The 121,896-nt window shown below is 44.0% G+C and overlaps 3 protein-coding genes across 9 annotated transcripts; all 3 read right to left on the bottom strand.

Moving 5' to 3' along the window:
* Positions 1–4,299: 4,299 nt before the first annotated feature.
* On the bottom strand, positions 4,300–58,317 carry eya1 (EYA transcriptional coactivator and phosphatase 1). Of its 7 annotated transcripts, none has more exons than XM_076171329.1 (17): positions 58,258–58,317; positions 33,430–33,557; positions 31,289–31,366; positions 29,410–29,476; positions 28,881–29,026; positions 27,795–27,932; positions 23,765–23,847; positions 22,987–23,173; positions 22,581–22,723; positions 21,752–21,835; positions 18,225–18,314; positions 8,569–8,627; positions 8,302–8,462; positions 7,869–7,983; positions 7,406–7,527; positions 6,392–6,492; positions 4,300–4,525 (listed from the first exon to the last, which is right to left on the bottom strand). In XM_076171329.1, the coding sequence occupies exons 2-17, from the start codon at positions 33,551–33,553 to the stop codon at positions 4,445–4,447; spliced, it is 1,779 nt and encodes a 592-aa protein (XP_076027444.1). In that variant the 5' UTR covers positions 33,554–33,557; positions 58,258–58,317; the 3' UTR covers positions 4,300–4,444. The 7 variants fall into 7 exon arrangements, with proteins under 7 accessions (XP_076027444.1, XP_076027443.1, XP_076027442.1 ...); XM_076171328.1 differs by lacking the exon at positions 58,258–58,317 and adding an exon at positions 41,113–41,381; XM_076171327.1 differs by lacking the exon at positions 58,258–58,317 and adding an exon at positions 35,329–35,631.
* A 28,841-nt stretch (positions 58,318–87,158) lies between these two features.
* msc (musculin (activated B-cell factor-1)) lies at positions 87,159–87,784 on the bottom strand. Its single transcript, XM_076171335.1, has 2 exons — positions 87,365–87,784; positions 87,159–87,242 (listed from the first exon to the last, which is right to left on the bottom strand). Exons 1-2 carry the CDS (start codon positions 87,782–87,784, stop codon positions 87,159–87,161), a joined length of 504 nt encoding a protein of 167 aa, XP_076027450.1.
* A 3,120-nt stretch (positions 87,785–90,904) lies between these two features.
* On the bottom strand, positions 90,905–107,099 carry trpa1b (transient receptor potential cation channel, subfamily A, member 1b). The gene is made up of 28 exons (XM_076171307.1): positions 107,016–107,099; positions 105,087–105,239; positions 104,836–104,998; positions 104,513–104,688; positions 103,749–103,856; positions 103,474–103,582; positions 102,934–103,079; positions 102,019–102,155; positions 99,940–99,988; positions 98,827–98,926; positions 98,614–98,714; positions 97,684–97,859; positions 96,379–96,543; positions 96,160–96,274; positions 95,797–95,963; positions 95,595–95,685; positions 95,405–95,464; positions 95,201–95,293; positions 94,175–94,245; positions 93,836–93,992; positions 93,324–93,413; positions 92,968–93,137; positions 92,720–92,849; positions 92,445–92,627; positions 92,246–92,314; positions 91,941–92,042; positions 91,727–91,845; positions 90,905–91,465 (listed from the first exon to the last, which is right to left on the bottom strand). Exons 2-28 carry the CDS (start codon positions 105,180–105,182, stop codon positions 91,252–91,254), a joined length of 3,357 nt encoding a protein of 1,118 aa, XP_076027422.1. The 5' UTR covers positions 105,183–105,239; positions 107,016–107,099; the 3' UTR covers positions 90,905–91,251.
* Positions 107,100–121,896: the final 14,797 nt, after the last annotated feature.

Here is a 121,896-nt window from a genome sequence, read left to right as displayed (position 1 = left end):
ATAGCGTCGTTAGCGTCCGGCCTCTCCCGGGAACGCCTGCGTCTGTGAGCGACAGACCGCCGGCCTCTCTGGGGTCGGCGCTCCTGGCCGCGATCCCTGGCATCCGCCGCTTCCTGATTACCAGCTGTCCCTGCCTCACTCTGCCTGTCAAATCCCAGTAACTGAGAAATAAACAAACAGTAAACAAAGGGCCTAGTTTAGCACCGGCGCCCACCGCAGCATGACAACAGGTCTGTCACTCTCTGCACTGCGTCTGTCGTCTTCTAACTCAGAGAGGAAGAGACGCAATCGGTGCTTGGAGCCTGGAGACGCGCGGGCGTTCACCAACAACACGGAATAACGCCAGACAACATAAAAGCATTTGGTTCTGGTTCTTAGACGGAGCAGGGACGGAGGCTTTGTGTCTAATTCTCCCTGTCTGTTCCTCCTACTGTCTCAATCTGTGGACATCTGCTTGCTGCGGAGACAAATTCCCCTAACTTGAGACACACTAGCCACCAAGAGGAGAACACAGGCCTATTAATAGGCTTCCTGCTCGTAAAAGAGATGTGGCAGATCAGGTTTTTTGGGGGGAGTTTGATATACATGTAATACAATATTAGTTCAATTGTGATGCACCGTCAGGGCCCCCAGTGTGGAAATCTGCATGAAATCACTGTCTGGGCAAGGTCGTAAATCAGCTATGGCATTGTTTATTATTGCAGTATGGTTTTATGGAGGCGGGGGCGGCAGGGGGGGGCTTGGCCGGGACGTCCTGGTGAGGAATGCCCAACAGAAGACCTGCGAGGTAATGCCTACCGGGGAGGGGGGGGGGGGGGGGGGGGGGGGGGGAGAGGAGACGGAGATCAGGCCGCAGGAGCGCTAAAACCCCGATTAAGCTCCTCCATCTCGCCTAACGTTCACCAATCAGGCTCTGCTTGGACAACGTGCGGCCGGCCAGCGGCTGATGACTCTCACAGTTGTGACTCAGGTAGATGTTTTGTCTGAGTCGCTCTAAGCCAAGCAGACAGACCCAGTTCCCCCGGTTTTGTCTTCCCTTCTGTTTGGCGAGAGCAGCCAAAGCGGCGGGCCTACATGCCACAACACCCACTTTCTCTCTCGCAAAAATTGAAGAAAACATCTGGTCTGGTTTGTGTGCGACTATATATGTGTGTGTGTGTGTGTGTGTGTGTGTGTGGGTCCAGAGTTGGCGGTTTTGTCCGCCAGCTCTCACACAGCAGAGGGAAAACTTATCAAAGAGAACAGACGTCAATAGAAGTGGCTGCTTGCCGCTTCAGCTGTTCACAAGGTGGGGAAAGAACATTCGGGGTCATTGTGCCGCTCCGTCCCCGGACAGACGGAGCTGCTGGCCGTCGCTCCTGCTTCCCATCTGAAAACATAATCGATGTGGATATTAAAAACGCCTCGTGCGGCTCGAAATAAAATTCCACGCGTGCTTAATTCTCCGGCGTGGTTTTGGATGCCGGACTCTTTTCTTCCCGGTCCAGACGAGATCGAGGCGTTCGGCCTTCTCTCTGCTTCAAACCGCCTCATAAAGAAATCAAGGCTCATAAATATTCTTCATGTGTTATTTAAACTAACTGGGCTCTGGACGGTTTGGAGCGGCTCGGTTTATTCAAATTTACACGGAGGGCTCCTGCAGACGGACGCTGCATGGATACGGAACTGCTATTGCAAATGTTGTGGCTTGTGCAGGAATGTATGACGCATATCATTTACTATAAAGGAAAATATACTATTGTCTCTCTGGAGTTATGAAAAGTCGATAACTTCAGAGGGAGAAAGGCTGAAATTAATGGAAATAAAACCACATGAATACAAAAGAGGCTTTGCTTTATTTTAAACCAAAGGCTCAAAAGTCCAAAGCGAGTTATTCCACAACAAAATAAAGATTTGACACAAGTTATTCTGCGGATTTATAAAGTAGGATTAGCATGTGAAGCAGTTTGTCTGGTCTAGACTCGCCCCGGCTCCGCTTCACACACTCTCGTCGGCTCCACGCGTGTCCCTTTTCTACTTTTCTCCACTTTCCTCAAACCGTATTAAAGAATAAGCCGGGATAAATCAGTGTGTAACAGTTCACAAATCAGTTTTATTAATTTAAACACAATCAAATAATAATGTCAAAAACATCTGTACACATATTTTTGCAGACACAACAATCTTTTTGCATTTCACAATGAGGCCCATGTAGTGTAAAGTATTTCCAGTTTGCATTTATGATTGCAACATAATAAAAAAGCGTGCTGTATGAATCTATAAAACATTTTCCTCTAGTTTACCTACCATTACCTTGATCTAGCAGCAATATGTAGATACCCCGCGGGCGCAGGGGGAGAAGTTTTTGTTTTGAGAAGAGCAAGATCACAAAATGTGGTCAGAGGGAATTCCAATTGAAATGTAAAAGGCCCACAGCGATCATGTGCAAAGGAGGGAAAATTAGAAACGCAATGACTCGGTTTCTGCTTAAGAAATTCACAGTCGATAGCACATGTCCTGTCTGTTCACCAGCCCCTCCCAGCTATAGTGGCTTCTCTCTCTCTCTCTCTATCTCTATCTCTCTCTCTCGCTCTCTCTCCACGTCTAAATCGCGGTTTTCCCCGTCCACCGTGTGTGTGTGTGTGTGTGTGTGTGAGTGTGTGTTTCAACTACAGCCAAAACGGGACACAATGTATTTTTCAACGTCGAAATAAAAACACTACATCATACAAAATTAAGCTTGAGCTGTACAAGAGTTTTCTTATAGCGCTTGTATAAAAGATAATAAAACCTATTAAGCTTGCTTTTTTTTATACCTTAGACTTCTTCTTCAAATTGTCTTTAAAATGGCCTCTCGCCAGGCACGAAAAATTAGAAATGGTTGGAGTTTCTAAACTTCCTAACGTAATTCCATGCCGCGTGGGAAACCTTGATCAAGTTATACGGTATCACAATTATGTTTAATGTCCAAATATACAGTATGGGGTCAGGGCTGCAAGCTGGTGAGATGCCGTACGGACGCTACGTTTCTGTTCTGACGACCAAAACCAACAAGAAAAAACAAAACAAAGGAACCTTTTCCCTTTTTGAAATCTGAATCTAAAAGGAGGATTTTGCAGTAGAGGACGTCTTCTTCTGTAGAAACATGTGAGTGAAGGGAGAAGTTTAGAGGAGAAACATCACAGAAGTAAAATGAAAAGCTCATTGACACTTGACATCCATGCTTTTGGTCTTGACAAAACGATTTATCACAAAATCCCATTATCTACATATTTGTTTACTCGACAAAACTTGAACACATCAACACTTTCAGGTGTCGCACAAGCTTTTTTTTTTTTTTTTTTTCCCTTTTTTTTTTGTTGTCCTTTTTTTTTTTTTACTTCGATGAAAAAGCGTCGCCACCTCTCGAGAGCGTGTACCTAAATGAATATAGGAAGGAATAGTCCAGTGATTACAAACTTACACACACAAAAGATTTCCTCTGTACACGATTGTCTCAGCATTGTAAATAAAGTTTTCAAAATTTCCTTAAATTATTAGAAAACCCCTTTTTTTCCGGTTTGTTTCTTCCGTTTAAACGTCTTCCTCTCGCTGCGGTGGGAATCGACAGTACTTTGTAGCTGTGAAAAAGGCACGAGTCTTTTCCGTTGCGGCGCCACTCACAAAGTCTACGTTCATAAATAAGAAGCACGGGACTCCCAGACTGTTTGTTTTTGTCTTTTCTGCTCCGTCACGCAGGGGGGGAGGAGACTGACGGGACAGGTAGGTAGGTAGGTAGTCGGATCAGGACCGGGAGAGAAATGGGAGAGGAGACACACACACACACGCGGTGGGGAAAAGAGTTAAAAGAGCGGCATGAAGACGCGTCGCCAGCAGTCGCCGGCAGGTTGCCGCCCTGTGGCTTCGACTGCGGGTTCTGAGTTCTGAGGTGAGTGGAGGCCGCCGGTGGCTCCGCCCCCCTTACAGGTGTGAACCCTGACCAGAGTCCCCCGGGAACAAACAAGAGGCGGCCGTAAAACACTTTGGACAGCTTTGGAGAAAGCAGCCGATTCACAGTAACCACGGCGGAGCAGCTGCAGCGCCGTAAATTCACCTCCCTCTCTCTCTCTCTGTCTCTCTCTCTCTCTCTGTCTCTCTCTCCTTCGCTTCCAGAAAGAAAAAAAGTTCAGAGTTAAGACGAATTGTGAGCCGCGTGTTAGAAACCGTGTCGCTCGGCCGCTTTCTTCCCCCCTTCTTTTCTCCCCCCCCCCCTCCCAGCGTGGTAGGAAGACAGACGCCAGGCAGCACAGGGGGGTGGTGGAGGTGTGTGTGTATGTGTGAGTGTGTGTGTGGGGAGGAGGGGGGGTCTCTTTTTTCTGTTTTTCGCTGGGTTCTGCGGCGAGCGTTTGGGGACGGAGGGCTTGGAGGGCGAAGGTGAAAGGTTGCAGGGTGTCGCCGGGCGCAGGAGGGTCGGCTCGCTGCGGTGCTACAAGTACTCCAGGTCTAGAGCGTGGTGGAGGGCCATGAGGTCTGAATGGCTGGAGATCCTCCAGAAGGGCATGTTGTGCTGAGGGGGGAGAGAGGAATACAAATAAAAACACTACACTACAACAGTTTAGACACTTTAGAGACGTCACATTGCCCTCCTGTCAGGTGAAAGACCTCACATCAGGATAGAAGCATCAGCATTTTAGCAGCTTTCCCTCCGTACATCAACACTGAGTTGGAGTTCTCTCTCTATTTCGGTCCGAGGACCACAGAACTAAACCCGGACGTCTTGACGGCAAGCGAGTCTCTCTGCCCGAGCCTCCCGCCTGCCAGGCTTGGTTTCAGACAATGCAAATGAGCCGCTGTTCCCCGAGCGGAGGCCGGGGAGGAAACCTGAGTCGGCGGGAATGAAAGGGGCTTGTCAGGTAGAGTCAGTGTGTGGAGCCCATTACCGTCCCCCCCTTATCAAAGGTATGGCCTCTCCCAGGCATATGTTCCGCTTAGGAGAGCCTGCACTGACCCTTAAAAAGCTCTTTGCTTTTTGTTTTGTAAATTGTCTTTGCTTTTAAGTTTAAAAGCTGGAGATGTTATCTGTCCCCTTCTCTCCCTGCCACAGGTCAGAACTGAAGCAGGAATCGTTTCAGGGATTGTGTTTTTTTTTCTTTTTTGTAGGGACGGGTTGAGGGAGCGGGGGGCCGGAGGACTTTCAGACTTTTTGCTTTTGTAGTGTGCGGCGGTGTCACGTTTGATTCTCGCCTCCTGACGGCTGAGGTTGTTGTGTTATTCCACGTTCCTCTCTGATGTTGACACAGAAAGCTTTTACCGCGCGGCGTGTCACGGGACTCACGCCGCTCCGGTGGGAGGGAAGTGGCTTATCCTCCCATCACTGTCACACTCCCAACAACTCAAGACTCAGGACAAATATCTGCATCTTTTTTTTCTCCACGATCTTCCCTCCAGACCGTTTCCCTCTCTCTCTGAGCCGAGTTCTCTTTTCGCCAGGCAGAGCGATTGGTTTACACAAACACTCCAGCCGGGGGAAAAGGTAGAAAGAAAGTTGCTACTTCTTCCTTCCTCGCGCTCTCTGACTGCTATTGTTGACAGAGAAACAGGTGAAGAAGAAGGAGCTGGAAGCTTTTCAAAGGGAAGCTCTGCGTCTTCTCCCTGTGACAGCGCGGTTCGCCCGGCCTGTCAGTAAAATATGCCGCTGATTAATTTACTAATGAGTGTTTTGCTGTATGCGGCTCGCATGCGGCGTTGGGTTTTACAGCTCGGCGGAGCAAGAGCCGACAGGTAGAGTCGGCGAGAGAGAAGGAAAAAGGAAAAAGGGGGCGGGTCAGATGTCAGAATGGTCTCGACAGACACCGGCGTGTTTGCGGCTGCGAGCCTTTTCTTCCTCCTCCTGTCTCATGCTACCGGGCTTGTCATTGCAGTAAAGGAAAGGAGGAAAAAAAAGTCTAATTTCATCAACGCAGATTGAAGTCTCCTCTCCCCTGGTGTGCCGTCTGTATTTACGGCGTGCTCTTAACGTGCCTGAGAGGTCTGGTCTAGCGTTACACACGCAGCATTCACGCTGCTCAGGGCACCGAGCAGGAATATATAATTATGCCATCCCTCCCCTCCCCTGCTCTGTAAACCTGAGCTGGCGGAGGAAGAGGCCTGATTACATACTACAGGCTCTCTCTCTTGTACTTGGTTGCTCTATAAGTGGATAAACGAATGAAAGTAAAGTAAGACCGCTGAGTGGGAGACCTGGAGCGCCGCTGCCTCTCTTTCTGAAGGTACTGCAGGTATGTTTGGTTTTGTTCTTCACACGTTCTTAATGACCTCCTAATCTCACACACACACACACACACACTCATAATGACCCCAAACTACGCCTGAGCTCTCGTGTGTGTGTGTGTGTGTGTGTGTGGGGGGTGTTTGTAACTCCAGCGCCTCTTACCTTTTTCGAGCCTTGCTCCTCTTCCACACCATCTCCGACAACGATGTAAACAACTTTCCTACCGAACCTTTGAATTACTCTCTCGAAGCAGCTCTCCTTTCCTGCGGAGGAGTGGACAGGAGGAGAGGGAGAGAGGGGGGAGGGAAGGAGGGTTAGTGGAGCTGTACGTCTGCACACAAAGACACACACACACACACACGCCGAAATAGCCATGGAGCACATGCAGAGCCACAGGGTGACAAGAAGCCCTTTAAAAACACCACACACACACACACACACACACACACACGGAGTAGGGCCGAGTGTAAACACTTTGAGCTCAGCGAGGGGACGTGATAAGATCAGCGCTCAGATAAAGGCAATCTGAAAAGCATTAACTGTGTCCTTCTGCTCCTCAGACCTGGGACAAATGGACTTCATGAGCTAAATCACTCCTGCATGCTCTGGGGTTCTGCTCTGGGGAGGGACGGGCGGGGTTAACGCTCAGAGGAGGAACCTTAGAGCTACCATCTCACTACACGTCTGAGCTGACCGGCCTGGGGAACCACGCGGGAGTGAAGCTTGATGTTTATTTTGCGTTTTGAAGCAGTGAAGAAGGGGGAGAGAGAGGAGGAGAGAGAGGGGGAGAGAGAGGGAGAGAGAGGGGGCGAGGGGGTGCTGGAGGGGGAGTTTGGGTGCTGTTGCTGAGGAATGACATAAATGTGCAGAAGTGGTTTCATATGCAGAGGCTGAGAGGCCTGGGGAGGCCCAGTGAGCGGGCGAGCGAGCGAGTGAGCGAGCAGGCCCAGCTCCAGGAAAAGAAGCCCGGGCTGATTAGGCCGATTCCTTCATACACCAACATAAACCCTCTCAGGTGTCCAAAACCTCCCGCCCCGTCCACGCCTCTGTCCCGTCACCCTGCCGGCCCGTTCGCCCCACGCCTCCTCGCCCGCATCGTTCAACAGACAAGCATCCACAACACATGAAGGAAAGGGAAAACGTTTCACGCGCAAACACCAAAAATGCAACACGCACCTATTTTGGTTGCGCTATAAATATTCTCAATAGGAAAGACGATGCCCAGGCCGTAGAGGAGGACCTTAGCCAGCGCGGGGATGAGCTGCGTGGTGGTCACCAGGATATTCACACAGTTTGACCTGCGGGAGAGAGAGAGAGAGAAAGAGACCAGAGACCGGAGAGGAGAGTGAGTGACATCGCTCTAAAATCACACTGAGGGAAGACAGGAGAGAACAACACTGTAATGTAATGGCAAAAAGGCGATGTAATGGATCAGTTATGTCTGGTGATGAAGGTTTTGATCTGGAGCGTGTAAGTCTCAGAGCTTTACTTATCTCACAGATCAACAGACGGGCGCTTACAGACAAATACAGAGCATTAGTGTTGTTTAATGGGTGAGGAGTGTGGCGTGGGCTGGGTGCTTTGCTTTACAGACGTGCGGTGTGGGACCGGGTACAAGTTTCCCTCGCTGGAGTCCTACCTTGAGTGGATTAATGTTAGTGCTTTCAGTGCCAGTGTTAACCAGGAGTCCGTCAAGGCTTCAATTTCTGCTCGCAATTGCAACCAGGCTTCCCTTTTGGCCGGGCCCAGCAGACCTGAAACGCAGGGTAAACATTGTTTGGGTTGGACCGAGCCCTCCGAAATACCAAAGAAATGTTTTAAAATGTACCCTGACCAAGTGCTGTGGCATGTGTGTGTGTGTGTGTGTGTGTGTGTGTGTGTGTGTGTGTGTGTGTGTGTGTGTGTGTGTGTGTGTGTGTGTGTGTGTGTGTGTGTGTGTGTGTGTGTGTGTGTGTGTGTGTGTGTGTGTGTGAGCTTTTTTTAAAAAACATGTGAACACACTCAGAGCGTCCACACAATGAGAGCGTGTACATCTGCAGGCTCTTTTCTCTCCGGCGTGTTGGGGGGATTACCTCCGACGTTATTTTTGTAGGTGGTGTAGATTTCTTTTACTCGTCTGTAGCGGAAGGCCAGCTTTCTCATCCAGTCCACGCCGCCCCTCACGCCCGTGGCCAGACACAGGTTGGCACTGGTCGCCGCCGCGTGGAACCCGTCAGCGCTGAAGTTATACGTGCTAAAGATGAGAAAGGCGCAGGGAGAAAGGGAGAGGATGAGGGACCGGGGGGAACATGTGGGACGCTTTATGTGGGGCGGAGGTACAGGAAGTGCTGATGCGGTACCTTAGATCCTGCCCGTTGTCGTCAGAGGACACGTCGTCGATATGTACCTGGTCACATTCCTGAAAGAAACAAATCCTTCCAGTCAGATATTGTCAGAGAAATACTTGCAGAACTTAAAGAAAACCATGTTCAGAGCAGATTTAAGTGCTTATTTACACAGAAATGTTCATTCTGGCCGGACACCTCCCTTCTAATCCTCCTCTCCCTGTCTCTCTTCCCCTCCATCATCAGCTTTTCACCATTGCTTCCCCCCCCCTGTGCCCTCAGCTGTTCAGTCCAAACTAAAATACATTTTATCATCAGGCCCGGTTGGACTCGTGGCCCACAAAGCTCCGACCACTAGGGGGTCTAACGCCACGCGCGTCCACAGATAGACGGAGTTAAAGCCCCGAATCCAGCCGCTCTAAACACTCTGCAGGCTGGAATTTGAACAGCTACGTGTGAGAGCAGAGATATATACATACAGAGGAGGATTATGTAAGCTAGTCAGCCTTGGTACAAATGCTCCGTGTGTGTGTGTGTGTGTCTCTCTTTCTCTCTCTCTCTCTCTCTCTCTCTCTCTCTCTCTCTCTCTCTCTCTCTGTGTGTGCATCTCTAAAAGTACATGCACATTTTCTTTCTTCCCCTTTGGGGTGCCTTGCTTGGAGACACAGGGAGATTCTGCAGCTCTGCCCTGATTCCACCAGCACGCAGTAACACAATCCAGACTTTCTGGTAAATGTAACCTACTAGAAAAATTGAACCTGATGCTAACCGCCAATGAAATTATGACCTCTGATTGCTGCTGCGCCACACACCAACACAGCCCCAGGGCCAGTCAGCCAGCCAGCCGGCAAAAGAGCGCAGGGGAAAGCAGACTAAAAATCTGTTATTAGTTTTCCATTTATAGGAGCGCTCTAGTGCCTCCCTGTTCCTTCTCCCTCTCCTCGCCCCCCTCCGCCCGCTCCAAATGTGAGGGAGCCCTGCCTTGGCATTCACATCAACACTTTTCACATGGAGCAGGAGCAGAGACAGAGGCAGAGGCAGGGGAGATCACGCCGCGCTTTCTAATCGCTAAAGCACGGAGCTCACGAGTTTAACCTGCGAATGTGACAGCAATCACAAGCAGGGTGGATAACAGAGAAACACACACTTAATGTCTTGATTTCTGTGTTTATGACTCTTAAATACCCTTTGCTATTTCTCGTAGAAGTCTAAAATCCCCCTTCTCTTTTTTGAAGCTTTTTAATTAAGTTTCATCCGGCTGTTAAGACACCCAAACACAGAAAGGACTTCCTTGTTTTAAAGTCAATCTAACTGAGGCCAAACGTTGACGTTACTGCATTCCTGTGTAATGCTGCAGCAGGGTAAGGGTAAGGGCTTTGGACCGTAAACCTTTTTTATTTTACTGGTTCCTCTCCGAACAAATTTTTCATCTCCCTGGATTTGTGGGGAGGAGGGGAGGGGAGAGCGACGTGAGGAGAAACTCAAACCAGCTGTTCTTTAACAGAATTAAAATCTTGACCCCCCAACCCCAGCTCTAATGCAGCCATTCTCTCGCCAAGCCTCTCCCAGCAAGCCCACAGATCCAAAGAGGAAAAGACTTTGACCCCGTGACCCTCTCCCCTCCTCTATGGGGCTCCGGCACCCCGATAAGGGGGTGGGAAGGGTAGAGAGGTGGAGAGGAGCGGGTAAAGGCTGGGGGAAAAAGTCCAAAGTGACCTCACATGGAGGCGGCTCGGAGCACCGCGTTCCAGAAGATGGACTGCCAATTGGAGATGAGGCGCTAGCGGGGCCCTTTTAACTCTGTTTGCCTAATCTGTTTCCACACACTCGCCAGCAGATCTTTAATAGCTGGAGAAAGCAGCAATTTGTCCGTGTGTCACCATTTGTGCAGCCAAGAACTTAGTGAATCATCTCTCTCACAGCAACACACACAAATGATCCAGAAATCTGAAAGGTTTCTCAGAAGAGAAGTAAAAAGAGAAAAGCAAAGGTGCGCTTAAATGCTTAAGTAATGGAGGCACGTCTGTTTGTTTAGGAGGACAAAAACAGCAGCCTGGGTTAAGCGCCTCATAAAGCCTCCATTCACAGCCGCCCCATTCTGGTGCAAGTGACTGGAAGGCTTCTATTCTTCACCAATTACCTGCTGATGAATTAGACACAATCAGCTGCCAAAGCCCCCGCCACCTCTTTCACTGCAGCACTGCACCATTAGTTCCACTCTCTGGCTCTATCACCATCTAATTGTATGCTGTCTGCAGGCACCTTGTTGGGTGACAATGGGCCTTCATGCCTGTTCCTCCTATGTAATGTGTTTCTTTTAGAGTTTGACAGCCAGCGTGGACCAACACAGATACCCGAGAACAATGTATTACCCAGCATGCTCATTACGGGGCTACTTTACATGCCAGAGCCAAGACGCAACCCTGACCCAACACATATAAATATGTCTCAATGATTAGACCTAATTGAGGCCATTATAAAAACTGCTTTGTGGTGGATGGATGATTTTTCATGCACATGACGAAAGTACGTAATGGCAAAGCTCCACCCAGCAAACCTCCATTATCCTCTCCTTTCCCTTTGCTGTCTTTACGTCTACATAGCTTTGTAAGTCAGTCGATATTCTAACACTCAATTAACAGTTGATTTGGGCTAAAGACCTCCAGATAGACGTTTCTGTAAAATCAAGGGGGGTTGGAGGAATGCACACAGACTGCAGCAGTGACTGCTCCCAGCTGGGGTTGGCATAAACCTCTGCAGAGGGTCTGAGGCGGCTAATAGAGGAGGTGGCTGCGGGTAATGCCGTACAGTAACCCTAACACACACTCATTAGGAGCCACTTCTGAAGGCCCCATAAACACCACAGAGCCTGCAGACCACGGACGCAGGCGGGTAATTGAAGTGGACTGAGACGGAAAGAATCGTGGTGAAGAAGTGAATGTGAGTGTTACAGATGGAACAGCAAGAGGAGGCATAGGGGTTAAAATGCTTTTGTATACACACGAATTCACTGAAACACAATTTGGTTCCTAATCATTTTCACACACATTATTTCTCTGTGAATTTATAAATTGTTTTCTTCTCTTTAGCAGAGAAAGATTAAGAGAAAACAAAAGCTGCTATCTATTCAGTTCCTCAAAGTAAAAAATAATTAACGGCTAAATTTAATATTGTTTTCACTGCACACACTGTTCTAAAAATCCAATTTCCACCATGATTGTTTTCTATTGTTTACGTTTTCGACTGATTCTCCTTTTTAATTTTCAGAATATATTTAAAAAATAAACTTATTAAATTCTTATTATTGTTATTAGAACATAAATCATTTTTTTCTAATATAATTTGGTGAAATAAAAGAAAGGTTGGTGATAAACTAACCTTATTAGTGTCTCAATAAGCAGAACACCAGATAAGGTTGGTAATTAATAAACGTGCAGGTATGAGGAAAATTTATTGAAAAGCATTAAAACGTGATTGTTGTTTTCCTGCTGTTGTCTTATTTATGAGCTGCTCACAATAGAATGACAAACCTCCTAGATGGTGGCACTTCCAGGGCCAATCGGAGTATTCCTAGAACCTTTTGAACATCTCCTTCCTATTGAATCCCACCATTCTCCCCTCACCAAGAAAACAGTGGTCTCTAAAACCTACAATCACCACTAACTCACACCAGATGTTCCTACTGTACTCAGGAGTGAAGACCCTCCACCAGAAGCCCTAGCAATTATTTCTTATGCAAACACTGCGCCTTTCTGTTTAATTCATCAGCATTTCTGAGTCCATTACGCTGCCAAACAATTCTTATCTGCAAAGGGATAATGACAACACCACACAGCGTGCGGCAATTGAAGACAGGATGCTTCTGCCCGGGGATGCTTCCATCTTTCACCCGCTGTCTTCCTTTCCCCCGTCTCTGTCTTTGCCCTGAGCCGCTGAAAACTTTGCACTAGGAAGGAAGCTATCAGAGCCCTCTTTGTTCCCCTGGCATCTGTCATTAAGCAATCAGCCGTGATGGCCCGACTCTTCCTGTAGCCCTGGAAACGGCTCAGAGTGGTGACTGCAGCAGTCAGAGGCAGGGAGGAGGAGCGGAGGTTCAACAATGCATGTTACCAAAACACACAAATGATTATGTGATAAGAAGCTCTTCGACCTGTTCTGTCATACAGGCCCGAGTCACTAACACACCTTCTGGACATTAGTACCCACTCTCACATTCTCTCTCCAACCCAGTGGATCAGGTGAGGTGTGTGTGTTTGTGTATACGTGTTGTCAGGGCTGGGGGGGGCGGGGCTTCTAAACCACAGTGTGAGCGATAACAGCCATCATCACAGCATTCCTCATGACCCTACAGACTAATGCCATGTGAAAAGGGCTCATCCATGGTTCGCAGGTTCTCAAAACTACCACTCCACCGGCAGAGCCTGTCATCCCCCCACCGCCCCCCCTATGGTTTGTGACCCCCAGCAACTTCCTTCTCTGTTCCCACCACAAGCACCCCTGTCTGGGTGAGGGAGGAGGGGGCAGAGGTGGGGGTCTGTGATTACCTGGGGGTCAGACACAGGATGTGGGTAACAAAAGGAGAGTTCTTGGAACCCACTTCATTCCAATCCACAAACTGTGCTTGAACAGTCACGGAATTCAAACAGAGGCAGCAAAACAAAGAGCAGGTAGAGGGAAATCTTTAGTGGCATGATTCAGAAGAGGAGACTGAGAGGGGGGGGCAAAGGGGGGCTCAGAAACAAGACCAGATTTGATAAAGTGGTGTGTAAAGGCCCACTGTCATAATTGGAAAAGTTACAAAGGAAACACCCCACAGGTAGACACCCAAAACAATATGAAAGCATAAATTAGATATGTGTGATGGATGAGCTGCCTCTCATTATTTCCTATTTTTGGCAATGCAAAGCCAAAGCACTCCTCAAGCAGAAACATTAAATGCAGTATCACATCTCAGTCATTTCAGCATTTTCACTTCTCAACAACGAATCCACAGAAAAGCAATTTATTTCTGCCAAGTGGACCGTTGTCTCGACAAATCAGTGCATGTTTCAGTTGTGTGTGTCCCCCCCCCCCACACACACACCAAACCGTGCAGGTACAGCTCCTCCCTTATTAATGCACGACAGAAACTATTAAATACCATCATTTGTCAGAAGACGGTAATGCTAGAGTTTCCCTGCACGCTCTACTCTGATTGGTGCATGGACGGCCCAGTGGTTTGAGGGCGGGGGTGAGGTAGACATCTTTTGAGTGAAGGCAGACAGGGTGGCTTTGAGACCTCCACTTTCTCTCTTTAGTCTTTCCAAAACACATCAGTGGTCCCACGTTGGGACCTGACAGAGTTATGTCAAGGAGTGTGACAGGACTACTGCATCAGCCGCCAAGCAGATGATGAAACAGCCACGGCAGGTCACATCAACGTGACTGAATATATAGAGAGGCCTCTTCATTGACTGCAGTTTGGTTTCTGGAGCATGAGAAAATAAAAAGCAGCAAACGATGCCAAATCCAAAGAAAATGGAAATGGTTAATTTGCTTGATAATGTTCTAGGGCGGCATGTTGTGAAGGTAGAACATCAAATTAGTTATCATGTATTTTCATATAACATGTTTGGATTTAGTAGTTATTGTCCCGTTGGTTATTCAGAATATAAATACTAATTTCCTAGTATTTTACTTGTATTTGAAATGCTATTTTTGCATTTTATTCCTCATTGGAAAATCAAGAAAAAATATAAAAATGAAGAAACCAATCACAGGAAGAGGAGGTTCAAGATCTGTGTTTCTACAGCGGGACATTAAACCAACAAAATGGCTCCACACTAAGAGACTCTGGAGGGCCGGTCCATCTGCTGAGTCAAGGTAACTGTAACGTTTCACTGCATCTCTCATTAACAGGCAGCCCCCCCCTGGGTGAGAGCGACAGAGGAGGTCTCAACCCCTGGACTGCAGGCTGGGAGCTGTAAAAGGCCGTCAGCTCAAAGAGTCAGTGTTCCTCAAAAGGTATCACAGGTGTGTGTGTGTGTGTGTGTGTGTGTGTGTGTGTGTGTGTGTGTGTGTGTGTGTGTGTGTGCGTGTGCATGTGCGTGCTTATGTGAACGTATGTTTAATTTAATACTATGAAGCGCAACATGATGAGAGTGTGTGTGCCTGAGTGTTGCACACAGCATGGAGGCATCACTGGACTAATTTAAAATGTTCCCACCTTTGGAGGCCTCCCCCCCCCCTCTCTCCCTGTGAGTGGTTTGCCCCCTTGCCCTTTATCCTCCAGACAGGGAGGGTTGTTTTCTCACCTAGGGAGGGGGGAGACGGCAGCCCCCATACCCCACTGAGAAGGGAACGCAGGGGGGCTCGGGCAGCCAGAGAGGCCCCCGGTTCCCACATATCGCTTTAGCGTTGCTGCTCGGGCCGCAGCAGAGTACCTACAGTAAACTCACACCCTGACTCACAGTGGAACTGTCAGTCTTCTCAGTGAGCTCAGCCTCAGAGGGCTTCATTATACACATCATTTTAGACCATCAATTAACTCCACATTCAACCTCATGTCACTTCAAATCAAAGTGTCACAGAGCGAAAACTGCATCCAATAAAAAAGCATTGAAGCACTATATTTCCCATTTAGGCCATAAAATTAAAGAAAGGGTGTTTTTTCCATTTTTTTTTTTACCTTTGCAAAGTTTAAAATTGTTTTTAATATATACAATTATTTAAAAAATTATACTTGACCTACAAAGCTGTTAAATCATAAACTACCTAAAATATTGCCCTAGTGTGAAATACTGATTAAAAAACAAAGTCAACATGACAACAAACACAGGCATTCATTCACATACAACTTATCAAAATGAATGCAGCAGAAATGACATCAATAAAGGTCATACTGCTTTGAATTACTTTGGTAATGCATCCTTCAGTGAGAGAGCATTTTTGATGGTAGAAACAGATCGTGCTGTACACACACAATACTCCTGCCCTCCTGTAAAGGGCTGAGTCACAAACACTCGGTTTGGGACAATCAATGGAGAGGTTCGGAAAAGAGAACTTCTTTTGGGGAGGTGCCAGATTTACAGGACGCACATTTCAACGCTGCTATCCACCAGTGAATGAAAAACAGTGCTCATCCAGAAAAGGTTAGAGAGAGAGAGAGAGAGAGAGAGAGGGAGAGAGAGGGGAGGGGAGAGAGAGAGGGGGGGGGGGGGGGGAGAGGGAGACGCAACGGTGAAACTGATCCCTGTTGACCCCTTCGGCATGCCCTCTTTCTTTTTATGACTTTCCTCTGAATCGTCACTCACCAGCTCTATCAACGCGGCCCAGACACACACAAACACACACACATGCACACACACACGCGCGCACAAACATTTCAACGCACCCTTGAGCACAGCTTTGCCTTTAGCTCGGTCAGGCTGAGCCCAATATTGTGTTTAATTATAATGTTTAGAAGCCTTGTAAACAACTCTGATGTGTCTAAAATGTTTGGATCCCATCATTTAAAAAATCTACAGTCTCATAAAAGCAAGAACATGAACGACTGCATGAATCACAATGTTGCCCAGAGGTTGATTTGTAATGTTGAGGCTGGAGAGACAACAGTGTGTTAAGACTCCGATGTCCCACTCACAGATGGGTCGGGCCACTAACTCTGCACCTGTGTTCCTGCATAGCCTCCAGGGTCTCCCTTTATGGCTTAGACTAAATTAGATGGACCATATGCATTTCTGCACATGCTTAAATACATAACTGTTGCCGGCTGCGGTATTTATAGTTGGACTCCATTTAGCTCGATCTGAGATACGCGACTGTAAATCAGCAGAGAGGAAACACAACTGGTTAAGCATTGCTGAGAACCGGCACTTAACACTCACACAAGTCCAGCTCTGCTTAAGGGTTGATATCAATATGCCTGGAAGACACTGTCACTTTCCCTCTGCTGTGATGGTTAGTGACAGCATGTGCAACTCCTGTGCAACTTTAAAAATTCAACATTCTAAGAGGCATTCCTGCAGCAGACCGCAGATTGCTAGTTTAGTCGTTATACTCCTCCGGCTTTTGCTGGGGGGAGAAAAAGTGGCAAGCTTTTAAGTGTCAAAATGAAAATCTAATAATTTTCCTGCTGAGATAGAGCAGATGAAATGTGTGCGTTGCACGTTCAAATTATTTTATAAGCAGTCTGAGCTGCCAATTCATCTGTGAGCAGTTTCATCACACATGAAAAGAAATCAAAACACGGGACAGATGTTGAGCAAAACCACATTTAAGCGTTGTCACAAACTGCCATTTTTTCAAATGATTGGGGCACATCTATTAAATAAAGTGCAGCTACAATGGGTCTCTACGTGGCCGGGGCATAAGGAAATATTTAACCAGTCAATTGCAGCCAATTAACTTTGATCACGGTGACTGCGTGTGGAATCTCAGTCACTCGTCTGTCTGGCTGAGCACAGAGTTTGCCTGTCTCTGGCACATTTTTCTCCTTCTCGGGTTTGCTTCACATAACATAAGAGAGCAGAACATGATGGTGTCTAATGAGAGCTGGCAGAGCGGACACTCGCCTCTTCACACTCCACTATCAAACACAACTGTTTTTCTAGCAGAACACCGAGGAGAAGCGCGAGCATCAATGGGATCAGATTCATCGTGAACAAACGGACACAGAAAATTGAAGAATAAAAATAAGATGAAACAGTGAATAGAGAATGTAATAACATTTACAGATAAGGGACAGAAGGCAGACAGAAACGGCTTTGTGTCTTGAAAAAATGACATGTGTGCTAATAATTAGCTGAGCTGGACATCTGGGTCTGGACAGACAGCGCTGGGTGTGTCTGCATGTCAGTGTATCTGTGCATGTGTGCATGTATGTATGTGTGAACACATGTGGCACATACTTATCTGTACATTCAGCCTGAGCCTATAGGCATCCCTGACCCTCTGGTCTTTGGTTCACCTCTCCCCAGGGTGGAGCAGACACTCAGTCAGACACCAATCTCTCCCCAGCCTCACACACACACATGTGTGTGTGCACAGACACACGGCACACACACACCGCTTCCAACCCCTTTATTTCTGTGCCCCAGGGGCAGATTTTACACTAGCTGTACATGAATCAGGGGGGCAAAGAGGCGTGGGAGGGGAGACGGTGGGTGATTTCATGCTGTGACAGAGGGGTCTGTGGTATAGGTGGACAGCGACACCAAGCACACAGCAAGACACACAGACAGACGGAGCGGCCACGGAAACACTAGAGCCTGACAAATTGCAGTAGCGACTACGGGAGTGGGAAGGGGGTGAGGAGACAGAGGGGGGTGGGGGGCAGGGCCGCTGACCCAGAGACCAGGGAGACTGACAGCGCATGTAAAATTCATGGTATCCCTGGGGCTCAGAGGTAATACTTCACCACTATGGGACTGGAAACTGAGAAACAGGCTCCCCGCTATGACACTATGTTGTTGCTGCTTTTACTAAAACCTTAATGGACTGTTTTGGTTCTCCTGATAGAGTGTACTCTCTCACTCTGACATGACTGATCTACACTTTGGAGTGGCCATTAAAATATCACCGCCGCAGACCCAAAGACACAGCAGAATCATCCCGGGGTGAGCCACATATTTGGAGCAGAACAGGAAGCTTAACTTTAAGAGAAGAGAGAAAGCAGAGAAACATCCACGCACCTCTAAGTCGTTAAAAAATAAGTGTGTGTCTGCCAGGTTGAAGATCATTTCTTCCATCCTCAGGCCTAATGACACGGACGTTGGCGGGTCCTGAAAAACATAAAAAAAAAGGATTATCAAACAAAAATTCCACATCTTTCGTATTGTTCCTGTTGTTTTTCTTTTGTTACAGTGTGATATATGTCATAATGAGGTTCATGTCAAGTCACTTCATTAAGAGAACTCAAGGGAATTCCATCTAAGTGTTGAACTCACTTCTCCCATAAAAAAGGATATAAAGCAGACTTGAAAGAAAGTTTGGGCCGGTTTACGACCATCCAAAAGGGACGAGAATAGTCATCAGAAATGCCACAGACTTGAATGAATGCAGTAAAAGCATGTCTCCTCTCAAGAAGGGTGGTCGATTTGGAAGAGTTGGAGGTCAGCGCCTTATCGTAAATACTCCATTCTCTACATACTTGGGCTGATGCATCATTAAATTGCTCTCGCGGTGATAACGTGGGAGAACATCCCCCCCTCTGAAAGTTTCCCCCAAACTACCAGCAGCCGCCGCCGTGAGGTTTTCCCATGTATGAAATCATGAATAAATATAAATACTGATGATTCACTGCACACGGGGCACAATTGCATTTTTTCCCTTAAATCATGATCTGTGTCAGTAACGTGACACGTGCTGGTAACGGTGATACGGCTGCACTGTCTGTAAGATAACACCCAGAGAGGAGCGTAAATAGTTAATGAAGCGGTGACAATGTGTGCCATTTTCCCTCTAAAAAGATAATGAATAGGCAAAAAAAGTCCTCAGCTGATTGTACAGTGACATTAAAGTGCCGGCCTTGTGTGGGACATTTGGGACATTGTTGAAATATTTCAAACCCATTTACTTCAGTGTCCCGTCCCCAAACAAAGGCTGAATTAACCAGGTTACATTTAATTGCTTTCCGTCTTAAAATTCTGGTCAGCAAATTACCTTCAGCTCGCAAAGAGTGAGAGGACAATAGTGGGCTGTGGGAAGGGGATTTTCTGCAGCTGGGTAACAAAGAAATAAAGACAGGCAGGACCCGTAGCAGGGATTATAGAGTTAAACCGTCTGAAGACACACCTGAGCTATTTACTGATTACTTGTCACACCCCACACAATGCTAATGTTGTCCCAAAAATGGCAGGGGACAAACCACACAAGTAGAACTAAATCTCTGGGCCTAAAAACAATCTTCCCTCTCTGAACCACCGTGTGTGAATAAATCTGTTGCTCAGAATTCATCAAAAATAATTAGCTCCCCACATCAACAGATTACCAGACTACCTCCTCCCGACCCTGTGTTGATTTCGAGGACGGGGTGGTTTGGTGGGAAAAGACAGCGCTCGCCGTCACAAGCGAATCCTTTCCAATTAAATCTAAACAATCAGTCAGTGAGGGAGTTAAGAATACAAGCAGGCCAGAAGGCCAAAGTGCTGCTGCTGTCATTGCTCCAGCACCACCTGTCCTGGGATGTCAGTGCCATCTACAGGGGCGCCAAGTCCCCCCCACACACACACATACACACACACCCACTCTGAGCCGCTTACCAATAACTTCCCCCCAAACCTAGCAGCTATAAGCTGGAGCTTGGGCCGCCCCAATAGCAGCACAGCTGGCCTCAGCCATCAGCTTTATGGGGGTGAGCTGCCTTGATGCCAATTAAGAGAGCTGGTAAGAACAGCAGTGCGTTTATGGGTGTGTGTGTGTGTGTGTGTGCGTGCATGTGCGTGAGAGACACAAAGTTAGAGTGAGAGAACGTGTGTGTGTGTGTGGGGGCCTGGGAGGGGGGCGAGTGAGAGAAAGTGTGGATGTGCTCTCAGTGAGATACAGGTCTATTTATAGTAAGCAAAGAACTAGGAGGCAAAAACAGTTTTGTTACTTTTGTATTTATGCTACAGAGACAGGGATGACATGCGTAACAGGCGGAGAGAAAGAGAAGGGAAGCGAGAAGGGGAGGTGGTTGTGTTGGACGTCTGGTTGGGGGGGGGGAGGGTCTGCTTGACTTTCTTTTCAGAGGATAGTTTACAGATCAGTGTCTGTGATAGAGTTTGGGGGGGGGGGGGCTCTGTGGCTGGTGGGAGTAACAATGTCTGCCTGTTATAATATTGCTCTGGTGGGATATGACGGCAGGTTGAATGAAAAATATAGTGGGGAAAGGGACGGCAACGGGCAGAGAGGAGGAAGAGTGGGAACGAGGGGGAAAAGAGAGTGAGAGGGGCTTCAGCTGCTGTCACATCCCATATGAGTTCTGATGGAGCGGGCCCTTATGGAGTCAGGAGGGCTTCCTGTTTCAGAGGAGCACATTGGAGACCCTGTGCGTGTGTGTGTATGCATGTGTGTGTGTGTGTGTGTGCAGTTGGAGAGTGCCTCATCGTTGAGCCACATCTCCCTAAGCCTTTGCTCTTTCTCGTCACCCAGCATGCAGGGCTGAGAATAAAGTAAATAAACAGTGGAGGGTCGTGGGGCAGCCCTCTTTCACCCCCAAAACAAAACACTGCCCCCATCAAACAGCCCCTCATACCAGAACAAAGGAGCAGAGCGCCGACCACAGCTCTCTTATGAGGAGCACTTCGGCAATTTCTTCTTCAAAACCACACACACCTCCAGGGTAAAACAACCAGGGATTAGAAACGTTGCTCTCAGATGAAATTAAATTAAAGCAGATTGATCTCCTGAAAACATTTAGGTTCTAATCATGGATGTGTACTTTATGTAAATGTAAGAAAGGGACTGGGTGTTGAACATTCAGAGTTACATAAAATCTCTGACCTAAATAATGAGCATGAGAATGAGCGTTTGGCTTCTTTCCCAAATTGTTTGTTTTAAAAAGTTTAAATTTAGAGAAGCAATTTACATGGAACAACAAATAGAAAAGCACTGTGAAGTAAACTCTTCATCTTAGGAGCGCACACACAACGGCATGGGATGGAAAATACAGAAATATTTATTAATAATGACGTAATATTTTTCCTGTAGCAACACTTAGTAATTAAATAATACAAATTAATTGGAGCCTTATCAAGGCAATAGTGAAGATACTGTTCTGCTCTAGTTTGAGTTTTGACTGAATTACATTTGGTGGTCTCAATCTCAAGCCGGGGTCTCGAGGGAAATCCTGGCCTGAAAGGGATGGATTGAGAAGCACTTAATTAAACTAACAATGTGGCATTTCTGGAGGAGAAAGGAACACTTAAGATGTGTCAATAGACATCCAGAGTGCAACTGTTGTGAGCCCCTGCAGCCGAGCCCCAACCGGCTCTGCATAGCTGCAACAGCTGCAAAGAGCAGTCAAATACTTGCCAAGCCTCATTGGACCTATTAAAAAAAGAAACAATTATCTGTGCATTGAGTTCTGCTTCTCACTATGGACTCCAGGCACGGTGAAATCTATCCTCCGCTCCATGACTATTTCCCCACACAGATCCTTTTTTTGTGTGCGCCTTTTAATATTTATTTGTTTTGCTGATAAAGTGCACGGCCACTGCCACAGTCTGATGTCACTCACCCGTCCATATCTGTTGGCGTAAGAACCCGTAAGCAAGGAATGGAAAACGATGATTGTTTCATCCAGGTCCCAGATGAAAACTCGCTGGAGAGATGGCGGGAGGAGGGGGGAAGAAGGAAACAAAGGAAAAAGAGAGAGAAAAGAGGCAAAATCAATGGTGCACTCTGTAGGGCTGCAAGGTGATCCTCCTGGTCAATAGGCCAGGAGCGTGTATTTGTGTGCCACAGGGACCAGGATCCATTTGCTTGGGTTGGTCACCGCAACACTCCTACCATCACCCCACCACACGCTCTGCATCTCCTGCCCTTTACATTAGAGTAATCAATAGTGACAAACTAATTAACTAGATATGTTAACATGCCATGATGTCAGTGCTTTAATGGCTGCTATTAACCCGCTTCACATTCATATCATATTAATGAAGAGCTCTCTGGTTATTTGACAGATGGCTACTATTTGACATTCAACACATACCAGCGTGTTTTATGGCGCACGGTGCAATAGTCTCTATTGTTACTCACAGCTTTGATGAGTAGACTATCTGCATTATTTACTTTAATACTGACTCACTCTAAATAGAATGCTAATCACATGCCTTATTGTTAATTTATGTGGTATACATGAGAACGTTATATAAGATATTTATTAGTGATGTCATATATTCCAGGATGCATGAATAATGCATTTAAAGTTAAGGAATCAAATCTTTAAGAATTAATGCCCATCAAGTGTTAGAGCTGGTGTGGCAGCCATATAGTAAGTGGATTAATGTGCATGTGCCTCAGACAGGGCGAGGCTGTCTGTCGCCAAGGTAGCGGGCTCACCCTACCTCAAGGTCGGAGTCGGGCGGCGGTGATGGGTTGTTGTTCCTTCTTCCCCGGCCACGTGACTTTCCATCCGAGGCCCGGCGCAATCGATCTGAATCTGAATCTTTAATGGGGGTTGATGGACTGTGGATGGTACTGTACTCTGCTGAAAGGAAAGAGAGAAGGAGGGAGAGTATAAAAAGAGCGTGCCGAAGATGAGCTATGATTTGCTTTTAACAAAGAAGTTTGAATGAGCATTTGTCTTGATGCAGGACACACATTGTTTCCTGATTAGAAAGGCATGCGTGTAGGGGGAACATATTTCATAACAACGACAACAAAAACAACAACATTATACGTGACACCTTCACCTAAATTCACACAATTTACATACAACAGCCTCTCTAATATCTAGGCTTTGATTCTTACCTGCAGGGTTTTCTGTGAGGGCCTGACTGGTGATGGCAGCAGGAGGTTCTTGAAGGGTGTAGGTGGTTGTGGTGGACGGCGTGCTGGGGCTGGTGTTGTTACTCGTCATATAGGGCGAAGTGTAGGGCGAGCTGTTGTAATACTGAGCATACTGGCCCTGGCCAAAGGCTGGATAAGTGGGGTATTCCTGCAGAGAAAGACGCGGGAATGAGGAAGCATAGGGAAGCGGGAACATTTCGGTTTGTTATTTTTATCGGATAGAGATAAGATAAGAACAGAAAAGAGATACGGGAAGGAGAGATACAATTGGAGAAAAGAAGGGATAATAGGGAGCGAGGAGATAGGAGGCGTAGAGACAAAAGGTAGCGCAGGAGAGGAACAGAAGTAGGAGGTTGGGCAGAGTAATGTGAGATATGCCCTGCACCAGTGTTGCTACTTTACAGTGCAGATTCCAAAACATAAATGCAAACACATGTCTGTTCTGTCCTACATCTGGACAACGATCTATCTTGTTGTCTTTTTTCCTTCTCCCTTTCCTCTGTGGCATAATACATATGTGTTGGGGGAGGTAGATAATCCCTGTGTACAAAGCTTTTGACATCCTGAGTGATTCATGTTTAAATGTGTCACGGATGAAGAGTAGCATATTGAGGATGCATGTTTCGTAAGGATTTCCAGGTTTGGGAGATCTCTACGATCTGAACTATATAAACTGATAGCGGCATATCTGTACCAGATAATGGGAACCGAATGAGAAGAAAAGGGAACACGGTGCTACCTGTTGTGTGCTGTTGAAGCCGGTGGAGTTTGTCAGCGAGTTGTTTCCAGGGTACAATCCCGACGTTGTTGTGAACGTACCACCTTTATGGAGACAATAGGAAAGCTTTGTGTTATTTCAGGAGAGGATGCCTTGTTGAAGCGGCACATTGTTAGGAAGGAGAGGGCAAAGAAAACATTAGTCTTCTGAGAAACAACTATGTGAGGTGATGATCAGAGGGGAGGCCTGAGGGAGAGCTTCCAACAGTGCATTATCTCTCTCCTCTTCCTTATCAGTGATTGGATCAGGCCTGATGAATGACAGCAGAGGAGGTGGAGAAGGGGAGGTAAGTAGGTTGGGGGGGGAGTGGACCCAACCTGCTCCCAAAGCCACCCAAGCCTGCACAATGCCAGGAACACAAGGGACTGTTGTTGTGTGTGAGCTACCGAAGGAAGGGCGGCGCAGGGGGCGGAGGAGGGGCTGACGCAGTGTGATGGAGCAGGGGGGAGACAGAGGTACATAAGGAGAGGGCGGAGGTCAGAGTGAGATGTGCCGGGCTTGGGGCAGTGCTGATGACACGCTGCACCAATGAATATGTATGTTTCACAAAGAGGGTGCTCCAGGGTAATTAAATCATTCAAAGGTGCTGATAGCATCTAATGGCTTAATAATATACACGCCATGAGTTATACAGGCTGGGAGAAAAGAAAGCAGCAGCGGCGGCGGCGGCAACCCCCGGGGTCATGACTTCTGTCTCCAGAGGCAATACACCTATACTCTTAACATACGGCTTATATATGGCATCTCAATTATCCTAATTATTAATCCACCACCGCGTCAAAGAAGGCACTCAATACTGCAGCTGATCACATAACGGGATATCCAAAAACTGTGATGGTCATTACTGTAAACGATCACTTGGATAACCGAGTGTGTCGACATACGTCTGTCTCTAAAAACAGAACAGTCGGTGTCTGATCAAATTTTATGCGCAAACCTGGTAACAAAATTATGAGTTTGTTCTCTGATGACGTCAATGCTGAGAATATGTAAAAACAGGGCCGGAGTCACGCTGAGGTATCACTGCACTTCTTACAAGCTCCTCAAATCTGACCCCTGGGCTTCATTACTCTTTTTCCGTCCGTACAAAGATGGATGGTTTCTCCATACGTCCACAGGGGACGTTAATGAAAGCTACCATGTTTAAACTGCTTCTTCACTTGTCACCACGTTGACTCTTCCATACCCATAAAATATCCTTTAGCTCCAGTGAAAACGAAGGGGGGAGATAAATTTACTGCTCCTAAATGGGGGCGTAATTACACCTTTGTTCCCAGAGACAAACACAGGGAGCTCCTTTCATCCTCTGGTCATTGGCCCCATCAGGAGGGCCCTCCCACACCGTGACAAACTTGAAGCAGCTTTTAGAAAAGAGGGAGGGAGGGAGGGAGGGATCGGGGAAGTGTGGAGGCCAAGGAGGGTAAACGTATGGAAGACGGCAATGAAGAGAGAAGGCACGGTCCAGTGTTTAGCCCCGTCACTTCACCCTGCAACAAATTCCTCCCAAACTCGCAGGATCTACTTATTATTCATGCAGTATCTCACTCCCTGCCTGCAGCAATCATACGCTGACACGGCAGATTTCTTTCACCTTGTTTTCATCCTGCTCAATACTTGTTATTTCCAGCAAAAGGGCTCTCTCCTTTGTTGTTGTGTTTGCTTTTTCAAGGTCTGTGAGGAAGACTTTTCAAACGTTTGTGTGCTCCGCTGAAGAGTTCAACGCTGAGTGAAAGGCTGACCAAACAATAAGAGACAGACAAGGCTTTAGAGGACAACAAATTAGCCTAACGCGCAGTTCAAACAGTCATAAAAGCGCTCACTGGCAGGGTTGGAGGGTTACTCTGTGGAGAACAAGGAGCCACATAAAAGCCAAGGGGGACCGCTGCTAGCCCACTGAGAATGGGCCCATGCTGTTGGGAGTGGTGGTGCTAGTTATAGTAGGGGGAGAAGAAGGGGGCTTGTGGTTCCCCCGGGGGGCATGTTTTCTCTCCCTCCCCCTGTCCTGCTCCAGTTAGTTCACTCACTCAAGACCAGACATCATCCCTCCCTCCCTCCTCTCCTCCTTCCCTCCTGCCTTCTGGCTCCACAATTGGAAGTCCATTTGCTTTGCTTGATCAGTCCCCTTGCCATGGGCTATGTCTATCATCAGTGCACAATATTTGTAGCAGAAGTTTGTATGCCCCACTTGGGAATAGGCTATCAAGTCCAGATGGGGCTCCCCTTTTAAAAAAAAAGGCAGCAGAGGCTTCAGCTTCGTCAGCTCACACCACCACTGGGACAGAACACTGGAATCCAATTATTCACCTAATTAGCATCTGCTCAGTCCCACCATCAGCACAATCTCAACCTCTTTGCACTCCTCTGATACGTTTAAGCAGAGAGAGCGAGTGAACAGGTTTGGCGGGGGGAAATTACACAACGCTGCCAGACCAACTGCCGCATTAGACTGCAACGCTGAAAAACACAACAATGCCGTTGTCGTCTTTACAATTTGGCAAGAGGACTTTAGCACCCACGCAAAGCTCCATGGCATTGGACATGAAGGAGCGAAAACATTAATCTAATCGTCCTCCGCCTTGACAGCTGGCCACAGGCTGGTGGCAGGGACGCGGAAAGAGAGGGGGAGTATCAGATGTAGAAGAAGAGCGTTTGGTTGGGACACCCAGGCCTAAGGCACCTCTCTCTCCCAGGCAGATCAATAGGCCAGGAGAGTAATGATGATGGCGTGGCTAAGGGCCAGAGCCATGGTTAGAGAACCCAGGGCCAGAATAGTGGTCAATCTGTCATCTAACATGGCTGTCAATTACTAACGCACTTAACGGTATGTGGGGCATCCGATAGCCAGAGATAGCAAAAGCAGAGGGAGAGAGAGAGGGAGACAGAGAGAGAGAGGGAGGCAGAGAAAGCATAATACTTAGAAGACGAATGGGCACATAATACTGTCATCGTGAGTTAAACCACTAAGGGCAGGATAGCAGCTTTTGCATTCTGCCTCACACGCTCTGTCTGGTTTCCTCTCTTCCTCTGGCTCTCTGGCTCTTTTGCAGTCTGCTGCACGGGGCTGCGAAACTGCGGCTGTGGCCAAGTGTATTTGGTGAAGAGGCGTGGAAAAGAGGCTTCCCCATGCCACATCTGCTGCTGAGCTGGCGTTATTTATTGTAAGATGCTCTGGAGGCTTTTCCCCAACATGTGGAGATGTTTCTGCTGTCAGACATTAAATATAACAGGAGAAAACACAAAGAGTATGCCGGCAGTTAGCTCCCTGCCTGTGTGGAGTGCAGGTGCTGCTGGGGAACAGAAGCGTTTTGATCACATACATTGAGAGAGTGAAAGAAACACCACAAGGCTGTAAGCCTGATCCACATTAGAGTGACTGCAGAGAGAAAGAGGGAGAGAAGAAAGAAGGGAGGGTAGAGGGAGGGAGCAACAACTCTTCTTTATCGGTTTCAAGGCCATAAATCTCTACGGTCTCAGCTCTTAAACAAATACAAATATGATCACAGGGAGAGCAAAAACAAAGGCTGGGGAGTGGGGAGCGACAGAGCCGGTGCCTCCTAAGTGCCTGCCATTTTTCCATCTGTGTTGATTCACTTTAAGAGGATAGGGAGCAGTCGCTGTGGCTGCACATAACGACCGCCGGGATGCTACAGTCTTCAGGGGAGAAGGTGAGAGCAGTGCTGTGAATCAGTCTGCCTCTGCTTGCTATTAAATCAGGGCCAGAGACCTATTTCTCTAATCTGTTTGTTAGGGAATAAAATGGGATAAGGAGAGGGAATTCGTGGCAAAAATGATGGAAGTCTTGCACAGGTAGAGAGAAGGACTCATAGGAGAAGAGAGAGAGTGAGATTTCAGTGCCTTGACTTTGAGTTACAGCAGGTTTAAGAAAGACAGATGTCAACCCCAGCAGTTTTTCAATGCAAATTTCATTCAAATACCCAGAGCGACTTGATAGAGTATGGAAAGAGAAGCAGATGAAGGATTCAGTCCTCACCCTGCATCTGGTAGCTGTACGGGGCCTGTCCTGTCTGTGGCGTGGTGAAGCCGGAGCTGTAGCTCAGGAAGCCCGTTTGTCCCGGGGACTGGGCCTGGCTCAGACCCCCCTCTGTCTTTATGCCTGCCCACAATGGACCTAAATCAGTTAGTGACACCAGATCGGTTTGATGCACAGGCTACAGTCAACACACAGGTTTCAGTTACACTGGACACAGCAAAGGGACACATAGACAGTCGCAGTCTGTTAGTACAACACGCTAATCACAATGAACCGCTTCTGATTATCTGATTACTGATTATCACCATCATCACTTGTTCAGAAATATCAGTTCACACTGTGTTGCGTCTCACAATAAAGGAGCTGACAGCCAGACTCTGCTTCAGAACGCTAACCAGGTCCTGTAAGACTATGTGATTGTTTGATTTTGGTGTTATTGTTCTATTCTCATTTTTTATTCAATAGTGTGAGATCATCAGAGGTCATTTGTGGAAAAAGTACACACATAGTAAAAGTTCTGATTTGGTAGAGTTGTTAGTTAATCCGACCAATAGTTGAATCGGACAGAATGTATTTTTTTTTATTCAGCAGTGAGTTGCATTATTCCGCTCAAATAAACAGTGTAAATTCCTCCACATATTGGAAAGTCTTTTGGGGTCAAAACACTCCAAAGACTTTGGACAAATAAAGCGCACAGTGAGCCGTGTTCCCTACGCGTTCCCTTGCTCTGCCAGAGGAAACCAGTTTTTGTTTTGAAATTTATATCAGCAATCTTTCGGATCTCCCTGAACAGCATGACAAGCAAATTCTGTTTTATCACATGGAAGGACAATATGCAGGCATTAAACAAAGACTCAGCATCTCTCTTGCTCTTTCTTTACTGGAGGGAAAATGTGGGAAAAATGTGGGAACGTTAGAAACATGAGAACGGAATCTGTCCTGACTTTTAGGGCATAAAAGTCAAGAACTTGGGGATATTTTCCTCCTCCTATCCACGCAGACGGGAAGGTGAAAGAGAAACAAAGAGAATGTAACCTTACAGGTATTAGCAGGTTGTTCAGTCAGCACGTGTTAGTGAGATCTTACCGTAGGCTGGGATCCCATAGGGCTGGCCAGGCTGGGGGTAGCTCGCATAAGCTGCGGCCTGCTGCATTCCTGTGGTGTACTGCGTCTGCCCATACGCAGCCATATTTTGGGATGATGGGGTAGGAAGAATATGTGGATATGTTCTGCTGTTGGAGAGAAGAAACAAAACACAAAAATGAAGCGGGCAGGCGTAGAGAAAGAGGACCATGTTTTACTCCCACAAACCAAAACACAAACTTCACCATCTAACAGATTCTTTGTGATGGAGCGACTTCATTTTTAAAGCACAGAGCCAAGCTGTGAATCAGATAGCATCGGGGCTTCTCCTACACGCAGTCAAACAATAATAAATGGCAAAGGAAATTTTTAGAAGATAATAATTACAACAGATTTCAGAGAACACAAGCGGCAGACATCCAGGCAAACAAAGCTGCGCAAAGACTCAGGATCTCGCAGCAGGATCTAATTAGAGAATCCAAATGAAGTTGGATGCTGCTTATTTTTTAAAGAAAAATAAAAGAAGCCTTACTTGGAAGGGTAAATCTGCGGAGAGAACTGGTGAGTTTGTCTTGGGCTGAAGCCACTGGTTCCAATAGCTGAGGAGAGTTAAAAAGAAAAGAGGCGAGCACATATTTAAACATTAAGGAATAAGGTAAATATTATCTTTCGCCAACAGAACTTCTGGATTCCAAGGAAACAGTAATTACATTGCATTACTTTATTTATTTCGCTAACCTTATTTTAGGTTAAAAACCCGGAGAGCAATAATGAAGTAAAATAATCAGGTAAGAATGTCAGGTTTTTCTGCTGACCCACGGATCTGTGAGATACTTCTTGGCTGCTATGGCGACCGCTGGTATAAACACACACAGGATGGTCTGAATCAGTCTCGGCCTGTGGCTTCGGTTGCCTCGGGGCTTTAGAAGCCGCAACCGCATTGGAAGTGACATCACTGATTGCAGGTAATGAGTGCTGCTGCATAACGTTCCTTCATTAGGCGTGCGACTCGTCCCTGAGGTCGCTGCCACTGTTAAGTTGTGAAAGTTCACTTGTTATGATTGTATAGTGAGAATTAGATCTGTAAAATGAAACCACAAAAACATATACATTTAAAGCAGATTAAGATTGAATTAAAGATTTGGGAGGAAAAATAAAATAATTAAAATCTGGACAAAATTCTATATTTTAAACCAATTGAAGATCTTAGCCAGCAGCAAAATTTTTATCTCTCAGTTTGGAATTAAATACTACATTTACTATTGTAAACACGCATGCTTCTGATAAAATTCGGGGTTATTTAATAAACAGATAATTCAGGCATGCAGCGGTTTTAGGTTCTGCCATGGCGACTCACATGTAACTGGCACAGTTCTGAAACATCTGTCTAATTGGTAGCGACATGTAAAATAAAGGGATTTGGTTGCGGGGGAGCGCTAACTGTATGTAACTGTATGCTGTAACCCTTCACACACGTTATTAATATTGAAGACTTTTCCCACATCAGCAGCACCTGCCGCTGGACCAAACCTGCTCTTCTGAACAGAGCTTTGGGTTTCCCCCGTGGAGGATATGGGAGTATACCATTACTCAATTTCATTAATATTGTCAGAGTAAAAAAAAGTCATAGCAGTGATTTATGCACTTCTAGCATTAAGGTATCAAGTACTGAGTTAAATAGTTAGGAGATACGAGGAAATGAGCTGCGAGACAATACGACGCAAAGCTGGATACAACGAAAATAATATAAATATACAGATAACATAAGAAAGTAACATTAAATATATGACCTTATTTATTTTAACATTCTGAAAAGGCTTTGATTTTATTTAGCAATAGACCGTGTGTGTGTGTGTGTGTGTGTGTGTGCAAATGTCTGTATGCGTGTGTGTTTCTGTGTGATGTTCCCGTGATGAGAGGAGGGTGTGAAAGCCCCGAGCCTGACAGGGTGATAGGGTAACAGCCCGAGGAGAGCCAGGGCCATGGGGACGCCATGTCACTCTGCTGGGCAGGCCAGCTCAGTGCTTTACAGGTCAGAATTCAGACCTCACTGGCATGGGAACGAGGAGATACTCACACACACGCACAGACACACACACACACACACACACACCATCACAAACATACAAGCAAGCGCAGCATATTAATATGCTGACAAAGGTGAGGTAGAGTGTCTTATTCTTAAACACAAAGACACACACACACACACACACACACAAGTATACACACACACACTCTATTGGCGTTTTAGCTTCAGGGACACTTCCTGGGGCCCGGCTTATCAGTCACCCATCTTTGTGCTCATCTCTCACTAATCAGTCCTGCAGCTGTGTGTAAAAAAGAAGCTACACACGAATGAACACACACACACACACACACACACACAGACACAAAGACACACACACACTCACCTGATCCTGAGAAGCTGTCTAGAGACGTGTCTGCTACCGAGGAGGCGATTTCGCTGCTGCTCATTGGCTCGGTTTTAACTATGAAAACAGAAACCACGCTGTCAACAAACGGCACCAAGTGAAAATGTGGATTTCAAAAATGATAACAGCAAAAAATTAATGACACATTCAGCAAATCACGTCAAATGAAAATAGAACCAAAATGAAAAGGAAGCAGGGAGTAGTCAAACAACTTTTCACTACATTTTACACTAAAATGTTGGTAAATGTTAGTGCAATAATTCAGCTTTCAATTTAAATAAATCATATCACTATTTATGGTATTTATCTTAGAATCACCAAACCTCTTAGTTCTACTTGGTAAAGGCTTTTAGGCTTTTACTTCTACAGTTGTGCTCAACCCATTTCCACTGTAAAGCTTATTCAGTCACTTCAAAAATGCTTTCCAACTCTTTTACAATGCAATGAAAACAAAACTCCACTTCACAGTAAATGTTCAATCTTGTCTGAAATGTAGTACAAAAGAAAACATTAATATATATTTTAGACTCACTGACAGAAATAGAGTTCTGCAGAGACATGGACGTATAAATGAAATGTCAAGTCAAAGTCTGGTGTATAAAGTGTTTTTAAGAGTGTAGCGAACAATGTTTGACCTTGGCTCCATTAAAGAGCTGCAGCCATAGATCTGCAGAGACAATTTCACAGCTACCTGACAGCTCCGAAATCTTTGAAATCAATCCATTTCACTTCAGGCGGGCTGGCGGATTTCTTTCTTTCTTTTTTTTTTTTTTGGCAAAACAAATTGACAATGTGGGCAAGCGAGTCATGCTCAGTGGAATCCCTAATGGTTGAAGAAGCCATTTGCTGTCATGTTTTACATGTTTCCGCTATGCGTGTGCGTTGCAGAAACATATGTTGTCAAGGGGCAATTCTTTTGAACAACACACACCGTTGAAAAAAAATTGCAGTAAGGTGCATGCATAAACTAGCACACACTCGGGTCACAGAGCACACAAAAAAAACAACTGTATTCAGGAAACGGCGTGGAACGTCCAAATGAAAACAAAATGCACACTATGCAACCTGACCGATCATTAACAATAGAATCAAAACCATTCAGTGCCAAACCATGCTTGAAACAGAACACAACATTTTTTCAGTATCTGAATGAAAGGCACAATAGTTGAAGCAACTTTGAGCTGAATTTTTTTTTCTGCACAAATTCCATTCCTTGAACTTCACGAGGTAATAGAATAGAATAGAGTGCTTTCTTTCTTTCTTTCTTTCTCTCCTTTCTTTCTTTTGGTCGAGTTGAAGAAAACACCAAGTATTGTCCTTTCATTTTGTCACCAAGAGTAGACAAACCTGCAGCGGACTGTGAGTTAGAACCTAACAACCAGTCTGCAGTGGTAAGCATTGTGATGTTATCTCCTATGGGAAAGAAAGAATGGCAAAGGGACACATGACAGCCTGCACCATGTCTACGGGTCCTTTGTTGTGAATTATAGGGGAAAATAAACTGAGCCCAAACACAGACTAACTTCCCCACCATCTCATAGGGGGAACCTCTTTAATAACCTTTGTTGGTCTGTGACATGAGCACGACTGCTTCACTAAACAAAGGATCAGATTTAAGCACAGGTAAATCACCTGAGTCAATAACTATGTACAGTACAAACCTCATGCAAAACAATGTCATTTTCATGCTGTGGGCTTTTGAATAATTACATGCTTACTCTAATAATGCCCCGGGGGACAAAACTACAAGCACTGGAGTGTGTAAACTAGACATGTTAGGAAGATACATACTGTGTCTCTGTAACAGCCCAAATAAGCTAGATTACAAAATGTCAAATATTACACATAAAGTGCATTTCCTTCCTAACCTAACAGAGTGTTGTGACCTTAAATAGCTACAGGATAATATTCTAACATGTATCTCTTGCATCTGTGCTACTGCAAGTCTGGACTCACAACAGTAAAAAGCTAATGGACAGATTCACCTTTTCAGCCTTATATATTTAGAACAGAGAGGGGGAAAGAGAGAGGAAGAGAGGGAGGGAGGGAGAGAGAGAGAGAGAGACAGACAGACAGTGAGAGAGGGAGAGAGCTAACGAGCAGCAGCTCTGCACACATACCTTCAGTGCCATTGGGTGTCATGGAATTGTTATTGATGTGGGAGTTGTCGAGGTTGGGACCATTAGGAGATTCGCTGCTTCCACTTACTCGGCTGTGAGGACTGGCTAGATCCTGCATTTCCATAGACCTGACGAGAGACAAACCGACACACACACACACACACACACACACACACACACACACACACACACACACACGATACACACACACACACAGACGCAACCAAATTACACTCTGGGTTCAGGGAACATGTACAGCTGGATAAAACATAGAACACACACAACACACACATGATCCATGAACTACAGAATTAGAAATAAACATTTTAAATGGTAGTAATTCAAAAATAATTATCTTTAGGTTTTTGTTTTATACATTCACTGACATATAATAATTATTAGATCTGTGGTTGAGTAAAATAAAAAATATGCCAAACTTTTGAAGAATACATTTGAAATTCTAATTTTACCGCAGTGTATAAATCTAAAGCCTACATTATATATAAATAAAATGGTTACAGGAAACAAATGCTGAGTAAAAAAATCTGATAAGGAAGGAAAAATGTGAAATCCACACACACACACACGATCACAAGCATACAAGTGCACACACAGAATAGCATGAAATGAATAGTAGATGGTTGATAGTTTCTGCTTTCTGTTATCACAACAATCCCAATGCAAGTCAACGTTTTACACGATGTAATCATAAAATGTTTACTGTCAATTTACGGTGAAGTGTCTCCGAGTCGAAGTGGCCTTAAGTGTATATTGTATTGTGTGGTATTGTAGACTGTTAACAGATGTTTGCTGGTTTGAGGCTATGGTTAATGTGCCTGTTAAAAAAGCAGCAGCACTCTGCTTGATTGTAAGAGCCCATGCCTCAGTGATGGTGAGATGAGAAGCTCACGAGGCGTGTGTTTGCTCTGGCAAGCTCCTTAATTGTTGCTGTGTTTATTCTAAAGACCACGCCACTGAAAACATTATTCTATCTTCTCCTTTGTGCGCTCAAAGGATTTGATGGAGCATAGACAACGGAGCAACGAGGAGGCACGAGCCATTTGGGGAAAAAGTACAGCCGCAAAATCTCAAGAATTTATTTGTCTCCCCGCCACTGTGTCCAATGTAATATTGAGTTAATGAAATTAGGGCCAAACTGTTTTCTACATTATACTGCCATTTCCAATTAGGTTTCAGGGTTCTGGTATCTCTGCTATCGATAAACATTGGCCTATTACGCAAGGCCACAAAGATAAATGCTGAAGTATCTCTGAGTAGTGTAAGTGCTATCAGATGGCACGAACAAACACAAATTCTGACAGAAAGATTCAGTTATGATATGAATTTAGTGTATTTAAGAGGATATTATAATAGTGTGATATTATGATACGACGCTGTATAGTGTGGCAAAGACTTTTTATCAATCTATTTATTCGCTGAACAAATATAAATATTGTCAAGTATCATATTGCAAACAAAGACACAAAAATGAAAAATCAAGAAAACAATTAAATAAAAAAGCCCAGGACACACACTTCAGTAATGGAAGGTGCATTGCCTTTTTTTTCCAAGAGTTATATTAATTTACTGCTCCTTTAAAAATATCACACCCTTCAAACATACACACAGAAATACAACTATAAGCACTTAAGGATCCTTCCGACTAAACTAACCCTATTTTCACATCTCCCACTCACTACCTAATCCTATTTTCTTCTCCTTTGCCCAAACTTCCCTCTCATAAGCTGATGCCTAAAAAGCCTGTGCTATCTCCAATCAGACAACACAGTGGGCTGAGAGAAGTTGACAGTTCTTTAGGAGACTGTCTGCGGCGATGCCAGCGCTACAGAGAACTACATTTCTCTGACGCTGCTGGCACCGGCTCAACTCTGCTCTTACCTGGCCCAAGATGGCTGAGAGTCCTGTCAAACCACAGTCCCTTCTTTTATTCGCCCTCCACCTGCCCCGCGGCCGGAAAACAATGTCACTCCTTGTTATTGCAGCTCGATGTCACAGTCCAGAGCCGTCCGTGACACAAAAACGCTTGTCTGAGAAAACATTATTGTTATTCTGGAGCAGAATGGGAAGAAGAGGGCGAGCAGGGGGGAAACAGAGGCGCACATTGTCTCTCTCTCTGCGAGCCTCAGCCCTCCGCTCCGCTGTTGTTTCCTCCGCCAGGTCCTCCCTCCTCCCTGAGCGAGGGGAGCACGGCCAAATGACGGAAAGGTGATTCATCATTGGTCTACGACAGCTGCAAACTGGATTAGCCCTCCCCCAATCAACATGCAAAGCGGCTTAGCCAAGGTAAGCAGGAAGGGGTGGGGTGGCGGGGGTGAGGGAGTGAAGGTAGGCAGAGGGGGTGAGGGGGTGTGTGGGGGGGTGGGGGTGAGCAGGGGCTGAGGGGGGGGGACGGCGACGGAGGGGTGGGGAGAGCCAGCCCGCTTTCCTGCTTGAGGTAACCTGCTGCAGGGAGGGAGATGGGACTTGTTGAGCACAGGGCAAGTCAAGCGTGACGCCCCTAGCATCTTCAGCAGATCTTTCATCTGCAATTGACACTATCTGAATTTTATCAGCACTCCCCCTCCCGGCGTACTGACAGGTCCTAATGACCGTCAGGACCGCTTCCCGCAGGCCTGCCCCAGCCTGAGGCCATGGCACCGCAATAAAAAAAAGGGGACTACACAACTCCAGGTCCGCTTTTCAGCCAACTCACAATGGAAAGAAAGAGAACAATCTACTCACACACTCCAGGCAGACATTATATAAATCTTTCCTTTCTCTGTGGCAACGCAGAGAGCCACGCTGACGTCTTTCTCTCTTGGACATAGAGATGCAGAACTCTATACGCTCACACACACACACGCATAGGGCACTTCAGAGGCCCCAAGATCAGTGCTACACACACACACACACACACACAGGGCACTTCTGAGGCCCCCAGATCAGTGGTGCATCTCAGACAATGAAGGAGACTGGAAACAAGAACACGGAGAGCATATGGAGCCACATATGTTTCCTATGACGCTACGAATGCCTCTATTACTCTCCTTTAGTTGACAGTTACATTTTGCTGTCCACTCCCGCTCTGCTCTTCCCTCTGCAAACATCAAGCAGAGCCATATACTTGCACGGCTATAACACTATATTAGACCTGACTGTGGCCCACCGCGGGAATACAGGGTCCAACAAAGGTCAAAGGTATTCAACTGGTCAGGGAAAAAGGGAAAAAAGACGTATAAAGCCTCTTTTTTTTTAAATCCTGGCATGATTTTTTAATGGCTGACTGTTTACATGAGCCAGGGAAACCTGAGCTGCATGGTCTTATGGTTTTTTTCGTCTTTGTTCAACAGGCTTTGCCTCTTCGCACCTAGGCAAAGCCTTCATGAATACCATTTCAGCTTTACTATTTGCCTATTCTACAATTCCTGATAATACAGCCATCTTAGCAAACACTACAACCGTCATGCTCTATTCACCCAGACAAGATCTTTAAGGGAAAGAGTTTGAATAGGAAGAGAGGATGGAATAAATGCAAACACGTGAATGGAAAAGAAAAGTCCACAGGTAAGAAAACATAAACATGAGGGAGTAACATTTGGACACAGCACATTAACAGTGAGTTGTGGGAAGTTGTGGGGGAGAGAGCGAGGGAGAGATAGATGGATAAAAGTAGAGCGAGAGAGAGCGAGAGAGAGAGAGAGAGAGGGGTGGCTGGCTTCTCTGCTCACCACTGAGAGCCAATATAGCCATTACCATGCTGGCGCCTCAGCCATTGCCAGCAGGTGACACAGCCAGGTGAAAATAGAGGGGGAGAAGGAAGCACGATGGGAAAGTGGGGGGTTAAAAGCAAAAACAAGCCTTTCTTCTACTCAGCGAAATATTTATTGTTAAAAAAAAAAAAGAGAGAAAAAAGAGAAAGACTGCATCCCGCAACTTTGATGTGCTTTTTAGTTCAACCTGAACCGCCGGGCCTTTGATGCCAACAAGAACAAAGCTGGGGTTAGATGAAGCGTTGGAAGTGTCATCAAGAGAAAGGGGGGAAAAGAAGAAGAAGAAGAAGAAGAAGAAGAAGAAGAAGAAGAAGAAGAAGAAGAAGAAGAAGCGCCACAACATGCTTTACTCATGGCTGTTTGCAGGCCCTTTTGTTTCGCTTTACTTACTTCAAGACCTGCGTTACCGATGGTAAACACTTTCAAGAGAGATCGTTTCCGCATGCAGGCTGTCTGACTTGCTGCACTTTGACTTCACATGGAGGGTGTGTAAACAAAATCCAACAAATATGACAAAAGCTGCCTTTAAATAGCAAGGAATACAAAATGAATCAAGCAGAGGATGGCACTGAAAAGGAAATATGAGGGAATAAACCTTAAAGCTTTTTTAAAATGTCCTTCCTGACTCATTTGTGGTGGGTTTGAATGAATATTAATTTTAGACAGCAAAGTCAATAGTGCTTTGAATTTGACAGACGACGTAAGCCATGTGTTGTGAGTTACAACTTTTTGCAAAACAATGCTTTAATCAAAATCTAACTTTAAAACAACTAATCCCCACTTAAGCTGGTCAGCTGAATCCACATGGTGGCCCAGGAAAAATAAATCCACTCGCAAAGAATGTAGATGCAGACAACAATTGGACACAGATGTGAGTGGAATTACGCACAGTTTACAAAATGCTACACTTCACTTGTGTCTCTATACGTGGGCAAAAATATGAAGGCTGCCAACAAAATGCAACATTACACAGTTTAGCTTTTTAATCCTCAAACAAAGAGCTAGAGATTTTTAATGAACTGAAAGGAGAGAGAGGAGACATTACATAATGATGTCTGTTACAAAAAGGGAAAAGTTTTATTGTATCATTAAACTGAGTCATCCGAGAATGAAAATATTAGGAAATGTATAAAATAGAAAGAATGCTTTACGTTGTGTAGTCTCTTATTTACACCAGTGTGTGTTGGGTTTGATGCAACATTTGAGCGCAAAAAAACACAAAAGAGATCTATAGCATCAAATTAAGGCAGCAGATGGTGCCTCACACACATTTACATTTTTTGTACTTAGTAGTAATTAAAAGTGTAATTATGAACAGATGTGCTGTTTGTTGGTGAGCAATTTGTCTCTTCCTCTCTTCCATTTTGCCTCAATCTGACATTGTGCTCCAGCAATTCGCTCAATAGCTACATTAAATCTGTTAATACTGTGCTCTTCAACCTTCTAAATGATTTCCAGAAGGCCAGTTCGCCTTAGAGGGACCATGAAAAAAGATTTAAGGTCCACATTCTCTCACACCCTGCCCACCACTGTGATCACCACAGACCCTGGCTCCAGACCATAAAGATGAAAGAAAGAGCAATGACAACGATGATTCCGCGTTTACTGCTTGTGACTTGTTGTTCTAATTTCCTCAAATTGGAGACAGTGATTTATTCTGTTAATGAGATGTTTACCTATACAGAAGGAGGGGAAGCAAGGGGAAATTCTTAAAGTGTTTGAGTCCCAATAACAGTGCAGCTGCTAATTAAAAAAATAGGTGGTGGATTTTTCCTTTCCATTTAAAAGCCACAAATAAAGATCTGTACACAGGCACGTCCTAATATAGGCACGTATGCTAAACACAAACCCTCCAGAATACAATTTATGTTTAGACTTACAACTCAGTGGCTTCCTTATTATCCTGCTCAACATCAACATATAGCCATGTGCAAACAAACACAGGAGTGGGTATTAGTGATTGAGGAGCTGGAGTGGCAATCACCAAACTTCTTCAAAGCCCATTTCCTGCTCTTTCAGCTTCATATTCCTGATCTTAACAGTGGCGTGTTAACAAAATAACACCCCGCTGTATTTAGTAAACAACCTCTGCCCACTAATCGCCCAGTATGGGCTACTTAAGAGGAGGAACCCTTATTTCCTCCGTCTTTCTCTCGCGCTCTCTACTCTCTCCTGCACAAATAGCTGAGGGAGGCTGGATCAATTAGCCCTCTGTGTCTTTCACCATTTTCAATCTGCCCTCGGAGAGAGAGAGAGAGGGAGAGAGAGAGTTAGAGAGGAAGACGAGGACTCAGCCGGCTGCACACATCCATACGGAAAGCATAAGGCCTTGGGCAAACAATGCCACCGTCACCGCCAACCACTCCTGCTTCTGCACACTGCTGCTACACATGCACACACACACACACACACAAGGGCTACGCAGCCAGACAGGGGCGGCCATGATCTCTTGCCCGTGTATGTAAAAAGGCAAAAGCAAATACGCCGGGTAAACAAGCCACAAATCAGCCTTCTCATTATCAGATAATTGGATAAATAAGGTTATTGTGTGAATGAATGGTTGCAGCAGCCGGTCACACACGCTGTCATGTTTGCCTACACAGAGTGCTTGGCCACTCTGCAAGCAGTCTGGCTCTCTATCCCATCCTAACCTCTCTATTTCCCCTCTCTTTCATCTGCTAAGACACACCTTTCTAAATACTGGAAAAGGGAAGGAAAAAGAAAACGATAGGGAATTACAGGAAGAAAAAGGAAAGTAGTGAAAAAAAAAAAAAGCAGTGGTTCAGAGAGATGAAATGCCTCACACACACACACATACATACACACACGCACGTAATAATTCCCCGACTTGTGACGTACGCCTGTGATCTCGCACAGAACATTAAGCAGAACATCCTTTAATTAGAGAGGTGAGCGATTACAGCCAGCGAGTCATCTTTACTACACGTGAAATAAGTGGCGAGGGGCAGCGGGGCCGAGCGGTCGGCTCTGTTGTCTTGGTCAGACACTGGGAGCCTCTCAGGTCTCCTCGCAGCATTCCTGGCCTCAGCAGATGGCATTAGATGTCAACTGCTTTAACTGTGTTGGTTTTGTTTGTTCTGCCAGTAGGAAAATGGACTCCTGCAGGGGCCGGTGTGTTTTTGCTTGCCAGATCAAAAATGTAAACTGGGCCCAATCACCTCGGTCCCTTATACTGTGGGTTGGGATTTCTCTGACGTGATAACATTTTATAACGTCATTATATAAATACAAGGTTAGCAATTTAGAGTAGGAGAGGTTTCTGAGATATTAATGTTTATCAGTGGAAAATAAAAATGGAATTGGTGACAAATATATTTGCAATTAAAGACACTTTGGATTTTTTTATTTACACCTCCAGGATATTTGATGTATGATGCAAACAGAACATGCAGTAGCTTTCTAATTTAATTATCAAATACGTGATAAGTAGCCTCACTTTAAAATTGCTAAAATGCTATATTGTAGTATTATGGCACAGAAGTCATATTTATATTTGCTTATTTTAAATTTAAACCCTCTCATCACGAGTGTGTTATATCTGTCCAGTGAATAATAAAAGCAAAGCCTTTAGATTGTATTATTCCCCGGGTTGTTAAAAGCCCTGCAGCCTTAGCTTAGCTAACTAAATAAAGCAGCAGCAGCAGGCACTATTAGAAACAATAATGGGATGAGTCCCAAAAATGTAATTTGTCGCTCACACAATCCGGTTCACGTTAACGCTTTAAGTGGCAATTTTATCGTGAATTAAACGCCGAGGCTAACGCATGGAATAAATGCTGATGTATTTACACCTGAGATGTGTTAGAATAAGACTGAAACGCCCTGGAATTAAACAAAGTAAGGGAGGTCAGTTAGTCAACCAGCTTAGTGTAGAAATCAAAGCCATACTCACTACAATTATGGTTGAATCCGTGTGTGTTTGCGTTTATCCCTTCTTATATTATCTTCTTTTTAATCTTCTCTATAGAAAGATCGTTCAGTCCAGCAATACAGGCAGCAAACCAAATCTTCAAGTGTTGGTGGAATCAGAAACGCAACAAATGAAGGCTACAAGACGACTTTTTTCTTTTTCATTTTAGGTGTTGGAACCCATGGAGCCCCGTGCGGTGTATCTCAGGAGACCCGAGTCCTGGTGAGAAAGAGAGTTGTCCGATTACTGCTTCAGGCAGTGACTAGTGAGTGTCTGAGGAAGAGGGAAAAAAAGAGAGAGAGAGAGTGAGAGAGAGAGAGAGAGCGAGGGAGAGGGAGAGGGAGAGGGAGGGAGAAAAGCGGTAAATGAGGGAGGGAGAGAGGGAGGCTGCTGCCTGTTTGAAAAAGCAGAAAAAGTTGCTCGACGCTCTCTCACAGGAAGACTTTGGGTCTGGAGGAGGCACGGGGGAGTTCTGCCTCACACCAGCTCCCCATATGTCATTCACTCACAGCTTTAAGCAATAGAGCCCTCTCCAGATTGTATCAGTGGAGACTAAGACAATGAAATGGCAGATCTCTTCACCGGCCCGCCTGTCCACTGGAGAACACCAGGCTCAGCTCACACACCCCGAGGGCCCACGCTTTTCTTCTCCCCCCATTTCTCTTGTTTTTGTTATGTTCTTTTTTTTTTTTTTCTCCTCTCTTTTCACCACAAACCACATTTTGTGCTCTCGCTTGTGTGTCTTAGGTCACTGCAGGATTTTTCTCTCTGTCATAGAGCGACTTCAGAGGGTAAACAAGGGTTCAGATCATTAGCTTAGGTGATCGGGGGGGGGGCGGGGGGGGAGCCGGGGGTTTTTTAACAAGCGACCGGGCGGCTCGGCCCTGTCCATCCCCGCAGCAGTCTAGTGGAAGTCCTCCGTCAACACACACACACACTGCGTCTGTGTGCGAGGTAATGACTGCCTTCTGTCTGCTCCAGGTTATTATTTCAACTGCGTGATACTGCCACACAAGGCCATGCTGCTACTGATGCTTTCAAACTGTTCACAACCCATCCAAGAATAAGGCTGGGACAACGTTTGCTTCCTCTCCAAACTGACATAAATAGCAGTTCCGTGTAATAAATTGAGAGCGCGATGTTGAAATAATACAATTTTTTTCCGATTACACATAATAAAGCTGTTGGTGGAATACTGGAAAAGCATGGCAGAGGAAGAGGAAATAAAACATTCATGGGGAAGAGGTGGTGAGAGAGAAAGAACACCCATGGCTGGAAGAATAGTTCACTTTGTTAGTCTGTGTGTGTGTGTGTGTGTACAAATAGTATGTCTCCGTTCCTACTAGTCAGTGTGTGATGATAAGAAATAAAAAACGACACGCTCCAGCCTCTCGCAATTATTGTGAATTATCGTTTACGTAACGATTCATCAATTTCTGCTCGGGAAAAGATTGGCTGTTATGTTGGCGGCATATTTAGAAAACAGGTCAACACTGAGCGCGCTGTGTATAGCAGCAGTCAACAACGAGCTGACAGAAATAGATCAGCGCCGGACCTGCAGTCGTGATGCGGACGGGGCTGGAAATACACGTCGCCTCCTTTTACAAAGCCACGACCTACAGGTAAACCCAGCGGCTCGCGTTTCAGTACCTGAGCGTCGCAGATATTGCACGTTGAACAGGTTCTTGATAACTCGATTGACTCGTAAAGAAGCTCGGGGACTCTCAGATAACTATTTCTAATAGCAGAGGGGTACACATGCCAATTGAGTTATTCCATTTACTCTGTCGCTCTCCATTTCAATGAGCAGCTGTGTAAAATTAGCTGGAGATATAATTCTGCAAGTGAGTTATTTTGGAATTGTACAGTGTAATTATCCACAATTTCTTTCTGCTCATCGACTGCATGTAGCGCTGTACGGTATGTTTTGAATCAAATCTCCAATCACCTTGCTGTTTGACTACAGATGTGGCCTATTGGACCATTGTTGAGTTGCTCTGTATTTAATGACAGCAGGCTAAATCCAAACAATCTAAAAGGTGAACTAAAGTTTAAACAGAGTTTAACACCGGAGCATCTTTAAACAAACAGAGCTCTTCATTCACCTTCACAAATAAAACCTAACAGTCTAAGTGGCACTAAAACAAAGTCAGTTAAAGAAAACCTCAGTTGCTGTATGAATTAGAACAACTAAAGAAGCTATCCTGTAAGTATAAAAACCTTAAAAGCCTCAGATATCCTTCTACACGTTCCAAATGGAAGCTTAACAAAAGATGCACTGATAGCGTTCAACTGACATCAGCGCTAAAACGCCACTTGCCAAAAACTATATCAAGTAAGAAATTTGAGAAGTGAGCTAAGATTAAATGTGAAGCCGTTCTTTATTAAGGATTATCTTGATGGGACTGGTTGGTCTTCATGTGGGGTTGCGGGGATGCCTGCCTGCAATTTAGAGTGAAGAGAGATCTGCACTGTCCTCCACTGCCAACAGGTTATCCACTCAGCGTCTCACACACATGAAAATAGACTCGCTTCCAAATGGCTGAATCTGTTTGGGAGATAAGGAACGGAGGGTTAATGCACAACTAAATGGAATCCTAGTACTTGGAACATTTTAGATCCTAAACTATGGTGACCACCCCACCTCCCTCCTTCCACAAAAGGAGAAGACAGGGGTAAAGTGAGTTTACATATCTTGACGAAGAATACACAAATAGCACGAAAGGAGTGTGACGGGGGATCAAGTGGTGTAGATGAAACAAAACGCTAACACCCTGGTGACACACTTGCAATATTTTCATATGCATATGCTGCAAATTTGTTTTGGTAGAACTACTACAGTGTTTATACAATGTCACACATTCGGGCGGGATCAAGTTCCTCTCTTGACATAAGTCTCGGCAGAGCGTTACACTCAGAACCTTTCCCCCCAAGAAGGGAAATCTGAACTTGGGGTAACTTTGGATAAAATAACAGTTTTCCTATATTTACACAGGCATTACCAGGTGAAGTGCTCACCTATGGACTGAGGGAAAACGTAACTACGCCAGCCTCTCAGCCCCCGGCTTTACTCCTGACACACATGGGACGTTAACGGTTGCTAGATGGCAATTTGTCAAAGAGCTCTGTAACTACCGGGCACTGAGCTTTTCTGAGTCCCCCCGTTTTCATTCAGTGTGCATAGTTTCCTGTGAACTCTGCACTCTATTGTATAACTAAAAAAAGCAACTGTGTGCAAAACACTGAGAGCAAAGCAAAACACTCCAAGATACAAAGCAACCAACATTGTTTTGAGGCCGGGTTAAGCAGGATACCTTGAGTTTCTTGATGTAGTATTCAAGCGTATACAATACAACATCACCCCTCCATCTCCCAGGCTTTCATTAAACTCTACAGAGAATCTTTGATGATGACATGTTTTCACCACAAAAAAGATTCTGACAGCGCAGACAGATAATTTTGAAGTCCCTCAAGGTAAATTAGTAGCGAGTCAAGTGCTTTCAAGTGGTGAATGAAAGTTCCGAGTGAAGCCCCGAATTCCTTATAAACAAACATCAGGTTGGCCCGCCTCGCATAAAAGCAGTGATAAAAGTCGACCCGGCGCATAGCTCCACATGAAAACGGTTGCTGAGCTTTCCTCTGCTAAAAAAGCGAGGAACAAAGGAAATGGTTAACCTCAGTGGATTTCACAAACTTAAATTAACAGAGTGACCTTATTGTTGCAGCCATGCTCGTTCCAAACAAAGCAAAGAGAACATGGTTTGAATTAGGTGAAATTGCCCAAGAAATCGAATAAAATATAGCGAGCGCACATGAGCTCAGTGAAGACAGCAGCCCGCCTCTCACGCTGCGCCGCCACAATACTCAAAGTTCATTTAGATAAAAAGGTATTTGGTGTTCAAAATTGCAGCGCACGCGAACTGTTTTTTTTGGGGGGAAATGAACAATCTGCAGCACGCATTCATCCTTGAATATAGCCTAAATGTAAATGTGTACTTTATGAGTAGTGAGGCACACCTGGAAAGAACTATGAGGACCCTGAAATCTTAAAACAGACATTTTATTGCCCTCCCTTGGCCCCAAAAAAGCCAAACAAGCACACTTTAGAGACCTATTACTCAGAATGAGACATCACTGGGGCTGGGAGTATCACCATGTAGAGTCTGTTCAAAGATCAAGAGAATCTGAATTTATCTTATGTTCATTTTAATATGTTTCCTCATTCCTGACTTCTGTAATTAATACGTGTCTCCCAACATAAGGGTTTAGTTGAGAGGTATTACATCGAGTATTTCATTCACTGATGACCGATCTCTCCTTCAATCAAACATCATGAACTCTTCTTACACCTGAGTGCAAACAGGAAATGTCAAACCCCCTTTCTTTCTCAACTATCCATCATAATGAGCTCATGTATAAATGTAAGGATATAAATATGTGCATGATGCTGCAGAAATATGGAGCCTCATATCTAAAACATGAGGCTCATGAGGTTTGGGAGTTTCATGTCATCATCTAGCGCCGATTGCTTAAATCTCATTAACGGTTATGGTAAATTTTCATTTTAAATGCTGTCTGCAGTATATAATAATAATAATAATAATAATCTGTGATCAAACACCCTGTTCATATTTAAAAGTGCTCCATTAAGCAAGAAGGGACACTTTGTTTCTCTCTGGTCATCCTTGTTGCATTGAGAGGCTCTCAGTGTGCTGGGCCTCAGCTCTGTGTAATCTATAGGCAGGATAAGAAGCTGCCAAGTTAGTAGTTGAATGGCTGCAAAGATTAAATCTGTTTCAGCGATTCTGCATCACACCGGTGGATAACTGCTGTAGAACACATATGTGATCTAGTTCAGTGGTTCACCATGCTTTACCTCTCTAGTGCATCTGGATTTTAGGGCAAGAACAACGAGCAATGCATAGAGGAGCTTGACCATGTGGGCACATAAACAGTGGATTATGTACAAGGTTAGGGTGAGCGGTCCTGTGATGTCAGCACATTGACAAAAATGGTTCTAATCAAAACATCAACACCTCATCTTGCCGTGTCTTATGTGCTCTGAGTTTCCGTCACTTTGTCTCTCTTTCATTGTGAGGGAAACACACACATGTCGGTAGTGTGGCTTTCCCTCGTCTCTGCCACAAACACAGTGACCTAAAACAAGAACAGTCTGTTGCTGTGTCAGACAGAAATAGTGAAATAGTAGATTTCCCTGCCATGTTATGTATTAAATGCAGATACATGTCACAGACAGGAGCTATTCTCAGACTCATTAAACCGGATACAAAATAGCCATACTGTCACACTGGAAACTGCAAACAAGTTTAGAAAGCATTCACAAATTTATAATGAAGTGACAATTGATTCCTGTAAATTGAAACAAGCCCTCCCGTGCGTGGAATCGCTCTTGTTCCAAAGTAATCTGGCATTCAGGTTTAAGGACAGAGCTCCAACCAACAACGTCACCAAATCTAAATCAGCTGCACACTAAAATACCAATATGTTTGGTAATAAATTTTCAGCACCCCTCTTATGGCTGTTAAACATGAGTGATGTAGAGTGACTAGAGCAGCATGTGTCAGTGCTGCCCCAACTGTCTGGGACAGCCTTCTGATTTGTGCAACCCGGGTGTCCAGAAATGTGGCACACCCCGTCTCCTCCACAGCTGCCTGCCCAGTTGGGCCCAGGTCAGCAGAGTGCTAGGGGGGCCACAGGCTGCAGTGGGTTTGGCTCGCAAGGAGGGGAGGGGGAGAGAGGAAGGGGGGGCAGGGGGGTGACTGGTCATCAGTGGGAACTTGTGTTCGCCACACCACCAACTCCCAGTAGGTTCGAGTACAAAATGCAGAGGTTATAGACATAACTACTGCTGCCGCCCACCCCCCACCAGAGCCACTCTCCAAACCCCCACTAGCCCGGCCCCTGTGACATTTGTGAAGCCAGGAGTCCACATAACAAAAACACATTAGGCAAATGTCTGGGGTCAAACGTCTGTTTGAATTGGCCAGATGAAAGCCACTTAGATTGGGCCTGTGCCATTCTGCTCAGTGACTCAATACAGTCAGCTAAGGACCGAGGCAGTGGTTTGTCTCACTGACAAAATATGCAACTGCAAATTCAAGTAATGATACATTGTTTGCCACAGACGAGGGCTGAGATATTAGCAATCAGCTGGCTACCCTGCATTACTGAAAGAGAAACAATACAGACTGGCAAAACAACAAGGAGTGAACTCACATCCACATTTGTGTGTGAGAAGCGAGCACAGCCACGTGCAAACAGCAGGGCTACTTGCAATGGTGAATGTGTATTGCCACCGGACACCACCTTTCAGTAATTTTTTACTCCTGGATAGACACTTAACAGCTGGTCTTATCTGTCTTGCCTGCCTCCTAGTGCATGTGCTCTTAAAAAAAAAGAGGCAAAGCTCAGATTATGGAGGCACCAAATGTCAGTGGTTTTATAGAACAGAGGGAAACATGCTGAGCTGCACAATTCCTCACAGCCCGGGGGACAGTGTGAACTACTAACGGCTCGCCAAAGCAGTAGTAGGTGCCTCCAATCACTCAGGAGCATGACAAGATGTTCAAAAATAACCAAAGGGTTAATCGCAGTTTAAGACTATGAGAGAAGAGTGCAGATGTGTGTGTGTTAATAGCAGACCCTGAAGTACCTTTTGGTGACTTCTACTCTTGTGTCTGGTACTTGTCAGAGAATTCATTATGACTATGGGAGACAGCCTTTCACTTATTGTTTTTACTACAGCAGCACTGCTACACTATCAATATCCAGAGAGGAGGAAGAAGTGTCCAAGTTACACCACGTAGAAGAAATACAAAGCTTGTATCATCCATGAGCAGAGATCACAGAGGACAGTTGGGCTACAACGAGAGAGGAAACAACAAATACAAACGTAATTCATTTAAAGTAAACATCAACTCGCTCATGAGAAACAGATCTAATTGTAACACAAGTCCACATCCTTGAGATCTCTGACTGTGCAGCTTCTTAATGCAGATCATTTGCACAAACATATCACTTAGAAAAAAACAGCAGGACTAACTGAGCTAAATGATATGCCAACTTTCCATGTTCGTTTCCTCTTGATCTGGTCGGCACAGCAGTGGCCCCTCTGAAAGGTGACTTCCTTCATGAGGAAATGGAATTTGCAATGTAGCCTCTACGGCACACACTCCCTTTGTACTGTGTGTGAAAATATGTTTTATCTCATCTGGCTTGAAATGCACCAAGAAGGATTTGTAACGAATGAGGGGAAAACAAAGCTGCATTGTTTGGTATTTGAATTTGTTCATGGTAGCCAGAGTAGTATTTGTGTTCTTGTATTTCAGTGTGTGTACGACCTTACACAAGAGTTTACACAACAAGCTAAAGCACGACGCTCTTAGAGAATTTGTGTCAGATCTGTCTCTGCGGTACGAGCAGGCATGAAGGAAGAACGCACCGAGTAACAACAAAGACAAAAACGCAAAATGCAAGAGACAACATTTCATGAACTCTTTCTCTAAGTACATCATACGACACTGAGATGTCACTTCTCGTCCACTACAGAATGCAGCCCCGAGTGCAAAGAGCAATTTTGTTGTCTGCTTGTGTTTTCCAGAGTAGTCTTTCCACAAATGAGCCCACCGCTGGAAGTTTGACTTGGAGTCGTTTCATCTCCTGCTCCTATTGTAGAGTAGTATGTGTTACATTACTGGAACTTAAAAGAGAGCAAGATGTCAGTAAAAGGTGAATTTGGGGAAACTGTTAATTCAAAAACAGTTTATGGTAGATAAGTAACCACAACAATAGTGTTAAGAGAGAGCATTAAAGTGATCAGGTATTGACAGATCAGATTAACTTGCATTAAAAAGCACTAAGGAAAGGCGTGATTGATTGATTGTTAAGTTAATGTATCTGGTCCATAGGCTAAATTGATTCCCATTGATATTTTACCTCTTTTAAAAAGTCCATCTTATTCCATTTACAGCTTAAGATCTCTTTACACCCTCTAATCTGCTCAGGCAAAAGTTTCTCACAAATGTATCTTCACTTGTTTAACCATTAGGAAATAAAATACAATTGTTTTTGCTTGTTTTCTTAAAAATATTCAATTATATAAACAGGTTCTGCTCAGAATTTGAAAAATACAATTTGAACAAAGCGGAACAATTACACCACAGAGAGGATTCTCTTAATGTAAGTGTATAAAGACAGTGAGGGGAGATACGATTCTGAAGTCGAAGGTGAAGGCTGCAACCTCTACAAAACGCCTTCAGGGGGAACTCTTCCTGAACTCGACACCTCATGTGACAGCTTTGATAATTATCACAGCTTCCCAACCGGGTGAATCAGAGATAAATTATCACTTTAATATGAATGACATCCGGATTAAGCTTCTGGTAAGGACGTGCAAAGCAAGAAGAGATGCGATGAACTGCCAGGGACCTCTGATGATGAACGCATGATTCATCATTACCAGCAGCTCTCCTCTGCAAGTCTTCGCTGAACACACAAACGAAACCACAACAAAGAAATTCCGGTCATCCGGGGCATTGGCTCTAACTCCAAAATAAACATTACGTTTTGTTACAAGGATCCGCTTCTGAGTTGAGGGGGGACAGAGCAGGCAGTGGGAAAGTGTGCAGAGAGTGTGAAGGCAAATACTTCTTCCTCTTCACTTTGTGACTCAAAGCGATAGCCGAGTGTTTTGATTTTCTAAACATGAGTCACCTTCCCAGTTCTCTACCAGTTTTACCGGGTGTTCAGTCTTTAAAAAAAACATGCGAGTCTATAGATTCTAAATAAATGAACTAAATTTAAAGTGTTTTCTGCGGCTACTAGTAACAGCTAGATCAACCTATAAATAGCCCAGCTGCCTGCCATGGAAACAAACAACCGCCCAACCTCGGATCAGTTACAGGAGTAGCAACTTTTTTATAGGTCACAAAAACTTCCAGTTGCCTAGGAAACAATGTGGAAGAATAGTGTACTTTTGGATGCAGAACAGGCAGTACTGGTCGGGGCAATTAGAGGGCCCATTTTGTTGAATGGGAGTTATCAGAGAGCAGGCTCGGGGTAATTGAGGGGTTTGCTCATTCACTGGCCACAGACTGTTCTGTGAACGCTGCACCTGGGCCAAGGCACCTTCAACCGCTCACAATGGAAAGAAATACCTGTTTGTTTTCTCTAAGCCGGGGGAAGAATCTGGTGGAAATCTGTCAGGAGGCAGAGCTGCAGGTTTAACAATCAGTCAGGGAAAGTCACTACTTTAATATTTATTTCTATTGTTTCTCATTCTCAGCACTTTACTTATTTTGTTTATTGTGTTTCTTCATCAAACAATAATGTACAAAAAGCAAGATATTAGCTGCCTTTCTTCCTAACACATCTGGATGAACCTGCTCTCTGCTTTAGGCCACTAGGAGGCCACAGGCCGCCCTGCACTCACAGCTGTGACTCTGCCAGGCCTTTGCCCATCCATTGCATGATGACTATGCAATTTACAAAATTACAAGCTAGCTGAAACCCGGCTCCAAAGAAGCCCCAGACTTGCCCTGAATTATTAATCAACTATTGATGAGGGCCTGATAAATGCACTCGGCTCACCGTCACAATGACATTCCTGTCTCCTGCCCTGAGCCACTGCTGCCACTTTGGGCCTATACGTTTCCGTCAGTTGATACAAAAAGTTATAAAGATGTAAAATGTGCTCATTAAAAATAACAAAAGATAATTGTTTTCAGCAATATATCAACTTACAGATCTGTAGTGTTGTAGTGCTCTCTCTCTTGCCTGGGAACTTAAAATAAGCACAATTCCATGCCAGCTAATTACAGTTTCACACTGTGACAGTCGACAATCCTCCCCTATTCTGTTGGCGAACCACCAAAGTGTTCTAATGTGCACACACAAGGGGAATCATCATACAAACTGATCGAGGTGTATAAACACCAGTGGAGAATTACAAGCATCGTTTTGATCACTTGCCTGCCTTTAGGTATTAATATAAATCCATCAAGCTTTAAAACAAAAGAAAACAATATTGCATTTTGGAATTATACCCCCAGACTTTTTTAACAATATAGATAAATCTTCTGGGGGAACAGCAGGAATGTATTTACATAAACACACCGGGGGAATGCATTATACCACACACCTATTGTGGGGATGATAATTCAGCAATATAATGCACTTATCGAATGACAATCAAGCACTTTGGCAGCCTTCTGATTGACCTCTGGGCCTGGCCGTCCTTATCTCCACCACCATCACCACGAGCAGCTGCAGAGCACTTAATAAATTGCACCTTTTACAAAAGGAAAAGGTGATGAATTGAAAAATGTTTAGCCCTTCTATACATAATTAATGCCGCCTCTCTCTCTCTCTCAAATCGGCCACTGATGAATAATTAAAATTAATCTCATTATGGGAGTTTTCATTATGGGATAATTTAATTAAATGAAAGCTCAAGGACCTCTAAGGGCCTGGAGCCACGAGGGCCCCTTGCCCTACTCCTCTAATGGGTCGAGGACAGGAGAGTGCACTGGTAATGCACAGGAGCCCATACATTATTTAATGGATCCCACTAAGTAAGGACAGATCAATGATAACTTGTCATCTCATCAATGCGTTGAAAGCATTCCAAAGCCCGATGCAGGACGGATCCCAAACCTGGAGCAGGAAAGTGTACAACACACACACACACACGCGGGCACATGCACATATGCACATTTACTGTATTCAGAGCAATGTCACTGACTGTCATTCGAGGATGTAGCTATAGATATTCTTGATTTGTGCATATTGAAATGCAACACCAAACAGAGGATGCAGGAGCTTTTTACTGATGGGAAACGGTGCAGAGCTGCAAGTTGGAGGGTGAAGGGAAAAGACTAAAGCCCGATGCCTGTTCCCTACATTACAGTTCAGGTCAAATGTGCTGCAGTGCAAATGGTGAAGGGTACGAGGCGTATATCTGATACCAAACAATAAATGATATCAGAGTCAAATGGGAGCCATTAAAGACCTTCTTAGTGAATGAGAGGAAGGGGTAAAGAGGAAGGGGGTATCTGGGTTTGTCTTGTCTCCAGGAGCACTTAAGCACTCTAATTATCACACCGCAGTAGAGATGCACACACGGAGCTCACGTTGAGACGCCTTAAGCTGCTTTTCTGCTACGCGTGGATCGAGTTCGCCGTTATTCACACAACCACCGAAATAAATTGTGACTCGAAGCTTTAGAAAACAGTTGTATACATTATAAAATGTATAATATGTCAGGAGCATCTAAATGACGAATAAAGTAGTAGATTATTTCAGGCCGTGGAGGAAATGGATCTTTGTAGGAAGTCATATTGTGTTTGGCCTCGTCCTGCCGAGCTGAATAATACTGTCATCATCTTGTTGAAATAAGATTCCAATAGTGATAACTGCTGTCATGGTTAAACTAATGACCGTGTAGTTCTTCAAAATCCATGTTCCACACTGTGTGGTATTAGTGTCAGACTTACAAATTACTTGCTTGTAATTAGCATCTTTTTTTGAAACACTGCAGAAAGCATCCCATAATGAAGAACACATGTGAGAGACTTTCAACAGAATGTACAGAAACTCACACATTATACATGTGCACGGGAAGGTCTGCATTTCAAAGAGGAAATCTTTAACATAAACATTAGCATTTTGTGAAAACAACTGAGTAATTAGTTTAGGGTATAATAAGCCAGGGTAGGCACACAATGAAAGAAAGCATTCTGGCTTTAAAATGAATAAAAATTGATTGTGTCCCAATAAAAAACGAATTGGCGGAGTGTTAACTGGATTCCACATAAACGTCTGTAGCAGTCCCTGGCCGCTTTATTGTGTGCTAATGCAATAGAGAACACTTAGCAATAAATGCTCCTCTCTGATGAGCTCACGGAGGCTTTCCAAGATGGCCTGATGAAATTGTAAAAATTAGATTTGAGCTAGCTGCTAATGACTCCTAAAACAAAGGAAAATCTCTAAATAGAATTAGCCTGCCCTCTTCTTCTCTAAATACATCATATGTAAATTACTGTCATTTGGAGAAATATGCTTGCCTGGAAGGTAAAGCCTTCATTAGAGATCTCAATAGGTTTGGGACTCAGACGAGAACTCCTTCAGGACATTTAAAAAGTTTGAATGCTGAGAGAAGGTAAAGGTATTGTTCACTCGTGGCAGCAGATGGGACGAGGAAATGTATTCTCGGTCAGTTAAGGCAGATCGGCGAGATTTCGTTTCCAGCGTTGAGGGCATAGATAAATCAATAAATCTTCAATGAGAATGCATTCATTTGTGATCACCATAAATCAAATTGTGCACATCACGGTTTAATAAGAGCATAATGCCGATTTCTCTCAAAAAAAAAACACTCTAGCAAATATCCTCAGTCAATCAGATTATAAATGCAACAGACACTAATACAGTCTCAATAAAAGTTATTCAATCCTCTTAATTAAATGAATGAAAATGCGATACATTACTGTGGTCACTTTGACCATAAAGTGCATAAATTCTTATGCACGAGCTTTTAACATGTTATAATATAATCTCTGCATACTGTGAAAGCACCGTCGTCTATAAGATAACTAAGCTTTAAGATGTACTGCTCTCCACTGGCTATATTTGCGTATGTATAGTGCGTTTATTGAGAAACAAACAGTTGTATTACCTACAATAAACCTGAGAAATGCACTGGGAAATATTTTTTGCCTGATTTTTAAATAAGGCTTCAATAAACCAGTTAGATATGGCCAATACAGGAGTGAACCTGCATTATAATATAATATAATTAAAGGTGTATTTTAAAATGGCATTACATCTCTAATAAATCTGGTGATTCACCGATCAGAAACTGGAATTGCCTCATCTGTGTGTCTAACTGTGTCATTCTGAATACTAGAGAATACAACTTTATCAGCTACACATTCTCAAGTGTTTACACAGTAGTTCCAGTCACCAACTATTTGCTCTGCGTGAGAATCTTCACTTGACGAGTCAACGACCATTCAAACTTACCTCTACTGTTTGTATAGCACAAGCAATTACAGACCGATTACATTGATGAGTTGTGTTTGCAGGAGGTGTTCAACTGTGAGTACATAAGGTTGCCTGGCTGCGGGACACAGCCCTTGTGTGTTCCTACCAGGTAGGTAATTCACTTATCTGGGTATTGTTCACGGTTCATCCCTGTTAACTGCGTGGATTTGCCATTACATTTGCTCAGCTTTAGGTTAAACCTCTTACTCACTTCCAAAAATACAATCATAGAAATGTCCGGTGTTACCAGGAGACTATACGTGATTTAAAAAAAAAAATTGGATGCTTTCACAATAACAATGATATAATGGACAATAAATCTAAAGCATATAATGATAATATATCAGGTATCACACAATGGTAAGCACTAATTAACTGTCAACAATGTTTTAAACAGATTTAATTGTGAGTAAAAGCAGAGCATCTGTAGATCGGTGGTGGATCTAATAAATTTTCTGGAAAGACGATGTCTGTAGGGCTGAATGTAAGGAGAATGGGTCAGCATGTTTTAACTGCCTGTGTGTGTCTGCGTGTGTGTGTTTGCGCGCACGTGTGTGTGTCCGTGCGTGTGTCTGTGTGTGTGTGTGTGTCTTCTGAGAGTCCAGTAGAAGGACCACATGTTGAGCAACAGTCAGACTGCAGCTGTGGGGTATTTCCACCGTCCAGCACCTAATTTTACCGGGCTTAAAGGAACTCATAATAATTTTAACTCGTCACACATTTATTGTCTCGGTATTCCAATGATATGACTTCTTAGATTCTTATTAATAAAAAGGGAGATAAACTGTTCTAAATGTTGTTTAATTGCTTTTATAGCGTGTGTAAATTAGGTGTAAATTAAGAATGGATGGATGGAAATTGACAGATGGCAATGCTAGAATAAAATTATATGATGATGCGATATTCTTCCTAACGTCTTACATACGCATCTCTTGGGGGGGAAAAATATGTCGGAAAAAGGTTATTTGGATGTCAAACATGAACATAAAACCCATTTATGAAAGGTGGCGCATCCGATGTGTCGAAACGGTTAATTGGCCCTGATGTTCCTGAAGGATTCAAGCAGCAGATTACAGTAATTGAAAGTCCATACTGCGACAGAAATAACTGTTCTCACACAGGGGCTAGACCCACTGGTGCCTTTTGCTGTCTGTTGGCGAGAACTAAATATATTTTCTGCATTCTGAATGGCATTCCAGTCTAACGCATATGTGCCAGTAGTTAACAGTGTATGAGAATAAATAGCTTTCTCAGCCAAGCCTTGAGACATGTGGAAGATGTGCCGGGCCTGTGTATGATTTGTTTTGTTGTAGATGTTTACACTGCTGCGTAGAAATATTCTCATCTGTCTTGATTTTGGCTTTTCTCGTCATTCGTCCGCATTAGTAATAGCTCAAATCATCAGGCTCTCATGCATATTGACAGTGTAATAAGTCTTCTGGCAGAGCGAGGGAGCATGATTTCTAAGGATCTGGAGAGCGAGCCAGAATTATGTCACTCTGACCACCTGTTCCTCTGAAAAAACGTCACTGGCCTTAAGTAGTTCCGGCAAGCATCCAAAATGTGAACTTCTGAACCGGAGTCCTTACTTTCTCATTTGTGAAGAAGCCGGAGGAGGCAGTGTGTAGCAACAGCCACTCTAATTTCGTGGTGGTAGTGGAAGGGTTTACATAAGAGGTGTGCTGTTCTGTGCCTGTCACTCAGCCTGTGTCTGATGGGCAGACAGAAGAATGAGGATGATTCTCTTTCGTGTCACCTAAAGGCTAATGAGAGATTAAACATCAGGGGCAGCAATGTTAAATAGCGCTTCAGTGGTCCAGCGATGAATTTACACTTGCATTTGTGGAAACAACCGAAGGAACATCCTCCTATCGGTTTCAAACTGTAAACTCATCTGTTGTTCTCTTGTGAATGGAAATAGAAAGCAGATATACTTGATATGTACTTGATAATTGGAAAGGTATTCAATCATTTTCCTTTAACACAACACAAAATAAAGAATAAAAGCCAGGCATTGAATTGACAGAAAAAGCAGGAATAAAAGGTATATAGATATTAAATATTAATAATTCAACATGTAGTATGTTTGATAGGTCACAGAAAGAACAGCTCAGCTCAAACTAATTGTCTGTGAGGGGAAAAGAAGAAAGGTTCTGATACTTGCACTCATATATAGCAAATTTCCTTTGGGTTAGAATTCTAAAACAGCCATTAGTATTGCCATTTATTCTGCAAACGCAATTAAAGATCAAATCCTTTTTATATCGCTATACACAATGTGTGTTTGTCACAGAATGACACACCCAAAAGTAATGTAGATGGATCCTTCTACATGACGAACCAGCTATAATTAACATTTAATTCCCCTTTTAAAATGTTGAATTCAATTTGTATACACACCAATTCATCAGGTTTATACATAACTTAAACTATACTTTATTTCCTATGTGTTATTACAGGCAGTTGTGTCCCACATATTTCTGGGGCTCCACAGGAAGAAATGGCAGTGACTGCCCAGGTCATGTTCCTGTTAAATGGAGCAGGCTGGCTGAGGAAACCAGCCCAGCAGTGTCCCATCATGGGGAGCCAAGCAACCACTGTAGTGTAGTGGCCTTGATGAAATCAGCTCCCACTCAGCCCAACGTGCTGACAGTGGGGATCAAGGCGGTCAGAGTTATTCCAGGGGTCCCGCCACTCCGCAGCCCAATGGCTGACCTATACAAGAGGCTGATAAGCCACAGACACAGAGTGCCATTCTCCACACCATAAACTACAGCAAAACATGAAGTAATGTTTCAATTTGAGGAGGATAGGGCTGTGCAGGCAGAAGAGGGCACTATTTTTCCTTCACTGTGAGACGCAGCACAATAATCTGATATCAGTATTAGTTTAAGAAAGCCTTGCTGTATCTTATTACGACATGTACATGATAGGCCTTACTCTGCCCTGGGTAAAAATATCATACAGGGAGAACATATTTAGTATATAGACTCCTGGAAATCCTAATAAAATACTGAATTATGCCAATCCACATCTCTCAAAATTCTAATGACTCATACATCATGAATGCACAAACTGTCCTGCTGCAGTAAACAAAAAAAGGAGCCAAACACTTTGCTCCCTCTTGCTCCCTCAATGTGTTAAGGTGTCTATCATGTGTGAAACAAGCTATTTTTCTTCAGCTGTGCCTTTTTGACTCTGGTGACATAATGCTGGGGAGAGTTAGTGGCTGGGGAAACTTTCCCCACTCTCACTTTAATACACCTATTTAAGAACAGCAGCCTTTCACACCAAGTTCAGCAGGAAGAAGTAGTAAAATGAAATGGGCAAGACCTACAGTATTTCATAATTAATAGGTAGCAGTGAGAGGGAAAGGGTCCACGCTGACGTAAAAAGATCAACAACATATAAAAGTGATCATTCATTCTGCAGAAAATTACAGATGAGAAACACAGGGCCATATGTTATTCCTCTCACAAAAGCAAAATCAAAACATTTGAAATATGCGTCAAGCTTTGTAAAATCTTTGATTGCTTTGCTTTATTTGGAAGTCCTACAGAGCTGCAACTCTGCTTGCCTATACGACCTAATTTGTTACCGAGGTGGTCCCCAGCTCAAACCAGGTCACCACCTGCATGCAGTACTGTAAATTACTTGGTGGGCCTAATTGCCCATGTCCGCCGTATTACTATAAACCACTAGCGCTGTGCTAACTCTATTGTCAGGTACTTAATCAAGGCCACCAGATTTATTTCCCTGCACTAACTCTGGGGACAACCACAAGCAGAGGCCTGAGTAACTGGATCTTTTTTGCATCTAAAATTAACTACCTATTCTTAGTGAGAGCCCGGGTTTAGAAATGATAACAATAATGATATCAAGCAATACCATATGAGGCCTTGCCTCGCATACTGGGAGTTGCATAATGCAAAATATACCCAGATGTTACTCGGGGTGACCTTACCTAGGGGGGGTATGGTGCCATTATGCCAATCAAACACACTAACAGTTGATCATTCACAGGCCTGAGCCAGAGTGGAGAAACTCAATTATTCAGTCCCTTACCTCACACATACACAGCGGCAGCAACAGGCTTCACGTTAAAACCTCCCGTGCAGACCTAAAGAAGAAAATGACAGCGGGGAGAAATTAATGAAACATTATTACATTTAAAACTGGCAATCATATCACATTTCTGTCAATTTGTTAGACCACCATCGCATGTTTCCAAACAAGTATGTCCTTTTTTTTTTTTACATGCATTTTGTTTTACATTTGCAGTGTAAAAAGAGACTGAAGATTATAAACTGAACAGTAGACAAGAAGTAAGATGACACAGGCATGAAAACAGAAGGAATGTATGTAGGCCCAGTGAATTGGGGTGACCTTGAGATTTATTACATCACATCTGAATGAAATAGATGACCAAAGAGATAAGTGCATGGCAGAAAGGTTGTAGGTCTTTGCAAATACAAAAGACAACGTTTAAATGCTTTAAAAACACAGATCCCTTGAATTTCAAATTAGCTTTCATTTGCTTTAAATGCAGTTGAATTGACTGATATGTGCATGTATGTATGTACAGTATATAGGCCTATTGTATTTGGTAATCTAACTCCTCCTCATGCGGTAGGTGAAGCAGTGCAGAGTGAGAGCGGAATGAGCATACAGAGGGGATGTGGTCTGTGTAGGGATGTCAGGAGCATAATGGCCAGCTGAGTCATAGGTTATAAAAAGCTGTCATTAGGGATTTCTGTCCTCAGCAGCTCATCACACAGGACCTGTGAATTATTTATTACACTGGAAACTCAAGTGCCCCGTTACTCAAGACCGCCTGGTTTCCTGCACTTCCCTTTCCTCAGGCTTGTTTAATGAAATAGCATAGCATTTAATAGTTGTGATTAAAGCCTTTTAGAGGACTCAGCACATAAATAGAAAATCATTTAATCAATGTGACTAATGTGATTTTTTAAGAGTGGATATAACAGATGGCACATCATCAATAGTTGCGTCTATGGCTAATGAGGGCTTTATACAATGGAAGTGTACAATCACAGTGTTTGTATTATTAGGATGGTCCTTGTATTTACTTTGCCCCGAGTCCAAATGACCACCTGATTAGCGCTCACAGTGCATTAATAATGGGGAATTTTATTATACGGCTGGCTTCTTTAAGGTAAACCACAGAGTCAGTCCTAATAACAATGATTTGGAAAATCTTAGGAAGAAACTTAAGCAGGTATGGAAGATGTGACAACCCCCAAAAACAATTGACTCTGAGTCATACTTTCAGTCTTTCAGAGAAGAGTCAGTATATTGAGAATTCAGAATGATTATATTAAAGGACTAACATATTTCATAAATAGGCCGATAAGACAACTACACAAGCCCGAATCAGTTTCACTTTATTTCTCCCCGCAGTTTTTGATAGCCAAGTCAATGCAAATCAGCTCAGGCATTTTTCCTCACTTTGTTTTGTTCTCGGTGTATGAAAATGGTTAAAAATCCCATGGGTCAGTGAAAATGATCCCTCCACTCCAGTCGCCTGCTCTAAGTCAGCCAAAACATTCCAGACATCAAAAGGCAGCTTTGCCTACCAGGGCCATTTCAGTGTCCCAACCTCCATGGCCCGGGAGGACTTTGGTTATTTGGATAAATTAATTTCTGGAGTCTGCCTGCATTGCAAAAACAACCTCCTGCCTGACAGCAAATTAGTCTAACAGGAAAACAGAGAAAATGCATATGATTAAAGAAAATGGCCCAGAAATTATAACAACAAATAGATTTAAGCCTTTGGAGTAAAAGATGAGCTAATGATTTATGATTCTATTTTTGGTAGTTTTATGTAAAAAGAAACAATATTCTCAATATATACCAATAATAATATTAGGAATACAAATGCAAGACTGCCAGGTGAGCCGTTCAAATGAGATGCCGGTGGTAAAACACGCAGGCTGGGTACGGAAGGAAGCCGGCGTAAATATTTAACAAGTGTCAGTCATATTGAAAAAAAGATTGAAATTGAAATATCTTATACACTCAAACATGTACTATAGAAAAAAAAGTCAAAGACCATTGAAAATGCGGGTTGGAAAATGGTTACAGAGGGAAAATTATGCAAACAGATGAAGACAATCCAGAATTAATGGTCCACAACATTTTCAGGCACTCAAAGAGCTGTCCAAGGACACCATAGGGGAGACTGCATGGCCCCAGTAATTGGAGGAGCATGTAACTTCAAAAGTAAAGAGAACAGACTGGAGAACTTTCCTCTGAAGTCAAGTCCTACAGAAAACGTGAAGCACATGTACAGTACAGTAGGGAATCTGGTACATGTGCGAATGAAAATGGTTAGTATTTGTATTCATTGCCACAGACATGATATATTGCAGTATTCCTGTTCAGCTACCACACATTTAGAAGGCAATTAATTCTGGGTCACAGCGTTTTCATCACAGGTCAACGAGGAATACAAAATGGGATGAGAATAAATTTGGTTTAAACAAACAAATATATTTTGCAAGGCCAAAAAATGCACCGCTCAAAAATATCAGAGGATTTGGGGCAGAGAGGAAGAAACAACCAAGCAAAATCTAGGAAATACAACTTGGAAGAAATGTGTCAGTCAGGCTATTGTGGATTTGAAATATGTTGAGACAACGTTAATATGGAGCAAATAAATGATTTGTCTATACTCCAAAATGTCTCTTGAACAGCCATAGTGTCCATCTGTAGACTGAATTTTAAAATAAAATTAAATTTAACCATACAACCATGAACCAGTTTGTCCCTCCAGCATGATTCCCAGTCAATCACTGAACAAAGGCTTGTTTGTAGTGTATTTAAAATATGATAACATTTAACCAGGTGCATAAATACAGCACGTTAAGACGCTGTAGGACCTCTGACATTTTGTTCTGTCTGATTAAGAAAAACATGCAATCAGGGAATAGTCATATTTGTACAGTTGATCCTATGTGAAGGTTATTCAGGACTGTTAGACTGGTAGGAAGTTCGCTTCTGCAACCCAGACTATAATCATGATGGCATAACTTTGACACAACCTACACTTCTGTCGTGATAATGTGCTTTAGCTATATATCAAGAAAATGGGTTGGAGTCAGGAGAAAATGAAGACAAACTGTATCACGCTGGAATGGGAAAAGCAGAGGGGAATACAATCTTTCCAAGGTCTTTTGGTCTGAGGGAAGAACACCATGCATGCACCCAGTCAATCCAACATACACTGCATGACTGAGGAGAAAACGTCCATTTTTAACCTGTTATCCATCACTGTCATGTGTGCACAGTAAAAAGGAAATAATTAGACAGAAAAATGATTGCAGCCTGGGGCTGAATGAATGGTAGCACAAATCTCAGCAGTGCACCTACTGTTAACTTTACATTTCGCTGAATACGCTGTATTTAAGAGGTTGTGGTATCTGCAGTACTCCAATGAATTTAGCCTCACAAAGAAAATAGAAGACATAGAGAATACAAAAACTCTCCAAACCACTGTATAGGCTTGTATTTGTGGAAAAGCAACTCAAAAATGCGGTGAAAGTAAAAGATAATAGAGGAAAAGAACATGACGACACCAATAATGTGTTTAGTTAATTCGCTTTTGAGTGTTTTGACTTGAACTGCTGCTATCTAAACACAACACACAGGCTCCTGAAAAGTACTTCTGCAAGTTACTCTGTCGTGTGCTCTGTCCCCGCCCATATTGTAAATGACTCAATACCACGTTGTCAATACACGACACAGTACAATCACACAATCACACACTGAGTAAATAGTTGGAAATATAGCACAAATGTGTAAAGTTAAACGGAGCCGGTAAATAGTTGCGTACCTGAACGCACCAACGCTGTCACGACGTGCAACAAGTCTCCGTGTTCAGTCCTCAAGCATGGCTTTTTACTGACAAGTCGCTGACTTTTTCTGTCTCAGCTCCCCGGGAAGTGTTTCAGCAGCGGGGGAGTGCAAGTTAAACAAAAGCGGAATCATTTCCCGACGTTAAAAGTCAAAGTTTTCAGCGCAGCGCCGCCAAGAAGTTAACAATGATTTGACAAGTTGTCCGCATGCGTCCCTGCGCGCGGCACACTGGCATCACACGTAACCAGGCAGCAGGGAAACTTTACACACAATTCTTCACATCTGTACGCTGCTACACAATGTTACATTTAACACAAACTCACGTTCAATTCAGGCGATTCCAATAAAGACAAAATCATACAATAAATTTTGAATAATAATTTTTACACGTTGAGATATGAATTAACACTTGGGGTGCACTTTATCAAATGTTTTAAAATATTTTAAGGTGTTCAAATAATTTAAAAAAAAGTTGCTGACGTAGAATTTCTTGACATGCTTTGTTGAGTAAATATGCTTTACTTCCGGTGTCCCTGTCCCTCTCTGGACGCAAACTAGAGCGCCACCTATGGGTCATGACTTGTTTTCTATCTATCTATCTATCTATCTATCTATCTATCTATCTATCTATCTATCTATCTATCTATCTATCTATCTATCTATCTACCTACCTATCTATCTATCTATCTATCTATCTATCTATGAAAATGGGAAAAAACAATCACATTTGCTTGAGTAACCTTTGCATTTGTCATTCACCCTATTTTAACATATTTCAACCCTATCCATCAAAGGTGGATTAGATGATTAGGCATCCACAACAGCATGCAGCAATACATCATGAGACAGTTCTGATGATTTGTTGCATCAATTGACTCTCCATATAATCTTATTTGTGTTTGGAAATGCACTCATCCAGAGGTTCAAGTGCAGGCCTTCATTTCAACATCACAGCCCACACACCTTCAGATAAAGGATGCACGAGGGTAGAGGGTGCCACATATCCTTGAGAGCATTTTTTAATTTCTTGGTGCTCCATCTGTTGAAATGATAAAGTGCAGCCATAATGGAGTGCAACAAGATTAAATTAATCAGGTTTGTCCATTACACTGCCGCAGGCTCTTCACAGATGATTGCAATTTTCTGTCAGGCCCATTATTGTAAGATCTGTTTAGTGGGTTGATGCAATTAAAATGTCCTTAATGTAAATTTAACAATACAAATAACACTTCTGTCTGTGTATGTTTAAGAGGGGCGAGGCAGGAGGGTCCTGAAGTGCAACGATAAACACCCACTGTAACCATTTTTAACTTCAAACAAACCAGGGTGCTATTTGATTAGTGTGGACTCTGTGATCAATAACTATGTTTCATGTTTTCATGTTCTATGTGATGTCAAAGGATCCGGTTGCACAGACCACCCTTGTCTGGACGTCGGTTGTACGGAACACAACACCTTCCAGAGGCGTATCATGATGTCCATAGATCATTTGAACCTGAAGAGGGGGTGAGTAATGTAGTTGCCCTGATGAAAGTGTATAAAGTGCATGCCTGTACTCTTGTGTATGAATCTCACGGTTCAGTACAGCAGATGAGGCAGATTTGAGGGAATTTTATTAATTTTTCCCAGAGCTGATCTAATATCTCCCTGATTGGTTGCTTCCTCCAGCTGGATCAGGTCACTGCCAGGGGACAGAACCTGCAGGATGTGTATTTAACAGGAGGTGACCCGGGCTGAGCGCCGCAAAGCTCCCACCGCTACTTAAACACGGAAACTGTGGAACTGTCACGCTAAAAGTGTCAGGTGCTTTTTATTCTCAGCACTTCTATAATGTTTGATTTATGCCAAACTGTAAAATAGAAGAATTCACTTTTTTGTTTGTGTGGAGGCGCCCCTGCACGTTTTAGGGCCCAGTTTGGTGGTACTTTTGGCAAGATGCATTTTTTAATAGATCTATCTGGAACCTTAAACCACATCTGTTTTAAGTGATTTTACTTAAGGATTTTAATCTTAAGGTTATTGCAAGTAAATGAAGAATTACCTCAACCAATCAGACAATCCACTTAATTACAATACATGCTGAATTTCATTTCTGGGATCAGGTGTTTTATATTAGCTTCCTATTAAATTACAAGCAAAATAAAATCATCCCCGCCTGCAAGAAAGGTCATGTTTTCTTTTGATACACAAAAGGGCGGAGGTGATTTTTTTTAAAATACAAATATTCCCTTTTTCCTGTGCAAGCTTTTTTTTTTTTTTTTTTTACAGTCACACAGTCAGATTTATAATACCCAGTGTGCCGTCCAGGTAACCTGAGGAGGTATGCGCCAGTGTGTTTGTTGGAGTGTTGGAGGCACCTTTCACACTAGGTGCATTCCAGTGGTCATGGCAGGCCAACAACAAGTCAATCAATCACATTCTGTACAACAGTACTGTAATTTGGTAGTCACACTATCTCTTTTGTTAGTCACAGGACAGCAGAGACAGAAGTGAGGCAACACAACGATTTTCAAACAGCTGAGGAAACATCAAAATGGACGGGGACGTGACTCAAAATAAGACAATAAAACCACAATCACACAGAAAGACAGATGGATAGTCACATTTTTATGCTTTGAAACAGAACAACAGGAATATCAAACAAATGATAATTAACCGTGCAATAGAATGGCACATTTAATCCAATTGCTCCATGGCACTTCAGCAGAGTTTATGCTTGCCAAGAAGTAGACATGGCCATCATTTAAGGTAAAGGTTACATATTATTGATTTATTATAACATTTTGTGTGGTGAATAAACATCACTCAATATGAATTTATTCACAGGAACACCTCTTGCGTTTCCTTTAGTAATTAATTGCTACAGTTGGGCATTTATAACATTTTGACAAGTACCCAAATACCACAAAAACAATCAAAATACTTTGATTCATTACTCCAGCAGTGCATGGCCCTGAGGTGAACGCGGCCAATTGCCAAATCAAATACCACTGCAGGTAGGTATGCACAACCCTGAAAAATGTGGTCCAATCTGTCCTCCATCAGTGGTTATACTGGGGAGGAAGCAGGGCCAATGTTTGAGTGTAGAGTGCAAAATAATGAGCTACCCAATCAAAAAAAATATTTCATACAAACATACAAGCACCGGCCTCAAATGCCAAAACTTCCCACAAGAAGAGCTTACATGGCCCTGATGCAGCGGGATAACATACAGCATGAGGAATTTGTAGTCAGGAAGACTGCTGTTATAATGTTCAGTTTGGTTACTTGGTATGTGTTATTTTTGTGTGACGTGAAGAATATGTGACTTCTGCCCGTTTTACTTTGTGTTGGTAACTTGTGTTTTCTGCACACTTTGTTATGCAGAAATACTTTTTTTGACTTTTGTTGAGAGACACCATAGATTTTTAAACAATGTCATTTAGATCTAAATGTGTCTGAAAGTTAAAAATGTCCCTCACTGTCAGTTATCTTAGTGGTCTGCATTGTATCTTATTGAAATGAAGTGCATTGCAGAGCTCGGGTGGAGAGTGCTTGCTTATCTAAGTATAAGGCTGTCAGGCTTTAAATGCATTACACGTACATTAACTGGTACCACTACGCTTTCTGGTACCAGGAGGGTTTCTACCGTGATGAAAAAGGGAAAAGAGAGGCATGGAATGTTACAGGCATCCACCTTGATGTTATTTAATGAAGATAAAATGACATCTACCATATAAACTAGCAACAGAACACATGGTGGAACGGGGTTTAATCATGACATATAGCTATACCTTCACCAGAAACAAGTTAATGTCACGGACTGAAAACATTTGTGTCCTAAAGAGGCAAACATAGAAAGAGTGAAATTGAATGAAAATGTGTTTGCCTCATAGCAATAGGTCAGCAATAGGTGTGGTTGAGTCCGCAGACGGATAGTGATCATGTGGATTAAACTGCATTTAGCCACACTTGTCTCCTGGGATTTTCCTTGGCTATGTGCATGCAGACGCCGAGCCAAAGCCCAGCTCAGTATTTTGACAGCAGAGCCAGAAAAAACAAAAGTGTTTTGCTTTTCTGCTGTAAGAAAAAAAAGTGAGAGAGAAAGAAATGAAGATGTAGTGGAGAGAAACGGTAGTCCCTCAGCCACTGCCTTACTCGATCCATATGCGAGGCTTAGAGGCAGGAAATACCCACAATTCAGTGTAATCAGGGTAGAGGCCGCCTACCCCATTGGAATGGACCTGGTGGAACTGATTGGGCACCATTAGGCCAAGCAAGAGCTAAATATGCAGCACACTCAATATGTTCATTTTCATACAGCCGGAGACGCAATCAAAGTAATAGAAGGGAACAAGTTCTATCTCCCGCAGATAATAAAGTAGAAATGGATTTGTGAAGGTTTTTACAATGCAATTTTTAGTTTGACCTCTAACCTCACAGCACCGATTTCCTGCCAACTTCATGTGAGCCCTGTCACCAACAACTCGCCTTCGTTTAGATCAACACTTTTCTAACTCGACGAATGTTAGATCCCGCTGCATATCCTAAACGGCAAAAAGGAGCGCTTGCGTGTCGTTCGGTTGCCTTCGATAATTCTCAAACTGTCTCTTCTCTGCGGTACCAACACTCAACCACAAGTAAGACTTCAACGGAGCAGATGACAATGTGCTTCCCTAAGAAGGCAACGGTTGTTTGACAGGCTGGTGGGTTTGTTTCATGATGAGGGAGAACTGCTGGCATGTTAAACCATAATAACACTTCCCCCAAACTAGCGTGCTAGCTGTAGCCCTGTGTCAAAACCATAGCGGGGTTTCCCACTTATACAAACAGAGGCTGGTTGGCTTGTTGTCTGCTGCTTGACATTTATGGAATTTGAGGAGTCTGTGTGTTTACTGATAGTTGGTTTTTGGTTTGTCCCTTTTTCAGAGAGAAATCGGGAGGTGGAAGGGAACAAGAGGAACGACAGCTGATGTGGTTTGGTCAAAGTGAACAAACATCTGCCTTTGATTTGATATGTGGCCCAATAAAGACCGACTGGACTGGTGTAATATCTGTCTTTCCCTCTGTCCCTGTCTATTGTTAGATCTGTCTGTCTCTCCTTCACACTATTTATCACATGTACATAGGACTGAAATGTCCCAGCGGTGCAAAAACAGTTTGACGTTTCAGGATTCAAACAGCATCAAGTCCACCGCACAGTGCTTTTCTCTCTGTGCATTCTTCGGTTCTTTCCTGTAAATACCCAATTTGTGAGCCTCCAACACTCACAAACACAACCACAATCAAGCACAGGCCTACACGTTTGGAGTAGAGGAGAGGGCTGGAGTAGTTAAATCCTTGATTTGTACCTCTTGAAACTCTCACAAGTCCCCTGTGCCCCTCCACCCCCGCGCTCCACCTCCCACACAATTCCCAGGTCAACAGAGCTCTCAATATGAGGCGCGTCTGGTCTACTGTGGCAGCATATGGTTATCCACTCAAGGTGTCCAGAGATTCTCCTTCTTCATACATTTCCGATAAACAATGGACTAAGGGCTTCGCTCAATCAAAGTGGGTAGTGAATCGAAGCAGCAAAGAAGTTAGATCATCTAATTTAGCTCTTACGCAGCCATAGGCCCACTACAGTCAATATTCCCTGAAAGTTTTGCCGATCTAGTAAACTGGTTTTGATCAGTCTCAATCTCTTTCCTTGCCCCCTCCCTTCTTTTCCTTTCTCTCTCCCTGCAATCAAAGTATCTCTCATTTTAGCAGTATAAATGCCTGGCAACAAGGAGCTACACTGTGTGCAAGTGAAGCATAAACACACCAAATTAGACACTGATTACATCATATTTTGAATCAGGGGCTAGAATGGCATCACATGATGTTTTATGAACACTGTCAGTTACCTTTTAAATACAACTTTCACCATGGAGATGATGTTTACTTAAAGAAAACAAGTGCACGTTTTGCCTTTTAGAGGCACAATTCCTTAAGTGCTCAACAGTCCTGCGCAGATGTTTGTACTATAAACATAAAGTGAATATTAGAATGATGTAAACCCAGAAATGAAGCTGCACTCCAAATGTCTGCAACCTATTACCACCTCCACTGCTTCTACTCTGTGTGTAGAAAGTTGAGGATGAACAGTGAGGCTGGTGTTTCCCAGATGGAAGTGGAGCTAATTTTATTCAATCATACTGCAGCAATAGTCGTATTGTCTGAGGATATGATAGACAGCTGCTTCCTTTCCCGGAGTTTGTGTATTGCAGTTGCGTGGCGACAGTGTGGCAGGCATCATGGAGACGTGTGCTTGGATTGATAGCATCTCTGAAAGGCAGCTCCCCTGGGTTAATGGGGGAGTTATCCTATTAGAGCCCCTCCTCTGCTCCACTCCTCCTCTTTCTGCACTCCGCACTGCAGGAGAGCACCCATCATTGCTCAGTCTCTCCTGCAGGCAGAGAGGCTAATGGCCCTCGCTGCACAGAGTACAGCCCTCCTCTCTCATTCTCTATCAGTCTCTCGTCTGTCTGCCCGGCTCTGTCTCTGTCTCTCTCTCACACAGTCTCTTCTCTTTCCCCTCTTCCCATGCCCCTATAGCGCTCCCTCCTCACTGCGATTCCCAGGATCGATAATAAGCAGCGGGTGCCCTTACATTTCCCTCTCAGCACGCTTGGCCATAAATCACCCTTTGCTTTTCTAACAGGAAGGATGCTTCAGCTAGAAAACATCCCAAGCAAGCTCAGGTCAGGCGTAAAGGTGAGGACAGCTTAACGGACTGTCCCCAATAACAAAGCCTCTACAAACGATTTCTTTTCTGAAGTTCTGAGTCACAGGATGAAGTAAAGGCATAAGTAAGGATGCTGCGTTAAACTGTCACCCGTGTCTAACTTTTAACACGCGATCGCCCTTTAGAAGCCACAATGTTAAACACCAGCTTGTGGCCATATTCATAAAGCCAAAGCAAGTCTGGAGCATCTGGAATTTTCAGGTTTAAGTATTTTCTAATCTTGCGGTTTCCTTGTTGTGTAGCATATGGTGTTCACTTTGTGGATAAGAAATTTTCTGAGAGTGCATCATCGCAAGAAATTGTGATTTTTGTCATTTTCCAGTTGCGTATATATACTGTTTATTTTTTTTATATCTCTCCTCACGCAAACCACAGCCACTGGGGAGAACACACCGCACATAACAACCAAACCACCCACTTTTAGAAATCACTACTTGTATATTCCAAGAGACGGACTTTTAGGCAAAGGCATCTCATTGTTTAAAGCCTAGCGTAAACCACACTGCCTCCAAGCCGTGAAGTCTCCAAGTTCAAAACTGTTAAAAAAGAAGAAGAAGACATTTCCTTAGCAGATCTGAACATCAAATAAAGCATCTGCACTGCACATATGTTTGATAGTGAAAGTCAGAGGAAGAATCTTTGAAGATTTCAGACGTGTGCAATCTGGGCCCCTCGCAGGCCGTTGACTCCCCTCGGCCAGAGCTGCTAGTTATTTCCCCATGGCTTCTGAAGGCAGCAGAAAGACATTGACCCGGGCCCCAGTAAGGGCCCCTCAGCGACCATCCCGCCTCACAATGTCCATCCTCAGCATAGTCAACCACTGAGGCGCGAGACGTTTTTATGCTGCAGCTTATGCAACTCAAGCATATCAGCAAGGGTGTACTTTTAACATGTTACAATAACGGAAGGGAGGAGAGAACCGTAAAATTTGGGAAAGTTGTGTTTGTCAGCTGGGGCCTGCGTGAGGCTGCACCATCGCTTGACCTATCAGCGATTACAAATAGCGCTTTAGCATCTTTAGGACATCAAAGGTGGTATGGGAGAGGTGCTTCACCCTCAGCAGGGGAAGGCTGATATATGGTGTGAGGAGACGGTGAGACGGTGAGCAGGGAGCAGGCGTGAGGGGCTCATGTGGAAGCCTCTTGGACAAACTCATGCATGTAAGGCGGCTCTGCCCTCGTGACCCTGGGAACATTACTGGTTTTCTTATACAAAAGATCCATGTATTGAGTATTGTTGAGGTCAGGCAAGTGCAACGGCCTATGGTTTATACTGTAAGCATGGGGGATAAAACACATAAGACGAGGATTGTGTTGATTTTTCATTGTTCCACTGCTACTGCCCACATGTTTAGAAAGTTATCATATTCAATGGGGCTTGCAGTGCTTGCATCTCAAATCAACCCCTCTGCTCTTTTGTTTCTTTAACAGATGAATAGTGGCAGACCAGAAAAAAAAACACACGGGTAGTTCACAGAGTGTAAAGTTTAATGGGGTTTTTGTGCCAGCGATTTATGATTTTGAGTCAAAGGTATTTCCAGGAGAGGCCAATGTTTTTCCAACCAGACTATAATTGTGTTGATTTACACCAATGGCAGTCGAGACACTTAATTTGCCTCCTCACTTCACCACTAAACATTGCTCTTTAGTGCAGCACAGGCAAACCTTTATAGCACCGCATTACCATAAAGAATACACAGATAAGTGGAGACCCGTACCAGACAATGGCGTTTCTATTGCAAGTGTGGGTAATCGTCTCGAGTGGGGGGGGGAGGCCCTGTGTTTTGGCAAATTGCACCAGATTCATCTGGCTATAGGCATCCCCTTTCCTGCTCTCTCCTCAGGTTTCCTCCACCCCATCACAGTGCAGGGCCTTATCGTGCTGCCCGCTCTCAATAGGCAGGGCTGACGCTAAGATTTCAGATGCTGGCCAAGCTCTCCGGAGGAACAGGTGTCCCCTCTGTCTGCCTGTGGTCGAGGTCCCGTAGTGGAAGCATGGGAAAGGGCAGCCACTGCGGAGGTTCTACCCCAGCGGACAGGTAACAGTGCGCCTTTCAACTCAGCCTGAATTCAGTTAAATTGGCATCCTTTTAGGAACCACGGGAAGCAGTTGGAAGTAGAAAATAAAGAACGGAAATTCGCCCAATGATTCCCAGTTGGCTTGCGGAGTACGGTGTTCTCACAATGGGAAAGGAGAGAAAGTATTTTGATGTGTAAATGAGATAAGAAAAAAGAGGAAACTTTGGCCAGGACTGCCGTACTTTGTTATGCTTACTTTTCTCTGTACCAGAACAAACCTGGCTAATCATGTATTCGCTACGGCATTCAAATAAATTAATGACTTCAAACAAATCTTCAACTTCCTCTTGATGTGCTGTAATGTATTTGGAGTGGTGGGGAATTCTGTGTAAACCAGAATCTTATCATTGTGAGAAAATAGAAGCAATATGTGTCATTTCCTGAGGACAAACTTCTTAAAATCAGACGTCTGAAACGACAGCAGAAGGCTTGTGGGCCTGGTGGTGAGAGGGTCATTCTGCGGTGAGATCAAAGAGTCCTGGTGTCAGCCCTGAAGCATCCAGCCCATCAGGGTGACCTGGGATCAATGGTGCAGGTGTGGAGGGGAACACCAGGGCAGGTAAATATCTCTGAGGCAACACCTTTAACTAGACTCATTAGAAGCTAATTCGTATGAACTGACAGTTAAGAAGAGCTTCACTGAAAACCACAAGCTGCAGTTCAAACTCAGGGGACATTTTTATCCTATGGGAAATTGTATTTGCTATTGGATAAGCCATTAAAGGTAATTAATAATCTTAGTGCAGCTACGGCTGTTCATGTCAACTCTCACTGAAAACACACACCCTCACCCCTTAACCTGTGATCTGCATGCATTCACAAATGTAGTCTAACATAAACAGTTAAATCATCAAAGTGCACCCCAGACTCAAGGAAGCTCAGATTTAGGAACAAAGACATTTGCAAATATCATTTGTGACCTCTACACTCAAACTCTGCAGAGTGATAATATATCTATGGGAATGTCATTAAAAACAGTTTCAGGCTCCTCCTGGATTCATTTGCACTGACCCAGAATGCAGTATTTTCTTAACACAAGCAGCAGGCTGCTTTGATGTTATCTCCCTATCCAAACAGTGGAGGGCCCACTGCCCCGGCCCAGCCCGTGGCCGTGGAGGACGGCGGCGATTAATCACAGTGAAGCCTGAGAGAGCGCGCCCATAAATCGCCCCAGCGCTCCTTAAACAGGAGAGTCCCAGGGTGCAGCGCCGCCATTTATCAACACTCTCCCCTCCGGATGAGGAGTAAATAAAACTCTGAATATGGATGGGGAGGAGGGGGGAGTCCAGGGATGTTGAGCATATCCAGTGGTGTTATGGCACATGAAGAGGTGACTAAACTATGACCTCAACCACCAGCAACCTAAACAAAAGAGTCTTATTTTCTGAATATTGAAAATGTTTTTTGTTACCTCCACAAAGGAACTTATGTGTTCACCATCTGTCTGTCTGTTTGTTTGACCATTTGCAGGATTAAAACTACATTTTTCAAATATTTTCTTTTAAAGTAATTCACTCAAAGAAAAAAAAAAAAAACGTATTTATCCGTAGAGTATCAGAGCGCCGTTTGGTCCTCTGGACTAAAATTGACAGCAGGCATATTAAAAGAACTGCAACACAGCAACAAAATAGGTCTCATATATGTAACAGATATTAATGTGTGTTTCAGTAGCAGGCAAATAGTTGTGATGTATCTTTATACATTATGAGGTACAGAAAAAGTCAGTTTATTATTGTTATTTATGGAGACTGGATATATGGAATCTAATGACCTCCTAGTGTATTTTTGCTTTATTTAAAACTTCTCTGAATCACATCCTTTATAGCCTATTGATTTAGGAATGAGTAATTTGATAGCTTAACGGATTTACAAGATAAGATCTCAGTAAAACATTTATTTATAATGTGCTTGCACTGTGGGAGAATATTCTATGGTGGATATTTGGACTTGTTATGGCGGAAAATGCACACGTCTTAGTGCTTATGTGTGCCAGTGAGCATGCATGCACAGATCAAGGGGCTTAGCACTGACACAGTGATATGGAATGCAGCCGTTATGAATTACACCTGTTTTCTTTACAAGTTGAAACGTCCATTAGGGCTACGAGAGAGGTGTCTCTGTCTGCAATCATCAGAAGGTTTTGTTTGTATCTCTTAAAATATTACACCAGCGTTTTATGTGGTATATCATGTTATGGCCCATATAGATGCTTTACTCAAATATACATGTTGTGCATTGTATTGTATTTATATATGTATCATTTTCAACTTAAAGGCTATATTGTTCTACACAGCTTTGTCTGCTCCGATGTGTGCTGCCTGGTAAAGAAATACGTTTCCGCTACAGCTACTTAATGTTTCCCTCAAGTGGAGATTAAGGAAAGTGCATTTGTTTGCTCCTGTCAGTTTCTTTTGAATGTGAAGTGTTTATTCAATCTTTTACAATATTTACAATGGATTGTACTCCACACATGCAGCAGAGCAATCAGACACCATTATAAGGTATATTAAAATATTCCAGGCTTTATTTTTCTTCATTTTAAAGCTTTGAATCAGGAATAAAATTTATATCAAATATGTCTTCCCCCTCACCGTCTCTGCTGTCCAGAACCAGGAGAGGAACTTTGATCTCCCATGATAACGATGAGATGTTTGAAGAGGTTCCTCAAGTTTCTGTGTCGTACAACGAACTGCTGAGCTGGAATATAGAATGAAGGTAGTAATCTAAGATATTACTAATTTTGTTCCATCCATAATGTCGTCATATATTGGAATGTTACAATGTAAACAATGTGGCATCATGGCAGGTCAAACCTTTTCCCAGGGTTTCCTTTAGGGACAGGCGGAGTGGGGGTGTAAACATTACTGCCTGTGTCCGGCAACACTGGAGTCCTGTGAGAGTTTCTGAGAGAAGCAGGAGCAGAAAGTACTATCTCCATCATCGGCGCTCACCAGGCCTGTCCTCACACTGGCAACCCCACAAAGCCTGCCCGGAGACAGATGACAGCGCCACAAAGACAACACAGGTGGCTGGCTGGAGACCACCTGGAGCAGGAAAGCACCACCACCACCACACCAAGGCCCTTTGGGGAGACACGGCAGAAGTTGGAAATGGGGGTGGAGAGTGTGTGTGTGTGTGTGTGTGTGTGGAGGGGGGAGGTTAATTATAAAGAGGAAGAGTGAAGAGGAGGATAAGGAAGCAGATAAAGGGGAGGAAATGAGGTATTGAGTGAGGGGGGGATGGATAGTATGAGTTGGATAAAGTGAAATAAAAATTTTCTTAACAGATGTGGTGAAATTATTCAGTTCAGGGAATAAATCCAATTGCGTTGGACACAAGTTAGTTATAGTTAAATGTTATCTTACATTCTAGAAGAGAAATAGACAAAGTTAATGGTTCATTTGGTCACACAGACTTATATGAAAAATGCAAAACAGCCATTTCCGCCCAGAATGACATTTCCCTCTATAATATTATTTATAGGAGGATAATCTCATCAAAGGTTACCCTATATCTATCACCAGCAGCACTTAAAGACTTGTCTTAAATGTCACAATAGGACAGCTTACATCAAATGTGACCCCTTACTCCTATTTCCTTTAACAATACCATTTTATAACGATATGCTCCGTTACGCTCCATAGCCCGATTACATGCCCTCATTTCCAAAGGTTTTCTCCTGACCAAGATGAATCTCTCTCCAGGACTCACATTTATGCCCACCTTTGAACTGAAGGAGATGCTTTAGTGGCGTGACCTCGGTTCAATTCGCCTTTCAGACTGCAGTGAACTTTTATGCAGACAGCCCAATCCCTGGATCAAATTCTTTAACGTGATGGAGAATTCCTGGAGCCAGAAAGTCTTTATGACAGAGATGCCTCCAAAGACAAGGAGTGGTAGACTCCATTGCATTCTTAGAACGATCAGGTTTGGCTCGCTTGGACTCTGCGAGACCCGTCTTTAGTCTTTACCAAGTCTGAAGAAAGAGAGAAATGAGTAAAAACAAGAGCAAGAATCAACCAGAGGGGGGAATTGGAGTGGAGCTGATTTGAAACGCAGGAGAGGCCTGTATTCCCAGCAGCGCTCCAGGTTCAATATATAACCTCCTGCTATTGTCTGTGCTTTTGCATGGCGGTAATAGAAGATATGGTCTTACCTGCTGCTGCAAGAGCCGTGCTGGACCATCATCAAGGCAGATTGATAAGCCTCAGCTCTGTCATTCTGCGAGCCACCGTGGTAAAAACATCCATCACGGGAGGTTTCCTTGAAATAAACACTAAGTAAAGGGTCTGTTATTCCTCTAGAAGCTATGTTAGCCATGGGAAATTGCTAGTCCCCCTCCACTCTGCCTGCTTCTTCCCTCATTTCCTTTACTCCTCAGTGTTTTCATTTCCCCCCCAAATCTTTACCTCTTTCTATACTTTCTTTACCTCCTTTCCCTGTCAATATCACACTCATTTCCATCCCTCCAACCCATCGCATCACCAGTGCTTACCTCGGGGTGTGCCGCAGCGTCCGGTGTGCGTCCATGTCTTCCATCTGGGTCCAGGGCGCCTCGCAGGGAACCCTTCACCTCCAGCGTAAAGGCCCGGCCCGGCCCGGCCTGCCTGCAAGCCTCCTCAGCAGCTGTCACGAAAACCAAACAGACACTCTTAATTGGTGTTCCAGACTCAAGGAAACTGGACTAAAATATTTGCATAATTTTAACAGAGGACAGAGGAAATTGTTAAAACATGTGAGCCGCGGCCCTCGCCTGCTGTAATTCTACCTGCTGGCCGAGTGGCTCTTGGGTGCCACCCAGCGCCAGCGGTGCCAGGAGGGGAAGGTGGGGGCCAGGGAAAGGGGGTGGAGATGGAGGAGAGAGAGGCGAGGAGTGAAAAGGTCATTTCAGCTGATCCTATCATAGTGTCTCACCTTCTCACAGCGCTCTGAGCCAGAGAGGACCTGACACGGGCAAAGCCAAGCTGGCCGGATCGAATGAACCAACACTGGGTGGTTCTTGTTAGGGCAAATGTTTTTTTTCTCTATGAAATTTCGGCTGTTTTGTTCACGGGCATACGCAAAGTTGTTTACATGTTCTCAAGCTCATATAGAAATGAATGCAAGTACAACTGTGTGAACTCAAACCAGAATAGAACAGAAGTGACCCTTAGTTTAAAGTTTAAACCTGTTATGAAATAAGAAATGAGGGATGCTTTTATTCCCAAAAAAATAAGCAAATTATGATAATAGGAAATGTGCTTTTAAATTTAATTATTTTTTAAAATTATTATAAAATATTACACAGTGTGAACTGTATTATTATTACATAAAATAATGATGTAGCTTCTCATTTATATAGTTTATATATAATACATACTAAACATTTATATATGAGGTCCTTGACAATGTGACTTGTGACAAATCAGAATTAAATATTTTGACAGGAACTTGGATGGCTGAATGAATGAAGAATGGAATAGAATCAAGTAGAATAGAACAGAAATTCCCCAACTCATAAAAGTATTTTTATTGAATCAGCAGATACCCTGCAGCTCCTGCTTCTGTCCTCCTCCATTCTGGTTCCCACACAGTGAAGTGAAGCGGTGGGCGTTCACAGTCACAGCTGAGGCAGGCTGGGTAATTAAAGTGGCCCGGGCCATGTGGAAAACACATAGAGCTTTAAATGCCCTCGCTGGAGATCACATGAGCGCCATGCACACAGATCAGATGGGATCTCTTACTGCTTGATGCCAGCTGCACTGAGACGCCGCAGCGAGCTTTGTCACCTTGTAAAGCAACGAGAAGAGAGAGAGAGAGTAGGAGAGGGAAAGAACTGTGGGGAAGTCGATCAGCGTCAGTGCATGTGTGACTTTTTTGTTGCACACCAGAGGGACAAGCAGCAGAGTGGGGAGAACAGGTCTGAGATTGCACGGTGCTTAATAAAAAGGCGGAGGAGGCGAGCATGAGACCCATGAAGTAGCTCAAACAAGCATCAGGTGTCTTTGGGATTTCAAAGGAAATTTCATGCTGCAGAACTGTATTTTATGGCTCTGAGCTAAGAGAGATTGTGAAATACAAGCCAGTGATTGTTGATATGAGATATTAGGTAGTTTTTTCTCCTGCAATATCGATGCAAATCAACCTCTACCATCCCTGCAGATATAGGAGAGGTCTGATTAGAAAGTCACCTGTGCTACAACTGATTATTAACTCCGTATTACCGAGGAGTGACTCGATCTAATCAAGTGGAGGTAAAGTGCGTAAACAGATCATTAAGCAGCCGTTCTTTATGAATACAACATAATTATTAAGTGATTATGGTGATCGTACACCCACTGGGGCCTGCTGCATGTCTTCATCAGCACGCTTATAACTCAACGCCACAGGCAAATGGAAGATTCACAAAGAACACTGCGGTTATTGTGGAACAGATTGCTGCAAATACTGACTTCAGAATTTTCCAATATGGGTAATTATGCTTTACAGAGGAGCAGGAGGATGTAGAGAAAGCTGCATGTGCTGCTGATGACCTCCTTCTTTATGGAGAGAAATTGGCGCTTTGTTTTCAGATTCTAATGTAAAAGAGAAGCAATTATAATGATTGACAAGTTATTACCATTTGATAAGAGATGATGAGACACACTGTCTTAAATCCCCCAAAGCAATGATCTATTTAATCCCATTAAATGTGGTTTGTTGAGTTTACTTACTCTATTATGATAATCACAAATGACCCAAAGGCAAGGAGGCAATAAAACACATGCAGCACCACGACACAAGCAGCTGATACCAGAGCTGATGAGATGATTTATTAATGAATTATACATTTAAGCGCATGCATACCAACCACCAAATAAGCATAGTTTACCCCTTGAATTTTGGGAAATAGTGTGACAGAGAAATTTGATATTGTTGTCTATTTCTTCAACAATTATAATTTCTATCTCTATTCTAACTTCAGACAAAGAAAGAGCTATTATTTCATTATTATTATTATATTATTATTCTCTTTAGGCCAGTAGATTTAAATCAAACGTGGGTTTGTTCGGCCTCGGCAGATGTTAAATGCTTCCAGTTTGATTTTGTCAAATTTGATATATCAGAGATTAATTGTGTCTCCTGTACGTCTCTACGGCGATTAGAATCTTTCAGCAAATCTATCAGAATTCCCCGCAGGTGTTGCGTTACTTGTCTTTGATCACACCGGTGAGGACGAGTAAACAAATCCAGAACACATCCCGCTGATATTAGTCGTGTCTGGAGCGCGCAGCACAGATTAATCAGTGTCACGGGTTCAGACAGTGGGAGAAAGATGATGGATTAAAAACGTCTGCACGGCAGGAAAATGAAGGCAGAGAGAGGAAGAGAGAGAGGCAGAGTCACTGAAAGACGGCCGCGGACCTGTGCTGTGTGTGTGTGTGTGTGTGTGTCTGCGATGTAGTGTGAGGGGGAGAGAAACAGGAAGAAACAGAAATTGTGTGTGATCCCTGATGCACAGAGAGCAAGAAACAGTGGCAGAAAAGCATGATGTGTGTGCGTGTGTGTCAGTTCAAGTGTGTGTGTGCGTCTATGTGTGAGTATGTCTTTCCATGATGACAGAACAAACGACCTCCTCTGTCATGCATGGCCTGGAGAAGCCTCTGTGGATTTAAGGCTCCAACGGCCCACGGGGCTCTGGGCCGTCCTTGGCGCTGCCTGTTTGTCTCTTTCCACACCGCCGACTAGCCAAACACTGGGGTCCTCCTGCTCTCCCACGGGTCAGGTCCCTCTCAACCCCCGGCAAGCTTTGATCTGACGGACAGAAGAAGGGGGTCTGAGAGGGCTTTGAGAACTCTAAGCTCCCAATGTGCGTGTGTGTGTGTGTGTGTGTGTGATGGGGTAGCAGACAGAGAGGCAAGGGGGATGGTCTGGGTCATGTGAGGTCAAAGGCCTGCGTCCATCTCCTCTGTCCCCCCCTTTTCAAATTGGCTGCTGCTACCACACACACCTACAAACCCATCCACACACACACACACCCATCCACACACACACACACATAGAGATTTAGCCACTGAAACTACCCAAAACCTTTGTATTTTGTGGCATCGTGCTCTAACATGTCCGGTCCTTTACTTGAAGTCAAAGTCCTTCTTCATGTGTCCCTCACCTGTCCAGGGCTTTGATGGTCATGATCCACCATCCCTGACGTGTTAGAACACTGTGGGAACTCTCTCATGGTTACTGCAACACATACTAACTTTCTCTTTTCATGTGAATTAGCCAAAGAGTTGTGAGTCAGCGAGTGTCTATCATTTTCCGGAGTGTTTCTGCTTCCTTTGTCGTGAACCCCACACACTCCTGCGTCCTTACTGGGAGCTACGTTTGGGTTGAGCACCAGCCTTGTGCAGAGCAACATTGGCCCGATGTTACACATCTGACATCACATCTCTGGTGACAATCGAGCCTAGAAAACAGAACTCATTTGATTCTACTACAATTAAATGAAATCTGACCAATAATTTGCTGATCTATCTCAATCTCACCTGTGTATGTGTGTGTGTGCGTGTGTATGAAAGGTAGATATGTACGCAGATCTCCACATGCGTCCCTCACATCCACGCCTCCCCCCCTCCACACAGAAACCCTCTGACCACCACACAGCCATCAGCCCTCCACTCACTCCTGCCCAGTACAGCCCTCTTTTGAAGGCTGAGTAATTAACGTGCCATCCGATACACCATCCGGCCACAGAGGCTCTCCAGGGGGACACACACACTCTCACACACACAAACACACGCACGCACGCAAAAGCTCACACACACATACACGCACAGGTGATCCATCAAACAGCGTTAACTGGACGAGTGTCGCTGTCAGCTGCGTCTTGGTGTATGATGTGACCCTGAGGTTAGCCGCACAGAGAACATAATGTGCCCTAATGACGATCCCCCACCTCAGCTATTCACAACGGATGCTTCATCATCAACGCCCAAATTATGATGTCCCATTGGATGATCGGAGGGTGTGGGACTGATGTGAACGAGCCTACAGGGAGAGTTTGATTTTGACGGAATCACGCAAAGCTTATTTACTTGTCTCACTGTAGTTTGAAGGTGAAGTTTGCTGAGCTTGGCTTCACTTTGCTGAATGTCTAGATGAGCTATTTAAATCACAATAAAAGACAAAATCTAAATTCTTTCATCAACTTTTCTATTGTTGATTCTTAAAAGTCTAATTTTCTTGATACAAGTGGAAATATCAGATTGTTTTCAACCTTTTTCAAATATTAATTATTTAATTTCAGGAATTATGTAGAAGGAAAAAGGACGAAAGGAAAATATTTTTTTTTTTTTTCTGCCAAGTCACTACACACATTTAGTATACCCACTGTTGCCTATAAAGGTGAAATAAAGTGCGAGTGTCTTACCTTTTATAGCGCCAAACAAATGGTTAAGCATGAATTTGTTTCAGCTGGGTAACAGGGACTCAGTGTGTAATCAATGCACCTGATCAAAGGTAGAAATAGGAATAAAAAGAGGGATGTGTCTGAAAACACAATTATTGGGTAACACTGCTTATATACTGTAGATTTAAATACAGCTGGAATCTTATTTAATAATCAACATTTTAAATGAAATCCAATCATATTAACCTATGACAGACATGAATCATTCTGTGTGTGTGTGTGTGTGTGTTTCTGCGATGCAACATGTGAGTCATGGTGTTTAGTTATTTATGCTGCTGTGTGAATTAGACATGAAGCTTCCCCCTGTGTTATAAAACTCCTTAACTCAGTTCACCAGTATTAAAATGACTCACAGAGGAGTGATTCAATATTAAACAATAGATTCTGATGCAGTTGTTTACACCTTTTTCAATTCTTTAATGGTCCAAACGTTTCCCTGCACCTGTGCAAAACCAAACGCTCTTCAGAAGCAATAAACGAGAAAAAAGACCACATCTCTATAAATTTCCCCTCGCCGCTGAGATTTTTAAGATGTCACGTTCTACATGATAAGCGTGAAATCGTAGAGATTTCTGATGTGGTCAGGAAAAGTTCAAGCCTCTTCTAGAATAAAGGTTTGGATTTGGGTTTTGGTTTGCTTGGATGTGGGCGTCAGAACCTTTGACAGAATACTTTCTCGGGGAGGTTAAAGGTGACGCGGCGCTGTCAAAATAAGAGCGATGCCTGGAAACAATATCTGTCCTGACGTTTACTTGGGTTTGTCCCACATTCCATACGTGTAATTGGATTGATTGAAATGATGGAGATTTAAAAAGCAATGTAAATGATTTCAGCATTGTGGAATGAAAAGCTGATTTTTGTCACAGGTAAAATATCTTTACATTGAAATCAACCAAACCACAAGAATAGAAAGGTACTGTGCTCAACCATTTCTGTGGGTTTAGAGCAGGAGAGGCTGTTTTTGTCCTTAAAGAGCACTTTTGATGTGGCCAACAGTGCCATGGGCAATGTGTCAGAAGAGAAAGAGAAAAGACAAGAGAGAAGAAACAAAGAGGGTAAAAAAAAAGTTCTAATCCATAGTTGCAGGTGTGTTACACTTTTGTTACCCCAGCAGAAGTTCACAACAGAGTTGATGACAAAAGGCCGGGCCCCATGCAGCCTATTGTGGCCTGGAGAACAATATGGAGGCTGTGAATGGCTAATCCCTCTGGGCCGCTGACAGGTTGGGCCTTTAAGCAACACGAGGACTCATTTCTCCACTGGGCTGGGCCACCGTCTGACAAGGATGGGAAAATCCAGAATAGTTACAGCGACTGAGCCTTCGCCCAGAGCGCAGACTGGGAGCCATTGTGAGGGGAAAATATTATCTCCATTGTCAGTTTGTGGCCGTCTTTGTAATGTCAGAAGATGAACTCTTGGAGAATATGGCACCGGAGGGGGACTGGAAGAGCCACGGTACCAGTTCAGACTGTGTGAACGCTATTCAGTCAGGTGATGATCTGTTTAGTCTGAAACCTCCCAAAACAAATCCTGTGACCTCATTAGTGAGGCACAGATACGCCACATAAATCTCTAAATATTAAAGGGAATGTTTTCAATTGATTTCTTATAAATGATTGGAAATTAATGTTGTCTTTTAAATCTTACTTTGGAGTTGTAATGATCCTGATAGCATCATAGTGACAGGAACATTCCCTTTGTTATGGAATATAACTGAGACCATGAATCAGTCAGAAGTCTGAAAAGTCCGGAATGCCCCTGAAAATTAAAGAATGACATCACACACTTATGAATAACTCAACCAAGACAGCTACAAAACCATGGGATTAAGTCAAAGTAATTGCGATCAAGATGGAAAATTTGGGTGGAAGATTGGAATGATTACAAAATGTGGGAATTACAGCCATGAGCAGAAAACTTCAGATTCACTTTCAGCACTTTGATCCGATTTTTCCGGGTTAAAGGGTTGTGCACTGATTAACACCTGATTCTGAATGGATGTGTGTGTGTGTGTGTGTGTGTGTGTGTGCGTGCGTGCGTGCGTGCGTGCGTGTGTGTGTGTGTGTGTGTGTGTGTGTGTGTGTGTGTGGATGACTATTTTGTGCAACAACAGAAACTTCCAGAAACTCAGAGACAATGGAGAAATATGCAGTCCCTGTGTAGGAAAACAAGTCCAATGAGAGTGGAGGTGTAAAATCTCTTTGTGAGAGAGACAGAATGGCGAGATAATAGGCTGGGGGGTGTTGGGGGGCGGGTGGGACACCGCCCAGTGCTTGTAAACAGGGCCTGGGTTGGATCCACATGCCCTCAGAGCAAAAACAAAGATCTGTTACTCCTGGATGCCACTGGCAGCTCTGGAACCAGGACGAGCAGCCGCGCAAATGTCCCACGTCTCCATGTCTCACCTCCTGTCTTGTCGCCCACGTGGGAGACAATGGAGGGTTTGGGAGGGGTGGGGGTGTGTGAGAGGACCGGGGGGCTTGTGTGTAGTATGTTGTTGTGTAAACCCTTCCATTGCCCCTCCCCTCCTCACCGTCTTCTCTCACCCACTTTGCCAATCCGGTCCAATTATGCATGTCCCCTCCCTCCTTATACTGTCTCTCTCTCTCTCTCTCCCTCCCCCCGTCTGTCTCTCTCTCTCTCTTTCTGTCTCTCTCTCTCTTTGGCTCGACCTTCCCTTTCAGAGTGTCCAGCTCATCCTGCCACAAAGAGCCTCCATTCTCTCCTGAGAGGAGGCTGCCAGTCCCGCGCTGTAACCCAATCACCTATCTAACAGAAGAGTGTGTCATCTCCACAGAGTAACAGGAAGTCCACACACACACACACACACACACACACACACACACACACACACACTTCCCTCTGGACCTAAAAACCTGCACTGGAAACAAAGAGTTCATCAGCAAAATATAAAAAATAATTTACTCGATTCTTGGAAATTCATCCGTCCGTCATGCTTCACGGTCATGTGATCTCTGTCTGATTGAGACCTTCACACTCGTATGGTAAATTACAACAACATGCGGTTTACACGCTTGGCAGAAGTTTTCACATGAAGCCCAAATGTTCATCTGCTGTCATGAAGGATTTGTTTGCAGTGAAGCGATTTCATTTTAACTGAGTATGAGAACATCCCAATAGATACTGCTCAGACAAATGTTCAGATTTCAGTAATATCTGCAAGTATTTATGAAAAAAACGTGTATATAGACACACACACACACACACACACACTCACACACAAATGTCAGTATCATTCAAAATGACCTTCACCAAGACGAAACACTTTCTCCAACTGTTTCCAAGCCAAACTTTTGGATGTGTAGTTTTAAACTTCTGCTTCCTCAGTTCACGGGCAAGTCGTTGGAGTTGTTCCATTTGGATTCATGCTTGACTGACTTCAATAAGTGACTGTGAATCCAGTTGGTTATCAAGAAAACAATATCCATATCCTCACTGCACCACTGTTCCACTGCAATAATCATCATTGCCGCAATCATTAGAAAGCCAATAGCCCAATTGTTATCTTGAATTTCTGTTTTAGGAGGACAATCCTGAGGTCGAGGGTCAAAATCTTCATACCTGGAAAGAATGTATGCGATAAACAAAGCCTGGACACGGCAGAGGAACTAATCTCCCCATGGGGAAGTGTATACATTAGCCAAACGTAATTGAAATAGTTTGGGATTTACATATCCCTTTTCTCATTAGTGGTATTGAGTGACTGGATATTAAATAACAAACATGCTGAAAGTGGGTTTGGAAAGCTCAAAGCGTGCAGGCCGGATTCCTGCAGGCTGTAGGGCCTAAACTTAGAGCTTTTGGGGGAGCTACAAAGGCAGCCAGTGAACCCCAGTGTTGGCTTTGGACCTACAGTTCCTTCCTGTTCATGGAAATTCATCTACAAATCAAACATGTTTCCAGTCTCTGTGCTGAACCCTGATAGCTGAGAATACACCAGCGTTCGGCCTGTTTGGACTAGAAAAAAAGTCATTTGTGTGGAAAAGCCAACAAAACAAAATGTCAAATGTGCTGCTTAGATAACAACATTAAGTGCTCAAATAAATATTTTGCTAGTCAGAGAAAAGAGTTAACTCGGTGAGGAAGCTTTAAGAAAAGCTTTTATAAATATAGTTTAGATGCTGAGGCCTCCTCCTCATGTCAATGTAGAGCGCAGCTACACAACACAGCAGTCTGGGTTTGAGTTGGGACAATGTTGACCACTGTGAAGCTCTACTGACCTCTGCTGGACAAAAAGGGATTAGGGGACTTTAAAATATTTGTTGTTGTTATTGTTTTATATGACAGCGCAAATGATAATTCTGTGACTCATGTTTGTAGATCAGGTGTCTTAATCCAAGTGCCTCTGAGCAAACACAAACATCCTGGTTCAACCTCACCTACGAACCACAAAGCGCCTCACGGGCATCTGTGTGTTCCATGGAAATGTTACAGTTTGACCACAAAACCTTGCCACGCCAACATGGATCATCTAAGTTAACAGTGTGTGTGCTATTCTTATTAGAATGATCCATATTGAAGTTTTATTTTGGAGTATTTTGCTATAATATTACAATTCTAATAGATTCTACTTGTCTAGTTTGTCTGCAGATCTATTTAAGAAGAAATAATGATATTTAGTGTTTGATTTAAGATACTGCACTGCAATAATGCCTCAGATTCAGCCTCAAACTATGTACTTTCCTTAAAACAAGAACAAAACAGAGCTATTTCTTCCACAATGCACTGCTTATTTCTATTCAACTACTAAACTGGTCACATTTTATGTTTGAACCATGTTGGTAAATCCAAAAGATGATTTCCTTAAGACATATATTCATTAAATGACATCATAAAAGTGTGTTCTTTTCCTTGCAGTTGCACTCGACTGCTGCATTTAAGTCTGAATTTAAGTTCCTCGCCACTAGGTGTCACTCATGCGACATTTAAAGCAGAAACTTACTGCAGAAGCACATTTTCCTATCATCAGTGTCTTTGTTCTGCTACACTTGCTGACATTAATTATTATTTTTATTTGTAAGATGCAAAAGCCTCACATTGCGCTGAGATCAGCTCTTTCCCAGTGGGCCGGACGCAAATATTATAAATTGGTCCTGTGCCATGTTTGATTAATGGCGACTCGTTTTCAGTGCAGCCATGAGGCAAATCAGACACTTTGAGACAAGTTGCTTTCCCTCGGCGCTACATTTTGAAGTGGATGGCGCAAGAACGAATGCAGACAGTGAGTGTGAGAAGCCGGCTCATTAGCTGGCCCGGTCTACCAGAGTGGCTCAGTCCTCCCAGGAGAGCTGTTCAGACTTCTGGGAAACTCACCAACCCGCCAACAGCTGCAACTCTCCAAGCAACCTGATGAAAACTCTTCCTTTCCTCTCTTTTTCTCTTTCTTTATCTAAAGCACTTCATCGGTGCGTCCCACTGGACTGTTTCAGGCCGGGACCTCCATCCGTCTGTACGCACATCATTTTGGGGATTATAATAAAAAGCACTCTGAGATCAAGAGGTCTCCCACATCCGTATACTCTCTCTTACACACACACACACACACACTCTTTCCCTGACAGTAGCTATGTAAGCTTAGGTGTGTGTGTGTGTGTCTGTGTGTGTGTGTGTGTGTGTGTGTGTGTGTGTGTGTGTGTGTGTGTGTGTGTGTGTGTGTGTGTGTGTGTGTGTGTGTGTGTGTGTGTGTCTGTGTCTGTGTGTGTGTCTGTGTGAGAGAAGGACTTTGTTTTCTGTGTGTAAGGCATCTTGAGTCTTACTTTCTGCCTGAACTTTTGACTTGTGTTTTGTTTTGAGTGAAATATTGATGAATGGCACTCAGTCTGACATTTCTGCAGCTCTCTGGAGTCCTGATGTCATCTGAATATTGATAAGTTGTTTGATTATTAATTATAGAATTTTAAAAGTGCATCATAAAACACAAAATTTCACCCCATTACAAATTTTAACAGAACCTACCGGGGGATTGTCCCGTTGTAAATACAAGATGGAGCCGTTTACATTCTTCAGCAAGCAAAATGCATGAAAGGTCTGCAAACATCAGAGTGTATCTGTAATGAATTTTAATTCAGTCATACAAATTCTATTGCATTTGCTTTCTTTAGACTCACACATTGTATTTCAACTCACAAAACATATTCCATTGTGTCTTTGGGCACCACAAATAAAGCCAATCGTCGTTAGTAGAATTCTGTACACACATACTGTATCACACGGCCAATAAATAGATGTACAGTATATCCTGTGATATATTCAAGTCATATAGGAATACAGAGAACACGTTTAAATGTGAGGCGATTAAGAGGATGAACTGCTCTCATCAAGACCAATAGTGAGATAGGATTTGTCCCAAACACCAGATTATATACAGAAAAGAATGCTACACACACTTTGCCTTTGTGCTGTAGGTCAGGATGCAACCAGTCGTAATGTAGAAACAAATCAATGAGGTTACACTCAGTGTAAACACACCGTTATACTAATTACTGTAAACTGGCACAGGACAAAATACATAAAACACACTATAAAGCACAAGAGGCTCCTGGTGAGAGAACAGCCTTCTTCTTATCTGGGAGCTTTGTTTTTATTGCTTGACTCTTTAGAAGTTCATTCTATAGATGCCATCAGGGGTTTTAATAGAGGACAACAAACATGAAAGATTGAATCCTTGCAGCCCTCAAGGTGAAGTGAAAGTGTTCAGGACATAAACAAGAGAAATAGGATGTGGTTTTCCTCAAAATGAACTCTGCAGAGGAGGATCCTCCTTTGGTGTGTGTGTCTGTGGGTGTGTGTCTGTGGGGGGGGGGGGGGAGTCTTATGCTGTCGCTCCACAGAGTCTGACAGAGGAGGACATGTCCTGGGTGTCCTCTGATCGTCCTGTCATCATGAACGGCCACGTCTGTAAAGAGAAGGAAGGAGACACAGGCAATCAATCCTCTGCTCACTGATGACGTTGTTTTCTATATTTACAGTGTAATGAAGATGCGTTTGAAGGTGTAAATAAATCTTTAACGTTCATACCAGACTGACAGGGTGCGCGAAGCTGTTCTCGAACCTGTCGTCCTGCAGCAGCTGCCTGAGGTATGTGATGTAGCTGGATGCGAGCCGCAGCGTGTCCAGCTTGGAGAGTTTGGTGTCTGCTGGTACCCAGGGCAAGGTGGTCTTCAGCCGGGTGAAGGCTTTGCTCAGCACCCTCATCCGCGCCCTCTCCCGGGCGTTGGCCGCGTTCCTCTGTGACTGACGCGCGTCCTTGTGCGCCGGTTTGGACACTTTGCGCCCCTGCTTCATCCCTCCGTCCTCCTCCTCCTCTTCCTCCTCCTCCAGCTCCTCATCCGTGAAGCGAGCGGGATCATAGCAGCCGAATTTCCTCCCGGTCCTCTGTCTCCGTCCGTCCAAAGTCTCAAAGTCCTCGCCATCGCTCGCTGCAGAGCCGGTGGACATGGCTGAGCCCACCTGTCGCCTTGGAGATGGACAGCAGGGACACAAACAAGGGTTTAGTCCTTCTGGGGCAATTTGAAAAACTACAGCCTCGGCTTCAGCTGACTAAATGTTTCCATCCAGTAAGTTTACAGCTCAGTGTCGCCACTGAAACACCAAATGTGCTGAGGTCAACTGTGAAGTAAACTTCCCCTTAAAAGTGAAACCTGCTGCCTTGCTTAGCTGACCCGTTTAATTTAAGCGCCCTGGACTTGGCATGAGGACAGAACTTGGCTTCACCCCTCCCCCTTTTTCCCCTGTAAGCCACCATGACCCCGGTATAAGAACACAACTCTCACTGTGCAGGAGAATAAGTCAAGATGTTCCTCTCCTCCTTGAAATTCACATTAAAGCAGAAGTTTGGAATTCTGTGGGAAATCTAATAGGAAGGAATAGAATTTTATGAAGCTGAAATATTATCCTGAAGGTGCACAAGCTTTTATTTCCACTGATGAACCATCTGATTGGTTGCGTCGTATGCTGATGTGCACAGATTGTAACATTTAAACGTGCATTTGTCTCCTTTTGTAAACATTTAGCAGCATTTGTCCCCTGCACACAGATGTGTTTGGGTAATAGAAATGTCTTAAGGACCTTATCAAAAGTGCCTAATCCTCCGCCGGGGTTTCACAGAGGGATTGGGTTTCTGCAGATGGAGCGGCCTTTCACACGCAGCCTGCATGCACCAGCCCCAGCTGTTATCCTTTCCCATGACATCTGGAGCGCTGGCATGACAAGGGTGTGGTCAGGGGGCGAGAGGGGGCGAGAGGGGGCGAGAGGGGGCGAGAGGGGGCACCGTCCTTATTCCCAGAGTATCACAAACCCTGTTTACATCTCGCCTTTTTCTGTTTCTTCTCCCTCCTCGCAACATTTTCTAAAGGGCATCCACCTGACGGGGCCAAGACGGCGGTTGAATATTTAACTCTCGGAGGAGCTGACAGTGAAGAAAAGGGAATAAGGCCTTGGATCGGCTCCAGGCCTCAGGATTGGGAAATGTCTATGCGGCCTTGAAAGTTTGGAGGAAAGAAGTATTTGTGGACCAAAGCGTCTCCCCAGACAGTCAAGCTGTTGTGTGTCTTTAAACATTACAAAGGAAAATGCAGCAAGTATATTTATACTGCTGCACAATAATCTCTGAATAAATGGAAAGTTCTTCATCCATGCCTACAGGAACGCTCCTCTTCTTCCTCAGGGATATTCCCAGAAAAATCCCAGGTCCTTCCTTCACCCCCCGTTGAATGATATGTGTGAAATTTAGATGGTTTTATTTTATTACATTTGTAAGACTGGGCCAAGGATTACCTAACTGCAGCTGAGATGTTGAGTCTTGGTTGAGGGCCATGCCAGGTTCACTGGAGGGAACAGGGGAATTTACAACTCCACAGTGCTGAGCTGAATGCTGCCCTGTGCTGCGAGCAGAGCAGTTCCCAGGATGTGGTGTAATATAAACCAGTAATACTGCACTCACTGGGTCGCATCTCACTCATACCTCTCCTGGCCCTCCATGCGTACAGGAATACATTAAATGATATTGTCTTAAATGTTCCTATCCAGATTTCTGATGTCTAACTTTGTGAAGCTGAAGTTCCCTTCTGTTTCTTCTTCTGCGTTGCTCAGATTTCCCCTTCTGTCATGGACCAGGAATGCCCCTCCTAATCCAAGGACACATTCCGGTGCTTCCCATCATCCTGCTATTCCATGCAGATTCCCCCACAGAAGACGGATCTGGGAGGGACCTCTGCTCCTCCTTATCCTTGATGTTGTCACCAGGTTGGGAGCTTCAGGCACTCTGCCATCTCATCCCGTGTCCGTGCATCCGTCAGGGAGGTGAACGGCCTGACGGACACCTTTGAAGGTGCAAGCTCAGGGATTCTGCTGCTAGATTTACTCTTCATTTGACAAGCTGTCATTTCTTGGAATAACACGAAAAGTTATCGGCTCGCTGACGCATATTTCAACCTGCTGCTTCCATTCGCTGTCAACCAAAAGCAGGCGGAGATAAAGCGGGAGCTCTCATGATTTAGATGTAGTTACTGAAGCAAACGCGGAAAATATTGTACAAAACATTAAAGTAATTGATGGGTACATGGTTATTGTATTTGCCATGGGAATAATTAAATTCTGGGTTAACGGTAATAAATATGAGATGAAACTCGACTTGAAGGGCGAGCTAGCATTCGTCTATCAGCGGAGACTTTCAGGGGTCACGACCCCTCTCAGGGCCTTTGCCTTAGAGAAGCAGAGAGACAGGTGCAGGCTCATGATGTCACCAGCCTTCTCTGTGTTGTTCTCCCAGCCTCCCCATAATTCCCATGATCACCACGGCAGCAGCTTGGAACGCTGAAAGCTGCTGTGTGACACAAGCGAGCAGCCAAACGCACAAATCACGGCAATAATCCATCAATGTTTATGTGGGTAAAAATCACATTTAGGATCACATTAAGGATTTTACGAGGGCTTTCAAATCACCCGGCGTGGGATCAGTGAAGATGCTTAGCGTTTGATGTTTGTATTGGTTGTATACTTACATATTTCCCCAAGCCATTTGTAATAGTTTATTAATCGCATTCGAGCTGGAACACATATTAAACCCAGGGAGATGCAGATAATTCCCCCTTTAAACAGGAATATCCAGATTCCGCTGTGGCTGTTAGATGGGAAATACCTGCCACATCCATTTTGACTTCATCTACCCGGATCATTCAAGCCTATCTGGAGCGTTTAACCACCAACCTTAAATCAACCCCTCACCCTCGGAGTTCTACTAGCAGGCAAAACAGCAGATGTCATATTAAACTCATTTGTGTCCCGCAATCACGTCATTTTTATGTTTTATTTAACTGCCTGCAGTAGCGATGCCTCTGGCCTCTAATGAAGGCAGCCCTTTGTGCTTTAATATCTATAATAATTATGTTTTGTGATCCACAGTGGTGCTCTGCAGTTCAAAACAACTTCATTATCCACGGGAGGTGGCGCATTCATCCTCACTGTCAGGCTGCAGCATGAGAGGTCCCAATCTAACCGCCCAGACAGGGAGAGATAAAGATTTGTATGCTTAATGGCTTCACATTGTTTATTCCTATGTTTGAAAGAGAGAAGCAGAGACAGAGATTGCATGAAAGGCACACAAGCGTACAAAGATACAAGAAACAGCGACTCTCTAAAATGACCTCATTTGCACACACAGCATATTATTCATATTTAGCATTTGCATATACGTTGATCACATGGGTGTATTCCATTTTTGAACAGCACACTCACAGCCACAGTTCTGACAATTAATTGCACTTATTTAATATATGTAAATAGACATTGTGCCACCCACAACAAGGCTAAAGGCCACATTCTGATATATTGAGCTCAGGTCTAGTGATTTATACGTTTACGCTGTCATTCAAGCTACATCTGTTGCTGTCTTGTCGACGTTTCAATCATGTTCTTCTCGCTTCCAGTGCCTTCATCAGCGGATCCCAGCGCGATTCCCCTTGAACCCTGGATGTGCTGCGGCGCACGGTCTGCCACTTGCTCCCTTTACTGCACACCGGGTCGTCGTACTCGTCGGCCTCAGAGGTGATCTCCATCTTCTGGATGATGAGCTTCAGGAGGTCGTGCTGCTGCTCCAGCTTGCTTGTCACCTCCTTCATCCTGGGATGAAAGAGAGATTTAGGAGAGCACATGTGACGGGGCTTTGTTTCCCTTTGTATCCACTAGGGGCCACTCATGCATTAAATAAACACTTGCTTTCCCATTTAGACTCTGCATAGTTCAACTTGAGATGAAAGACAAATGTAGATGTGTGTGTGCATACATAACTGTAGCATAATGAATGTGTGATAAAAGCTTCTCATCATTTCTTGTCAATCATCTCAAATCTCACGTTAGGATTGATTGATTTGCTACCTTTACCTGTACTTCTGCTTCTGGAGCTCAGCCTGTAATGGACAAATGATAGTTGAGCAGTTCTGCTGACGGATGAAAGGTTCACTTGTGTTCTGCTCACCCCAGCACATTTGTAGTATGGCGCTCTGTCACCAAAAAGGAGTAAAATGAGAAATGGAAATGACATGAAAAGATTTTGACACACAAAAGGAGCAGAGCAAGGTAAAGCCCAGCACAGTACCCTGGGGCACTTGCGATTGGGGTAGACGATGACAGAGGGTTTGTCGACGCGCTTCATGAACCAGTAAGGCAGCTTATCTTCCAGAGCGCTGTGGAGGTCGATCTGTAGAGCGGCAGAGGAAAGAACTTCTAAATTTACTCCGTAGCATCTCAGAGTCATTTACTTGCATACTTGTCGGGTTGCTTGTTCAGCACAGATAGGAATGATTGCTTTGATCGAGGCTTTTCTGTATTTATAGTCACTAAGGGAATCATCTACGTCTCCACTCCCTCCTAATTCAGTAGACAAATTGTTTCCATACACACCTGCATGGCCATTCTTTTCAAAGCAGCATTCCTCTGCACCTCTGCAATGTCTCCAACAGCCAAACCGATCTATAACACACGCAACATGAGACAAATAAGAGCTCAGACATTCACTATGCAGCACTTGCCTCCAATTTCTGTTAACTTCTCAATAAAATTCGATAAATGAGCGCAAAAGGAGCCGTTAAGATGCAATTACCATCAGGTTCATCAGCAGTATTGGCATTAGAAGAACAAAGTTTATAAAAATAAAGTATGTGAGGAGACCGAATGGGAGCTCGTCTCTCAGGTAAGCATCCAGGAAGTTGTTCTGGTAATTCAGTTCTCCAACCATCATCACAAAGGTCTGCATCACTGACAGATGAACGGTGTCAAACTCTTTCTGAGGGTTCAAACAAGATGCACGGCTCGTTTGTATTCAAAAATGGGATTAAAGCAATGATTCTTGGTACAACTTTTGTTATCTTGTCCCACCTGGTTGAGCATCAGAGCATAGAACGCAAAACCAAAGGCTAACACCAGGAGGAGAAACAGCATCATGATACGGAGAAGCGTCCTCATGATCTCCCAAAACATCACCACATAGATACCAATGCCTTCAAATCTGGAGAAACACAACACAGTTCCATTCACTAACATTACAAGACGTGTGTGTGTGTGTGTGTGTGTGTGTGTGTGTGTGTGTGTGTGTGTGTGTGTGTGTGTGTGTGTGTGTGTGTTACCTCTGGAGATACAGAAGTAATCCAGCCCAGGCCTGTAAAACTGCCATTGCTCCTGCTTGCCAGTGTAAAGAACCATCCACGTTCAGCATGAGCGGAATGATGAAGAGGAGAGAGGAGATGGCTGAGAGCCAGTCGGCCAGGTTGGTATAATCCTTGAAGTAGTTCCAGTGCTATAAAGTGAGCAGCCGGAATAAACAGTGTCAGACAAACCTACAGCGTGGTTTGCTGCTTTAGTTCCACATGTCAAACTACTTCCTGTCGTCAAACTCTCCTCACCTGTGCGGTCAGAACTGACACTGAGGTTTGATTTCTAATAGCTAAATCTAAATACTACTTGTATAAAAGCACATCAGTACCTGATGTGATATTTGTGCCACTTCCTTTGCGATGGCGTAGATGTTCATGATCAAGACCATCACCATACACCAAGATAAGAAGGCACTTTGCTGCAGACAAAACATTCAGGAGAAATGCAGAATTAGAAAACTAAAGCAGAATAAAAACCTTTTTCATCAGCGATTCTACACGTGAGATGTTTTAATGAAAGTCATTTGTGGAATACTGGAGCTGACTTCCCCCTGGAGACACGCTGAATAAACTGATGGACATTCTAACCTTGATAGCGGCGAATGTTACATATGATGGTGATAATGAAATTAGGCAAATGAGGTCACTGAGCATCTGGGCAATGGGTTTGTAACGATGATTTAGCTAATTAAAGGGATCGTTGCGAAAATGCTATCGTCTGACTCTTAAGGTTGCATGGCACAGTGGACATCACAGCTACAGGGGAGTCATCATGATGGAGATTGCACTTTTCTGCCATTCTAAGCAGCGTTTGGCCCACGAATAACTGAATCATCCGTACCTCGAAGAAACTTATGGGCACCATGGTGATGGTCTGATTGCCCGCGCCGCCGGTGTTCATGGTGGGCCGCAGAGATACGATCAAGTAAGTGAGGGGCAGCAGGCCTAACAGGTACATAGACATGTTGAGCAAGTGGGCTTTGCTCCCGTACGCAATCCTGCAGATTGAAACAGAGAGGGAGAGACAGAGGGCAGGTAAATGAATGACAACCGTGGTGAATAATGCAGCAGCAGCAGCGCTCTGTGCAGTCGACTACATCACACTACCTGATCAGCAGTCGCATCATGATAGAGTGCGAAACATCACCTCTCAGGGGTTAAAATCAAACGCAATACAAACCATTTAGTTTCTAGGAACTTCTTGCACACGGGGTGGTTGAGCAGCTCGATGCGGTTGTACTGCACCATTACCTGCAGAAAGAATAACAAAACAATACCCTGCTGTTACCTTTTCAGCAAACACAGACACACACAGTCACCTGCAGCCTGAAAGGAGGAGTCAGTGCGTCATGTTGCGCTCCACAGGCACAGGCTGCGAACATTTGGTAGGAGATGAGGCGGCTTATATCTTTAGATCTTATTGAACTATAAAACGTAACCGTGTCATAAAATAGGGAGCGTTCGCCGGCCAGATGACTCTGTGACGAACATTGCATGTTATAATTCTACTTCTGTGATCTTGCAGAGGTCTTTCATGGTCGCCCCGCAGGCTGAGACGCTCATCAAATCACGTCTAAGCGCTTTGAAAACGTGCATGTGGAGGCTGAACTAGTAATTCACCGAAGATAATAGAGAAATCTGATCCAGAAAGGTGCAATATCATTTCTTTTATCACGACACACACTGCTGTCAGACTGCGACATGTGTGTATTGGTGGGAGCAGAAACAGCATGCATGCAAAGGTTAACCAGACCTTTTTGTCTTGGAGCCTAAATCAGCTGATGTGTTAATCAATAAGTGGTGATTTGACACTATGACCCTGCCTACACCTCCCATAAACTGTTGCCTTACACATCCCCTTTTAGCACCAAGGCAGCCTGCAGGAATGAACGCTCGGAGGTGGTGAGTGTTAGGACAGCTGGAGCCAGAGATGACAGTTAGCAGCTTGTTCATAAACACATGGTGGCTTTAACGGGCCGGCATCGGCGGCATGACCTCATATTCCTCAATTGTCCCTCTACTGGGCCGACCGGGGACAGATTTATCCTCTTAAGGCCGTGACCTGCGTTACGTTGATCAGCTGTGACATTGTCCACAGCTTTCCACCCGAGTCCGCATCGGGTTGAGAGCTTGAGTTGTCTTCTCAGCCGTTCACTTAGGCTAAGCCAAGCAAGAGGCCACAATTATTAATTTTAGAGATGCTTACGTTATGTGCAACCAGTGGTACAACTCTCATAGTCTTGTCCTGGTTCTTGATCACTGACATGGGAGCCTGGAGCCATCTGAAATCATATTCAACCTACAACATAGAGAGATTATTGATCTCTTATTTGATTTATCGAGCAGTCACTTCGTACAGAATTGACGTAGTGTGTGGTTTTGTTTGTGAAGCTGCTCGGAGATGACCTACGTGATATTCAGGACTGTTTGGATCGTCATCCGATTCGGTCACACAGCTGTCCAACAGGTGCTGTAGAAGAAAATGGAAAAAGCTTAAAGCAACAGACTGATAAAAAAGTGAATACAGCGCCAAACTGCAGACGGACACGAGTCACAACGACGCCTGATATTCAAGTATTTTGTTTAGTCGTCTGCAAAACCTTGTAGGTCTCTGGCAGTAACTCGATCATGTCATGTATGGGACATCCCTGGGTTGAGTGAGGTTTGAACAGCGTCAAAGCCTCAGTCAATCTGCAAAAAAAAACAAAGAAAATCTGACTCTCTGGCCTAAAAAGGACATCATATGGTATTGAAAGCTCGTGAAAATTGTGCCTGGCTGTGTCTCTGAGGACAAACACACACCTGTCACTGTCGATTATAGCGTTGACCACTTCTTTTTTCCCATTTTGCAGCGCTTCGTGGAGGAAGGATGTGTGGTTCTTGTTTAAGACGAGCTCTGCCCCCTTATTCAGCAGGAGCCTGACTGCAGCCACGTGTCCCTCTCTCGCTGCGATGTGCAGTGCAGTGGTCTGGTATGTCAACACAGAACAAAGGGGTGGGAGATTTACTGCACACCAGCTGGGTCTGGGTTACTCAGTATGATTGGTAGTGATAAACCTAAATATATTCATCACATCTATTTTCTGTTTAGAATTATTAAACCTGCAAAAATGCAAAACAATGATTCTGAACTATGAACACTTTAAGAATAAAAGTGAAACATACCCCATCCTCATCTGTTGAATCCAGTAACTTAAGATTTGTTGAGAGGAGAGTGTCCATAGTTTGTGTGTATCCTTCCACAGCAGCATGATGCAGACAGGTCCAGCCCTTATAATCACTGCCAATTACAAATGCATAAATAATAGCAATGTGTTGCAAGGGGCAGAAGCCGAGTAGTAACAGTAGAAGAGTGATTGTATCTACATTACGTGTCTTGTTTACCTGTGAAATAGAGCCCCGTTACGCAGCAACAGCTCCACCACCTTGGCGTGCCCTCCTCTTGAAGCCAAATGGAGTGGAGTCAGGCCTTGATCATCACCTTCATTTAGCAGACGGGAGTCTTTAAAGGTCTCCAGTAACCTGCGACAAGTATTGATGCGCCCATACCTGGAAGAAAACGTTTGCTCAGATCAATGCATTTCTAGGTCAGAACCTTGCTGGGTCTCCTCTCGAAACTCTTCATCTTATACTTTGCCGATCCCTGAAACATAAATCCTTTTTTTGTCGTCCGACATCGGGATGAACTACGGCGAAGCAGCAGGACCTTTCACCAACACGTTAAGTCTCTTTCCTGCTGCCTACAGGTGAAACATGTTCGGGAGCATTAATGGGAGAAGACAAACTAGGGTGACGAGAGCCTTGTATTATGATCTGTGTTCGTCCCTAAGTCTTGTAAGAGCGTCCTTCCAGCAGAGGAAGGGAGAGGGAATGTGTCCTCTAAGGGAGTGAAGTATGATATCATAGCACGGCTTTCATTTGCCCTCCAGCTCTAATGAAATAGGTGTACATGATATAAAAATCCATCACAGTAATGTTGAATGTCCACTCATTTAAGTGAGTAACATGTCTCCACGTGTGGCTTGCTAATTGAATTCTGCTCTCATAACAAGCCCATTTTGGATCATGGTGTAATGGATACATAACTGCTATTCATCCTCTAAAATAAATTGCTATGTGGATTAAAATAATCACTGAATCTGATTACATAGTTCATTTTTCATCTGATCTCTCCTTTTTAAATTAATCATATATAAGTCTTGGCTTTGGGAACAAAGTAACCCAGTCTTTTGTAGAGCGGGTTCTGATGAATTTAATCTCAAATAGTGTTATTGATCAATGTGTTGTGATCTTGAAACTCAAATAAAATACATATTTTGGAAAACCTTTTCTTGAGGCACCCATGTTGACTGATCGAGCATTGGTTTCCTTTTGTTACTTCTGATCACTGAAAACAAACTTTCATCAACAAACAGTTGGTTTTTACTAAACCCAGGCCTGAATCCACCCAAAAACACATGATTGACAATTTATTCATGTTAAATGTTGGCATCATTTGGAACCAATATTGTCTTTTTACATTCTATCAGCAGGAGGCTGTTTGCTGCTCTTCTCTCAGGAGTCTGAAGGCACAACTGGGGGGTCGTTATTGATAATGACTTCAAACAGGTCTTTTAGTTTGTTCTCTTAGATGTTGATGCAAACATATTTTAGACGTAAAGGACTAAGTGATCCTTCAACTGCACTCACTGAGCAGCAAAGTGCAGCGCAGACTTCTTGTCCTTGGACTTCTGTTCCAGGGCGACCTGCCCAGACAGCCCCAGCATGTTCTTCACACACTCATGGATGCCCAGTCTGCAGGCGTAGTGGAGCGGGGTGCAGCCTTCGTTATCCTCACAGCTCAGCAAGGCCTTCACACTGTTATTCTAAAGTTAGACACATTATAAACATGCCGACGCCTGCATACACAGACGTGTTCTGAAATATACACACATGTACATAACAAAGATTGATGCATTTAACCATCTGGAGCTGTATTTTGCTTTGATTTTCTGCCTAAACATTTTCAATGAAAAATCCTTAAGATAAGACAAGATGACACATTCTTAAGTATGTACGTCTTGTCATTTTGGCCAGTATTTGTTTTCTAGAAAATTCTACATCTGGGGTCTCCAACCCAGACATGCTTGGGCTCCAATCCAGAAGGGTTTTAAGCCATTTCTAGTCATTACATTAATTGCTTTCACCTGGTATTCCATGTTGCTCTCATGTACTTGGGATACCAGGTGCAGGCAATTAATTCATTAACATGCTGGATTGTTTTTGAGACCCCAGATGTTGAGATCAGTATGAGCAATAATTCTAAAATCAATTACTGATTCTAGAACTTTTTTGGTTTTTGTAGTTGATACTTGATTTCGTTCTCGACCCTTCAGGTGAGTTGTAGCACAGGGAGGATCGGCTGGGCAACTTAAGATACTCTAGCCTTTAGATACTCTTGTAAATGTGTCTAAGCTTTGTCTCATTGTATTTGTGGCCCAAGTCTGATGCAAAATTATGTGGCAATCTATGGCATCAAGTGAGAAAAGTTTAAAACATGCCATTTAGATGAACTGACTAATCAACTGAGTGGGAGTTTTACATTTAATGGTTATTATCACATTTTGGATACATAGTTACCTGAAGCACTTCTTCTGGGAGATTTCTCTGACCTTTGGGCTGCAGCAGTGTGAGGTGTACGAAGTTACAACCGTGTTTGTCTTTTATATTTACATTTGCACCTAGACAAAACAAAACACACACACAAGGACGCACAGCACAACCTGCATGATCACATCATTTTCTTTGAGTTATTATTTAGCTGGTTGGTGATGGTGAGGCGCAGTAGCTCACCTTTGGACAGCAGCAGAGCCACAGTTCTCCATGCTCCACAGGTTGTGGCCAGCAGCAGGGGAGTATTTCCTTTACAGTCAATGCTGTTAATGTTGGCACCCTAAGGAGAGAAGACGATTACATCTTAGTGCAAAGTCGACTGGTGAGCCCTCCTCACTGTATTGATCATGTTAGTCCACGGTGGAATAGATCTTTAAACGTGTTGTTAAGTCCATTGCACTTTGGCACAGAATTAGTCATTGTCTCATTAATGCCCGTATTAAATTTAACACACATTATTGGATTTATTGTTAGCAAATGAGGCCATCGTTGGAAGATTAGGAGCCTCTTTATCAGAGAGTGCTGGACTGAATTTGGAGAGCACATGCTGCACTGGTCTAAGGATGAAGACATATTTTTGCATGTTCAAGACAATTTCTTGCTGTTGTGGTGCCGGACACCCACTAACAAATACCAGACACCAAATACTGGACATGATAGAAACTAATACGGCTCACTTTGATGGTAGCTGATCAAACATCTTAAAACTGATTTTGATTATTTATGTTTATAGTCCCAAACATCAAATCTCCCCAAAGCCTGACATCTAGTGGAGACAAGCGGACACTGAACATGTCATTAGCTATTGGCCGGTCTTTGATGTAGAGTAGACCACTAAACAGCTCCAGAAATGTGCTGTTGTCGTGGGCCTAAGTATATCCTGTTGCAGTGTTTCGAGTTAACACGAAATAAACCTGGCTTTTTCCTAGCAAAACAACTCTGACTAAGTACTTTGTAGAGCCTGACAGATGGCGGCAGATGGCAAACGTGCTCTGTATGTCTATGAGGTGCTAAGCTTAGAAGTGGCTCGAAAGTCCACATATTTAACCTGTCGCTGTTTGCACAACATGCATTGAAATATCACTGCAGAACGTTTTCCTCTCTCTGATGCCTCTTTGCTCACTTAAATGACATAGTGTTGTCAGCATATATATGATATGATGGTACATAATGATTTCACCATGATTTAATTATTACAAGGGCCAATGATGTTTCAATGCTGTTTCAGAATATATAAAAGTAGAGAAGTTTAGAGTGTGTGTGTGGGTGGGTGGCTGCGCTTGCATTATTTACCAAAGAAATGAGGTACTCTGCCAGCTCGGTGTGGTCAAATATAGTAGCCCTGGAAAAGCAAACACACAATTGTAAACCAGCTAAGCAACACAGCACTTTGTGACTCAATATTGTCCCGTGTGGAATTATTTCCAATAGCGTTCTGACCGACTGAGGCATAACAAGCACATTTTCCTCCTTGGGTCTATCTTTATTCTTGAGGATCTGCACTGTGATGAGTCACTTTACTGAAGCACTTAAATGAATTTCCTGGTATTGTGGTGAGATTTTGCACAAAGAGGCTTGACTGAGACAATTTTCACAAATGAATGGTCTGCAGAGAATCAAATCAAATCATCAAGAATGAGATTGGATAGAAAAACAGGTTTTATTTCCTGTTCCAGTTGAGGGATAAATGGTGTTATAAAGATCTTTACTATGTATGTTTAATATGTAGTCAGAACTTTATGATTGCCTTCAACTAAAGATCAATACTCTGGTCAGCATGCTGGAGGGTTTACAGCATTTATCTCTGTGTCATACCAATGACATTCTGCAGGTGAATGGATTTATGTTTTCACCCAGCATGAAGAAGATTGGAGATACAGTGGTTACCATAGATACAGCAAATACAATGGCCAACAGCAACACAAAAGCAAACAGTGAAGATGAGGTTTACCCTACACGGTTTTGCATGTAAATAGTATTTGACATGGCAGATTGAATACAATGACTACAAAAGAGCATGTAAAGTATGTAAACGTCTGAATAAATATATTATCTGTGTAGATTTAGAACAATACTGACATTTGTGCTATGTGTGAATTTCCATATTATTAAACTTGTTTCTTTCTGGTACATCCCCCTGTTGAGTCTATCCACACGTGTTTCTGTCTAGTTAACAGACAACCATAGAGCTAATATTGTCCAGAAATGTCCAATTCACACAGCACACTTCTCCATAAATGGCATGCTTCTCTGGGGTTTGGAGTAAATCTTCTATTTCTGCAAATCCAGATTCGGTGAGAACATCCAGGCCTCTATCAATAAATCCCTTTTCAGCAGCTCTGATCCAAGGCATGCAGTAACAGCGACCTAGAGACTTCAGCAGAGGGGACAGAATGCATCTCCATGCTGCTATAATGGCATGTGGAGGCCTAAAAGGTATTTGACTTTGAAATTCCTCCATGTTACTAAGAATGGAGGTGAATACATGTTGTTTAGATTATAATTTGGAATTTTTCCTTTTGTTTCCCATAAATTGTGCTACATGTGGTCTATCATGACACATGCGGTCTTCTTGTCTCAAGGACGCCGAGTCGTATTCGGTGAGCTACTGGCAACAAAAACATTCCCACAGAACCGAAGCGCAACAATGAGAACCAGATGAAGGAGACAGTCCAGAGGTAAATTATCCCAGACTTTGATTGCTGACAGCGGGGACAAGACTTATCCAACACAGGTGTAACTAATAACGCCAATAAGGTCTGTGTTTTATTGAGATGTCTCAGTTCCAGTTGCCATCAGATCGTTCATTCTGAACCACTGGCTGAAACGCCTCGGTGACCCAGAGCTATCGTTAATGTTGTTAGTTATGCCTGCGGTTATCCATGAGAAAGGGTTATTGGCTGGTGGGTTGTGGTGCCAGCAAAGGAAAGGGGGGTTGTGTTATGGCCGTCTGCAAGGATCATGCCATCTAAGTGAAGCTGAAAAGAAACAGCTGAGGAGGCACATGTCTGTCTACATCCATCCATCCAATTAGGAGGAGGGGGGATAACAAAAAAAGATGCAGATGAGTCATTCTGGAGCTATATTTGCATTTTAGCGTCTCCGAAATCTGGTGAATAAACCCAGCAGCGGCAGAAATAGCAAACAAATGTACCCTCTGCTTCCTATTCCCTAGATTCTCCCTCAGCTCTATCATCTGTGGCTCTAATTGCTACTCTGCAGCCAACTGGCATCATTGTAAACAGACGCAACCAGAACCAGATGCTCACCACAGACAATAAATGGTAGCTACATCAATGATATTCAAAGTCTTGCCACAAGGATAAATGACTAATTCACAGTAGCAAGAATGGAAGGATAGCAGAAGCCCACCTGTGCAGAGGAGTCTGACAGGCACCATCGGTCAGGTTGATTATTTCCTCCACTTGGCCGTAAGCGCTGAGCATCAGCTTGACTGCCTCGATGGCCCCCTGCGTGCATGCAAAATGCAGAGCTGTGGACTTGTCAACCTGCAGAGCAACAAGTACATGCAGTGTTAATATGCACAGGCTGCAAACATCACATTACATATGCAGCCATACACACATACACACACACACACGCTGCGACACAATGAGTTAGACAGAAATGTGGAAAAACAGAGGAAGTCCCACAGCTCTAACAGAGATCAGTGATCACACACACACACACACACACACACTCCAGCTCAATGCTACCAAAGTATCTCCTAGACCTGCTGTCCTAACACAGAGGCCTGTAACACAAGACTATAACGAGATAACCAGGAGGAGGAGGAGGAGGCCAGTGATTGCCCCACTCAGCTCCAGTCGAGTAAGTGGAAGTAATTTGTATCAATTTAGCCTTCTGAAGCTATTACTGTACTCACTACTCCTGCTGTAGCCCTGGCCACTGGCCCGTGGGCCTAGACATAACGATCACTCCCAGATGGGTGTGATAAGACTGACGTGCTCTAACAGTACAAAGAGCGGGATCCTTTGCCAGCGAAATGCTTTGCAGGTGGAGTCAAATCAGACTAGATTACCAAGAACAACCTGTAAATCTAACAAAGCATTTGATGGGCAGGTGGGAGAGAAATTGCAGCAGTTTGAATTCCCAGCCACTTTTGCGCAGTTTTGATCTGACAGCCACACTTTTAGTCAAGTGGCAAGAAGGCAAGACAGCTGCCCTCCACCAAAATATTGCTTTGTCGTTCTTCTGTCACCTAGTGGCCATGATTGATACAAGATTTTCCTCATATATTTGTTGTTTGCTTTATGAAGTCAGTACCTGTTGCTGGTTGATTTTGGCCCCTGCAGAAATGCAGAGGCGGATAGTGTCGATGTTCCCCCCACGCACAGCCAGATGCAGGGCGCTGCTCTTGGACTTGTCCAAATAGTTGATGTGATCTTTAGACGGGTAGCCCATCTCCTCTCCTGCCAGCAGAGAATAGAATGAATGGTTTCTTAGAGATGAATAACACGAGGTGCAAAGATCAAGACTTATATCTCAGGCACTTAAACAGACGCTTTGCTTCCTTTGACATTTTTGATTGAGAAAATATAAGTAAATGTGTTTGTGTCTGGAAAGCAGTGAGTGCAAAGCCTTAATCCTTATAATCCAGAAATATCATAAATGTTTTGTACACTAACTAAACATTTCTGCATCAACACATGACTCACACATGGCAGACCTCCCAGTCTGGATAAACACACTGTCCATATTCACTCTGAGGTTTGTATACAAACTAGCAGGGGCATTTTCCTGCAAGATATCTCTTCTATGAGGACTTTTTTTGTGTTTTGAGGTGTGAAAATTCCTTTGTCATGCCTGTTTTCAGGATGACTTCCATGGCTTTCTTTGCACCTGCAAATGCAGCAGTGTGCACAGCGAAATGGCCCAGCTTGTTCTGTGTGCAGAGTTTGGCTCCATGCTTCACCTTTAGACAGAAACAACAGAGTGGGGAGAGGAAGGGGAGCAACATTGTTCAGATGCAGCTGTCTAGCTGTCGGTATGATGCACAGTAGGAAAATAATCGGTCGACTAAAGCCACGTCAGACTTTATGAGATGGGATTCTGTAGACTGGGAATGTCTGTTTACATACCAGTATGGTGAGAGCCTCAAAGTTATTGATGGAGCAGGCCAGCATGACGGGGGTGTTCCCAAGGTCTCCCTGCAGGTTACTGTCTGTGGAATTGTAGAGCACCAGCAGCTACAGGGGACAGTGACAAATATTTTACAATGAGCTTCATTCTGTCATTATTGTCTTTATCGCCTGCAATCCTCCTCCACTGGGCAAACTTCAGAACCTGAGGGCAGCGAACCGAAGGATAATCAGGTTTGGTCAGTGAGCAAAAGAACTCAGGCAGCTGTCAGTTTGAGATGTGATGGTGTTTTCTTTGGCTTCTTTTGCTTTAGAGATTTATATAAAGAAGTTATTTCAAGGAATGGATATTTTTAAGTAACAAACAGAAGCTCAAAGATGATGAATGATGTGAATGTGATGCTTCAGCAGATGGTGCTGCCTAAGTGAGGAGGGTCATTTCCAAGCAGTTGCTTTAAAAAATAAATTAATCTGCCTGTGGTTTTATAAAAAATTTATGAGTCCAAGGACTGTGTACACTGCAAAACTGTGGTTGAAGAAAACTTTCCTGTATCAAAGAGACAGGAGCTTTGAATTGGTGCGCAACTTCTTCTAACTTTTGTTCAAAATGAATGCCACACGTCATCAACATCACCTTCCAGTTAGATCATTTCCCTACAATATCAACCAAGATGCGTGCACATTTGCAGCGCCCTTGTAATCAGTCACGATGAAGGAGAAGGCGAAAGAGCAAACACATCTGCCAACGCTCCACGCTCCCTCACCTCCACCAGGCTGTTGTGCCTGAGGCTGACGGCCAGGTGGAGAGGGGACAGCAGGGCGCTGTTGAGGACGTTGGGATTGGCCCCCAGGTCTAAAAGAGCCCTGCAGCTCTCCACCTTGTTCTTTTCCACCGCCGAGTGTAAGGGCACGTTACCCTGCCCGTCACAGCTGTTCACATCTGCAGGGGGGGAGGACACACACATGCAAACACATATAGGAGCACGTAAAGCAGCACATTAGCACATATAGATAGAATTATGGTCATTAATGTTTCATTTACCTGCGCAGGAATGCATTTTATGATCGATGACTAAGGCCCGCTTACCCTGTGAGTCTATGACACTGGTGATGAATTGGATGAGGGTGACGTGCCCCCCCGCGGCAGCACGATGAAGGGGACTGGCTCCACATTCATCTTTCTCGCTAAGGACCTCTGGGCTCTTCCTCACCAGGTTCTCCAGGAGAGTCAGTTCACCCCGCTCAGCCAACTAGATACACGGGACATGGACATGGTTGACTTTTACGTTTGACCGTCTATTACTCAAACTGAAACTCCTAAATATTCAAGTGTCTCACCTCAAATATATTCAGATTTGCCAGCGCTGTATCATCGTCTTCTATCACATATGAGTAACAACTTGTCTGTCGGGCCACATCCCTGCTGAAGTTCATCGCTGTGTGGATCCACCACTCCCAGGCCCGGGTGAACTACGTGATAGGTTCAAGTGTCTGGATGTAACCACATACACACATACAGATATGAGTACGCGCAGAAAAGCAAACCTTCACAGTTTCAATCAAGTTAAGAACATAAAAGTGTGTATCAGTTGTGTGACTCAGAGGGCAGATAACACCTGGAGCTAACATCTCCTGCCATGAGGAGATGCAGGCACAGATGTGAAGGGCATTCAGGTCCACCAGGAGCTTTGTGTGTTGGAGCTCTTCTACTGAGAAAGGCAATTAAATTCTTCTCAGCTGGGGGGCAGCTTGTTTGAGTTCGTCCCAGGTGTCCTTGGCTGATTGAAAAAGACCTTGTAATTGTTTTGTATGAGCGCCTCAGTCGCAAACAAAAGGCCAACCGACAAATTGCATCTGATGTGAGAATTGATGGAGAGTTCTCACCGGACTTCACCTCTGACCGTGAGCCCAGCCGTGCCTTTGTTGTGCTCTGTCATTAGTCACTATAGCTGGAGTCAAAACAGTGTGGTGTGTGTGTGGATGGGAGTCATTGTGCAGAAAGGAAAATGGAATTATTCACTTCTCCACCCCTGACTGCAAACTCCTATGCAAACACTGCAATGCTGCTTACATCACTGCACCTGTGAGTGGATTCAAACACAGCCTTCTCCCTCTCTTGTGCCTTTATATGAGTAGAATGATTCTTTATGACGGATCAATAATTAACTACAACCTCAGTGAGCTGTGGTCACCATGGCAATCATCTTAATTCACTTAGCCGCAGGCAGCAATGCAGATTAGGAATGGATTGTCCTCAGGTAGGGGTCGGAATCAAAGTGGAACATTCTACACATCGTACCAGCACTGGGATAAACACAACAAATACAGTAAAACACTCCCACCTGAGTAAATGTTTTCGTTATGACCTTCACACATAGGTATTGGACATTGTTCACTCTTGGAATAGTTTTGTAAAGTTCCTCTTCTTTACCTGACCTCGCCCTCTGAGTCGTCTAGACAGGATCATTTTGAATTCATAGAGGAAAGGCTCTGAATATGTGGCTCATTTCCATCAATTTAACAAATTCGATCATGGTTTTTGGCATCTTTCCATCATTTCTGAGCAGCAGTGGTACAATAAGTGTCATTGGTTTCAGTAACCCGGCCTGCCACTCATCAATTTACAGGAAATGCACTAATGGGCATCGGTCAACAGAATAGATAGAGGACCAAGTTGTATTTATAATTGCGTTTAACCATGATTTCATTACGGTGAAACGTGAGTATGGTCTGTCTCTCAGCGCTGTGCTGTAGATTGTATACACTGTTTACATTACGATTCAAATCATTACAAATAACATTACTAACCCAAATTTGCTTAAAACATCATGAAGACATAATGACCTTAAAATAATTAGAACAACCATTCACTATAATAATGAAACTATTCTTAAATAGATGATTTTTAGCAGCACATGTAATTGGACTTGAATTTAAAGTGGCACACTGTATTATTAGCTCAGGGCAATATTATGGGACATAAAAACTATAATGATCTTATTAATTCAGTTAGTTATTAATTCATGAATGAATGAATTACGCAATTGAATAAAATATGCTTAATATAGATACAAGTAGGCAGAAAACTTAAATAAATAAATATTCTAATGTAGACAGCTTCTACAGTAGACAACATCTACTCACAAAATGCTCCTTTAGGCTAAAAAACTCACAGAGCATTTTCCCTTCACCTTCATCGTCTTTGATCGTCTGTGATTGACAAAGTTCAAAGAGGAACAGACAAAGTTAAAGATTCGGTGTACTTACTGTGATTTGGTTGATGTAGTGTCAAGCAGAGCAGTGAGTGTTCTCCTGATCAGAGCTCTAGAGCTTTATATAGTGTGGTGGAGCGAGCTGCTACCTTGTCTTTCTCCTAATGGAAGCAAAGGCGCTGCCCCTTGTGACCAAACAATCCTCTCATCGTATTCTAACAGGGAACAAGGCAAGCCCTAATGTGATGTGAAAGGAGAGATGGCTTGTTGCAACACATTCAGTAGGAAACCACGACATCTTCCAGGCTCCTATAATGAGATTAAAGTAATGATGATTGCTACTTTTGTCTCGCAGTTTGAAAGAATACTTGTCCCCTTTGACATGAAGATGGAGGAAACGTGTAGTTTTCCATTCTATTGTTGCGTTTCATCCTCATCCTTTGCAGCTGCTTTTCACGTTCTTAGAAATAAGGCTATTGTTGACATTTTCAGAGAGCCAAAGTGTAAACTCGACCTTCCGTCTGCCTGCCTGGCGTCTTTCCTTCGTCAAAGCGCTGTTGGTTTATGTGTCACTTGTGTTTGGGATGAGCCTCTTCATCTCCTGCACTTTCCCATAATATAAGCGATTGTGTGGGCGAGATAGAACAAGGATGACCTCTAAGACCTCTTTGTTGATGGTGGGGGATTAAAGAATATTTCCTCAGGGATGGTGGGAATTAAGAGTAGGCACATTGTTTTTCATGCAGGATTATGAGATAGAATATATCATTAACTAAGGATTATACCAGCATTTATAGCAGCATTATGGAGACTTCAACTAAGTAAGAATCATCAACGTTACTGCCTACATCTACTGTAAACACACTACATTATACAGTAGCTGCCAACTCATCGTCAAAACTCAAAAATAACTAATCTAAATGTATTAACTTGCCAGATTAAATACCTGATTAGTTTAATCTAATTAGAAACACTAAAACTTTAACTGCGCTGACAAACTACTGCTGACAAAGGTTTGATTTATTGCAGCAATTTTTATACAGCATAATATTTAAGGAGCCAATAACTACTAAAAAATGTATAATAAAACATTTGGGAGCTTTATTTGAGTCTAATCTATCATGATAAATGTCACAGGATATGCAGTAGTCACATCTGAACTCCCGACCCACCTGTGCACTCCAGACTTAATAGGTTAAAACTAATATTTACCCAGTTATTGTTATCAGATGTAATCTATGCATTATTTGTGGAAAAGCCATGCATGCAGCAGACGTGGAGCTTAAATCACAAAGGAAGTGAAGCGCGATAAATTTCCTAGATTAGGTTATATGAGATAAATAAACATCTGTGGCGCCTTGGGTGAACAATATGGCCGTGTTTGTTTTGGAAATGTGTGGCAGAAGCTAATTAAACGCTCAGAGGTATGGGTCATGAGACGTGACTGAGGTGTGTGTTTGTGTCTCTGCATCCATCATTTGTTTGCTGCCTTGACCATATAAGACACCTGCGTATGTGATCGCTATGTCAACCCGCGAGGTGATTTGAATATTGGTGTCATTCAGAAGCGGGGGGCCCGTGTGTTTCACTGTCGCTCTGATGCTGTAACGTCACCACGCTCCGCTGCACCTGTTCGACCATTCCACAGCTGCTTACCGAGACGTGATGGTGTAAAGGCTACAGGAGACCAAATTACATATTCATACCGTCACGCAAAGGCCAGCCTGTGTACTCTATAAAGAATATCACTCACATGCTTTCCCCTCTCCTGGCTCGCCCGCACATTTGATATCACTATTACAAATACGCATAAAAACTTTATTCCCCCGTTTCACACATTCAACAAAATTTGCATATTGAGTGTTTTGTTGAGAAAAGGAACATCCCAAGGGAGCGCAGAGGAACATTTGTGAATAATGTGGCTCATAAGGGCTATTTAAAGTCTGTTACCGTGGAGATGGCTTCTCATTGGTCCTTCAAAGAGTAAAGAGGTTAACGTGTTGCTGCTCCAAGTGGCTGAGAACAGCAATATGTAGAGTGCATTAACCTGAGGGCTGTCAATCAAAAGTTTATAAGGGCCTAAGTGGTGTATGTGTGTGTGTGTGTGTGTGTGGAATAACATGTGGCACTGCGTTGGTGTTGCATCACTTATAGATGAGGTTACCTTTTAAGAGCGCCGGCGTCCTTTGGGAGCGTAGAGCAGTCCTGCCAGAGCGTTTATTCAAACCGTGTGTGTCCCCTGCTGAAGAAACGGACTGCAGTACACAAATAGTATCTGACTTCTTTCATGTATCAATTTAAATCACTAACTTTAAAGTTCTCAAAATGTATCTTCTCCAACCACTGAGCCAGGTTGAGCTACTGGTGTTTAGATCTACTTGTGTTGGTTTGAGTAACTTATTTAATGACAGTAATAACATTGCTAATTCCAATAAATATGTTTGCTCGGGGATTCTCTTTAGTCGTAAAAGGGATTAAATTCTTTCTATACGCATAATTAAAAGCTTAAAGTCGGGCTCTCGTGCTTTTTAGGATTTGCTGAGATATGGAGAAACGCCAGACAGACCAGACAGACGTGTTTTAATGATTTTTCTCCTTTAAACTGATCAAGCTTGGGGCTTTTATTTGCTATAATGTAGTCTGAGGCTGTTACAATTTAATTAAGTTTGTAGCAAAGTACAACATTGGAAGCCTTTCTTGTCCAGAAACGCTGTATCATTATGACATAGATTTTTATTATTAACAGTGAGGCAAAGAAATTCATGTTTAATATTCTACACCAGTCCTTCTAATGTGTGTAAGGTGATTGGATTTGGAGTGGTTTCACTAAGAGGTTGTCTTTCTCTCCACTCCAAACATGGACGCTGAATATAAGATGTGCCGTCTGGTTTTAATCAGTGATAGATTGAATAGTTCCATGTTGTGAGCTGCGTTTACAAAAAGGAATCTGACGTATTGAGCGTGGCGTCGCATAAAAAACATTCAATACGATTGTTGCAAATGTAGAAATTGAATTAAGCAGAAACCATTTAACGTGATGTTCATGAATGAAATCTAAATCTTTCCTCCTTCCTCCTTTCCTCTCTCTGTGTACCCAGTTGGTAAGGTGGTCAGAACTCAACCCTCCTGTGCATTAGGACCTGTGCGGAGCCTGCGAGGTCTAAATCCTCAATCCTGGTTTGCTTGTGATTATCCGTGTGGATTCGCACACAGGTCATATGGGAAAAACAATCATGAGCTTCACAGGCTGTTGCTGCTTCTCATCTCAGAGACAGTTATCATTTCTGTCCCGTCCCAGCAATGCCATCTGCTCTGTTTGTAAGGCTGTTACACACACACACACACACACACACACACATACACATACACACACACACACACACACAAACACATACACACGTAGTTACATTAGCTCACTGCCTGTCCTCCCAAGTGACTTATTTTGTAATATAACACTTTTTCACTTCACTGCACTCAACTGTTCATTCACATCTCTGCTATTTCTGTCCAAATCTATACACAGTAGATTGAGTTCACGCTTCTCTATGATCTTTTTCTTATTTCTTTAATAGCGGTGTCATTTTTCTTCGTGTTCACTCCATCATGTTTTCATCCGCATGTGACATATTTGAATTTACCCACCTACACACCTGGTTAGACACACACACACACACACAAACACACACAAAGTAGGAGGTCAGCCTGTTTTTGGCCACAATCCACATTTTGCAGTCGGGGCAGGAGCCTTAAAGGGACAGCGCCTGTTATTGTTTTGTGTGCACATGGGAATATGTAGAATATGACTCACTTTAAAAGATCAATTGCTTTTGCTGCTGTTGTTGTAATAATTGTTGCACCCTCTGATTCTCTTTGCTCCGTTCCTCCTTACATACCTGGGCGATCATTTTTCTCTCTTGCAGCGTTTCCTCCATCTGTCTGTTGCGATGCCCGTGCCCGATGACGATCGTTAACACTGCTTTTGCACTTCGGGGACTCGTGTGCACAGTGGCTTACAATCTCGGTACGGAAAATTAAGCTTCAGCTGCAAAGACTTAGTTAGGAGAGCGAGGCTGCACTAAGCACTCTCACTCCCTATATTTCCATATATCCACACACTCACACGGGTCTACAGGGAGCGTCCAAAACACAATGTATTCATAGCACTGGATTGGAGGAGTTCCATGACTTCAATCCTCCTTTTCTAGCAGCTCCTTGAACGCACATCAGTAAGCCGACGATGAGTCATTGTTAGTTCCACTTGGCTGGCCCAGACAAAGCTCATTAACCCTGACACCAAAGGGAGAGATGCCTGGAGATACACAGGCACAACCAGAGGCGACCACCGGGGCAACGGTTCACCGGAGGGGCAGCGGGTTTAATCGTGTTGTGAGATCACTCTATTGTTTATGCGCCTAGTCGGCTTCTGATAAATCAATACAGCAAAACAACGAGAGAAAGAGAGAGAGCAGGAAAGTTTTTGTGTCAAGCTCTCGCTCCTGTTCCCTCGCTCCTCGCCCCTGTTCCCTCGCTCCTCGCCCCTGTTCCCTCGCTCTTATTCAGCAATTCGAGATTGCGATGTATGAGCTGGTAGTGGACCGACAGGCATTGTGGGTAATGAACTGCTTCCACTCTGCTGCGCTGTTGCTCTGAAGGTCAACATGAAAGATCCAGACAGAAAGCTCCCGACTGTAATGACTGCTTTGCTTTAGACACTCGTCCCGCTGTCATCGGTGTAGTTTTACAGTCATGGCGGTCACATGTGCAACTCTCAGATAACAAGTCTGGGCGGAGTCCCCGGTCGGCTGTGAGCTCCTGTAATGAATCATCTTTACAACACGCAGGTTCATTTAAATGGGAATAAATCCAGCTGTAATTTCCGACACAGAAACAGGAAGGTGTCAGACTGGTGTGATGCCTCCTGTCCCATAAATCTGCACTGTGTGGATCATATTCATGAGCTTTACCTCACAGCTAATGAACATAACACCACCTTGTGGAGACAATACAGATCTCAGAGTGGAGGCACACACACACACACACACGCTGGATGACTTAAGGACTGTGTTCAGAGCGCTAAAACACCAGCAGTATTTCAGAGGCGCCATTTAGGAACTGAACGACATACTCAGCCGGGCAGCCTGTTGAATTTTTAATCGTAGAGGAAATGCTTATCTGACAAATGTATGAATGTGAAAATGCTTCTGGAGTGCAACGCAGGCTTGAGAACTTCAGAATCCAGCGGTCATAGTTCATCCTACATCCTTTGTTTTATTATTACAGCGTGGAGTACATTAGTTTTAATATGTCAGTTCCTTTTATTGACATTCGCCAGCTTTTAAAAGGCACAAACCCGTAACGCAGGCAACCACTTCACTTCTCTTTCTCCCACAAAAACCAATTCGCCCGCTGGCCGAATTCGAAGTTGATGGCGGATCTTTTACGAGCTTGGGCACTTACTCGGATGATGAGAGAAAGAAGAGGTGCAGGGAAAGACAGAAAGAGAGAGAGAGGAGGGAGATGGGAAGAGAGAGAGAGAGAATAGTGAGGATACACCAGGAGATTTATGGCTCCTTGTAGAGAGAATACTGCTGAAACAGACTCATAAATGTTTTTGATGGTCTGAGAATAAATAACAGCCAACATGTCTGCTCAGCACCTAATAAATAATACCCAAAAGTTTAATCCTCCTCCACCTCTTCCCATTTATTTTGGGGGATATTTATGTGAGCTCATAACCGTGTTCACATATACAGTATACACATAGAGCCACAGCCCAGGATGATATTATCTCCCTGCGTTGGCAACTTCAAATATCTGACATACGGTGGGTAGACGGACGTTATTGAAGCAAAAGAAAACTGTCCTGCCAGCAGAATTGTGAGAAACCAGCACCGGTAAATGCTGCAGTTACCAAACTGTGTGTTGTCTGTCTCCTCCTGTGCAGAGATTTTCATGTGTTTGCTGCTCAGAGCCGCGTTCACCCTTCAACCTCCTCCGCTCCCGCAGCAAACAACTTCCCACATGCACGGGTCAAGAGACTCACTGCAAAAGGTGCCCTCGCTACTCATTATAACACACACACACACACACACACACACACACACACACACACACACACACACACACACACACACACACACACACACACACACACTCACACACACAACGGGCTCTGAGGAAGATGGTGTGTGTGTGTGTGTGTGTGGGTGGGTGGGTGTGTGTGTGTGTGTGTGTGTGCAGAATGTTTCCAAACGCACATGCATTGTTTCTCTCCAGGTGCATTTCTGTGTGTGAAGACTTGTGCAGCCATGCATGTGTTGGCAGGGTGTGTGGGGGGGGGGGTGCTTGCCTCTGAGAAGTGTGTAGGACCGGGTTTGCGTGCGTGCCAGTGTGCATGCGTGTGTGAGAGAGAGAGAGGAGGGAGGGGAGAGAGAGCCCTTGTGTTGGCGGAGGTTTCCCTGGAGAAGCCGAGCAACAGCGCTGACCCAGCAGTGAAAAAAAAAAAGACAATAATTTATTCATTGCCATTGCACAAATTTCTTCTTCTATTTTCAATTAGGTGCTCAGCTGTTATCTCAGCTATTTTAAAGTGTCTCTTTTTGCACTCTGCAGATTATTGATTTCTCCAAATCCTCAGTGTGTGTGTGTGTATGTGTGTGTGTGTGTGTGTTCAGTTTAGGACACTGAGATTGAGATCATAAGTTACGATCTAATCATTCTGCTTTCAACGACATCTCCTTCATAGCGCCAAACAATTTTATACCTCCTCCGAATTTAAAAGTCCTCTCTTACCAATCTCCCCGCTTTGTGTCTCTTCTTTCTTTTCTAAGCCCTGAAGCTTAACCTCTCTGTAAGAATGTTTCTTATCGGACTCGGTCCAGCTGGCAATGTCAACCAGATGGCTTTATACCCTGCAGGGTTTCTATTCAGAATAAATTAGTTCAATAAAAAACCAAGAGGGCACTTAGAGATCAGACAATTAAACACCTTGCACGGAACGCAGTACAGCTGTATTTCAAATGAACGAATGCTTACGCTGATGAATGCAGTCATTAAAAACGTCGGCACTCAATGCCGTTTCCACAATGGACGGCAAACGGGAAGCCGGTACAACCTTGAAAAGGCGTGAATGGAGTTGAGTTAGGCTACTACTGCTCTAATGTGTAACACTTACTCACAAAGTACTTAATGGAGACAGAGAAGTGACACTGCATCAATTCAATTTCTATTTAAATAATGATCTTTGTTGTTGAATCTCTCCATTTGTATACTTGACAGCGAGGAGCCATTTCCCATCAAACACACATAAAAACAATAATCATAATAAGGGGAAGTAATGGGATGGAGAATGTCTTACGAATTGCTTTAAATATATCAGTGAGATAAGCTGTTCAGCAAATGTCATCAAAGTGACACTCAGATGACTTTTATGATCAGTGAGGAGGAGAAGAATGATCCAACAGATTGGCCGCTACTCTCCAGTGACTATTGGATGATGCACACTTTAACTAGCCAAGCCTGGTGGTTGTGTGTGCGTGTTGTGTGTGTGTTGAGGGGGTGCTCATTAGGGGAGCTGCCAAACTGCCGTCCTCTGATCTCTGATACCTGTTGGTATCGCGGCTCCCAGTAACCACGGATCACAATGAAAGATTCATTGTATCCTACTTGACATAATTAAACTGTATTAACTTAATTACCTTTGCCTCTGACTCTGTAATCAAATGGATTGGGTTCTGCTCAGCGCTAACCTTTCCCTCAGGTGTGAGTTACTGAGCACCCGGGGGATACCATTACGCCACCTGCCACTGGCCTGTCTGTCGTTTGTTCTAAGGACTTCATTCCTTTTTCTGTCCATCAGCCAGACCGCTGGGTTTTTCTACAGCACCGCTCTGTACCAGTGCCCTCCAAAAGGCAGAACTAGGTATTCTTAGAATCATGACCCAACTCCCCTGTGAAAGTAAGCATGTGCTTGATCCCTAAACACGAAGGTTAATGTGGGTGCAGCGAACCAAGGACTGCCATCTGTCCTCGGGGGTTCTCCTTGATGGTGACAGCCATAACTCATTTGGATACTTCTCCTTCGGACAAGGGCTTGAACCGATGTGCTGGGGAGAGGGTGTGTTGAGCTGTGCGACATTGCCGTGATGGATGAGAGGAAGGAGCCTTAGGCCGCAACAGATCTTCTCTGCCTGACGTGTCAATAGGGATCTAAAAGTTCAAGGCTCTTGTCAGGTTTTTAAGTGCAGTTTGTATCTATACTATAACTTTGGCTGGATCAACAATAAGGACTAAGGGAGGTCTTCCCCTACTGGAGGGGACAAGAATTTCCTCAGCTCAACACGAGGCTAACGTGGCACCTAAAGGCTTTGATTATGTTCTATGGAATTTTGAGCTTCACCTATAAGAAACTCCTGTGTGAACACTTTTATATCCACCAACCATCTGCAGCCTCACCAGAGTCTCTATTAGGCTTCATACAGAGATCCATCATGGTACCTGACAGGCCTTTAAACTTAGCCTAGGGCTGTTTTGACAGTCTGGCAATTGTTTAATCCCCTGTTGCATCCAACAAAAAGCACTAAAGGGGTTAGATGTTTGGAGTTGGTATGGGAGAGAATGTGTTCATATACTGCAAAGGCTTTAGGTGCTCAATTGCACATAAAGGTCAGAAGACAATAAAGATGGAAATGAGGCACCTCTTCAGTTTTCTCTTCTTCACAGCCTTCCAAATAGTCTTTCTGCTACATGGGCCTGTTTAAATGAGTATTTAGACACATTACCAAGGATGGTAAGGAGGTCTTCTACTTTTCTACTTTTTAAACTTAAACCTTTCAAAAAGTAAGTAGGAGCTTATAATAGCTGTACAGTGTGTGACCCCAAGTGAGAATCGCTGATCCCCAAACTATAAGAATGTGGTTGTACTGGACTAAGAATGTGAAATCTTGAGTCTTTTCAGTCTCTGGAGGTCTCTGGATACCCTACTGATGACTGCTGCTGTTCCTCTAGTGGCCTTGGTAAAGGGGAAGGAACACATCACACACTGTTCAAGTGGCTCGGGTTGAAAAGTGCCGGACGCGTTTGCAATTGTGTGTTCCGAGTCAAGAGAGCGAGAAAGAAAGTCTGACACCATTGGCACAATTGTTCTGTCTCACTTAAGCAGCACTGGGATTCCCTGGACAGCGGAGGAGTAAAGCTGCATTCACAAGGTACATGAGAGGAAATACAAAGTTTGAATCACTCCATCTAGTGGATCTACTGTTCTTGAATGTTCATCATGATGCTTTTCAGTTCCGTTTTGACTTTGACCTTCTGTCCCTGAACATTTGCAACACACACACACACATACACATGCCCTGATTATCTGTCTTCCATCATAACTCCGGTGTGGGACACAGCAGGGACACTTTCAGATACTCAGGGACTGTCAAGGACAGAAAACAAGATCAGCACGGGTGACCTCTTAGAGACATGGCGTTAAATTAGAAGCCGCTTCCACAGACCATGTACCCGAGTCCATCAAAAGCCTTGACACCTGCAGCAGTTAACATTATCTTTAAGGCCCAATATATGTAACCTTGAAGGACGCCAGCGAGATGAAATGATATCGTATGACCACTGAATGCTGATAGTGATTGAACATATCAATTTCATATGTTAGACGGCTGCACATGTAGTGACAGGATGAATTGGATAATGCAAACAACCAAGGTTAGAACTTCAGTACGTCATACACACACACACACGCGCGCAAGCACACACACAGTCCAGTTGGCTGAGCAGAAGGAGGATTGGATGTCACTGCAATGGCATCTCCCGTACTTGAAACCCAGAAACGTCTCGTTGTTGCCCAGTCTTCCCTGCGCGACCTTAGATGCACTTAACTAGATAAACAACTCCAGTTTGACCTTAACACGTACACAGGTTATGTCCTCATGTGTCGGCTGTTAGAGCTTGTTTGTAAGTGTTTGTTACAGGTTGGTATGTTCACTGCACTACACACAGACACAGAGAGCAAAAGGTCATTTATTTGTGCTTTGTTGTACACACAAAAATGGAAGCTCACAAAGTTCTGTCACTCAAGGCGTTTAAGACTCCCTAGATGTCAAGACTGAGGTCAAGTATCAGTAATCCATGGAGCCTTTAACACCTTAGACAGTCGGCAAATACTCTGTAAAATAGTGTCGGAAGAGACTTGGAGTACTTTCCTGATTAAATTCCTGTCATTCTGCCAGTTGTGAAGATAAGAGAATGTGTATAATGATGCAAACAGAGTCAGCATTACACAGTGATGTAAACACACACACACACACGTACACACCGCCCGCCGTTCAGTTATGGAAAAAAAGGAAATAAATTCTTCCCTATCACACTCTCCCTCCCAGGAGCAGGCGTGTTTTGGTTTCCTGTCCAAATGATTAATCTTTCACATTATTTTACGGGGGGATTGGTAACGCTGTAACACTACCTGTGGACCCAATTACACAACTGACAACAGTATCAATGCAGCTCCCTGACTTATGGCAGAATGAACACAGCAACCTTTATGCTCCATCAGCATAAGTGACATCCAGGAATTATGTACACACATAAGCACCTGCTGCTGATGCATAAACATGGATTATTGCAAATGTTTACGTCTTCCCTTAAAGATGCAAAACAATAAGAAACAATATGCTGATACTGAAATGTTGCCTAGGTACCATAATGGTTTTTTTTTGCTTTATTTTGCAAACATATCCCGGAATTGTACCATTATCTTGAAATGAGATCTGCAAACATCAGACTTGTGCAGTCATAGCACAGGACCTTTTAGATCTTTATCCATTACTGTCTAAAGCATGAGAAAATCCCTTTATTCTGCTGAATCAGCATCATCTTAACGACACATTGGCGGTAGTTACAGCCACGCCATAAATGTGAAACCCTTTTTGGAGCCTCCAGGGCTAAATTGGACCTGTCAGGCGTCCATCATAGGATGAACATGGCTGAGATCTTTTAATTAAGACTGTTTTAGTTTTCAATGATTAGTAGTAGTAGTGGACAACACAGAACATAGCAACGGCGTGCTCAGCTTTGGAAACACTCCAGTGCAGGCTACATTTAATAAAGTCAATGATCTCCCTTAACCAGCTAAAATGCCAACTATTCATCATGAAGTGACCTCATTGCTATTCATGGCCTCTCCTCTCCATCTTTCACTCCAGTGTACAACAACAAGTGATCAGTGAAACATGCAGGAGGTGCCACACCTGCGCTGATTACATAAACACACTCTCATCTCCCTCCCTCTCTCTCTCTCTCTCTCTCCCTCCCTCTCTCTCTCCCTGTCTCTCGGTAGATAAACCACAACAGTAGCAGTGGGTCATTTTGCTTGCCCGAGTGTTTTCTCAGTAATTAGACCGAGTGCATTATGTTCATATTATGCTGCTGCCACAAGCACTTTGGGTTAAGGTGCAGCACTGAGCATCTTCAGCCTCCTGGGAAGACGCGCTGATGAATGCTGATGAGTATTGCGCAACCCCCAGAAATTTGAAGGCTGTTTGAAGCGGTGCTGCTGGGATAATAGCATCCCGTTCACAGTGTTTGGCCGTGTGAACACATTGCACCGGGCCGTATTGTGTTATTGCACGACCAGGAGAGATCCCAGTACACAAATGAAAAATCAAAACCAAGCGACACACATTCAATTAGGGAGCTGTGGCCCTGGATGTGTTATGCAAACCTCGCCAGCAGGACGGAGTGGCAATAAATCACGCTTGTTTGCTCGCTGCTAACAAAGTGCTGGAGCCAGAGCTTCATGGATTACATACACCGATCCGGATGCGGACTCCCCCTTATTGAGCCGACTCCTTCTGTAGGTGGAGATACATGACATCTCGTGAATGAATGGCCGTGGTTGGTTTGGAACAGACCGTCCACACTCACACTAAAACCCCCAGGACAACCCACATACAGCTGACGTGGCGAGCTTTCATTGTGTTCCGTGTGTATTTTTGGCGAGTTGTCGTCAGTATCGCAGGCGAACAGGTGTGTGTTTGGGATGAATGGATAGATGACATAGACATATGACTCGGGTCTGCAGGAGGCCATTATATTGAAGGGCACTGCTGCTCTCTGTTGTCGTGGGTGGGCGGTGGTGTGTGGGGACCTTGACATGGCCAGCAGCTAAAAATAGCCAAAGAAAGAGAAAAAAAACAGGCTGCGGCTACGGCATGTTTCCTCCCAATTATTGACAAATGCACACACACACACACACACACACTCACACACATACCCAGACCCACACAGGAACACACTGTATATTTACACAGACACACATCCAGTGGCAGAGCTGCGCAGCTGATGGTGACCTCACAGCCAAGCGATCCCCGGCCTTCCCCAACTTTGAATTTCACAGAATAATAAATCACAGCTTTGCATTATGCCAAGCTCTCAAAATATCACACAGTGGGAGCGAGCGGAGAGAGAGAGAGAGAGACAGAGAGAGAGAAAGAGGGGGAGAGCAGGAGAGAGAGAGAGCGGAGGGACGTTTTTAACCTCGCCAACCCGTGTTTTTTCTTTTTTCTTTATGAGTATTCTGATCTATTGCAGAGGCCTATTATTAGAAAGGTGTCCCACGTCGATTGAATGCTTATTATTGTAATTTAACTGAATGTGACTCTTGCTCTCCCCCTCCTGACAAAGGTCACAGTAAATTACAGTCATCTCTCTCGCTCTTTCTCTCTCTCTGTCGCTCTTCAAGCACTGCACTTATTAACTAAATTACACCACACAGACTCATTCTACATGCAAAGCAACACGGCCTGTTATCTTATATCTGCGTTCAGGTCTGATCCACTCTATGCAGAGCGGCGGCGTTCAGCTTCTCCTCCGGCTGTGATGTGCGTTGCTGCTCGAGGCGCTATGGCTGTCCTGAGAGCCAACGTTGGCGCCTGTATTTAATGAGTGTAACATAACTGGAGGATGACGTGTCTCTTTTGTGTGCCGGCAGCATCAGAAGCACGAGCTGTGGGGTGTGAGTGTGTCCACAGTTTGTCATAGAGACGAGGAGGGTCAGTCGGGTGGGAACAATTGACGACAAATAGGAAAAGACGGAACGCTAAGACGGTTCAGGGACGAAGACGGCGGTCTGAGTCCCTGAACAGGGAGCCATCAGCTCAAGAGATCACACACTGCACTGTCCTTACTTTCTACACGTTATTTATGTAAACTTCTGTGCTGCGGCATTCGGCCTCCTCCTCCTACTCCTCCTCATCACCATGATCACCGTGGGGTATAACATAACGGTGAATTCAATCACCCGCTCAGTCACTCTGTTAAATTCAAACCACGCCAACTCGCCAAGTCTAGCTCATTCCGTGCACCCAAAGTGTTTCTTCAGCATGATGCTACAATTTGGGTTGCTATGGCAACAACCCACACACGCACACATGCCCACATAGTATACAAGAAATAAAGAAAAAGGCACAATCTCCTTTTTTGTAAACAACACCCTCCAGAAAGAAATGTAGGATGTCTGGATGAGGAACACATTTTGTTTTTAGGGAAAACTAATAGTTAATGATATCAAGCTGCTAACTAGAGTTATTCCGCCCCCACATGGCGGCCATGGGTTGGATCGGGCGTCCACAGAGAGCCCGTGCATGCAGGTGGTGTTAGAGTGGATCTGTGAGCATAGCGCACAAGGTATTACATTACTCAACAGTGTAGAAACCCAGGTGCAAAAATCAACTCTGGCTGAATGGTGATGATTTAATGTAATCAACACGAGCCTCACACTCCATGACACACGGGGGCTGACTGATAAGTTCAGGGCGTAACACAGAAATAGCCAACAGAGGGATGCAGTTGGTTATTTTTTTCCCACATTGGCGTGCGTATATGCAAATAAGGGCCGGAGCGATACGACTCCTCAGAAGCATCCACAGCTGAGATGATGCAATCACCTGAGACTAAAGTGAAAGAAAGACACAGACAAGAGAAGAGAGGAAGCCATTTGTACATTACATTACCTTTACTAGGTTACTTTTGCAAGAATACAGGATTACACACCTTCTGTAGATGGCAAAACACATCAATCAAGCGATGTAATTAATATAAGTAGCCAAAGCCAGTTGGCCTCCATCGTTTATCACTTTTGTGGCCACCAGATGGACAATTAACGCCTGTCAGTCATGGGTCGGGGAAACGTTCCACCACCCCGGACACAAGCATCGTATATCACTACTGTGCCGAGGGTTTAAGAAAGCAAAGCTCCTCTCTGTAGGAACTGTCTCAATGCGTGTGTGTGACGTATTGCACTCTCCAATCACGCTTTGTTATATTTGGATGTCATTTGCATAGAAACGAGATAAAGACGACAAATCTAGACGGTAAAATATGAATCAGGTCTGTGTGAATGTGCTGTGTGAGCGTGCAGACAGATGCCCGTGCATCTGGAGAGGTCATGACGCAACATCTGCACCGTGTCAGAGCTCCTGACTCCTGAAGGGTAAAGGGCTTTGACACTGTAATGCAGTCTCAGTGTGTGTGTGAACGTATCACTCTCATCCGTGTTAGTTTCCTCTGGTCAAGACTTAATCAATGCCACGGTGTCATAGTCTTTGTCCCCTGCGGCGTGGACGACGGCAGGGACGCAGTTAAGGCCCAGCATCCATGCACACACAGGCTCCAGTTTAGTCAACGCAGGGATATTGATCACTTGTCACAGGGAGGAAGGAGCACCGGTGTGGGAAATCAATTACACATATGCAGCAGTGTAATCAAATTTCTGGAAAATGCTTAGGTCAGGGAAAACGTTCCGAGTGACACAGGAGGAAATATCATGGCTGTATTGAATAGTGCTCATGGGAAGTGAGCGAGTGAGGGATAGGGAGGGAGGCTGGGGGAGGAGGGGAGGGAACGAGATGGAAAGAGAGAGAGAGAGAGAGAGAGAG

This window comes from Genypterus blacodes, unplaced genomic scaffold (assembly GCF_046128005.1).
Source record: "Genypterus blacodes isolate CSIRO-AG114 ecotype Tasmania unplaced genomic scaffold, CSIRO-AGI_Gbla_v1 ptg000245l_1, whole genome shotgun sequence".
Lineage (NCBI taxonomy): Eukaryota > Metazoa > Chordata > Actinopteri > Ophidiiformes > Ophidiidae > Genypterus > Genypterus blacodes.
The sequence above is the reverse complement of the archived record's forward strand: the minus strand, read 5'-3'. Positions and strand labels throughout refer to the sequence as shown.

Coding starts and splice junctions, on each gene's coding strand:
- eya1 (XM_076171329.1), bottom strand. CDS start 33,553: ATGGAAATGCAGGATCTAGCCAGTCCTCACAGCCGAGTAAGTGGAAGC. Junction 18,315..21,751: donor ACGCCAACAGATATGGACGG/GTGAGTGACATC, acceptor TATGTTTTTCAG/GACCCGCCAACGTCCGTGTC. Junction 4,526..6,391: donor AGGAGCAAGGCTCGAAAAAG/GTAAGAGGCGCT, acceptor CTCCCCCCTCAG/CACAACATGCCCTTCTGGAG.
- trpa1b (XM_076171307.1), bottom strand. CDS start 105,182: ATGAACTTCAGCAGGGATGTGGCCCGACAGACAAGTTGTTACTCATAT. Junction 96,544..97,683: donor GCGCTGCACTTTGCTGCTCA/GTGAGTGCAGTT, acceptor GTTTTCTTCCAG/GTATGGGCGCATCAATACTT. Junction 92,043..92,245: donor TGAAAAGAATGGCCATGCAG/GTGTGTATGGAA, acceptor GCCGCTCTACAG/ATCGACCTCCACAGCGCTCT.
- msc (XM_076171335.1), bottom strand. CDS start 87,784: ATGTCCACCGGCTCTGCAGCGAGCGATGGCGAGGACTTTGAGACTTTG. Junction 87,243..87,364: donor TCGCGCACCCTGTCAGTCTG/GTATGAACGTTA, acceptor TTCTCTTTACAG/ACGTGGCCGTTCATGATGAC.